The following is a 120583-nucleotide window of genomic DNA, read 5'->3' on the forward strand; positions in this document are numbered from 1 at the left end:
AGAGTCCTCCAGGCCTCTGGCAGCAGTGGTTCTGCTCCAGGACGCACACCACCCCCACAACTCCCCACCTCGTACACAAAGTGTGTAGCCCCCAATGTGGTGGCACCCAGCCACTCAGCCCCCTTCTCAGCCCAGCCCACGGTCCCAGGCCTGCCCTTTTACGGTGATCCCACGCCCTGCGTCAGCCCTATGTACTGGGAGGTGAAAGCAGGGCACTCACTGAGGCCCCTTCCTCCCCCAAGGTTCCCAGCAGACCTGGATCAGACGGTACCTCCCAACAAGACTGTGTTCGACATCTGGGTGACCCACCCGGCAGACATTGTGCAGCCGGCCATAGACAGGACGAGTGCCTTTCCCAGGAGTGCGCTGCTGACCCACCTTGACCACTTGTGAGGGGGCGTCACAGTCCTCGAGCACCTGCATCCCTCCCAGGAACAAGAACTCCCCAGGAACAAGAGCTGCGCTATTGGGCAGGAGTGACCCGCCAGGCAGTTCCGCATCTGCTCCTCCCCACATGAAGACAACCACAAATCTGTTCACGTGGCATCTTCAGCACCTCAGGACTCTCCCCAGTCACCACAAAAGAGGGGGGTAACTGTAGCAGCAGCTACCAGTCTGGACAGTCAGAAGTTGCTACAGCTCCTGGCCACTACAGCTCCTTCTCTGTGTCGGCGCATCCCTGCTCAGCTCCTGGCATCTTCCCAGACTCTGCAACTGAGTATGTGAATAGATGCCACTGAAATGCATCACTGTGGCAAAGGCCAGTTCACAGTTCCAAGTGATGAGCACATGCACAGGTGCCCATCAGCCCTGCAGATGGGGAGGAAAATGGGACAGGCTTCTGCATAAAAACTGCCAGAGTTGCTGCTGTCAGTGCCTGTGGCTCCACCATAAGAACAGCCCTGCCAGATCAGGCCAAAGGCGCATCTGTCCAGCTTCCTGTATCTCACAGAGCCCACCAGGTGCCTCAGGAGCACACAAGACCACAAGAGACCTGCATCCTGGAGCCCTCCCTTGCACCTGGTATTCTGAGGTAACCTACTTCTAAAACCAGGAAGTTGCACAAACCCATCACGACTTGTAGCCTGTGATGGACTTTTATTCCATCATGGAATACAAGTGGATGAGATGGCTCCTCAGTGACCTCTGCCACACCACCAACTCAGAGCAGCTCCTTGGTTTACTGAGGAGCTGCGAATGATGAAGCGGCAGGGTAGACGCATAGAGCGCAGGTGGCAGAAAACTCATGCTGAGTCTGATCTGGCACAGAATAGAGCTCATTGCAGAGCAGCCATTTTCAACCACTGTGCCATGGCACATTGGTGTGCCGCAAGTGGTCCACAGGTGTGCCACAGGAATTTGAGGGAAGGTCAGTTATTAGTAGGGCCAATGGGGGATGTGAGCCCCCCACTGGCAGCATGGTGTGCCTTGTCAATTGTCAAAAACCTGATGGTGTGCCTTGACAACTTCAGTGCCTTGTTCAGTGTGCCATGAGATGAAAAAGGTTGAAAATCACTGTTGTAGAGTCTGTTCTGTGCTGGTGATAGGAGCGAAGAGATCTGTTTTCCCTGCTACCACTGCATTTAAAGAGAGCCGTCCAGCAGAACTGTCCCGTCTTGTGCGAGGTCTACTCCACCAGGCCCCTTCAGTAGGTCAGGAGGGACACATGTCACCCACTGTGACATGCTTGCAAAGCACTTTGCTGATAAAATTGCTTGCACTTGTCACAACTTGGATGCCAAAGTGACAATTTCTGATGATGTCTCCTTGGTGTCTGCTTGCCCAGGCTTGTGCAATTCTTTTCAGCTTGCACAGACTTAGGATGTGGACTTTGGAGTGTGAGGCCGCCTGCCTGCTTGCCTGCTCAACCTTTACCCAGCTTGGCTTATTAGCTCTGCCCGGGAGGGCTGGCCGAGTGGACAGGGAGAGTGGTTAATTCCTCTTTGATGAAGGGGGTCCAGCCACTGGCCCTGAAGAGGGCAGTGGTTCAACCCTACCTGAAAAAGCTCTCCCATTTCTGGGCAAGGTGGTGTCGACTCAACTCCAGAGGATCTGGATAAAGCAGATTGTTTGGATCCCTTTCAATCTGGTTTCAGGCTGGGTTTTGGGACAGAAACAGCCTTGGTCACCTTGCTTGATGACCTACACTGGGGACAGGACAGGGAGAGTGCATCCCTGTTGGTCCTGCTGGACCTCTCAGCGGCGTTTGACACCATTAACTAAGGTGTCCTGGGCCACCTGGCCGAGCTGGGTGTCGGGGCCATTGTGTTGCAGTGGTTCTGCTCCTACCTGGCGGATAGGACCCAGATGGTGGTGCTGCAGGATCAGCGGCGTAGCAGTCCCATCGACGCACCACACACCTCTCTCCCCTGCAGACGAACCTGAGTCTCTCCTCTCTACTGTGTGCATGGCGAAGGGTTCACAGTTCGGCTGCAGGAAAGGGGCGCGTGGCGCGGGACTGCTTCTGGCTGCTCCTCTGCTCTGTGGTGCCTGCATCCCAGTTGCAGTCGCCAGCTCCAGCACGAGCAAAGCACACACACAGCACTGGGACCGGAGGCAGCAGCAGCACACAAACCTGCAAGGGGGGGGCGACAACAGTTGAGCCCCTCACTCCACGCCTGCAACTCACTGGAGCTGCAATCCTAGCCACACTTTCCTATGAGTAAGCCCCACTGACTATAATGGGACTTACTTGTAGACAGGCATGGGATTGGGGTCAAGCTCTCTCCCTCCCCACTTCTCATACAGGCACCTAAGGCTGCAGTCCTATCCACCCTTTCCTGGGAACAAACCCCATTGGCTATAATGGGACTTACTTCTGAGTAGACACATAGGAGTGGGTTTGGCTGACTGTGATGGGTTGCCTGCGCCTGCATTGGAACCTGAAGTGGGGAGCGGCAAGGCAAGGCAAGAGGTGCCAGGGTGGCACATGGCGCCCAAAGCAGGCCTGGCTTGGCCCGGCCTGGCCTCATAGTAGCCACCAGCATCTCATCATTTCTTCATAATTCATTGATTCCTGTTCTATTCTCGTTCCTCAAGGTCAGCTGCTGGCTGGTATGATTATCTCAGCCCCTGCCCCTCTCAAACTGTATATACACACTTTCCTGGAAGTAAGCCTCATTGAACACAATGGGACTTACTTCTGAGTAGACAGGCATAGGAATGTCTAAATTAGATATGGCTTTTAGATTTGTGGTCACTTACAGAAGTAAGTAAGGCTGAAATCCTACCCACATTTACCTGGGAGTAAGTTCCATTGACTATAATGAACTTCTGAGTAGACATGCATAGGCTTGGGTTCTGAGGGCCCAATCCTGTCCAGCTTTCCTGCTCTGATGTAGCCACATGCAGCCCCGTGGTAATTAAATTTAATATCATTGTGGGGGAAGGGGGTCTACAGAATCTTCTTTGCACTGGGCAGCAACTGGGTTAGCTACACCACTGTGCAGGACGCCTGTCCGGTGTCCTGGACCTTGAGATGTGGGGTTCCACAGGGTTCAGTCTTGTCCCCCATGCTATTTAACATCTACATGAAACCACTGGGAGAGGTCATTTGGGGATTTGGAGTGGGTGCCATCAGTATGCTGATGACACCCAGCTCCATCTCTTCTTTCCACCACATTCCAAGGTGGCTATTGAGGCCTTAGTTGCTGCCTGGAGGCTGTTGGGATGGGGATGAGGACTAAAGAGCTAAGATTAAATCCAGACAAGACAAAGGTTCTCTTGATTTGGAAATCCACAACGCAGGGATTGGAACATTGTCCCACTCTGAATGGGGCTGGGCTCCCTCTGAAGGAGCAGGTCTGCAGCCTGGGGGTTCATCTGGACTCACAGTTGCTCCTGGACTCCAAGGTGCTGGCTGTAGCCAGGTGAGCCTCTGTCCAGCTTCAATTGGTGCACCAGCTGTGCCCGTAGTTGGATCATGTGGGCTTTGCTACAGTGATCCATACCACAGTGACATCAAGACATTGAGGCTTGAAGACTGTTCGGAAACTACAATCAGTGCAGAATGCAGCAGCCTGTGTGCTTGCTGGAGGTTGTTGGTACAACTCTGTCAGGCTGCTGCTCCAGCAGCTACACTGGCTGCCCATTTGTTTCTGGGCCCAATTCAAGGTGCTGGTTTTGACCTTTAAAGCACTCGACGGCTTGGGCAGGATATCTGAGAGACCACCTCCTTCCATAGAATCCGTCCTGTCCTCTCTGGTCATCCAGGCCCCTATACGGATGCCACCACCAATGGAGGTGAGAGGAATGGCAGCAAGGAGTAGGGCCTTCTCTGTAGTGGCACCAGTTCTATGGCATTCCCTCTCCCTTAGTTTATGAACTGCTCAAACCTTACAGGCCTCTGGTGGGGCCTAAAGAAACTTCTTTTTACAATTGCCTTTTGGGTTTACAACTTTTAATATGGAGGTTTTATGCTGTTTAGTGGGTTACTTTTATCATTTTACTGTTTGCTGCTGGTTTTTAATGAGCTTTTATGAGTTTTTTAGGGTTTTTCTGATAATTTTTGGAAGCTGCTTTGAGTGCCCAGAAGGGAGAGGAAGTGGGGTAAAAATCTTGTAAATATAAATAAATACATAAATCCAGAAATCGGCCTAATCCCCTTTTAAAGGCATCTAGACCAGATGCCATCATCACATCCTCTGGCAAGGAGTTCCACAAACTAATTACACACTGGGTAAAGAAATATTTTCTTTTGTCTATCCTAACCCTCCCAACACTCAATTTTAGTGGATGTCCCCTGGTTCTGGTGTTATGCGAGAGGGAAATGAGCATCTCTTTATCCACTCTGTCCATCCCCTGCATAATTTTGTATGTCTCAATCATGTCCCCCCTCAGGCGTCTCTTTTCTAGATTGAAGAGGCCCAAACGCCGTAGCCTTTCCTCATAGGGAAGGTGCCCCAGCCCAGTAATCATCTTATAGCCCAATCCTATCCAGCACTGGGGCAGCTGCAATGCAGCCCCAAGGCAAGGGAATAAATGTTCCCATACCTTGAGGAGGCCTCTGTGACTGCAACCCCAACACAGGAAACAGTGCATACCCCATAGGCATAGCAGCACCGGCACTGGAAAATTGGATAGGATTGGGCCCACAGTCGCTCTCTTTTGCACCTTTTCCATTTCCACTATGTCCTTTTTGAGATGTGGTGACCAGAACTGGACACAATACTCCAGGTGTCGCCTTACTATAGATGGCTCATTTTGGTGGCCAGGCTGGTGCTGCAGAGGACATTTCAAGCAGGATATGATGGCGACACCCATTCTCTGATGTTCTCCCTCTCATCTGACAGTGCTGAAAAGGCATGTGCTGTATTGGGGGGGGGTGGACTTTGAAGGGGAAAGGAGATTTAAACTCTTACCCTTTTGTAAACCTCCCACTCCACAATGGGTCATCTGAGACCTCCACAAACTCTTTAGTTGGCACAAGTCAGAGAAGAGATTGGGGAGAGGAAAACCAGGAGGCTGAGAAAATGGAGAATAGGATCCATCACTGCTGAGTCCACCCCCCTCCTGCAGTCTCCCCACCCTTGTTCCTCCCCCTACCCCAACTGCTGCCTTACCTGATTCAGCTGGTACTGGGAGATGCACCAATGTCTGGGAGGACTGGGCTATTAATGTACCAATTGTGTGAAGGACTCTCTGTCACCTGCCCGGAATCTCCTGCCAGTTCAATTCATTGGATAATGCAAGGGGCCTTGGAGGAGGCTAGGCAGGCTGAGCTTGGGGGTCTCAAAGCGTGGATGAGACAGTGGTGCCAGGAGGAAGGGTTTAGGCACTGTTAGGCACAGTTTGTTAGGCACTGGGGAACATTTTGGGACAAGCAGAGCCTGTACAAAAGGGTGCTTCACTTGAGCCAAAACGGAACCAGCCTGCTGGCACATAATATTAAAAAGGTGGCAGAGCAGCTTTTAAACTGATCCCTGGGGGAAAGCCGACAGGAGCCGAGAGGCATCCGGTTCGGAACTCCTCATCCCTATGGAATGAAGACGGGGAGGTTAGAGAACAACAAAACAGGGACAGTAGGAGTGGAATTGGAAGTGGAAGCATGATGGGATGTGAAAAACCATTCAGAAAAATGAGACTGCAAGGATAAAGGAGCAAATAAGCAGCCCATCTTGGGGGACCTTGTACACATGTGCTTTTATGCTAATGCCCAAAATCTCTGAGCAAATATGGGAGATCTGGAATGTTTGGTGGTTAGGGACAACATTGATATAGTGGGCATAACAGAAACATGGTGGAATCTGGGGAACCAGTGGGATACTGCAATCCCAGACTATAAACTCTATAGGAGGGAAGGGAGGGGCGTTTTGGTGATGGGGTGGCCATCTGTGTTAAAGAAGGGGTGAAATCCAGCAGAGATTGAAGGCGGATTCAACTCCACCATAGAATCTCTGTGGGTTAAATTAACAGGCTCAAGGAGCAATGTAATACTGGGGGCATGCTATTGTTTTCCAGACTAGAAACCTGAAGGGGATCTTGAATTAAGGAAATGGATCAGGGAGGTGTTGAGGAGGAACAGGGTTGTAAGCATGGGTGACTTCAATTATCCTCACATCAATTGGGTCAATTCATGCGCTGGTCATGAAAGAGAGACCGGATTCCTTGACTTGCTAAATGACTGTGCCTTAGAGCAGCTAGTCATGGAGCCCACCAGAGGACAGGTGACTCTGGATTTAATATTGTGTGGCACTCAGGACCTAGTTAAAGATGTAAACATTTCTAGGCCATTGGGAATAGTGACCATGCTGTGATCCGTTTCACCATGCATGTCGGGGGAAGAGTGCCAAACAAATCTGACACAAAAACCCTTGACTTCCAAAGGGCAGACTTCCCTCAAATGAGGAGGCTAGTTAGGAAAAAGTTGAAAGGGAAGGTAAAGACGGTCCAATCTCTCCAGAGTGCATGGAGGCTGCTTAAAACAACAGTAATAGAGGCCCAGCAGAAGTGTATACAAAAAAGGAAGAAGGGCTCAGCTAAGTCCAGGAGGTGTCCACATGGCTAACGAGCCAAGTTAGAGAGGCTGTAAAAGGTAATTCTGCTACAACTGCTCTTTCACAATGGAGAGAGGTGAAAAGTGGTGTGCCCCAAGGATCTGTCCTGGGACCGGTGCTTTTCAACCTCTTCATAAATGACCTGGAGACAGGGTTGAGCAGTGAGGTGGGTAAGATTGCAGACGACACCAAACTTTTCCGAGTGGTTAAGACCAGAAGTGATTGTGAGGAGCTCCAGAAGGATCTCTCCAGACTGGCAGAATGGGCAGCAAAATGGCAGATGCGCTTCAATGTCAGTAAGTGTAAAGTCATGCACATTGGGGCAAAAAATCAAAACTTTAGATATAGGCTGATGGGTTCTGAGCTGTTCTGTGACAGATCAGGAGAGAGATCTTGGGGTGGTAGTGGACAGGTCGATGAAAGTGTCGACCCAATGTGCGGCGGCAGTGAAGAAGGCCAATTCTATGCTTGGAATCATTAAAAAAGGTATTGAGAACAAAACGGCTAATATTATAATGCCGTTGAACAAATCTATGGTAAGGCCACACCTGGAGTATTGTGTCGAGTTCTGGTTGCCGCATCTCAAAAAGGATATAGTGGAAATGGAAAATGTGCAAAAGAGAGCGACTAAGATGATTACGGGGCTGGGGCACCTTCCTTACGAGGAAAGGCTACGGCATTTGGGCTTCTTCAGCCTAGAAAAGAGACGCCTGAGGGGGGACATGATTGAGACATACAAAATTATGCAGGGATCGACAGAATGGATAGAGAGATGCTCTTTACACTCTCACATAACACCAGAACCAGGGAACATCCACTAAAATTGAGTGTTGGGAGAGTTAGAACAGACAAAAGAAAATATTTCTTTACTCAGCGTGTGGTCGGTCTGTGGAACTCCTTGCTGCAGGATGTGGTGACGGCATCTGGCCTGGACGCCTTTAAAAGGGGATTGGACAAGTTTCTGGAGGAAAAATCCATTACGGGTTACAAGCCATGATGTGTATGCGCACCCTCCTGATTTTGGAAATGGGCTATGTCAGAATGCCAGATGCAAGGGAGGGCACCAGAATGAGGTCTCTTGTTATCTGGTGTGCTCCCTGGGGCATTTGGTGGGGCACTGTGAGATACAGGAAGTTGGACTAGATGAGCCTATGGCCTGATCCAGTGGGGCTGTTCTTATGTTCTTAAACTACAATTCCCAGGAAGCCTTGCAGGTCTCTTGTTATCTGGTGTGCTCCCTGGGGCATTTGGTGGGCCGCTGTGAGATACAGGAAGCTGGACTAGATGGGCCTATGGCCTGATCCAGTGGGGCTGTTCTTATGTTCTTATGTTCTTAACTAGTGCAGAATGCGGCGGCTCATGTAGTTGCTGGGGGTTGGCGGTTTGACTCTGTCATTTTGCTACCCTGGCAGCTGCACTGGCTGCCCATTCGTTTCCAGGCTGAATTCAAGGTGCTGGTTGTGACCTTTAAAGCCCTAAACGGCTTAGGACCAGCGTATTTGAGAGACCGCCTTCTTCCATATAATCCGGTCTGTTCTCTAAGGTCATCAGAAGGGGCCCTGTTGGTTGTGCCGTCATTGAGAGTGGTGAAGGGAATGGTGGCCAGAAACAGGGCCTTTTCGGTGGTGGCACCTGCACTATGGAATTCCCTCCCCTTTGAATTGAGAGCAGCTTCCTCATTATTAACGTTCTGGCGGGGCCTGAAGACTTTTTTATTCAGGAAAGCTTTCAAGGCACTATAAGGGCTGTTCTTATAAATTTATAAATTATGTCTTTTACTGCGTGCTTTTAATCTGCTGCTATGTATTTTATCTTGTTTTAATTGTTTTTATTTTAATGTTTATCTGTTCCCTTGCATTTTAACTTGATTGTTAGCTACCTTGGATGCCCTTTGGCGAGAAAGGCGGAATACAAATCTAATTAATTAATTAATTAATTAGGAAGGAAGGAAGGAAGGAAGGAAGGAAGGAAGGAAGGAAGGAAGCTTCCTTCCGTAAATGGAAGTCTTGCCCTTGTCAGGCCTTTAGGCATCCCAGGTCCTGAATTGTTGTAAGCCAAGATGTGGCAGGAGGGGCCTTGATGTCCAGGCCTTGTATGAAATGCAAACAAAGGAACAGCAGCACTGTACATGTATGTGATTAGCAATCAACTGCACCTGTGTTAGGTGGGAGCCATGTGACCTGGGGAGATGTGTGCAGAGTCACTTAGGCTATGGTGGAGTGGTGCAATGCACCACTGGACAGCCAAACAGAAAGGGTCGCAAGACAGTCTTGTGATGATGAGGTTGCCCTGTTCTGATTGGCTGGCCCTGGTATATATGGGGGCAAGAACAGACTCCAAATGTGGGTTGCTGTGGTGGAGTTTTTGCATGTCGTGCTGCTGGTTTGTTCTGTGACTTACTGCCTTATTGTGAGTGTGCCTCTCTGTATCCCTGATTTCTGGACCATTTGACTGACTACTCTTCTGCCTGCTCCTCTACAAATACATGCTACTGCAACAAACAAGCCTGTGTCTGCTTCTTTGGCTCTGTTTGGGATCGCCTGCTTCCTGTGCTATCTCCCTGCACTCCCGTGCCACTGTGCTATTGGGAAGGCAAGGGCTATCCTCCCCTGCTGCCCTGACAGCCCTAATGAGGAGAATGAACAGGAACATAAACTGTGGCAAAAAAAAAATGTAAGAAGGTGATATGGGAGGCCAAGAGAGACTATGAGGAACACACGGCCAGCAACATTCATAATAAAAGCTTCTTCCAATATGTCAGAAGCAGGAAACCCACCAGAGAAGCGGTTGGCCCTCTGGATGGTGAGGGAGGGAAAGAGGAGATAAAAGGAGACTTAGAGATGGCAGAGAAATTAAATGAGTTCTTTGCATCTGTCTTCACAGCAGAAGACCTCTGCAGATCCACTGCAGCAGATACTGCTACCTAAAGGGCCCCTCCTGACCAAGGAATTAAGTCAGATAGAGAAGACATTTCAGACCTAATTAACAAATTAAAAAACAATAAGTCCCAGGTGGCATCCACTCAAGAGTTATTAAGGAACTGAAAATGAAGTAGCGGATCTCTTGACTAAAATATGCAACTTGTCCCTTAAAACAGCCATGGTACCAGAGAATCGGAGAATAGCAAATGTCACACCAATCTTTTAAAAATGGAAGGAGAGGGGACCCAGGAAACTATTGGCTGGTCAGCCTAACATCTGTTCCAGGTAAGATGGTGGAATGCCTCAACAAAGGTAGAATCTTAAAACGTAGAAGATCAAGCCTTGCTGAGGGAGAATCAGCCTGGCTTCTGTAAGGGTAAGTTTTGGAAAGGTCAACAGGCATGTGGATGGAGGAGAACCCATGGACATTATATATCTGGACTTTCAGAAGGCGTTTGATGTGGTCCCTCACCAAAGGCTGCTGAGAAAACTCCATGATCAGGGAATTTAGAGGGCAGGTCCTCTCCTGTATTAAGAACTGATTGAGGTCCAGGAAATAGAGAGTGGGTGTCAATGAGCAATTTTCACAATGGAGAGAGGTGAAAAGCAGTGTGCCCCAAGGATCTGTCCTGGGACCGGTGCTTTTCAACCTCTTCATGAATGACCTGGAGACAGGGTTGAGCAGTGAGGTTGCAAAGTTTGCAGCCGACACCAAACTTTTCTGAGTGGTGAAGTCCAGAAGTGATTGTGAAGAGCTCCAGAAAGATCTCTCCAAACTGGCAGAATGGGCAGCAAAATGGCAGATGCGTTTCAATGTCAGTAAGTGTAAAGTCATGCACATTGGGGTAAAGCATCCAAACTTCACATATACGGTAATGGGTTCTGAGCTGTGATGGATCAGGACAGAAACCTTGGAGTGGTGGTGGACAGGTCGATGGAAGTGTTGACCCAATGTGCTGCAGCGATTAAGAAGGTTAATTTCATGCTTGGGATCCTTAGAAAAGGCATTGAATAAAACTGCTAATATTATAGTGTTGTTGTACAAATCGATGGTAAGGTCACACCTGGAGTATTGCATTCAGTTCTGGTCCCTGCATCTCAAAAAGGATATAGTGGAGATGGAAAAGGTGAAAAAGAGAGCAACCAAAATGATTACTGGGTTGTGGCACCTCCATTATGAGGAAAGGCTACAGCATTTGGGGCTCTTCAGTCTAGAAAAGAGGCGCCTAAAGGGGGACATGACTGAAACATACAAAATTAGGCACAGGAAGGATAAAGTGGATACAGTGATGCTCTTTACACTCTCACATAACACCAGAACCAGGGGACACCCACTATATTTATTTATCGGATTTGTATTCCGCCTTTCTCCCCGAAGGGCACCCAAGGCGCCCAATTCAAACCTAAAATTGAATGTTGGGAGTTAGGGTGAATATTTCTTTACCCAGCGTGTAATTAGTCTGTGGAACTCCTTTCCACAAACCAAGTGGTGATGGCATTTGATCTAGATGCTTTTAAAAGGGGATTGGACAAGTTCCTGGAGGAAAAGTCCATCATAGGTTACAAGTCATGGTAGGTATGTGCAAGCTCACCTTTTAGAAGTAGGCTACCTCAGAATGCCAGATGCAGGGGAGGGCACCAGGACGCAGGTTGTGTCTTGTTGACTTGTGTGCTCCCTGAAGCATTTGGTAGGTCACTGTGAGACACAGGAAGCTGGACTAGATAGGCCTTTGGCCTGACCCAGCGAGGCTCTTCTCACATTCTTAGGTGGGTGTCTCCCTCAACTACAGTTCCTTTCAGCCAGGGAGAGAAGCACTCTTGAGCCTGGGAACGTTTCCAAAGGAGCTTCTGGGGCAGAGTGATCTCTTGGGGTCTTGAAGCTGTGGCTGCTCAAACCTGAGGACAGGCCTTCAAATCCACATTTCAACAATCCTCAAAGCAATAATTGAAAATATAAGGTGCCTGCTACCACTGAAGTGCACTAGCAGAACAGAGGCAGTGGGATGCAATTGCCCTTTGCCACCTCCAGCCCAAATATCCTGCAAATATAATTTAAAGAGAAAACACCACCCCAGGCAGAGAAGCTGCAGCACAGACATTTCCAACTGAGCAAAATGTTTGAAGTGTAGCTTTATGCTGTGCCGATGTGCATTAAACGCTCCCCTCCAAAGACCGCCTCTTTGATTCCCAAACAGTGGAGTGACTAACCATTGCTGGGATGAGCCATGAATGGGGTCTGATGGCATCCTTGCCAGCTTAGTGACATCTTCACAGGGTGCTGAGGCAAGCTGGCAATGGTGGCCTTTCTGGCCTATAAGTCCACACAGGGCAAGGGAGGAAGGCAGGTTGGGGGCAGGACAGGAAGGATCAGTGGGTAGATCACTGTGTTGGTGGCAGAGGTGCCATCAATATCCTTTTCCCTGTCCAGGCCTCGATCTGCCTTCCTGGATTCACTCAGACCTGTGCCAATTGCTGGTGCAGGTCCCAGCAGACCCATTCCGGTGAGGCTCTGGCTGTGTGGCTGCACTGGGGGAGGGAGAGGATTTCAGATGAATGTTTTTAGTTGGGCAATAAAGTTATTTTTGAAAGCCAGAAGTGTGGCCCTTCTGTCATAGTCACACAGGGACAGGGGCAGGAAATGTTTCTGCCATTTGTAGCCTATGCAAAGTTGTGTGTACCCCCTTAGGGAGAACTCATGCAAGGAAAGCGCCCTACAGGTAGACCACAGCTGCGATACAAGGACATCTGCAAGAGGGATCTGAAGGCCTTAGGAGTGGACCTCAACAAGTGGGAAACCCTGGCCTCTGAGCGGCCCGTTTGGAGGCAGGCTGTGCAGCATGGCCTGCCTCTGAGCGGCCCGTTTGGAGGCAGGCTGTGCAGCATGGCCTTTCCCAGTTTGAAGAGACACTTGGCCAACAGTCTGAGGCTAAGAGGCAAAGAAGGAAGGCCCATAGCCAGGGAGACAGACCAGGGACAGACTGCACTTGCTCCCAGTGTGGAAGGGATTGTCACTCCCGAATTGGCCTTTTCAGCCACACTAGACGATGTTCCAAAACCACCTTTCAGAGCGCGATACCATAGTCTCTCGAGACTGAAGGTTGCCAACAACAGTGTACCCCCAACAAATGGCTGCTACACAGCCGTCCTACGTGGCTGTAAAGGACTATGAAAGGAACTTGGCATTTCATGCATGGCGCAGCAGCCCTGTGGTGTCTACCTGATACCTAGATCAAGACCCAAATGTGCTTCTGAATGACAACAGTGGAGATGTAAACCCCAAGGCAGCTGCTGCTGTAGGCAGTAGAGGGAGGGGCTAGCACTAGGCTCCCATTTTGTCACTGAGCTCTAATCTAGCCCTCTAAGCTTTGAGAGAGAACAATCTTCTGCATAAGGATTCTTACATTGCTCTGAGTTTGTACTGAACTGTTGTAACTCTGTTGTGCTGGTAGTCTTGTTAGCCAACCTGGGGCAGGCCACTGGAAAGGTGCAATGCTAATTGGATAAAGAGATGCAGATGTCTCTTAGGGGCATTTGCAATCTGCTCCTGCAAGTGAACACAGGCTGAAGTGGCAGGGCACTCGGCCTCTGTGCTTTGGAACACTTCCAAGGGGTTAGGGCTTTTCCTCCTCCATACCCTCCTCTGGAGGTGTGATGCAGCCTTTCACCTCAGGGGGTGCCTCGCCTCTGAGCACAAGTGGAAAGAAACCAGGGCTCCTGGCTGGTTCTCTCAAAGTCTTCCTAATCTGACAGGAGGATAAAATGTGTCACCTGCATTTCCTCCTTTTTGACCATTTCTTTTTAAGTAGCAGTGGAAGGGGGGGGTACCTGGAACGTGTTAACAGTGCAGGGGAGGGGGGATCTCACACTTCCCCCATGCAGAGCTGATTTGTGCCCTAGGCAAGGTTAACTATTGGCATGCGCACACACCCCAAAAAAGTTTTTATTTGACAATCTCTGGATGGGATTTTGCCCTCTCTCTGAAACAGATTCATAGTTTGAGGTCACTTATGGACGCAGCTCACCTCCAAGCTGAGCTGCAACTGAGGAATCTTATCAGCCTCAACCTGTGTGCCAGCTGCACCCTCTGCTGGATGAAAGGAAAGAGTCGATCTCTGCCGCACACAGCTTGATGACCTCGAACCTTGCAAGAAGTCCTCTCTCTGGTTCTGTCCTAAATGGCATGGAAGCGTCAGATGTCAATATCACCGCCATCATTTATTCCATATAAAAGTACCTCATATGAGCTAGATGTTGTGCAAAAACAGAAAGCGCAAGTCATTGTGCACAATTAAGAACACATGAACCAAAGGGAGGGGGAGCTGGAGGGAAAGGTGGAAAAGGACACTAGCCAGGGTTGAGGAAAAGAGGTGTCAAAAAATGAAACTGAGCAATAATTAATCTAGGAGTTGGAAAGATTCAAGAAGGCAAATAGAAGGTCAAGAAGGACATGTGTGTGAGAGAAAACTGCCAGCCTTGTACTGTCCCCATGACAGACAAGGCTGATAATGACAGGATTCCATGCCTGATCAAAGGCCTACAAAGCCCCCCACACGTCTAAAGCTGGGGTCTCTCAGAGACTTTGTAGCGACTTAAAAACACATTTATGTCAGCACAAGCTCTTTTGAGGCTATATGAAGGACCCCAGTTTAACAAAGTGTGTTGGGCTTCCAGGTGCTACAAAAACCTTTCCCATAATCCCTGCAAGCTATGAGAGACATACCCCCCCCCACCTCATCCCAGGATCTCTCAGGGACTGCCTCCTCCACTGTGCATCCCCCCCCCCCCCCACTGCAAAGCACCATTGCAGGAGCAGGGCTTCCCTGGTGGTGGGCCCAGAGCTTAGGAACTCCCTTTGGTGAGTTACTTGTTCCCACTGGCATTGCTAGGGGGGTGCAGGCCACACTGGGTGACGTGCCAGGGGGGTGACATGCCCTGGGGGGAGGACACGCTCACTCTGTGGCATTAGGAGCTACCCTGTAATGCCATACACCGTTGGATGCGGAATGGCCAGCGGAGTGCAATGCAGAAAACAGAACTGAAATAGCTCCTTTCGTTAAAACGCTATGGCCAAAAAACCGGAAGGAAAAAATGCACGGAGCCCTATGGAAAGTGGAAGTGAGCCATATTTCGTGTTTACTCACATGTAGGCGTACTTGCCATAGTCCATGGGAAAGGGCATGCTGAGAGGAATCCAACAACACCACAATGGTCCCAATCCAATGAATGCAGCCCCCCAAAAACACGGAGATGGAGGTCCCCCCTCCCAGCTGCGAGTCTGAGCCTGAAACGAAGCCACATGGTCATGTTTACTCGCAAGTAGGCAGACTTGCCTTAGTCAAGGCAGGCTGAGAGGACTCCAAAGAGGTCAGAATGGTCCTGATCCAATGAATGCAGCCCCCAAAAACATGGAGATGGAGGTCCCCCCTCCCAGCTGTGAGTCTATGGAGCCCTATGGAAAGTGAAGCAGCCTCATGTAGTGTTTACTCATGAGTAGGCAGACGTGCCTTGGTGGTGGTCAGGTCAGGCAAAGGGGAATGTGAGGACACCAGAATGGTCCCGATCCAATGGAGCTGGGGTGCAACAAATGTCGAGTGGCAGCCTCTCCCCCCCCCCCACTATAAAGGAAAGGAAAAGAGGCTTGAATGGTAAGGAAAAAGTTTTCTATTTTGCGCTTGCAAAGCCAGGAGGGTCTTTGTCTTGATGTGCCTGAAATAGAAGAACTTTAAACTGGGCACTGGGAGGGCTGGAAATCTCACTGATTCTTTGGGGGGGGGGGGCTGTTATTGCAAGGAGACTAGAGTAAGCTGCATTGACCATTATGGGACTTACTTCTGAGTAGACATGCATAGGTTTGGGCTCACAGGCTGCAATCCTACCCACACTTTCCTCAGAGTAAGCCCCATTGACCACAATAGGACTTACTTCAGAGTAGATTCACTTGGTGGAACAGGACTAGCTCCCCCTTATTTAATTATTTCTTTTATTTTAATTTTTTATAATTATTTATTTTAATTTGCTTGATGATGTCACTTCTGGCTATGACATCACTTCCAATGGATCCTGTACAGACTGTCATTCTAAAAAGTGGGTCCCAGTGCTAAAAGTTTGAGAACTGCTGCAATCAGGTGTTAGTAAGTTGACACAGGGTGTGTGTGTGAGACTACATGTTTTCAAAATCACTAAGGTAATAATAATAAAAATAATAATAATAATACAGGTATTTATATACCGCCTTTCTTGGTCGTCAGATTTCTCCTCAGACTTTATTCAAGGCAGTTTACATAGGCAGGCTATTTAAATCCCGGTAGGGATTTTTACAATTGAAAGGAGGTTCTATCTTTCAAGAACCACAACATTTCGGATGTTTCACTCTGATCTGGTTTCACATTCTGGCCTCCATCCTCCCATGCTCAGAGCAGATGGAATAACTTGGCTCAGCTTGTCAGCTGCTTCAAGGTCGCACGGTGCCGGTGGCCTTGAACTGGCGACCTTGTGGATGTTATCTTCAGGCAAACGGAGGCTCTACCCTCTAGACCAGACCTCCTGCCCTCCAGAATTTGGAGGAATAATCCCATCATGTTATACATCAATCAATGCATAATTTCATGCAGAATGCAATGAAACAAACCACATTGAAATATCTGTGTTATAACAAAAGGTACAGCCAAAAAACCGGTGGGGGCGGGGCGATGGTACATTACCACGTCCACCTGGAATTGCCCTGCCCACTGCATGGGGTGATGCGCAGGCCTCCTGCACCGGGCAACGCAAATCCTAGTGACGCCACTGCTTGTTCCAACTTCCTTTCTCGTGAAGCTCCAGAGGCAATTGCACTCCTGGCCCCTGTTCCGCCAGGGTCACTGCCAGTTTTTGCCCCAAATGTGACTTTTGAGGCTGGGGTAGGCATTTTGTGGTCTGGTCCCAGGTGGTTTTGCCCAAAACTGGAAGCGACTTTTTTAGGCTTTCTGGAGGCCTCTAAGAAGAAAAAAAGTGGCGGGGGAGGGGGTCGCGACACTGGGCATTCGCCCCCCCGACCTCCCCAGCACACCAGTGCCCAGAGGTAGGAACAGACATGAGCTGCTCGGAGCAATCCTCATGTTCTTCTGGAAGGGGAGGCAGTCGGGAAACCTCAGGGAAAGGTATTCCCCCCTCCAGAATTTGCTGTAGACCCAAACAGTGCCCCTCCTGCCCTCGCGTCACCCCTCTCAGGCACTTCTCTCTCACCTGGACTCCTGCCTCTCACTGCCACAGGACCCACAATGGGGTTGCAGCTCTCAACTTGCTCCTCTCAGAAGGCAGCACACACTGGATGACCACAGAGCACATACTGAGATACAGTGGAGGCCAGCCAGTGCCACTGTCCAATGCCAAGGACTGCCCAGCAGAAAGCAGTTGTTTTTTACACACAGAAAGTGGTGTTACCAGAAAGTGGGTTTTTTTAACATTATCCTCAAAAAAATCACACCTCTAGTAATGAATGAGCAGCTAATCTTGAAACTCACATGCTGCAATATTCTGCCCAATTCATTTGGAGTCCAGTCTCTGCCAAGTGGACTAAAGTTATAAATGTATTTATTAAATGTATTTATCTAAATGTATAAACTTGGAATGAATTCTCTTACAGCAACAACAAATGTGCTCATTTTTGACATCTGAATAGAAAGCTCTATTTTCAGTTACTTTGAGAGTCAACATTGAACAATACAGTCAGTTTTCCTTCTCCTCTACGGTTAGGTTCCTGGAAAACCCAGTGGATCCCAAATTAGCAAACTGACTCACTGAGCTTATGGGAAAAATGGGGTTAGGTTCCAGGGAACCCTCTTCACCATACACTCTATGAACATTATGAACCTGAATCTTGACTTGAAGTCTATGGGGCTGGCTGATTGCAAGCGCTGGTCAACTCCTCCAACATCTGATGCTTCCTTCTACCTCCTGGACATCCCTTGATGTGTTGAAGGTTGTGGTGATGGTGCTTTCTCTGTGCTGGCCATCCATCTACTTGTTGAATGTTGCTGGGCCAACAAAGAGGCCTCAGAGTTCAGAGGTGGAGAGGGGGTTGCCTCACCAGTCCTCCTCCTCCACCTGTCTCTTGCATCCTTCCCTGGGCTTGTCTTAGGCCCAAGAGAGCCCTCAGGTAGCCTTCCATAGACCTCTCATCTCTGTCTCTGCCTTCTCTGCCCTGCCTGATCAGCAGGATTGTAGAGGTTCAGCTGGGGGTCACCAGATGGTGACAGAGATAGTGGGGCAAGTCTGGAACAGAAAACAAATGTTTCAAAGGATTTTCCTTGGGCCAATGCCATCTGATGCAGAAAACTGATCCAATCATGAGTACAACTGGCTGGACTACTGCAACTCCTCACCATCTCTCCCTCTCCCCCTGCACTGCACTGGCACTGCGTTCTGGAGGCCAAGGTCTCCTCCTCCACAGCCTCTTTCAGGCTCATCCCTGCACTGAGCCCCCCTTGCCCCAGTGCACTGGCACAATATTTGCAGATAATGACAAATTTGCATATAAAGAGAACTGACTATATCCTGAGCTAGTTGTGGGGGGAGCATATAATTTCACTCCAACCTGCAATCCATGGGAGGATTTAGTGAAAAATGAACAATATCAATGAACCTCAGTAGATGTGACTGGATGGATCCCTTCTTACCTTATATGTTGGCCCTCCCCCAAGTATTCCCCATTGTTGAAACGTAAAACTGAAAGCTCCTTGAGGCAAGGACCTGACATCATCATCAGCTGGACTGCAATGAAGTGTTGCATCTCCCCAGTCTTTGGCTCAAGCAAGCCAGTTTCCTCTCTGGAGGTGTCCTGCTGTTATTGTTCCTCTGACTCCTAAGCAGGCTTCATCCACATCACGCTGCAGGGGGTGGGGGTTGGTCGGTCTTCGCTTTTCTCTTAACTTACAAACTTGTCTACTTTTGCACACTTAGGCAGTTCCCTACAAGCTCACCCTGTTTCACAACCGACGGAAGCCCTCCACTGCCTGAGGTTGGTTGGTCCCATGGCTGACCGGCTGGACACCCATGTCCTTACAGACACAAAAGGCCCCCTTTTCCCTCTCCAGTATTGGGGCGCTCTAAGCCCTGAGCCCAATAACCTCCCTGTGACCTCCCTGGTGGAGCCCTCTCCTGGCCCTGGCAGGGCCATTCACCAGACATTGGCAGCCCCATTAACAGAGCCATCCAGGTTACTTTGCATAATTCTCCAGGTGCCCTTTGCACAACAAAGCCAAAGGCCTGTTGCCAGGAAGGCTGGACTGGGACTTCTCAAGCTGTGGGAGAGGCAGCAGCCAAAGAGGAGCCAGCCTGGCTGAGCACAAACTGAGCTATTAGTATGCAGACACCAAGAGGAAGAAGAAGCATCCTGGAGGAGCCCCTGGCCTGGGGGCCAGACAGTCCCAAGCCTCCCTCCAGCTTCCAGGGTTTCTCCTGCCCCACAGAGCCAACAGAGACTCCCCACAGGCAAAGGAAGCTATTGGAAGTGGCAAAAGTGCAACCCTTTGCAGGGGTGTCAGCAAAGGCATCTCCAAGCCCAGGGGCCTGGCTGCACACTGGAGGATTTGGGGGTCACACCTCTCTGCGCATGCCATGCAATAAAGCAGGCTGCTTGCAGGATCCACTGCCCAGAGGAGAACCCCCAACAGTTCTTATGCATGTGCCTCTCAAGCCACCTTCTCAGAATTCTTCAGGCTTCAGTTTTCACACAAAATGGGAACCCAGATACTCTCAGGTCAAGAGGGGTGCAGGGCACTTCCAAGTTGTACGGTTTGCTGCTTTACACTGAGTGCAGGTGGGGACTGAATTTGAGAAGAGGACTCCACCTAGAAAGTTGTGGCTCAGACCCAGGCAGGCTACCCAAGCAAGGTTCCACTCCCGCCAGTCCCAGAACCTATTTTTCATACCAGAGCTTAATTCTGAGGGGAAAAATGAAACCTAAACAATGTATATTGTGACTCTTGAGCATACTCAGAATACCTTTACCTCACCACTGACTCATTCATACCAGCAACCACACATTTGTAAAGAAAGGAGAAGGCTGTGGTGTGAAAGATGCTGGAATTTTCAGGATTGCTTTGTGCCCCAGGAGACCAAATTGACACCTTGGGCTGCCACCCCATTCCCCGCCCCCCAATATCACATTGCCTGATTTTTATTTTAGCAGTAACTTGGCAATAACCATTGCTACCATCAGATGCAGGCACCAACTGATGCAGATGCAGGTGTGGGGAAGATCCAGGTTGTGGGGGGGGGGAGCTCTGGCCACTTTTTGATGGAGAATGTCAACAGACAGGAGAGTGGCAGGAGGTTTCTGGACAAGGGGACAATTTAGCTTGTCACCTTACTTCCCGAAGACAGAACCCCCTGCATGGTGTACAACAGCCAGAAAGTCAACAGATGATGATGCAGCATACTGCCTGGGAAAGCTACACCTCTTGAGTTTCTGCCTGTTCTTGCAATGTCACTACGTGGTCTTAGGCAAGTTTCTCAGTCTCAGTGCTCGCCCTCCAATCTAGAATATGGTAAGCAAATTGACTCACCTCACATTTGTATTGTATTGGCAACCTTCAGTCTCGAAAGACTATGGTATCGCGCTCTGAAAGGTGATTCTGGCACAGCGTCTAGTGTGGCTGAAAAGGCCAATCCGGGAGTGACAATCCCCTCCACACCGGGAGCAAGTGCAGTCTGTCCCTGGTTTGTCTCCCTGGCTATGGGCCTTCCTTCTTTGCCTCTTAGCCTCAGACTGCTGGCAAAGTGTCTCTTCAAACTGGGAAAGGCCATGCTGCACAGCCTGCCTCCAAGCGGGCCGCTCAGAGGCCAGGGTTTCCCACCTGTTGAGGTCCATCCCTAAGGTCTTTGTAAAGACTACTGAAATCACATGTTAGAAGTGTTTTGAACAAAATGAAATAAAAGTATTATTATTATTATTATGTTCACATTTGTTCTTGCCAGAAAATGCTTCCCTGTCTTGGCCTTTAAGAGCCCCCTACAGGTCAGGACGCTGTTAAAAGGCACAGAAGCAGAGTCAGTAAAAAGAGGTACCAACTCAGCTGTGTGGCTGCTGCAGCAAAAAATAAGATAACAAATAAACCTAAGAGTGGGGTGGGTGAGGAATCCAAGGTATTTCTGGGAGCAGAAGCACACACAAGAAACTATTCCTGTCATATAATTAGAGGGGAAAATATCCTGCCTTGCTTCAAGGAGCTCAGGTGATATGCACAGCTCTCCCCCCTTACCATGACTCGATGCAGTACAGAAGTGTACTCAGGACGCAAGCTCTGTAGACCTGGATCTTGGTATGTTCCGTCAGCTTCTTGTTGGACCAGACTCTCTTTGTGAGTCTGGAAAACGTGGTAGCTGCTTTACCGATGCGCTCGTTTAGCTCAGTATCGAGAGAAAGAGTGTTGGAGATCATTGAGCCAAGGTACACAAAGTACCTTTATCAGTCTTTTACTGATAAAAGTCTTGATCTGATTGCAAATTCCCAGCAGCTCACTATACATGTCCAGGAGGGAAGGCCTTCCTTGGGAAGGGTCTCAGTCTGCGATGCACCAGTCCTCCCACAGAGACCAGCCTTGATCAGAGAACATGCCCCTGACAGCCATTTCTGCCTCGGTGTGCGCATTTGGTCCCTGCAGCATTGATGCAGCATTGGGCAGAAATGGCTACGGCCTCAGTCCTAACCAGCTTTCCAGCACTGGCATAGCTGGGCTGGTGGGAGATGTGCTGCATCCCGCAGTTGGGGGGCACTCAGGGAGGCCTCCTCTCACCTGGGAGCTGCACTGCGCTTGCCTGGGTGCTGGAAAGCGCAGGTGCTCCACAAGTCTCGGCAAGCGCTGTTGGCCAGGCAGCGGCCTTCTGCCCAGACTCCCGGGCACGTCGGAAGAGCTGGCTGGCTCAGCCAGAGGGGCCCGTCCCGTCCGGCTTGCCAGGGCTCACAGCAGCCCACGCGAGGCAGCCGGACCCCTGGCACCGGCCCTTGGGGAGAGCGTAGCGGGGCAGTCCGGGCCCCTGGCCCCCGGCCGGCCAATCCACAGCCTGGGGCGGCGGCGACCCTGCGCCTGCCTCTCCCCCCGGCCGGCCCGGCCCGGCCCACCGCACCCGCGCGGGCGATTAGCGCCCTCGCCTAATTGCAGCCCCGCCGGCCCATCAGCATGAGAAAGGGCGCGCGCCCCGCGGGGGCCTTAAGAGCCGGCCGGCCGGGGGGGGCGCGGCCAGACCCCTCGGGCCCCGCCGCGCCCTCGGCTCATGGCCCGCGCAGTGCGCGCCGCGGAGAGACGCCCGCTCGAGGCCCGCCAGGAGTCGCCGTCCAGGCGCGGGCCGAGGCCGAAGCGCTACCGCCGGCACGCCAAGCCGCCCTACACCTACCTGGCCATGATCGCGCTGGTCATCCAGGCCTCGCCCGCCAAGAGGCTCAAGCTCTCCCAGGTCAGCGGCCCGGCGGGGCGGGGCGGCTCCGGGCGGGAGGCAGGGGCGGCAGTGCCTCCCCGCGGAAGGCGCTCACGCCAAGCCGGAGGAAGGGAAGCGCGCGGGCCGGGCGTGCGGGAGCCCCTTTCCGCGGGGAGGCACTGCCGCCCCTGCCTCCCGCCCAGCCCGCGTCCCCGACTCAGGCCCCCCGCTGGTCTGGCAGCGGAGGAGCTCTGGCGGAAGCGCCTTCTGCCGGCACGGAGGGGCCGTCCCGGGGGTGGGCGCCACTCGCGTGTCCGGCGCGCGTGCGGCGGCCTGAAGACCAAGCGTCCTTGGAACTCCCCGCCACTTGATATGCGCCGCTGCTCGCCACGCCTCCCTCCCTGGGCAGGTCGGTCCCGCCGCGTGCCATGGGCTTGCTCCGCGGAGAAGCCTCTGCGGGAGAAGCCCACGTGCTCCGCAGCCCCCCTTGGCAGCTGCCGGTGGCGCCCGCGGGGGAGGGCTCCGAGGTCAGGCTGCCAGCTTGGGCGCCTCGGCTCTGCCAACGAGGGCGCGCCGCCGGGCCGCTGGACAGAGCCGCTTGGCGCGGGGCTGCTCTTCACGGGCTTCCGGGGGGGGGGGGGGAGACCACACCAGCCCCACGCGCTGCTTGGAGCCGGAGGCCCCGACTTGCGTGTCGCGTAACGTGTAGATTGGCCCTTACAGCCCAATCCTATGCATGTTCACACTAAGTCAGCGGGGCTTACTCCTAGGTAAGTGTGGGTAGGATTGCAGCGTTAGCGCCCACTCTTATGCGTGTCTGCTCAGAAGTAGGTCCCACTACAGTCAAGGGGGCTTATTCTCAGGCAAGTGTGTGGATAGAGTTGCAGCCCCCAATGGCTTGGGAGGGTCCCTCTGGCCAGAAAGCAGCAGCAAAGTGGAGAAGCCCCGCCGGTTGCGCCGGGAAGTCTGAGAGCCCAATCCTGTGCCTATCTACTCAGAAGTAAGTTCATTGCAGTCAGTGGAGCTTACTCCCAGGAAACCCTGTAAGGATAGGATTGCAGCCTGGCAGTTACGGGGGCACGTCTCCAGCACGAGAAAGTGGGGAGGCTGCAAACCCTTCCCCCTTAAGCGGGGGGGGGGGGGGCAGTTCCAAGCGCTGTTTTGGGCTCCTCTTCCCCCAGCCAGCTCCAAGGGAGAAGGGTCCTCAGCCCCCCAAAGGAGCAGTCTGGAGGGGGGGCACGAAGCAAGAGCCTCCCCTGTCCCAGGCTTGGATGGCCCCCCCATGCATTGGAAGGAGGACCGCAGGGGCCCCTTGCTAGGTGCGGGAAAGGCAGCTGACAGCAAGAGACCAAGTCACCCCCCTTTTGTCATTCCAGATCATCCAGGAGATCGGCAGCCTCTTCCCCTTCTTCCAGGAGGGCTACCAGGGCTGGAAGGACTCCATCCGCCACAACCTCTCCTGCAATGACTGCTTCTCCATGGTAAGGGGGGGCCGGTTGGCACCCTGCCTTTGCTAGGAGGGAGGGCCAGCCCTGCCCTCACTGAGGGGAGCACAGCCTGTGAAGGCAGGAAGTCTTGAGGGGAGGGGGACTCTAGGAGAGGCTCTAGGGCCTCTCCAGCCCAAAGGTCTTAGAAGTGGGACTGAAACCCCCCCCCCCCCGAGAGCCACTGCCAGTCTACAGAGACCCCGTGGGGCTTGCTGGGCCAGTGGCTGGAAGAGGCAGCCTTTCCTCTTGCTCCGAGGTCATCCCAGGTCACCCCAGAAGCAGTTAAAGGGAGCAGAATTGGTTCCAAGAACCAGGCCCACGGGCAGGCTCAGTGCTCGCCTGACAGGACATCAGGGACGCTTGGAGGGCGGCAGCAGGCAGGAGAGCAGCAAAGGCCTTCTAGGGAGAGGCAAAGGATTTGCTTCCGAGTCTGTCCAAGAGTTTACATCAGTAGTGATCAGTCATGCTCAGCTGCAGTCTACCTCTGAATACCACATGTTGTGGGACCCTTTGTTGACCTCACGGGGGGGGGGGGAGGCAGTTCCTCAGGTTCTTTGGGCATCAGCCCAAATGATGGTCAAACTGGGCACCTCCCGCTGTCCCTGGCAGCCAAAGAAGCAAAGAACCCGACCACCTCTTTCTCCTGGCAGGTGCTGAAGGACTCCAGCAAGCCCAAGGCCAAGGGAAACTTCTGGATTGTCCACGTGGATCGCATCCCGCCAGAGGCCCTCCGGCTGCAGAGCACTCCTGTCTCCCGCCAGGAGGAGGCCGGCTTCATCCAAGACCTGGCCCCTTACGTGCTCCACGGCTGTTCCTTCTCGGCCTCCCGCAGGACCGCACCCCAGGCACCACACACAGCTCAGTCCTTCCGCACTGGAGGTGGGGCTGAGGCCACCAAGCCCCCCCTGAGCAGCTCTTTTGCCATTGAGTCTCTGCTGCCACATTTGCAGGGGGCAGACTCCCACTCAGGACCAAAGCGGTCTGTCCTGACACCTACCCCCAGCCCGCATGCAGCCTTGGACGGCTGTGGCCCTTTCCTGAGCAGCCCTGACCCTCCTGGGACCAGCTCCTCTCCCTCCCGTGGTGAAAGGAGAGAGTGGGGCCCCCTCCCTTCCACCAATCCCCTCCCTCTCCACTCCTGCTGCAGCACCAGTTCCTTCAGTGCTGCTGTGTGCCAGCCCCCCCTTGCACCCTGGGGCCAGTTTCCCACCACGTACTGCAGTGATGTTGCCCCTCACAGGGTGGTCCCCTTGCCCCTTTCGGTGCACCTTGGCTTTCCACTGCCCCCAGCCCTACCTTGCTGCACTTACGGTCTCACAGCCTATGTACATCCTGCCCACTGGAACCAGGCGGCTGTATCCTGCTTCCCCATCCCATTTCCCGGGTGCCCCTTGGGCACATAGGAAGCTGCTTCCTCCTGAGTCAATCCATTTTAATGTCAACACTGACTGGCAGCCGCTCTCCAGGATTTCGGACAGAAACCAGCTTTCCCAGCTCTGCTACTTGGAGATACTGCCAGGGACTGAACTAGAGACCTTTTGCATGAGACACAAAAGGAGCGCCACCATCCAACTTCCCCTTGGATGCAGAAGGTGCAAAATGCTCTGTTCACTACCCCAAGAGTGGCATGGGATGGAACCAGATGCCACCTGGCCACTGCCCCTTCTGAAGGACTGGGAGGGGACTGGGTGGCTGCCCGCTGTGGCTCTGGCAGGATCAGCCCAAAGGGCACCTCAACAGGAGCTTCCCGAGGATGTAGCAGGGCTACCTCCCTTCTGGACTTCCCAGCTTGAGGTGCTGCTAATCCTGAAGAATGGAATTCTGTACTTATTTGCATGTATTGAGCAAAATAAAATGTTTCTCTGGGGACATGCAGGACATCTTCACCAGTGACGCTTGTCAGTGCAGTGAGTGGGCTGGCACAGTCCCCGGCAGCTCCACTTTCCAATTCAGCCACCCACCTCCTCTGTCATCCTCCCATCCCCCTGAGAGGGAGCAGCACCTTAAGGACCTGATCCTCTTGCTTCTGTGCTAAAAGGGGCAGAAGAGGTCAAGCCACCTGAGCTAGGTCAGCACTAACTCCCCAGAGGGGGAGGCTTTAGGGACCTGCTTACTTCTCGACACAACCATAGGCTGACATTTGGTACCTGAAGGGGGCCCTGAGAGGCAGATATCAGGTGGGATCTATTCCCAGGCCAAGTTAGAAATGTGGATCTTTACTGTAAAGTGGGTTGTTCCTCTGGATTCAACTGGAAAGCATACAGTATATTTCTCCCTAGATGTCACCTCTGCAGGTTTTTCACTCAACCTACAGTCAATAAGGGACCAGGCAGAGCACAGAACAGGGGCCAGGATTCCAGTTTATTGTTTGCCAAATAGCCAGAGAGGTGGCATCTACTGGGAATGGGGGGGGGGAGGAGGCAGGAATATAGTCCAGCAATAACAGATTCTCTCCTGCCTCTAGCGCTCTCAGCTGTTACCAACACAGTGCAAAGGAGGCCAGTGGTTTGTCCCAGAGGGCTACCACCCACCTAACTGAAGGAAAGTGGCAAGAAGAGCAGAGAGGGAGGGATGGGGGCTCACTGTAGACAGCTCCCCAGAGGCATTTGAGACTGGCTGCTGTCCCTCCTCTGGTGCCATGTTCCAGTGGGCTCTGGAGGTGGGAATAGCCATTTGCCCTTTCCAGCAAAGTCAGCATGCAGTGCAAAGTAGGACAGAGCCAGCTCTTCACCTTGTGTGTGAACAGTGCTTTGAGAGGCAAGTGAAGAGGTTAGCAGGAAGTCCATGTTTGGGAGTGGAATCCTTGCTCCATACCTAAAGCATGCAGTGAAGGGGAGGGGGTCAGTCCTGGCAGGACTTCAGCCAGAGCCAGGCAGGAGGAAAAGAACAGAGACCCACGGGGAGGATGGGGGAATGCATTAAAGGATGCCTGTCAGGATCCATGCTTTCCAGCTCTGCGGAGGGAGGTGCTCAGGCACATAGAGACAGGCTTGGCTTGGCCTGTCCTGCTAAGGGAATTGTCATGCCAGCACTAGACTGTGAGCCAGCAAGCTGGGCTCTTGAACTGAGGGAAACCCGCCCCGCTTTCAGTAAGGCTGCAGCCCAGCACCTTGGTCAAGAGAAGGGACTCTCACTGAGCCAGACAAGCCCCCCCTCCCCCCCCATGGCAAGAGCTGGACTGTGGCTGTGAGGAGCCCCAGGACATGGGCAGGAGAGCACCTCGATTGTGGTGCTAGGGCGACAGGGACCTCGGCTCCCCAGCTCTGGGGGAGGTGAGCCAAGGAGAGGCCGCTCAGCTCATCAGGGCTGGAGGTGCTCCCAGAGTCCCCTGCTGCTGCTCCACGTCCTTCAGGCATCTCGCTGGGCACAGGAGTCGATGCGGCGGGAGGCGGGGCCCAGCTCCACTTTGCACACCCGCTGGGCAAACTTGAGTGAGCAGATGGACTCCCCCATGTCCTTCTCCAGTGGCGAGATCTGGGGTCAGAGAGAGAAAGGGTGGGAGAAGGGCTGGCAGGCATAGCTTGCCCAGGAGGGTCCCTCCTCATTGTGCATCGCCTCTTGCTGCCACTGGCCAAGCAGTGGCCTGGCCTGGCGCATCCCCTGGAGGAGTCACTGCCTGCTAGCACTGTCACAGCTACGGGAGCCGCTGGCTCTATGCGCTCCGAGGTACTCTCTGCTTGTGCACTTTCAAGCACATCTTCCAGGGTTAAGCCTGCACCAGACACAGACCAGGAGCCACTGCTGGTGCTATAAGGCAGCCAGGAGGTGGCACATGGCAGCCTCATCACCCGTCCTGGTGGCCAAACAGTCCTGGCCAGTCAGCAGTAGCAGAGAAGGGTGCCATTCAACCCTTAACAGGCATGTGAGAGAAGAGCGCTCCAGGCCAGGACTGGGCACTGCTGCTGCCCAAAGCTGCTATCTGGGCACTCTGGAAGAGCGAGGTCGCGGTCGGGCCCCAGCTCAGAATAAGCCCTGCCACCATTGCTGATGCTGCTGGGTGTGGTCAGTAGGTGGCATTTGCTGGGCAGCTGAAGTAGGCTGATTGCCCAGGAAGAAAGTTTTTTCTCCAAAAGGTGGAGGAGAACAAAGGAGCATGTAGGATGGCAGAAAGGTGGAACTAGCCCTGCAATGCCCAGAATGATCTACCTGTGCCCTTGCTCCACCTGCCCGTCTCCAGGGGAAATCTCACAACCGCCTTCAGGCTGTGCGAGGTGGTGACCATGACTCAGGCGGCCTGGTTCTCGGATGGTTGACGGGCAGCTCTCTCCCCACTCATCCGTGCTGCTCAGGGGATGGCGCTTCCCTTTCTCCACCTGACATTGCTCTTCTCCCCGAGTCACCTGCCTCCCGCTCTCCCTTACCTGCACCATCATGATGGTCTTGCTGCCCTTGCCAAGGGAGTCCTGCAGCAGGTAGGTGAGCTTGGAGTTGCGGAAGGGCACGTGGGCCTGCTTGGCACGCAGGGCCTGGATCACCTCGCCCAGAGCCAGCAGGGACTTGTTGATGTTCTGGGCCTCCTTCAGCCGCTCTCCCTGTGCTCCAGACTTCCACACCCGCTCTGAGCCAGCCAGGTCCACCAGATTCAGCTTCCCTGGGGACAGAACAGGGATGGCAGGGACAAGAACATAACTGGGCCTGGAGAGCCTTGGGTGGGCAGGGCAGCTGGGCAGCCGGGCAGGCACCAGCATTTCACTGAGGAGGCAGCGCCAGGGTCAGAGACTACGGACTCTGGACTACAGGGGCCTCCAGTAGATCTTTCTCAACTCTGAGGGGTGGAAAATGCCGGTCTCCATGGACCTGGGCCTCCTGCCTCGCAGGACTGCCCTGACACCCCCTCCCAGAGGACACTGATACTGAACCTGAGCAGATACCTGTGACCTTGGTGCCGGCGGCCAGCTCTGTTCCAGTGATGGTGATGGTCAGCAGGGCGTGCGAACGAGAGCTGCGCTCATTCATGTTGGTGGACTGGGTTGCCCGGTTCCGCTTGCCCAGTGAGAGCACCTGGGACAGAAATAAAAGGGGGGGGGGCTCAGAGCCAGCGGGGTGGGGAGGGAGAGGGACCCAGGAGCAGGCTTGGACCCTGCAGTTGAAATGGGTGCAGTTACCAGGGGCAGGAGAGGAGGAGAATGGCTGCTCCAGGACATCTCACTATTTGTCAAACTGGTCTCCCACCTGAGCTAAAGTGAAGTGGGCAGGAAAGACCTGGAGAAGCAACTGCCCCTTTGCCATGGGCTTGTATTTTGCAGGCATAGATGCTCTCCAGTCTGCCACTCCTCTCCCACTCTATTGTTAAAATATGTATTCCAGGATTCAGCCCACCCCCCGCACACACATACCTCCCTTTCCATTACAGAAGGCCACCCAAACCCCCTCCACCTGCTCAAGCTCAGCCATGCCCCAGTGAGCCAGTTCTTAGCATCTACATGCATCTTGACTACCTTTTTGATCTCATGAAGGCTGTGCACCTCCACACTGGTCAGGCCTGGAACGTGCAGCTGACCACTCCCATCTGGGTTCAACTTGACATCCAGTTTCTCTTGGGGATCCTTGGCGAGGAGATCCCTAAACAGCAAGAGAAAGGTGGCCTTCATCTGCAGTTCTTCTGCAACTCAGTCTGATGCGGAAATTGTTCGCCTCTGGCTATCAGCAGCGTATTTCAGAGGGATGTCCTACAGATAAAGAAATTAGCAAACTACCTGGGAGACACTTTGTCACAGAGCCCAAGCGAGACCAGTAAGAGTCTGACTTCAGAGACTTCTGCATGAGTACTTCTGCATCACTGTATCTTTGTGGTAAAAGACCCTTCAAATCCAGGATATTCATGAACCACATTTCCAAGATGCCCAGGCTAGGCAGATCCAATCCCTTCTCAAAGGCACTGCATATGGGGCTGCAGACCCCTGCTTTGAAAGCATGCATAGCCTCTCAGCACAACGTCATCCTTACCAAGACCCAAGAGAGATCTTGAAGTGCTTTCAGACAGTTCCGATCACACTGACGCATCCACCAGAAGTGAGAAGCACAAACAGGCAAACACCAACTGCAGAGAACAGCTTCTCCTTCTTGAATTGTGTCGCGGCTAAACTCCTGTTCTCCTCAAGCCGCTTCTGTACTTACAGAATGTGGACATGTGCAGCCTCACAGCTGCTGCTTTCAGATGGTAATACCTTGTCAAACCTGTTCACGTCTGTGTTAATCTAGAGCACTGTTTCTCAACCAGTGGTACTTGTACCGCTGGTGGTATTTGAGGTGGTATCCGGTGGTACTCACAGGACCCCAGACCCCCACCACCTGACAGCGAGACCAGCAGTGCAATGCGACAAACAGCAGTAGGAGGCTTGGTTCAGTGGGCAGAGCTCCAGTGTGTGCTTTTTGCAAGCTTGAAAAAGCCCTCCTGTCTGCCCTGAGCCCAGCAGTGGACCTCCCCACCTGGGGCAAAGGTCCACAATGGTGCCCCCCGCAGGCTACCACTGCCCCCGTGCAGAAATCTGCCCCCCCCAACCTGAGGATCACATCGGAGAAACCTCTGTGAGGTTCCCTGACTTTAAACTGTGCTTCCGGAAAACTGGGACCACAGTTTCTGCCCCCGTCGGGAGCCTCAGAGAGGCTTCCATGGGGTCCTAGCATCTCGCGCCTGGGGCTTTTGCCCCATCGGACCTTATGGTGGGTCCATAACTGCCAGAGCCTCTTATCAGTGTTTGTCACGTTGCATCTGGCCTCCCAGTCTGGAAGTAACTAGCAGTGACATTATCACCAGTTACATCTAGTGGTACTTCCAGCAGGTGGACTTCCCATGGGAAGTGGTACAGTGTTACAAACACCCTCTGTCCATCTTGGTTTCAAAGTTGGGCAGGCCTCCCTGAAGTGAAAAGGGATGAGATTTTGCTGGCTCCCAAGGAAAGGCCCTTCTATGGTTGATTAAATCTGGGTGCTTGAGGTCTGACAAAGGATAGCTAGCAAGAACAAGTCCTGCCTGCATGTTAAATTGAACTACAATTGCCCAACTGAGTAGTTCCTTTTCAGACTGTAGGCCAAGAAGTCCTTCCACCTGAGATAACACAGCCTGCCACACAATTGTTCAGTAGAAACTTCCTGGATGGGCCATCAAGCTCTTTTCTGACCTCCTAGAAAACTCAATCAAGGCCAGGAAGCCCAAAATGCATCACTCAAGAAGCTCTCCAAACTGCTCTGTCCTGCAGATATTCCTTTGTTTCCTTTGTGAAAAGTCCTATAACGTCCCTGCTCTAGAAGCAGATTAGATAAGACAGAAGACACAGAGGAGAGTTTGTTCACTCCAGAGGCAGTGGGGGAGTAGTCTGGCATTTCACTTTGGAAGAACCTGGGCTGGGAACTTTGCAGCCCTGCCTTGCTGTTCAAGGACTTCACACGCAAGCAAACTGGCAGACTAGGATAGATGATTCCCCCCCCCCTTTTGATCTCTCTCTCTCCAAAATATTATTTCTTTAATAAACTCCTTATTGTCTTTGAAAAGCCCTGTCTTGTGGTTACTGATAGCCTAATTTTGAGGCACTGAGATTAGCTGCACAGCTCATCCACATCAAGGATCCCAAACCTTGTCACACTGCTAGATTTGACCTTTGGCTTGCTAATTTTCCCAATTTCAGGTATTTGTAGATTTTCAGGTATTTTGAAAATTTTCCCAATTTTCAGGTAGGTCACACGTGTACATGTGAAGGAGCAGTGCTGGCAACAGATTGCCAGAGAATGCGGGCATAGCAGATTAGAGGAGCAGTGTTGGCAACAACAGTGGGGAACAAACATTGAGAAATGCTGTTCTGGGGCTTGGATTTAGGGATGTCAACATGAAGAAGAGATCCAGTGTGAAAGAACGGCAACTCACATTCATCCTGAGTCTTGGTGAAGCCGAGAGGCTCTATTATGTTTTAAAAGGATGCCCATCCACAGTGCCAGGCGTGATGGCTGTGAAAATAACGCTCTCGTGATGGGTACAGCAAAGAGTCTTTGGAAAGGTATACTTGACACATATCATACATCAGATGGTTCTTACTCCCATAAGATGCAACACTACAAATTTACTCCTGAGTAGTCCCTCAGACTTCAATGAGTCTTGCCTGCTCTATCTGGGCTGCAAGTGAGATCATTTCTGGGATGATTTGCAAAGCTCCACATGTATCCAGCTTCCATCTGCCACATTAGTGTTTTTGCCCTGCCTGCAGGATCCGGCCTTGCAGGGATGACGTCCAGGTAGTGGAAAGAATCTTCAGCTGGCCAAAGTCTGGGTTGCAGGCTTCTTTACATTCTCATGGAAAAGCACCTGACTCGAGCACAGCTTGCACAGCATCACCAGTTGGAGCCAGCCAAGATGGGTGAGTGCAAGTGCCAGGGAAGTGAAAGGAAACAAAGGTGTGCAGCGTTGGTCTGCCTGGGGATTTGCAGTGCAAATGCTGGAATTCACACAGATGTACAGAGTTTGTGCCAGGGGCACACTCAAGCCCTCATCTGGCTGCTGTGATGGCTGTCACTTCTGGAAATCTCCACTCCTCCCCCCCCAAGTACGCAGGGGAGGTTCCCCCAGAGCAGGATGAGTGCTCAGACGCATCCCTACCTGATCACTTCATTGTAGATCTCCACCATACTGAGACTGACGGAATATTTCCAGGCCTCCCGCTTAGCCTCCATCTCCCGATAGAGGGCCTGCAGCGCCTGCTGGTTTATGCCAGGGTTATCCGGGATGCCCTAGAATCAGACACAAGAGCCCTTGGAACGCTCTCCAGGGAGACTCGCCTGCGCCAGGTGAAACCCTCATTCTTTTCTGGGCCTCTGCAGTCTTGGCTTAACACTGCCCTGCCCTGACCGGTTCCCTGCCCTGCTTGTTAATTGTGTCACCAGCTTGTTCGCTGTTTGTATGAAGTGTGTTTTTCTGGAAGGTTTGTTGCCTGAAGCATGAGCCACAAATGTCTCTAAACACATATGTTGAATAAATAAGAGAGAGCCATGGGCGGGGGGGGGGGTCTTTACATTGCTAGGAAGACAGTGAGACCTGTGACTGGAGGGTCTCAACTCTCCTCCCAGACCCTTTTCCCAAGGCTGGCAGTGGGATTTACCGATTCCTGGACAAGACTTGCCCTTCCTTACCCCCATGAGAGAGGACCTCTCCACACACACGCTGCCATGACCTTTAATCCACCTTCCCTTCTGACCTTCCAAGAGACAGAGACAGCAGGAAGGTGGACCAGGATCTCATTCGGTCTGAAACACACGGAGGGCAATGGACATATCTATGGATCTGAACAGCTACACAAATTCTGCCGGCTGCACATGCTGCTGCCTCGCTTGAGCGTCAGGTCAAAGGCAGACATCCACCCACCCAGCATTTCAATTTATGTGCCTGAAGGGGAATTCAGGGGCACTGGTACAAGAAACCCTGCTGAGATGCACATGTGCAAGAATGTGTGCCTCTGTGGGTGACTGTGCATGCATAAAAGCTGCTGCTGCTGCCACCATTCATGGAACTCAGCCTGCAGGGGGGCTCTCGGATGCAAATAGCAAGCAAGGCCCTACCTCCATGGTGTAGGTCTTGCCTGAACCCGTCTGCCCGTAGGCAAAGATGCAAACGTTGTAGCCATTCATGCAGGACATGACCAGAGGCTCAATCTCCTGGAAGACCTGCAGGGAAAGACAGAGAGGGGAGGTGGGTTGAGGGGGCATGACGAAGCAGTGCCTCCCACTGGTGGTTCAGGTGCTGCAGTGAGGCAGGTGCGAGGAAGTGCAGGTGTAAGTGCCCAAATGGAGGAAGGTGGCTGTGAGAGGAGGAGAGGGAAGTGGGGCTGGTGGGCAGGACGCATGGCTGCTGGCTGTGCAGGGGCTGGGCTCTGATCGAGCGAGTTACCTGCTACTGTGGCAGCCATAACTTTGGCCATCCTCGCAGTGTGCAGGGTCCCTTTCCTGGCAGGCACCCAGGGATCAAGGGGTCGCCAGGCGGCAGGTGGACAGCTCAAGCTGTGCCCACACCAGCAAGTCTCCCAGAGTCTGAGAGAATGGGCCAACCTCTGATCTAGAACACAACACCACCAACACCGTTACCACCGCCCTGCAGACCTAAGACCGATTCTACAGGGCACACCTGCTTTCCTGCTGAGCGACAGAGATCCCCCTACACCGTGTTGGGAAATCGCTGTTCTACACATGGCCAACCCTGCAATACACACACACACACCCCTACCCCTCTAGATATTCCACTCAAGTGAGAAGCCAGCCACCCCTCCCTCCACCACCACCCCCTTCTGTTGCAAGAGGGAGGAGCGGAGGAGAGTGTAGGAGAGAGTAGGAGAGGACTCAAAGGGCTTGATCAAGTGTCCAGCAGGTGAGGTGGTGACTTGGTGTCCAAAAGTTCTGGAATGCTTGTCATGTGAACCTATGACACTGCTTATGCAGAGTCAGCCTCTTCTGCAGAGTTCCAGGGTCTCAGACAGGGGCACTGCAGGGCATCACGCAGAGTCTGGGGTTCTTAGAAACTGAGTCTGGGACCCTCTGCATGGATGGTAGCTACAGACCCCTCCCCCCCCCGCATCACCTTCTCAGTGCATGTTCTAAACCAGAGTCGAAAAACAAAATAATTGCAACCGGAGGCAGGATTTGCAGCGGGATTCCCACAATGTGCAGCCTTTGGGCAGAGAGAGGAGCCCCTCCCTCCTCCCCCACAGACCAGCAGTTCAACCCGGAGTTGACTACAGGTGCCCCTCCCCTACAGGCTGTTCTGCAACATACAGTCCTGTTTCACAAATTCTACAATAAACTCCCCCCCCCCCCCCCGCCAAACAAGACTTCATATATCCTTAAAGGATGCTTTTTGCCCTGGCCATACAGGAAAAGCAGCAGTGTGAAGATGAAATCTTGAGCAGAAGGCCTGGTTGGGGGTGGGGGGGCTACTTAACTTTTCCCCCACCAGAAATTTATCTGCTCAAAATGCTCTCCTTTCTGCTTTTCTCAGCAGGAGAAAAGATTCTGCCTGGGCAAATGACTGGCAGAGCTGCACCAGTGTTCTCTCTAAGGTGTGTGCCACCCTCTACGCAGTGTACAGCTGGATGTTTTTGGCTGACACGATAATGTCATTGCCAAATGCCCGGAGGCAGTGTCGTGATGAACTGCAACACTGCACGGCTGCAGAGGAGTCTGTGCACCAGAGTGGAACCCTACGGGGAACACTGGCTGCAACTCCCCCCCCCCCCCCCGAGGTGAGATGGTGCAGCTCGGAGATGGCAAAGGAGAACCATTCCCCAAGCAGGGAAGCTGTGCAACAGCTCAAGGACTGCTGAGCACTTGCCAGGGCTCTGTCCCCCCTGCCACAAGACATTCCACTGCCAGGCCCAGCCTCCCCTGTGCCAGGTCTCCACCTGCGTTGCACAGAACACTGTGGCCTGGGGCAGGCGCTCTGCAGGCTGGTTTCAGCACTTGACCTCCACAGGAAGCTGCAGGAGGAGTGTGGCGATTGTGAGACTCTCCCTGGGTGGGGAAGAAGACCGTGGCATGGGTCCCCAGGGCCAGCAAAAGCAAGCGGCACCTCCGGAAGCAGGGAGCCCTCACCTCCTCCTGAGTGGCCTGTGGCAGGAAGACCTTGTCCAGCTTGAAGGTTCGCTCCTTGCCCTTGTAGCAGGCGGTCACACAGCCATCATCAGTGGGGTCGGCACCCACAGCGGTGCCCACCTCCCCCTCCTTCCAGTCAGCTTTGATCAGAGGCTTCAGGCGGCACAGAACCCGGATGTTTCCTGTGGGAAGGGGGAGAGGGGCAGGGCAGGTGAGCCTGAATGCCAGGGCTATCTGCTCTGCCTGCCAGCACCACTGTTTGATCCACAGCCTGAACAAACCCATATTGGGTATAAGCACCATCCCCAAAAGGGTGCCATACTGCACATCCGTGCAGGCCAGGTTCTAGTTCTGCCAAAGCCCACCAGAGCAGCATATGCTCCATCCTTGCAGCAGTGCTGGCTACAGGCAGTCACTAAGCAGTACCTGTGATGGACAGCTGCATCTCTCTCAACAGGAAACTCCCCAAAGAGCCGAGATGACTCCTAAAGACCAGATGCCTCAAAGAATACTCTGGGCACTGCTTTTGGAAATTACCTTAACTGCCACAGAAAGGTCTGGAATGCCAAACGTCTCCCATGCCTTGAGGTTCCAACCTTCTCCCACCTGCTTGGTGCTTCCCTTTCCGCCCAGTTCTGATGCCCCAAATGACACACTTCCTCTTGCTGCAAAAGGCACCACTGTCCAGGATCACTGGACCACTCTACACAGTGCTCCAAGGAAAACAAAGGGGCCCAGCTTCCAGAGGTGCCAAAGGCAGTCAAGATGCACCTTGGTGCTTTCTCTCCCCTGCTCCTGCTGATCAAAGACTCCAGCTTCCTCTCGATGGGAGCTGCCTCTTCAACCTGACTGCAGGGGCAGGTGTGGAAGTTCCACTCCTGATGTTATCACAAGGAAGTGCAGAAAACAAATCAACTGAGTTGCTCCACAATGTCTGTTTACCCAGAGACGAACCTCATCATGACCCCCTGCAGAGTGTGCTTCATTCCATGTCTGTCTATGCAAATACGTGCGTTTCTTCACTGATCTATTCCCCTCCTTCACAGTATTTTCTTCTCTCGCATTTCTTGTCCACATTTTAGTGTTCAGGACAAGGATACTGGACTGAAAATACAGAGAGCTGAGGCCACGTCCCAAAGCCAAATCAATTCCACTGCTCAATTCCAATTCGATCCACTGGTCAATTTTAGCCAGCTCAGGGTGTGGGGAGGGAGCACACTGTGACAGGACTGGGAGGAGGGAGTCCAGATGCCTTTGATCCACAAGATCTACACTCCTAGACAGGAATGTTCCTTGCACCTGAGAGACATCTTTGTTTGGGCAGGGGCAGCGGGGGTTTGGGTTGCTACCTTTCCAGTGTACAGGAGGGATGCTTCAGGAACTGGAAGGGAGTGCACAGCCATAGGAAGGGGACAGCAAAGGATCAAGGAGAAAAAAGAGGGAATGGTTTGGTGAAGTGAGAGTAGTACCAATAGGTGCCAGCAGGTGGGACCTGTGCTGTCATCGTACTGATAGTACAGTCACCAGCCAATAAGAGCTTAGCAAAGTGCCCGTCCACGCAGCACTTGGGTTCATGAACATTATGCTACTAGTAGGAAATCTCATTTACCCAGAAACACAGAATTGGAGACTGAGTGCGGAGCTAACGCAAGTTTAGCAAAGCGGATGCGCTAGCAGAGGCAGTCTCCTCGGAAGCCTCACCTGCCCCCAATTATCCACACACTCCCTCTCCACAGAACCAGGAGTACCTTTCACCTCCAAAAGCTGGTCATGGTATTTCTTGCGAAGCAGCACCTCCCGCTGGTAGCGCTCCTGCAGCGAATGGTTGACGTGAGACACCTTGTTGATGGCTGAGCACATCTGGGGTGGAAAGGAGGAGCAAGGAAGGAGTGTCACTAAGCCCAAGAGCAGCATGCCCCCTGCAGGACTGCCCTCCAGCAGAGGTGGTGAAAACAGGCCAAGAACACCCACAATGCAAGAGAGAATCCCACAGGATGCTGAAATCACTGCTGCCAGAGTGACCAGGTGGCCAGAAGCACCTGTTCACCACTGCAGCTGCATTAACAATGGGGTTGCATGTCATGCATATGGGTCCCTTTAGTCTCGGACTAGCTGCATTTTGCACCAGTTGAAGTTCTGGAGGGTCTTCATGGGCAGCCCCTCACAGAGCTCATTGCAGCAATCTATTCATGAGGAAGCAAAAGCATCTACACACGTGGCACGGGCTGTCTGAGACAGGACTGGGTGCAGCTGGTGCACCAGCCTACACCAAGCAAAAGCATCCTGGCTCTCAGATGACACCTGCACACCCAAGGATCAAAGCTGGGTCCAGGAGGATTCCCAAGCTGCAGACCAGATCCTTGCGGGGTGGACCCTCTCCTAGACAGGCCGACACACCACTGCCACTCCAAGCATTTGCCAGCTTGGAGGCCAGATCCCTAAAGGATAGCAGCAGAAGACTGCCAAAACAGCACAACCTCCAGGTGCTCCTGCCAAACCCACTGGCCATCACCTGGCCCCGGGTCTCACCTGCTGTCGGGCCTCGCTGAGTGCGGCTTCGTAACAGTCGGCAAAACTGCACACCTGCCCACGCAGGCTGTTGTAGTTGGACTTCATGCCCCTGAGGAGAGGCTGAAGGGTGTCCAGATGCTGCCGCACCCCTGGGAGAAGGGGAGGGAAGGGGAGGGCAGGCAAAGGTCAGAACTGAAACGGGGTTTCCCTGTGCAATGCCTCCCTCCCTGGATCCCCTCCCAATTCACCTCAGGCACCAAACTTCTTCGCCATTGCTGCTGGAAGAAGTGCACAGATGGGCCTGTTCTCTCTCTCCTGCCCTCTCCTGGGGTCAGAGCCACAGGCTTTGAGGCCCCCAGCCCACCTCCTGCCCCCTACCTGCCAGCTGCTCACGCAGGTGCTGGAGATGCTGCTTGGAACACTTGGAGGCCTCCTGGACGGCCTCCTCTTTCTGCGCCTCCAGCTGGTCGATTCTGCACAGCAGTTCCTGGCGCAGCCCAGCAATCTCGGACTCGTAGGCAGAGACCTGGCAGAGACACGCCTGCTTCAGGAGGGGGCGGCATGTCTGGGACCTGCTCAGCTCAGGGCCAAAGTCTCTTCAGGGACCGGGCAGTGCAGCAAGGGAGGGCTTGGAGCAGCAGTGGTGAGATGGCTGGTGCAGTGGTCCTGCCCACCACTTTTGCAGGTGACAAACAAAACTTGGGAGGGAAGCCACTTACGGGGTGGGGTGGGGGCCTGTGTAGTGCCTTCCAAGCTCTGGAGGGGCAACCAGCATTCGCCTTGATAACATTTCCCTTCATCTGGCGCTGGTTGTGCCAAGTGTTTCTGTTCTCCAGCTACATTTGCAATTTGAAAGTTGTATATGTCCAGTCAGATTACACAGGCCTACGCCTACACCATGGCTTCCTCACAAGGAAGCTGCCTGAATTGGCATATAAGGGGGCTATGCTGTACCCCCAAAACTAGAGCCAATCAGGCAAAACCAAGGCCATTTTTGGATTCAGCACCCCAGATATACCCAAGGTCTAATATTTAAGACGGCAAAAAGTGTGTGGGCCTGTGTAATCTTGCACCCCGACTGGACTCCTGTGTGTCCACCTGCCTTTTCTTGAATTTGTAAATGTACAGTTTGATTGAATATGTTGATTTAGGGGATTGCTTGAAATCTTTTTATGTGGCCTGGATGTATAAAATTTTGTACAGATCGGGGACATGTGGTGGGTGGAGAGGCAGGTGAGGCAGAGCCTCCCCACCAGACTCCTTCAAAAAGCACCACTACGTGAGGTGTGCACACGTGCTATGCATGTGGGTTGTGTGTCCTTGCACACCTCACACAGCAGCAGCGCTTTTCAAAGGACTCTGGTGGGGAGGCTCTGCCTCACCTGCCTCCCCACCCACCGCACGAGCCTGGTACAGATTGTGTCACTTTAGTCTTGCGTGCTGTTTTCCCCTTTCCCTTAGGCAATGTTTCTCTGTGCCAGGGACAGACTACTCCAGGGAGCAGCCCCCGTGCTCAGTCTCCTGAAGGCAACGGCTCTGCTGTTGCACAACACCGTTTCAAGCCAGCCACACCTCACCTTGTGCCGCAAGCCAGCCACTGCTTCTTCAGAGCTGTGCAACTTTTCTGTCAGCTGTCGGCACCGCTCAGCCTGGCCAGCAAGTTGCTCCAGGAGGGCCCTGCTCCGTTCCTCAGCTTCTGCCAGTGCCTGCAGGGTGCAGGGAGAGTCCACTGGCACTGCTCTGGTGATGTACTGCAGGGGAAGAAACAGGGCAGGAGCTATGACGGGCTATGACGCTGCCCCCAACACTGAGCTTTGTCAGCCACACTGAGAGAAACTTGTGCAGAAATCTGCCAGAGCGCCAAATTCCTGGGCAAGAGCAGGTCACGTGATAAGGCCTGTTATGGACAGATCAAGCAGCCATTCTACCAGGCAGGCCTGGAAAAGGCCATTCTTTGTGTGGGCACAGAAATCACAAGAGACGTCCCTTAATTAACAACTCTGCTCCTTTGCAAAAACCCCCACTGGTTCAAGCTGGACTTCTGCATTAAAAAAGGATCTCCTGGAGAAGCTACTCTGAAGGAGCTTTTCCCCAATCTGGTCGGTTCCCAATCCTCTGCTGCCTTCTTGCTGCTACAGATTCACAGCCCAGTCCTATGGGCACCTAACGCCGCTGGAACAAGCAGTCTGGCAGCATCAGGGGCCTTTCAGCTGCCACGTTTCCCAAGCAGTGAGCAAGTGGCCGGCTCCAAGCACCAGCAGACAACAGATGCCTGCCAGCACTGGTGAGTGTGCACAGGGGTTGGAGAGGCGAGGGACGGGTGGAACAGGGCAGGGATGGGCAGAAAGGGGTCCATCTGCAGCAGGGGCAGGAAAGAGGGCAGATGGGGACCAAGAAGGGTAGGACCGGAAGTGACGGACCCAGTGGCTTCTAGTCACGTCCAAAAGGCCCTCTTCATGGATATTGCCAGCCTCAGAACACCTCCCGGACAAGACCAGAATCCACTTCTGGTCACATTGGGAAGCCCTCTGAGCAGGGGCTATGCAGCCACAGATGCTCAAATCCATGGATGCCGAACTTGTGGACAAGGAAGGGTCCACTGTGTACAAACACATTGCTAACATGCAAGATAAGCAAGGCAAGCTTTACAGGAAGTGAACTGCTAGGTTTGCAAGAGTTCCCTTGTATTATTAACAGTATTTATATACCGCTTTTCAACTAAAAGTTCACAAAGCGGTTTACAGAGAAAAATCAACTAACTAAATGGCTCCCTGTCCCAAAAGGGCTCACAATCTAAAAAGATGCAAATGAATACCAGCAGACAGCCACTAGAACAGACAGTGCTGGGGTGAGGTGGGCCAGTTACTCTCCCCCTGCTAAAAAAAGGAGCACCCACTTGAAAAAGTGCCTCTTACCCAATTAGCAGGGGTAGGAAAAAGAAAGGAAAGAAAAAGCATATCTTTGTAAGGAAAGAAAAAGCATATCCAATCAAGCAGCAGTTCCTCTGCAAGTCAAGCTTTGCAATGGGCAAACTACTACAGCAAAGCCTACTTTCTACCAACCCTCACTCTGAAAAGCAGCTGCTTTATTGATGGGGAAGAGTAAGCTAATCCCTCAAAACTGCTGTCAGCTCCATAGTCCAGGTGTGGGTGAACTTGGCCCTCAAACAGTTAAATTCCTCTGCAGTCTGCCTAGGGTCATCAAATTGGCACCTGCCCTCTAGTGACCAGGAGAGAAGCAGCAGCAGCACTCACCTGGATTTCAGGGGGCTGACTTTTTTGGGCCTCCAAGGAGAGCTGGAGCCCACGCAGGCGCTCGTCCAGGTGGCGCACTTCCTCTTCCTTGCGCCACTGCAGCCTGTCCATTTGCACCTCCAGGCCCATCAGCTCCTCTACCTTCTGCTGCAGGGTGGCCTCCAGCTGCTGCACTTTGGTGCGGAGCTCCTCGTTCTCCTGCAAAAGAGAATCTGAGTCACTTCCTGACCAGGATGCAAAGTTGGCCTCTAGAGCAGTGGTTCCCAAACTCAGAATGCCAGACGCAAGGGAGGGCACCAGGATTCAGGTCTCTTGTGGTCTTCTGTGCTCCCCGAGGCATCTGGTGGGACTAGATGGGCCTTTGGCCTGATCCAGCAGGGCTCTTCTGAAGTTATGTTCTTATTGAATTGTGAGCCGTGGCTCCCCAGGGAGCCATAGGAAACAGTTTGGGGAGCTGCAGAAACCTCACAAAAAACCCACCACCCTATACATTGTATAGGATTGTAGCTCTAATGGGGAGTAATGTAGCTCTAATGGGGAGTCACTAGAGGTAGTACGTCAAGGGAGCGCTCTCTCTCTCTCTCTCTCTCTCTCTCTCTCTCTCTCCCCCACACACACACACACAGGGGCAAGTGTGGTAGCAACAGAGGGGATTCCTTTTAAAAAACCCAGGGAGTGTTTGCCAAATTCCCCCCCCCCCCATGGTGCAGGCAATCACTGCCACAAGCAAGCCTTCCTACCAAGCAAAGCATGAGATTTAGCCTACAATCCTCTCCACACTTTCCTGGGAGTAAGCCCCATTGACTACAGTGGGGCTTACTTCTGAGTAGAAACGCATAGGGCTGGACTCTTAAAAGATCAGCATCCCATGTGAAAGAAGCCAGGCAGCTGGCAACAGGGAGGGCTGAGTAAGGCACGGAGGGGAGTGATAATAGCTGCCTTAGTTTCCTTCCATCCGGAAGTGTCAGGCTGCAGCATATTTGCGTAACTCTATGAAATTTAGCACAATGCATTTTTTGTTAATAGCACCGGCAAAGACAAATGACAAAGACTCCAGGTGTGGCAACGGCTGCATCTCAGGCTGCACAAGGGAGGGAGAAGATACCAGCTCTCACCTTGGTCAGCAGGCACTGGGGCCGTGTGGAAACTGTGGCCAGCTGCTGCAGGAGTCCCTGGGTGATGCTCAAGCTCTGCTTCAACCCATCATTTTCTACCATCAGGTTGTGGATCCGCTTCTCAGAGTCTGTCACTCCCTGGACGACAGAAGAGTAACCACAAAGCTCTCCCCCCCCATCCTGACAAGCCTCAGGTTTCTCTGGAAGCACAGTGGGGAAGATGCCAGAGCAGCAGCACCCCAGCCCCTGAGCCAGAAGTTTCCCTGGGAATGCCTCCCACCCACCTCTCCCCTGTGTGATTTCTCCCTCTCTCTGCCTTTGATGGCCCACGACCCGAGCAGGAGATTGTGTCCCTCACCGTGCCCACGCGCAGTCGCGCCAGCTCTTCCTCTCGTTCATGAATCTGTTGCTCCAGACCTTGAACCTGCCGGGAGAGGAGCGTCAGGCAAGTTGACCTTTCTCAGGGCTCTTCCCTACCCCAGCAAGGAGAGCCAGGGTGGCAGTGTCTGCCTCCTGATGCTGGGCTGCGAGGGGGGCTCTTGTATCTGCCAAATTTGACATATGATCTGGAGTGAGGGGTAAACAATGAGGTGACCACATTTGCTGATGACACCCAACTCTTCTCCTACCCTCCTCCATCCCTTCCTCCCATCTGGGGGAAGAGCAGACTGGTGCATATGCCTCTTGGCAAATTTCCCAGTTGGCCTCCACACTGATACACTGACTGATTTTGTCTCTAACCCTTTCCCCACAAACTCCAGGATGCTTGCAATCTCTACCTAAGAGGAAACCATAAATAAGCACAAAAGGAAAAATAAATAAAAGACAAAGCCCAGCGCTTGAGCTCACCTGATGCTGGAAGTTCCCAGTCAGCCTCTGCTTCTCTCTCTCCCGCTCCTCTGCCTCCTGCCTGAGGCCTGTCACCTCCTCCGCCAGCCGGCTCCTCTCCCCCTGGAGGGCGCTGATGGACTCCACCAACTGATGAACACCTGCTGGGGCCACTGGATGCAGCAAGCAGGCAGAGGGCAGCTTCACACCTGGCCACAGGAGGAAAGGCATCCTCCGTCGTGTGGGAACATTTGCACCTCACTCGTCAGGTAAAAAGTGATCCCTGTCCCACCTTCTGGAATTTGCACTCCAGAAATGATGGAGCCACCACTAAGCAGTGCCCAAAGTCCCACCCCAGTCAGACATTCCAGGAGGATTCCACCATTGATGGTACTGGGACCACGGAAAGAGCCGTAACCAGCAGACGCGCACACCTCCGGCCCAAGCCCTTAACTAGAGTGACTTTGCACTGTTGTCCGATTCCAAACCTGGCCAAGAGCGAGACTGAAATGAGTCATCAGTCTCACTCAGGAATCCCTGCAGCTGAGTTATCTGTCACCCTCTCCTGAAGCCACGGAGTGGTCACGCACATTGTGCAAAAACTACACTTTGGACTGGATCCTTGTGCATCTCATAGAGGGCTGTCTTCCAAGAACGAGGGGGCTGATTTTGAAATGGAGATTTTAGCTTGCTTTTCTAGGAACTGCACAATGTGGCCAACAGTGTAGCCCAATAGACAGACAGACATATACAGGAACCCAAAGCTCATTCTGGGGTGCATGAAAACCCACTTCCTCATTCAGGCTGCTCACACAGCTCCCTGACAATTAAGAGAAGAGGGAGCCAGGAACAGCCATCCTCCTTGCAAGGAGAGCTTGCAACTCAGCAGTTTACTGCTTGCAAAGCTGGTACTGCCCAACACCACCAGCTGGAGACTCTCAGTGAAGAACTAACCACAGAGCAGCACTTCAGATCACAATGAGCACCAGAGCAGAAGCCGGCTCTAGAGCAGGGTCTCTAAACTTCTGGGCTGAAGGGCCGCATCAAATATCTGGCAGGGTGTCGAGGGCCAGAAAAAAAATTAAAAATAAAATTTAAATAAACACATTAGAGATGGAACTTAGATGAATGACTGAAATGAATGAATGAAGGGGCTCAAATGCCCAGGATTTCTCCAAGCACCAACACAGTTCGAGATATAAAGCACACACTTAAATGGACCCCCACTCCCTCACCCCACAAGCATAACTCTGGTTGTGTTTGGTCAACTGGGCCAGAGGTTCTCAGGGAATCAGAGGCTGGCTATGGGCCAGATAGAGGCACTCCGCGGGCCGCATCTGGCCCCCGGGCCAGGGTTTGGAAACCCCCGCTCTAGAGTGCGGAGGCTGCTCAGCCCCTGCCCCAAAAGGCAGCGCTTGGGAGACCTGGGCTCACCTTCACGCATCTTCTCCAAGAGTTCCTGCTGCTCACAAATGACACCCTCCAGGCTGGCAATGAGGCTGAGCTTGTCCTTCACCCGCTGCCGGTAGGCCTTCTTCAGGCCACGCAGCTGCTTGCGGCGGCGACTCTCTTCTTTTCGCAGACGGGAGCGGTACTCGCCAGCCTTCTCCTGCAGCAGCTGCATCTGGGAGTAGCGCTCCAGGAAGGAGAGGAGGTGGGACATCACCAAGATGAGGGGCGACTCCAGACGCTGGTGGGATAAGGCCCCAAAGCATGACCAACAGACAGGCCGGGATGCAGGAGCATGTGCAGAGTGACAGGGTGTGTGGAAAGAGAGGGAAAGAGCGTAGTCAGCAGCATGCCCTGGAGAGGGTCAGGCAATGTGCCATGGAGGGAAGCCATTCATCTGCCACTCATCCTGTGCTTTCCTTCAATTCCCAGATCTTTCACTGTCTTATCTATCATCACTGACTGTGCAGGTTCCCTGGGAAGAGATCACTTAAGTGGGTTCTGAAGGGTCACCAGATCAAAAACAGAGGAGGTTACAGTGAAGCAGTGACCCCCATGTGATTGTGTAGTGATGTCCTGCAAACTATTCAAGTTTGTCTTTTGTGTGTCTTCTCCTGTACAAAGTAGGGGATGGCAGAGACTAACATGAACCTCAGGAAAAGCACACAGGCTTCAGCACTCCCCCACCTGACATCTCCTCATGGTCCTCTGTCCTGTCTCTTCTCACCCAGCCCACCCAACTTCTGACAATAGGGCCAGACAGGGGCAAAAAGGTGTTTGGCAGCCAACGGTACGAAGGCAGGGCAGGGAAGGAGTCAGCTCCCCTCACCCAAGTGCTCCTTCTGATGGTTTAAACTAGACACACACGCAAATCTGGTCTCTTCCCAACAACAGCCTGGATAAGAGCAGTATGGAACTGTTACCTTCTCCACAGATGACTCTGTTTCTGCAAGGCAGAATTTTGCAGCAGCCTCTTGCTTGAGGGCTTGGAACTCAGTGAGCGGAGAGGGGGCATCCCCCAGTCCTCCCCAGCTGAAGCCTTCCTCATCGTCCTCTTCCTCAGTGCTGCTGCCTCTGTCACTGTCGGAACTGCCTGCCGAAGGACAAGATCCATGAAGCACCTTGTGAGGAGGGGGCACCTGGCTGCACCATCCTTCCTTTGTGGAGGACACTCACCACCAACATAAGAACATAAGAACAGCCCCACTGGATCAGGCCATCCAGTGGGGCACCAACAGGTACCACCACCAGAGAGACCAGGACAACCAGTCTCTCCGACCTCCTGGCATTCTCACCTTTGCCGACCCCCCCCCCCCCACACACACACCCTAGAACTGCACTTTTCAAACTCTCAGGGAGTTTGAAGACTGCAGTAAGTCCTTGGAGGGGAGGGAGGCAGCAGGGGCAGGGGAAAGGCAGCAACGCGATCCCCAGGATCGGGGGGCTGCTGGGGCTGGGATGCATTCACCAGTCCCTCCAACAGCGTCCTGGGGGTGCGCGAGTGTCTGCAGGGCTCCCCAGCCTTCTAAAAGTGAAAGTGGAGTGATCGCGCTCCAGCCTGACTTCAGCCACACTGAAGCGCCAGCAACACCTGTCCTGGTGGTTCAGACAATCGGTCTGTCGCTGGCCTGGTACCACTCAAAGCACAATGTCAGGCAGAGGGAGGCCATGGAACAGTCTCTGCCACCCAACCAAGCTGCCAGAGGGAGGGAGGGAGGCAGGTGGGCAAGCTTTGCGGGTACGTACTGTCCACCCCAGTGAGTTCCTTCCAGGGGTCCTTGCACTGTGCCTTCTCTGTCCTCCTGGGTGACTCCATCTGAAAAGTTGTGGGTCCCTGAGAGAGACAAGAAGGGAGGAGGAAACATGAATCAGCAGCAACATGACCAAGAGAACCAGGAAGACCAACATGCACAGTGACGCCCTCCCCACAAGGATGAAACACGCCTCTACTGAATGAGGACTTCCTGGACCCCTTGGAGATGTTGCCTCATCTCTCCACACCCCATCCCCAATTCTGCCCCCCGCCCCCCGAGCCATGCAAGAGAATGGACAGAAGGGAATAGATACAGGGTCTGGAAAGGTGGCCTTTCCCCATTGCTTATGCAGTTTGCAGGGGGATCAGCCACATTCTGATTTGGAGAGGAGCCTGGTCAATTCTGTTGACCGTCTTGAATTTACTGCCAATCAATTTCATTGGATGATGTCACAAACTCTATAGTGTTCTGGGAAATCAGAAACAAATTATTTGTTAATCCGGGCAATTCTCTGTTATGAGGCTTCTGAGGTATTATGCAATCCAGAAAGTGTGCACCCCAATCCCTTGCTATGCAGCACAAGATACTAGGATGCAACTCTCACATTATGTGCGGTTGTGTGCCAGGGATGTGTGGTGGGTGGGGAGGCAGGTGAGGCAGTGCTTTGAAAAGCGCCTCCTTTGAAAAGCGCTGCCGCCGCCATGTGAGGTGCGCAAGCATTCAGTACCCACATGCTCTCGAGTGTGGGTTGCGTGCGCTTGCAAACCTCACATGGCAGCAGTACTTTTCGAAGGACTCCGGAGTGGACGCTCTGCCTCACCTGCCTCCCCACCCACTATATGTCCCTGTGGTGAGCATGTTGAAGACTGCACCCAACATCCTCTGCAACACCACTTACTTATTTATTTAAAAAATGTATACCCCTGATAATGAGGCACCCAGGGTGGCACACAAGATTCATTAAAATACAAAGGCAAAGAAACAAAAATGAGTAAAAGGTGAAAAAATAGAAGCCAGCACACCACATCACGAAAACATACCTGATACAAAAAGCATTAAAAGTCTGAAATGCAGCAGCAGTATTTTATTTATTAATTTATTTAACTTGGAGCCCATTCCTATGCATGTCTACTCAGAAGTAAGTCCCATTACAGTCAATTAAGCTTACTCCCAGGTAAGTGTGGATAGGATTGCAGCCTTGTATTCTTGTTCCCCCCACCTTACATCTCATATAGGGTTTCTGTAAGGATTGCATCAAAACGATACATATGATGTGCTTTGCACACTTCAAAAGTACTAGACAAAAGTTGTGTGTTAATGAAAGAACAGGATGATCTTGTAGGAGCAGCCCTAGAGAGAGACACAAGGGAGGGTGGGGGTCCAGGCAGGGAAAGGCCTTTGGGCAAGATGGAGGTGCAGCTGGCACTCGCAGTCTCAAGCGCATCAAGCACAGGGAAGGGCTGACTTGGTTGGAGAAGACCCAGAGCTGCCTGCCTGGTGTTGCTGGGGCGCTGGGGCGTGAAAGCCTTTTGGCTGACACACTTTTTCAGCCTAAGTCTGTCTGAAGTTGGTCTGTTCGCTCTGCAGAGGGAACTGTGAGCGGAATGTGGTGCAATCTGTATTTTGTCTAAATTTGTCAGTATTTTACTTGTAGCTTCTTCTTGATATGCATCTCTCAACGTTTAGCATTAAATTGCCCAGTTCAGGCCCTGCATCCTTGTTGCTTACCTATAAGAACAGCCCCACTGGATCAGGCCATAGGCCCACCTAGTCCAGCTTCCTGTATCTCACAGCAGCCCACCAAATGCCCCAGGGAGCACACCAGATAACAAGAGACCTCATCCTGGTGCCCTCCCTTGCATCTGGCATTCTGACATAACCCATTTCTAAAATCAGGAGGTTGCGCATACACATCATGGCTTGTACCCCATAATGGATTTTTCCTCCAGAAACTTGTCCAAGCCCCTTTTAGGGTTCACTTTCAGCACCACCATGTGCACTGCAGCCAGCTAGACAGTGTGCTCCGGTGCAGTTTCCATGCCTAGCTGAACCAGCAAGGGAGGATCTTCAAGAGCAGTGAGTTTTAGCTTTTTTTGGACATTTGATGGCAGAAAGCCACCTGCCTGCCCGGTGTATTATATTCAAGCACAGTTAATTTGCTGCACTGTCACCAAAAGTGCAGCCGAGGCTCCCCCCCCTTCCTGAAGATCACTGCTGCAGGCCTGTCTTGTAAAGGGCTGCTGGGGGAGGGGGGCTGTGCAAACCTCTGCTAAGTCAACCTTTAGTTACCAAGACCCATCTGGAGCCTTTGTACAAACAGGCTGACCACGCAGTCCACATCCCTGGGTCCCAGGCTCTGACTTGGTTTAGCAATTCAGTCTGATACGTGCACGCATTAAAGGGACACTCAGCGGTGTGTGGATGCATGTCTATAAAGGGGGAAATCCTGGCAGTACCAGGCCACCCCCCCCACACACACACACTTGGTTTCTCCTCGATCGGAGCCCGTTTCCAGTTCGTTTGGTCCTTCAGTTTCCCACAATGATGGGCCCTTTTCCTGGCACTGCTGAGCACCATCTGCCACACCCCAGGGCCATCATGTCTCTGGTCCAAGGGCATTAGGAGGGCATAAAAAATGGAGGCTGAGCCCCCACCCTCCTCCTGGGACCAACATCCTTGTCACTGGTGGAATGTGATTAATGGAACTGAGCAAGTTTGGCTCTGCCTCTCTCTTTATACCTGAGGGGGACAGCATGAAATGTGTATGTGCTGAAATTTAAAAACACACAACCAGTAAACCAGAAAGGACACAAGATTTCTGCCCCCTCCCAACACACACAGAGGTGGCCTCCCTAGCAGACAGGCCTCCAAATGCCCCCTTTCCAATCCACTATAGCAGTCTAACCACCACAATAGGAAGCTGCTGTTTCCATGGTAACAGATGCTATGGACACATCATCACTGCGTGAAGTGAAGGGTCCATTTGCGTGAGACCTGCTTGCTGATGAGCAGATCCAGATTGACCTTTCTTGTCCATGTCTGGCAGGAAAAGGGCTCACATCCACAAGGCAGGGCCCCATTCCTTTAGTTCCAGGAAAGGAGGAGACGGAGCTCTTGAAGAAATGGGAGCTATCCCTGGGCCAAGGGCCTTCATCCCGGAGCCCCTGAAGTGGTTAACCTGAGACAGCGTTCATCAGAGCTCAGCTCTAGAACACTATTCTGTTCCCTATACTCAGCACTGGAACATCCAATACTCCCATCTTCATAAAGGGAGCATCTCTGAACATGGGCAGAGTGCCCTTCAAGACTGAGAAGCAACAACCATTCCCAAACATCTAACACCAGGTTGCTTCCCACTACAGGTGAAAAAGAATGTGAAACTCGCATGTACATGTGCAGCTCACACCATGGACTGTTTTGTGTCTAAGAGATCCACAGTGCATGAAATGACCCTAAGAGCAGGGCAGCTTCCAGCCCACAGGCATGAATTGCTCAGTGTGCCTGTCGCAGGCCATGCAAACCACAGCCAAAGGATCCACGGAGATCATGCAGCCTGAAGGGCCAGCAGTGACACAGTGAGTAGGAGCAGAAGATTTTCAACTGTGGCTGCCAGGCAGGCTGGAGCAGAGGCGCACTCTGCCGGTGAATCCAGCCCAGGTCCCTGCCCGGCTCTGCAGGAGCCACGGTCTGCCTGCAGTCAGGGCTCCAGGGAAGCGGCACCTCCCTCCTCCTGCTGCCCGTGTCCAACCGGCCCGTCTTTCTCCAAAGAGCCCGAATCTTGCCTTTCCACAAACAAGCGCTGGCTGCAAGCCGCACGTCCCCACCCGGGGCCTGTCCGCACTTCTCCGGCTGACCCAAATTCGATTCCCCCCAGAGAGGCGGCTGGGCAGAGAGAAGTGTCCAGGTCAGCTCTGAGCAGGGCTCCCTGGCCGCTCTGCCCCGGAGCCCCTTTTCCAGACTGCTTCATAAGCCCTAGTCTAGCGGCCCCTGCCCGTCCAGTCCCCCAGACATCACACCTCCTTCGCTGTCAGCTGCAGGCAGGCAGGCGGCCGGTCTCCCTCAGGCAGCCCCAGTGCCAGACCAAGAGCCTGGCAAGCGGCAGACCTCGGCTGTGGAGGAATCTTCCTCCCGGGAGAAGGGCCATTCTCAGTCCCGCCGCAGGAACAGCGAGAAGGGGCACAGCTGGGAGACCCGCAGCTCGGGGGGGCCACAAGTGAGTGGGGGAGGGGCGCCGACCCCCCCCCCCCACTCCCGGGTGCTCTCCAAAGCCGCTCTGCGCGAACGAGGCGCCTCTGGGTCTCCGCGCTGCTCCGCTGCGACCCCCACCCCCAAATGCGCACAGGCACCCTGGCCTCGACAGCAGGCTCGGCTGCTTGCGCGGAAAGCAGCTCTAGGGCAGCCCCACGCCCTGGAACCCGCCTGAGGGGCGTCGGAGCTGCGGGGGTGCCAGGGGGAGCAGGCTCCCACACCCCGCCGCTCGCCCCCTTCCCACAGCAGGCCGAGCACAGGCTGCTGGTCGCAGGAGAAGCCCGCGAGCCCGCTCCCGTCCGGGCCGAGGCCCCTCGCGGAGGGCAGCGGCGGCGCCGCACTGCGCCGGGGGCTCCGTCCGGGCACCCGCTGGTCCTGCGGCGGGGCGGCAGGCAGGGCCGCAGCCCAGGAGCAGCCCGGCTGGCTGAGGACCCCGCGCTCACCTGCGGGTGGCCCTGGCCGGGGACGAGTGGCAGCGGCGACTGCTCGGCCTCCCCCTCGCCGGCCTCGCCCTCGCGGGCGGCATCCCTGCGGAAGAGGCTGTAGAAGATGAAGACCAGCAGCGAGTAGAAGGCGTACATGCTCTCTCCGCGCTCTCGCCGGCCGCGGCTGCCTCCGCGCCCCCGGCACGCCCCCTCCCTCCGCCGGCGCCTCCCCCGCTCCCGGCCGCGCCGGGCACCGCCACCGAGAGAGCGAGGGAGGGACGGAGGGGACTCCTTGCGGGCGGAGAGCGCGGCTCGCTCGCACACGCCCCCCTGCACCTGCCTGCCGGGGACCGGGCGGGCGGAGGCGGCTCCTGCCCCGCAGTGCCGCCCAGATGCTGCCGGAGCACCACCCACCCGGCCCGCAGCGGCGCCGCCCTCGGGCAGGGAGTGCGGGGCCCTCCGGGACTGCGCTCCCAGGTGCCGACGCGGAGCCTGCCGCCCTTCGGGAGCTGCCGAGAGCACTGCGGCTCTGCACAGCGGCCGGCAGCCGCTCAGTACCCCTCGGAGGCCCGCCCTGCCTGCAGGGAGCCCTCGCCCTGCCCCGTGGCGCCGCATTGCACCGGGGGCGGGCCTGCTCCGCAACTGGCAGGAGAGGGAGGCGCTGGGAGGCCGAGGAGCCCCGCGGGATCGGGGCCGCACGCAAGAGACCTGCCTTGCAGCTGGCATTCAGGCCTGGAGCCCTCACCCCAGTGGGGCAGGCAGAACTTCGCAGGACCCCTTTCCCCATCAGCACAAGCTGAAGAGCCAGGGGGTGGCACACTCAGTGTGCCAGGCACCAGCAGCCTCCTGCAGAAGGCAGGCGCCAGGGCTGGCCCACCCCCCTGGTGAACTGAACAGCAGCATCAGGCTGGCAGGGAGTGCCCTCCTCTGTCCCCCTTGCCTCCACCAGGAGGATCAGAGGGTGGCACATCACCTCATGAGGGTGGGGGCAGCCTTTGGGCACAAACTGTTTTCCTATCCTGACAGCAGCCCACCCGTAGGTCGACTTGCAGGTATTCAGGGCTCTCCTTTTCGCACTGGACTGTGTCTGCCCTCCGCAGTGGTCAAAGGCGGCCCTTGGAGGAGAAGCAGGCAAGGCACACCCCTCCCCACGCCTCTTTCCCACAATTTGATTTTATGGAAGCCACTTTGAGAGCCTTGTGAGTTGAACAGGACACAGGACACAACTGTTTTAAATAAACAAACACCACCCTACCAGACCACAGAGGCTCTCTTTGTCTAGCATGGCTAAATGCTGTCGATAGACTCATTCCTTATAGACCACCTAAGCGAAGATCATCTCCACACCTTGTGGCAGTGCGTACCATGGATTAATTATGTTTTCCTGCAACCCATCTTCTGCGATACAGTCATTAGAACATAAGAAGAGCCCTGCTGGATCAGGCCAAAGGCTCATCTAGTCCAGCTTCCGGTATCTCACAGTGGCCCACCAAGTGCTTCAGGGAGCACACAAGACAAGTCACATCCTGCGTCCTGGTGCCCTCTCCTGCATCTGGCACTCTGAGGTAGCCTGCCTCTAAAACCAGGAGCGTGAACATACCTATCATGACTTGTAACCTGTGATGGACTTTTCCTCCAGAAATTTGTCCAATTCCTCTTAAGGGCATGTAGGCAATAAGCCATCACCACCTCCTGTGGCATGTTCCCTGGACATTGCAACAAACCTGGACAGGAGCAAAACAGGATCTTTATTGAGACAAACCAATTCAAAAAACACATTCCAGACTTTGTGTTTTGTGTCCGAGAGCAAAACAAACCAGGGAGGAAACTGTGAGGGTGGCTTTGTGAGGCAGGTGCTTATCGAATGCGGCAGACATACCAAGCCCATCCAGTGTAGCTAGAGGGGGTGCAAAGCACTAGGTTTTGAAGGGAGCCTGACTGCAGCGTGCGAGTAGCCCCTCCCCTTCAGAGCCTGGTGTTTGCCTCCATTTTGCTCCCCCACCTGAATAGCTCCAAAGGGGCTGCTTGCACAAGTCACTCACAAGTCACCCTAACTCCTAATGATTTCAGTAGGATGTACTCAGGACCAATTTCCTTTGGATCCATCCCAGTGTTGTGTTTTGCACTCCCCAGTCCCCTGCAACCTGCTTTTTCAGGGGATGGCGCTTTCCAGGTAGGAGAGCGAGAGGGCAGGATTTCAGTGCTATTGCAAAGGTATCAGTTTGCAACAGACTGAGAGCAGCTGTGAGTCAAAGAGAAAGCCAAGGCTGTTGCCTGAACCTCCGGCCTGGACGGTCTGCGGATGAGGGGCTCAGTCATGATCTGGAGTCAACAAGGCCTCAGAGGCCCTTGGAAAAGTAGAACTGGACAGAAGAGGTGCCACAGTAGAGCCGAGTGTCACCTGCACGTTCATGGCACGGGAAGCCACAGGATTTGGTGAGTCACCCATGTACAGAGAGAGGGAGAGACTAGCATGGCACAAGAAAAGATCTCAAGGGAGGCAGAGCTTCTCTGAAAGCACAGCTGAATCATGGAGACGCAGTGCACAAAGGGAGAGTGATCCGCTATCTCTGACCAGGGGTTCGATCACTTGGCTGAGGCAGAGCTCAAAGGCTAGCTTGAGAGCTAGCTTGGGGTTTGCTATCGGCCAGCCTTGCAGCAGGATCCGGTCTGCTGCAGCCCTTCCCTGAAGTCCTCCTCCTCCTCTCAGCAAAGGGAGCCTCGGCCACAAGGAGGGGCCAGGAGGGCTTCCAAAGACTGTGCCTAGCCTAACCAGCAAGGGAGAAACAACCTGTCTGGGTGAGCAGTGCAGCTGCTGTGAGGGTGGGCAACGCCACTGCTGTGCCCACTGCTTCCCCATGGCTGGGCACGGTGGGTGACTGCCTTCCACAGGACCCCAGCTCAGGGGCCCTGTTATCAGTGGACAAGCCTGTTATCTGCACACAAAAGAGACCAGCCATGACCACCCTCTCTCTTGTTTGGAAGGGGATGAGAGTCATCCTGACACACCTAAGCTGGTGCCTTCCTGCCTCCGGGGCAATCTGCTCCCAGTCACAAAGCTATCAAGGCAAAGGCAGAGAGCAAGGAGGGCCTGCAAGCATCCTCTGTGTTAGGGAGCTGCCGCGTGCTGACATCCTGAAATTCACAAGCTCCGAGACTCCAGTCCCTCGGAGCGTCACTGGCACTGTTCCTGCAGGCTGTTCTCTTGGGGCACAGGCATGAGGATGTGCTGGTACACGGAGGCTGCAAACCAGAAGGACGGAGAGGCACGTGTTCATGTCTCCACTGCAGAGTCTTGGAGCTCTCCTGGGACTCCTGCTGGAGATTTCCGCCTCTTCTGGCAAGGCTGGGCATCACCTGCCTGTGGAGAGGAGTGGCCGTGTCAGAACAGCAGCAAGCCGCCCAGCGCTGCTTGGTCACTTGCCTCCCCTGCACCCATTCTTCCTTACATTTACCACAACTCCTTCTCCACAGAGCTCAGGGCAAGGTATGTGGGATGTGCGTGAGTATGGGGGGCTGAGGAACACAGTGATGTTCAAAGTCACCCAGTGAGCTTCAAGGCTGAGTTGGGATCTGAGCCTGGCTCTATGCAGTCCAGACGGACAATTTCCCCACTAGACCACCTTAGCGCCACCCTTGTTGATGGATTTGTAGATAGATGGCAGCTTTCACGCCTGGCACTCTTTTCATACCTGGTGCAAGGGAGGGCACCAGGATGCAGGTCTCTTGTTATCTGGTGTGCTCCCTGGGGCATTTGGTGGGCTGCTGTGAGCTACAGGAAGCTGGACTGGATGGGCCTATGGCCTGATCCGGCGGGGCTCTTCACAAGCCTCTTCACAAGGGTCCATTCACAAGCCTACCCTTCATGAACCCTCCACATCTCTTTTCTCAGTGCAGCTCACTCCAATATCCTGCAGCAGGGCATTACATGCCATCTTCAGCCCATGGGACACCCCCCCCTTTTCTTGGCCCTGAATATATTTCCTATTGATTGTGCTGGGCAATGCGAAGCTTCAGTACTGTGGAAGAGAAAACAAGGACTACTCCATGGCACCGATTGTTTTATAAACATAAAAATGTCCCCCATTTTGTTTTACAAGTAGCCCCCCAACCCCTTGGCTGCACCCTTCAGAGAAGATTCTCCAATCCCTTGTTTCCTCCCCACACCTCCCTCACTTCTAAAATACACTTTTTGTGTTGGGAGGATCAGACTGTCAGCATTCCGAGAATGGATGGATGTGCCAGTCAGCTCCAGAACAGCTTCTGCACACTGAGGACCAAACAGCACCTCATGCAGGAGACCCACGACTGAATCCCCAAGACAGTCACCTTTATTGAAAAACAGCCAGGAGGGAATTAGAGAGAGTGGGGAGGGGGCTAATTCTTCCCCTGTGCCATTTCTGCAGATTCCAGTCTCGCCCCCATTCTCCAAGCTCCTATTTAGCCACAGCAGGCAAAACGATGACAGGTACCCGTGTGGTACCCATCTTTTCTCTTCCCTGGAGCAGGGAAGAACAGCACAAGGGGAAGTGCTGAACCCCACCCTGAAAATGGCACGACACCAACTGACTTGCCCTTCCAATTCCCATGCGTGCTGGAAAAGAGACAAGGGGATCCAATCTTGGACCTCCCAAGTCAGATGGGAGCTGGTGTAACACATTAACAGAGCTGCAAATTGGGACTGCTCCAGTTCAAACCTCACCTCTGCCCTGAACCAACCAGGTGGCCTTAGGCAAGCCCCTCTCAGCCTCATTCTTCCCATCTGCAATATGGGGATAATACGAATTCTAGTTCTCACAACAGCCCTGTAAGGTGAAAGCCCATTGCCAATGCAAAGTAGTCTAACCCTGGTTTCAAGGAAGTGTTCGCTAGGACCACAAAATCTTTCCTGGAAAGGTGCTGCCAATTCTGACCCCACATTTTGTGAAGATATTTTGCCCCAAAGTGCACCATCATGCTGCAGTGATGCTGAACCCCGTCTGCTATTCTGTTGCCCCATTGCCCTGTTTGGAAAAATCCATTTGGACTTGTAGAGGGGACTGCTCCCTTCTCACCTTGTCCTCCTGGCGTTTCTTAACCTGGAAGAAGTCCCCGATCTTCTGCTTCTTTGGGCGCCTCTTGGTCTCAGGGCCTGACAGCTGCGGCAGAGTTTGCTTCAAGTTGGCCTCTCGCCACTTTTCCATCCGACGTCGAACGCGACTCTCACTGTGAAAGGGGGTCTCCAGTCAGAGGTCTGATGCAGCAACAAAAGTAGATCACAAGGGACACAGAGGGAGAAGGGAACTGGCCTTTTCCAAGCTGTGCCCAGAGACAAAGGCTCCTGAATTCACTCCAGGTGTCTGCCCCATGAGAGAAACTTGAACCCAAGCCAAGCTGCATGTTGGTTTTGTGTGTGTGTGTGTGTGTCAGAAGTTTTTTGTTCACTGGCTCTGGAGAGAGATGACACTCTCGTTGTTAGTTAGATGTAAAGGAAGTAAGAAGAGCCCTGCCAGAGGGAATCAAAAGCTCTTGCCGTTGGCCTACTCCAGCAACAGACCTCCATGAATTTTGGCTGTTCCCTTTTTCATAGACATGTGAACTGGTGGCCATCACCATGTCTTCTGGATCCTGCTGCTGCCTCCCAGCAACAAGTATTCAGAGGTCAGGGCTGGCCCATCCATGAAGCCTACTGAAGTGGTTGCCTCCTAGTGCCCATGTCCCCTGCCAGAACAGCAACACTCACTTCATGTGCTTCTCATGAGCCAGGAACTGCACCAGCCCTTCCTCGTCAGGCTCCTGCCACTCCAGCACCACCTGGCTTGGGTCGGCCACCTCTGGCTGCAGGAAGAGCTGGCGTGTCTCCTCCAGGTGCCAGTTGTCAGGCAACGGGTGTTTCTGCAAGGAGGGGAACACACATGGGGGCTTTCACATGACCCTTTGCCCTTCACCTCCCCACCCCAGCTGGTGCAAGGAGACACTACAGCCCAGCACTCTCCAAAGTTCAAAGCATGGGACAAATGCAAGCCACATCTGCACATGTTACCAATGACTGTGTCTGTTCCCCCCCCCCCTCCACTCATGGCACACAAGCAGCCTGAACTCTTTTTTCTGACAAGTGCAGACTGCAATGCAGCACATTCTGGGCTGGCTTGTGGAAGCATGCAAACTGCAACCCGTGCACTCAAAGGAACCGCTGAGCTGCTTGTCCGGACCAGGCTGGTCTTGGGGCAGCAAGAGGCATTTGCAGGATCTGCTGGCGTGATCAACCATGAGCAGGAGGAGCTGAGTGGCATCAGGGTGGCAGGAACACATGCAGGAATCATGGGAGCTGCCTTAGAACAGGCAGCTAGAGTAAGCCCTAGAACTAGAGTAAGCCCCAGATTCAAGTCTGTGGAGCTGCTTCCCATTTATTCATTTATTTTATTTATTTGTGAACTTGTATTCAGCCTTTCCCCAGATAACAAAACCCGTCACCCAGGTGGTTTACAACATCAGTGTACACACATAGTGAAACCATGTATTAAACCCTTTCTAGAACAAACCCCCCCCCCCCCCAGATACTGGACTCCAGGGACACCAGGTTCAAGTTTTAAAGGCAGACAAAAATTGGGGCTCCTCCTGCTGCGTGGCAAAACCGTGCCGTTTCCAGCCTCCAGCACTATTTTTAGGGCTGAAAGACCCACTTCCAGCCACAGGGAGGTTCCTTGCTCCTCCCAGCCTCACCCCAGAATGCACTGGGAATGCAGATGCAGAATTCTAGTTCACACACAACCACCCCGGCTGAAGAGGGCCCATGGTGAAGGCAGTGGGGCTCATCCAGGACAGAAGAGGGAACCTTATACCTGTGGGTCAATGTGCTGCAAGACCTGTTCAATGCTCCCATGTTGCTTCAGCAGCTTCAATGCCTTCCTGGGGCCAAGTCCTCGGATCTTTCCACAATAATCACAGCCCAGCAGGATGCAGAGATCCACAAACTGCATTCAGAGACAGGACACCAGGCAGGGCATGAGGATTTGTTCCAAACCTGTGTTTGCAACACACACACACACCCCCAACGCTCTTGATGGAAGACACTACAGACAACAGCACAGTGATGCTGGGGAGTGTTGCGGGAGACCAGGGCGCAGGAGCAGAGCCATCACTGGGTCTGCATGCATGTGACGATTTCCTTTATTTATATGTGCTTTTGGATAAAGGCAAACAAAGGGTTCTCTCCAGCCAGAAGGATGCAACTGGCCACACAAGAAAAGCTGCACACGGAACCCAGCTGCACGCCAGCAGGTGATTTGCTTCTGCCCCCCTGCCCAGCACAGCAGAGTTTTCCACCACCACCGTGTCCACTCAGTGCTGGCCAGTGGAGCTTCTGAGTGGAGCAGCCTCAAGGATGACCCACTGGGCCCCTCAGTAGTCTGCGGCAGCCAGTTTGCATTACATTGTGGATAAAACTGCGCGGCTCTCACAGCTGCAACAAAGACCGCAATCCTAACCCACTTTCCAGCACTGGCCTAAGGGCCGTGCAACTCCGAGGTAAGGGAGCAAACATGGCCTTACCTTGAAGAGACCTTCATGACTGCCCCCCAACTGAAGGATGCAGCACGTGCCCCACTGGCCCAGCTGTGCCAGGAGAGGGGGGTGAAAACAGAGACAGAGCCAAACACGTCAGCAGAGCCAAACACGAGGGCCAGTTTGGACTGGGCTCCACTCACCCTGGCCAGAATCTGAGTGAGGTTTCTCTTCCATTTCCCTTTTGATTCTACTAACTGGCTAAGTAAATGGGGCCCAGAGTTGGATTTAAGCTCCCCCTGCCCCTTACCTGCTCGTGAGTCATGCCCAGCTTCTGCAGAACCACAGGCAAGGAGATCTCTTCCAAGTCACTAGAGAAGGCAGAGCCAATGGCACAGAGAGTGATCTAGAGCTCAGAGAAATCGGGTCAGATTACCTGCCCCCCATCCTATCACACCAGGTAAGGAAATCTCCATTCAACCGCGTGTTCCGCTATAGGTTACTGGGTGACTAGGAACCTAGCTACAGCTACACTTTCCACCAGCCAGCCATGCGACAACCAACCAGGTGCAATAAGGCAGGCTCTGACAGGCAAGAATCCTTAAGGGCTCCCTAGAGAGAAAGCTGGTGGGGCCTGGAAGTCAACACGCCTGAAAGCAACAGCCACTGGCTGCCTTCCTCCCTCGGGGGTTGCGTAGTTTGTCTTTTCTGCCGAACTGGGTAGATGGCCAGTCAAATCACATATGCATTTGCGTGGGGCAAACATCTCCACAGCTGGATGACCTCGAGCAGGTAAGCACTGAGCAGATTTCCCCCAAAATGCCCACAAGCAGTCAGAACTGGAAGTGGTCGGGTGGAGCCGTTTCAGAATGCTGTATCTTAAGATTGGGAGCCCTTTCGGGGCAGGGAGCTGTTTCGTTAGCTAGGAAAGCTGCTTTGGGAGATTTTTGGTTGAAAAGCTATAAATCACCCCTGCTAACTGGGCAAAGAGGCACTTCTTTCAAGTGGTGCTCCTCTTAGATTTAGCAGGGGGAGAGTCGCTACCCCTCTTCATTCAGCACAGTGTCTTTTCTAGTAGCTGTTGCTGGAGTTCTGCACCTTTTTACAATGTGAGCCCTTTTGGGACAGAGTCATTTAGGGCCCAATCCTATGGGCTGCGGCACCACTGCTCTACCGACACCGTTGGCCTGACTGTCACAAAAAATGCCATAAGGCACTTCTGCGCCAGCGGTACTGGCACACTACTGACGCACAGCCCAGCGTCAGTTGGTATGGGGCCGTGGCGCTAGAGGACAAGCAGCAAGGACTACTTTCCCCAGCAGCCAGCCTTTTCAGGGCAGGGAAGGGTGGTGACAGGGGCGGAACTGGGTGGGGGGAGGGGAGGAGCAGGCCATTGAGGGGGTGGAGATGACGGCAAACTCTGCCAACAGATCCTAACCCCCCTCCTGGCCCAGGAAACCCAACACAGGTTTCCTTGATTCTGCACCTGCTCAATAGCAGGCGCAGATCTGAGAAAACCCATTGGGGCTGCCTGGCTACTACACGGGGCAAGAGAACCTAAGTTCCCTTACCCCAAGGAGAGCTGCCATTGCTTCCCTGCCCCACTGGATGCAGCAGTTGTCATTTAATAATAATAATAATAATAAAATTTTATTTTTATCCTGCCCTTCTCCCTAACGGGACCCAGGGTGGCTAACAACATATTTAAAAAAAACAGATTTTAAAAACATTAATACATAGCAGATAAAAACATTTAAAAACACACTACAGAGGCCATAAAAACAGTAGTCAGATTAAAAGACAGAGTAAAAGAGCAGATCACTGAGGAATCAAGCCTGTAAAACTAAAAGATGTATAAAAAAGTTAAGAAGGCTAGAAATCAGAAGGCTTGTTTAAACAACAGTGTTTTCTGTTGGCACCATTTTGGCACCTCTGCACCTCTGGGCACTAGGGAAGCAAATGACAGGACTGCTTGTTTGATTTTTATCTGTAAACTGCTTTGTGAACCTTTTTTGCTGGAAAGCAGTATATAAAGGTTCTTAAGAATACTACTGCTACTACTACTACTACTACTACTACTATTTTTAATAACAATATCATCTTATTAAATATTATGTGACAAAAGAGGGTTAATACTGTGTTGAAGAGGGTTAGACTGACTTAAATGTTGCTGGCTGTCCTGGTTTGTTATTCTGCGTATTTACACTGAAATGCTTTTAAAAATCACTCGTTTTTGCTAAGTTATAAGCAAACATCATGGTCTGGGTGTTGGGGGAGAGGTGGGTTTTTATTTTTACTCTATGTGAATTTCTACCAATCTGACCATGAGATTCACCATGCATGTCAGGGGAAGAGTGCCAAACAAATCTGACCCAAAAACCCTTAACGTCCGAAGGGCGGACTTCCCTCAAATGAGGAGGCTGGTTAGGAAGAAGTTGAAAGGGAAGGTAAAGAGGATCCAGTCTTTCCAGAGTGCGTGGAAGCTGTTTAAAACAACAGAGGCCCAGTGGAAGCGTGTACCGAAAAGGAGGAAGGGTTCAATTAAGTTTAGGAGGATGCCAGCATGGCTATCAAGCCAAGTTAGAGAGGCTGTTCAGGGCAAGGAAGCTGCCTTCTGTAAATGGAAGTCCTGCCTGAATGAGAATGAAAAGGAACATAAACTGAAATGTAAGAAGGTGATACGGGAGGCCAAGAGAGACTATGAGGGACACATGGCCAGCAGCATTAAGGGGAATACTAAAAGCTTCTTCAAATACGTTAGAAGCAAGAAACCCAACAGAGAAGCAGTTAGCCCTCTGAATGGCGAGAGAGGGAAAGGGGAGATAAAAGGAGGCTTAGAGATGGCAGAGAAATTAAATGAGTTCTTTGCATCTGTCTTCACAGCAGAAGACCTCGGGCAGATACCGCTGCCTGAATGGCCCCTCTTGACCGAGGAATTAACAGCCCAATCCTATGCACACTTTCCTGGGAGTAAGCCCCATTGACACTAATGGGACTTACTTCTGAGTAGACATGCATAGGATTGGGCTGCCAGTCAGACAGAGATTAAAAGAGAAGACATTACCAATCTAATTGACAAATTAAAATCAATAAGTCACCGGGCTCAGATGGCATCCACCCAAGAGTTATTAAGGAACTGAAAATGAAGTAGCTGATCTCTTGACTAAAATATGCAACTTGTCCCTTGAAACGGCCACAGTACCAGAGGACTGGAGGATAGCAAATGTCACGCCAACTCTTAAAATAGGAAGGAGAGGGGACTCGGGAAACTATAGGCCAGTCAATATCATCTCTTCTGGGTAAGATAGTGGAATGCCTCATCAAAGAAAAAATCTTAGATTTTTAAGGAGAATCTGTAAGGCTTCTGTAAGGGTAAGTCTTGCCTCATGAACCTTTTAGAATTCTTTGAAAAGGTCAACAGGCATTTGGATGCAGGAGAACCTGTGGATATTGTATATCTGGACTTTCAGAAGGCGTTTGACACAGTCCCTCACCAAAGGCTGTTGAGGAAACTCCACAGTCAAGGAATTAGAGGGCAGGTCCTCTCATGGATTGAGAACTGGTGGAGAACCAGGAAGTAGAGAGTGGGTGTCAATGGGCAATTTTCCCAGTGGTGAAAAGCAGAGTGCCCCAAGGATCTGTCCTGGGACCGGTGCTTTTCAACCTCTTCATAAATGACCTGGAGACAGGGCTAAGCAGTGCAGTGGCCAAGTTTGCAGATGACACTAAACTTTTCCAAGTGGTGAAGACCAGAAGAGATTGTGAGGAGCTCCAGAAGGATCTCTCCAGACTGGCAGAATGGGCAACAAAATGGCAGATGCGCTTCAATGTCAGTAAGTGTAAAGTCATGCACATTGGGACAAAAAAATCAAAACTTCACATATAGGCTGATGGGTTCTGAGCTGTCTGTGACAGATCAGAAGAGAGATCTTGGGGTGATGGTGGACAGGTCGATGAAAGTGTCGACCCAATGTGCGGCGGCACTAAAGAAGACCAATTCTATGGTTGGGATCATTAGGAAAGGTATTGAGAACAAAACGGCTAATATTATAATGCCATTGTACAAATCTATGGTAAGGCCACACCTGGAGTATTGTGTCCAGTTCTGGTCACTGCATCTCAAAAAAGACATAGTGGAAATGGAAAAGGTGCAAAAGAGAGCGACTAAGATGATTACGGGGCTGGGGCACCTTCCTTATGAGGAAAGGCTACGGCGTTTGGGCCTCTTCAGCCTAGAAAAGAGATGCCTGAGGGGGGACATGATTGAGACATACAAAATTATGCAGGGGATGGACAGAGTGGATAGGGAGATGCTCTTTACACTTTCACATAACACCAGAACCAGGGGACATCCAATAAAATTGAGTGTTGGGAGAGTTAGGACAGATAAAAGAAAATATTTCTTTACTCAGCGTGTGGTTGGTCTGTGGAACTCCTTGCCACAGGATGTGGTGATGGCAATTGGCCTGGGTGCCTTTAAAAGGGGATTGGATAAGTTTCTGGAGGAAAAATCCATTACGGGGTACAAGCCATGATGTGTATGTGCAACCTCCTGATTTTAGAAATGGGCTATGTCAGAATGCCAGATGCAAGGGAAAGCACCAGGATGAGGTCTCTTGCTATCTGGTGTGCTCCCTGGGGCATTTGGTGGGCCGCTGTGAGATACAGGAAGCTGGACTAGATGGGCCTATGGCCTGATCCAGTGGGGCTGTTCTTATGTAGGCTGCCTCCGATTGCGAGATGCAGGGGAGGGCACCAGGACGTAGGTTGTGTCTGTTGTCTTGTGTGCTCCCTGACGTTTTTGGTGGGCCACTGTGAAATACATGAAGCTGGACTAGATGGGCCTTTGTCCTGATCCAGCGGGCTCTTCTTATGTTCTTATGATCCTGCCAACTCTTGACTCTTCTATACTCCTCCCATCTTATTCTCAGGATACGATATTGTGCTTAGGACGGCTTTCAGAGCAGGTGTATCTTTGCTTTTCCACTCCATCCATGCCCACCCACTCAAATGCTTCTAGTTCTCCTAGGCTGGGGGCAGGTTGTGGTTTAGTCGTGCACTGGCTTCCTTGGATCCACCACCTGCCCCCACTGCCAATGCTTCCCTGTTCTCAGCACAGTTGGGGCTCAAGTGCCTTGCTATTTGTGCTGCTAACTTTCATCTCATCCTCACTCTCCAAAAATTCCTCCCATCTCAATTCTTCTTGTGTATTTGAGGGCTACGGCTTCAACTGTTCAGTGGGGTGAATTTGGAAAAGAGAATTGAAGCTGGTCTCCCCCATACATTTTTGGCAGGACTCCTGCAAAATGGGCCCCTTGGTGATCTGGCAGGTGTGGCCCGTGGTCCTCAAATGCCTGCAAGTCCCTGCATGGTTGGAAAACCATGATGCTGCAGGCAGAAGAAATGGAGGTGGTGCCCTTGTAGTACCAACTGCACTGAAAATGGACCCAGTCAGGAATGAAACAAGCCATTTTTGCGACATTGCAACAAGCATATCCCGCTCCCCCCACAAATGCATGCAAGCCTAGAAAAGGTCATTACGCAGAATAACAAACAGAGACAAGAAACCATTTTTTAAAGTGCACACAGCTATTCAACCCCATGTTCATGCTCTTATGTCCCACGTTATTCAAAAAGATACAGCATTTTGAGAATAGCCCCTTGCAACTCCAGCCTGTTGTGGCCTCTTTCAGTATCTCCTCAATGAGGGCACCTCAATTGGCAAAGACCACCCCACCAACAGAAATGTTCACACTCACACCATTATTTCTGACATTCCTAGCCAATGGCCGGCTGGGATTTGTGCTGAGTCTGGTGGGTCTTAAGGACCACCAGATTCATTCTGGCAGAAGCTGTCAAGATGTAGCGAATCCAACATCGTTCAACAAGGGAAAGAGGTCTGATGACACAGACTGTGGTTCTGAAGAGTTGACAATAACAATTAACCAGTTAATCTTTGCATATGATTGTTGCAATACCAAATTGCTGGGATGGTGAATGGATCCAGGGTGAATGAAGAGGTTGTTTTGTCGGAGCATATTCAGAATTTGCTGCAAGTTGCCACTGATTCCAAATACGGTCTCCCCAATGCCCCCCCCCCACACACACATATTCACCAGCTACGCTCAGGCTCAGTGACTTCCTTCTAAAACGGAAGATCCGGGCGCAAACACAGGCCTGGAAGTGACACTCTCTGACCTGGAGGCTCTCTTCTCGGGACCCACATGTGAGGGAACTGGCTGCGCTTATTCAGGGAGGAAGGCAGGCATCCTGCACCTGCCCAGCACCACTGCACTACTTCTCACGTTCCAGGGCTGCGTTCTGGCCTCATCTGAAAGCTCACCCGCTCCTAACGTGAAGATGCCGCAGGAGGCGCAGGCTGCCAAAGGGCAGGGCGTCCATGTCCTCCGTGGCTGTGCACCAGGCATCCCCGGACTTCACCAGAGCAGCGCAGGTGGCTTCTGCCTCTGCTGGAGCCTAGTTCCAGGCAGAGAAGGGAATGAGAGGGAGGGAGGGAGGCCCTCTACAGCAGGACAAGGGGAATATACTGATTAGGTGTACAAATACATTGGAAGTTTCATCTGACTCCACCCTGAAGTGGAGGCATTTCAAGTCTTGTCCACCATCTGACAAGGAGGCTTCTCCCCCCACCACCTGCCACCCCTCTTCTAATGGGGGAAAAATGGATTTCTTACTTGCACATGCGGAACCCCCAAGTGGCTCAGGAGGGTCTCCAAGTCCCGCTTTGGGAGCTGTTGTGGAGTGTCCCCTGCAGCAGAATCTGAAAGGAGCAGGGCCAATGACAGAAGTGGGGTTCCCTTTCACCGCAGGACCAGAGGCCAGGCAAGGCACACTCCACAGCTTGGGGGGTGAGAGCAGCCCTGTACACTCTTACCTGCAGCTTCCCTCTTGGTTCCAGAGACTGCAGCCCGTTTGGCCAACTGCAAAGAGGAAAAAGAAACCAGGATTACAGATTAATTTTTGGCCCACATTCCCTCTTTGCCCTATAGACCCACTAACCCAACCCGCTAACCAAACTCCCTCTCAGGGAGTTTGAAAACCACTGTAAGTCCTTGCGGGGGGGAAGGCAGCGACTCCATCCCCAAGATCGCATCACTCGGGGGGGGGGCTGCACTCACCAGTCCCTGCAGCAGCCTTCCTGGGCTGCGGGGAGCCCTGCAGGATCGCTCCACTTTCACTTTCTGTAGGCTGGGGAGCCCTGCAGACACTCGCACAGGAAGCCTGGTGAGTACATCCCAGTCCCTGCAGTCCCATTAGCGACGCTATCCCCAGGATCGCCTTCCCCCCCTGCCCCCGCCCTTTAAGGGGGCAGAAGCCAGGACCCACAGGCTGGGGCGTCACAACACTCCAGTCTGAATACCACTGCCCTAACAATTAGAACAGCCTGAGCTCATTTCCCCCACAAACCCTCCTGATGTGTGCCCCCCCACACTGGTTTGCCTGCCTTCACCGCATCACAGACTGGCAATCCTCCAGCCTGTTTCCCTCCCAGCAGCCCCTGTGGCTGTCTGCATGCAGTCCCCTCCCCTGCGGTCCAGGAACAGTAAGAATCCCTCCTACGAACCACCGGCTGTTTGCGCTCTGGGGGCCGTCCATCAAACACAAACACCGGCTTGATGCCGCTTTCCAGGAGATGCAGCGTCCGGTAAAACAGGCCCTGCAAGGGACTGACACAGAACACAGAGCAGTCACAAGGGAGGATGGGGGGGGGAGTGACAGGGCATGAGCATCCCTCCAAAATTCTGAAGTGGGAGTCTTGCACATGCCAGCAGGCCTAATTGCCGTGGAACGTGTGCCAGGAAGAGGGAGGTAAAGGCTCCTCCCCAAAGCAAAGCCAATGGTTAAGTCCCCACTGTGACTTTTGTGGCAACCACCCAACAACTGGCCTGGGGCCATCAGGAACCCACCTCCCCAAAGCCAGGCAGAGAGGGAGCACCTTTGCGCCTTCCATTTAGAAAAAGGTCAGCCTTGCCATTGCCCACCTGATATTCTGCCCATGGCGGTTGAAGATTTTTGGCATCGCAGTGCGAAACTGGTAGATGGCTACAGAGGCATCCAAGGCCATAACACGACCTGGGCCAAGCAGAGGGAGGAAAAACAGGTAAAGGGTTATTACTCCCCGCAGTAACAGCCACCCCCAATTGCTTCCTGCTGTTCTAAAGAGGGGGATGCCGGCCTGCTCTTAGCCCACAACATCCACCCATCCAGCGTTGCTGGTTCTACTCTGATGTGGGCTCAAAATCAGTGAATGGAGATATGGCAATGGAGGTTCGACCACTCATCACAGAAGAAGGAGGGTCACTGACAGATGGTTCCTCTTTCTGGCCCCTCCTCCAGCTGAGCGCCATTGGTGGCCCTGACAACATCCCTTTCAGCCTGGTGCAGCAGCAGTTGGCAACCTTCAGTCTCGGAAGACTGGTATCGCGCTCTGAATGGTGGTTCTGGCACAGCGTCTAGTGTGGCTGAAAAGGTCAATCCGGGAGTGACAATCCCTTCCACACTGGGAGCAAGTGCAGTCTGTCCCTGGCCTGTCTCCCTGGCTATGGGCCTTCCTTCTTTGCCTCTTAGCCTCAGACTGTTGGCCAAGTGTCTCTTCAAACTGGGAAAGGCCATGCTGCACAGCCTGCCTCCAAGCGGGCCGCTCAGGGGCCAGGGTTTCCCACTTGTTGAGGTCCATTCCTAAGGCCTTCAGATCCCTCTTGCAGATGTCCTGGTATCGCAGCTGTGGTCTACCTGTAGGGTGCTTTCCCTGCACGAGTTCTCCATAGAGGAGATCCTTTGGGATCTGACCATCGCCCATTCTCATGACATGACCGAGCCAATGCAGGCGTCTCTGTTTCAGCAGTTTCAGCAAATAATTAGTTGGTGCAGCAGCAGTAAATAATAAAACTAGCCATCTAGGATCTGATGCTTGGCATGTCTCTCATGGAGACCTGGCTGGAAGACACAGGAGGGGCTCGTCTCTCTCTCTGTCCCAGTTGGGCCCACCAGGTTTCCATGAGCAGCAGCAGCTACAACTAAAAGGGTAGGAGGCACAGCCATGATGGTCTGGCAGGAAAACATCTCCCAAACCACATGGAAACCTGGCAGACTCAGCCAGGCTTCAACCCCTTCCTGAAAAACCCCTCCCTGGACCACAGCATAGTGGATTAATTCCAACCAGCATTGACAAAGTAATCAAGTGGGTGGTGATGTCCCAGCTCCAGAAGGGTCACAGCTCCAGATCCCTCTCAGTCAGACTTCAGGCCAAGTTTGGGATGGAACCCACCCTGGAGAATGACCTGTGCTGGGGACTAGATGGGGAGTGTGTCCCTGCTGGTCTCAGCGGCTTTAGACACCATCAGCCTTCAGAAAAGGGAGGTCTTGTTCAAACTGAGAACAGAAACATCCTGGCCAAAGACATGCAGGTTAACAATGAGCAATGTGAGAAAAGAATGAGGTGACGAAAGCCATGTTGTGTATGTGCAACCTCCTAATCTTAGAAATGGGCCATGTCAGATGCAGGGGAGGGCACCAGGATGCAGGTCTCTTGTTGTCTTGTGTGTTCTCAAAGCATTTGGTGGGCCGCTGTGAGATACAGGAAGCTGGACTAGATGGGCCCATGGCCTGATCCAGCAGGGCTGTTCTTATGTTCTAGGCGCACATGGCTGGAGATAGATAGCAAAAACACCTTCTTTGAAAGCAGGATACCTGTCAGTTGGACTGTTCAATGAAGAAGGAATGAAAGGGATGCTGAAAGATGTGAAAAGCAGAATGTTTTCACTGCAGAGGATGTAGGGGAGACACTGGTGCCTTAACTGACCTCCTCAGGGATGGAGCTCGATGGAGTGAGTCAAACAGAACTGACAAGGAATGAGGGTCTAGAGCAGCCATTTTCAACCTTTTTCAGCTCACGGCACACTGACAAGGCACTAAAGTTGTCAAGGCACACTACTAGTTTTTAATTACATTATTATGTTACAATTAATTTAATTAATATAACTAAGGGCACAATCCTAACCAGGTCTGCTCAGAAGTAAGTCCTATTTTGTTCAGTGGGGCTTACTCTCAGGAAAGTGTGGTTAGGATTGCAGCCTTAGATCATTACGTGACAATGAAAGAAATTCCCCAGAAGCTTTGAGAGGGAGGTGTAAGTGGTTTCTGGAAAGGAAGAACAATGTTTTGAAGCAGGTCTGTTCAAACTGTTATCAACTGATATGCTCTGAGATGCCAGGAGGTGCTGGCAAAGAGAGATGAGACTGAACATACTGGAGAAAGGGGGGGTGAGGGGCAGTGAGGACATGTGGCTGAAACAAGTGCAGGATTCACTGGGGTGGGGGGGGGAGAGAAAGAGAATGGGAGGCAACTGGTTTTGAACTTTGGAAGGTGGGGAAGAGGGAGGGGTGGGGAGGGGCAGTCAGAGGGGTTAACTGCAGTTATGATGGGGGATGTGTGTGCAGGAGGAGAGGAGGTGGGGTGGGGGAGAAGAGAAAAGCATCAATTGGCTGCTCAAGCATTCAAGAAAGAGTGCAACCAAGCCTCTGTACGTCTACTGAGAAGTAAGCCCCATTATAGTCAATGGGGCTTACTCCTAGGTAAGTGTGGATAGGATTGTGACCCAGCGCCCTTCCTGCCAAAGCTTTGCCAGGGGAGGCAAAGCAGGCAGGGTCACTTTGGGGCACTGCTGGCAAGGAAAAGGGTTTAAGAACATAAGAACATAAGAACAGCCCCACTGGATCAGGCCACAGGCCCATCTAGTCCGGCTTCCTGTATCTCACAGCGGCCCACCAAATGCCCCAGGGAGCACACCAGATAACAAGAGACCTGCAAGGCCTCCTGGGAAGTGTAGTTAAGAACATAAGAACAGCCCCGCTGGATCAGGCCATAGGCCCATCTAGTTCAGCTTCCTGTATCTCACAGCGGCCCACCAAATGCCCCAGGGAGCACACCAGATAACAAGAGACCTCATCCTGGTGCCCTCCCTTGCATCTGGCATTGTGACATAACCCATTTCTAAAATCAGGAAGTTGCGCATACACATCATGGATCCTCTTCCAGCCAGCTGCTTCTGGCTCCTACCTGCTTCCACCTTCAGGCTCGCTCTCACTCCCTCCATGTTCCCACCTGCTCTTCCAGGCTTCTCTAGTTGTGCCACTGCTCCTTTTTCTCTGCTGCTGCCTGACTCAGTGTTGGGAGTGTTGGGAGAGTTAGAACAGACAAAAGAAAATATTTCTTTACTCAGCGTGTGGTCGGTCTGTGGAACTCCTTGCCACCGGATGTGGTGATGGCGTCTGGCCTGGACACCTTTAAAAGGGGATTGGACAAGTTTCTGGAGGAAAAATCCATTATGGGGTACAAGCCATGATGTGTATGCGCAACCTCCTGATTTTAGAAATGGGTTATGTCAGAATGCCAATGCAAGAGAGGGTACCAGGATGAGGTCTCTTGTTATCTGGTGTGCTCCCTGGGGCATTTGGTGGGCCGCTGTGAGATACAGGAAGCTGGACTAGATGGGCCTGTGGCCTGATCCAGTGGGGCTGTTCTTATGTTCTTATGACTCCTTGGCCCCACTGCACACCTGAGGCAGCCTCACGCTTCACACTGCTGGTCTAGAGAGCCTGTTAACATGACTGGGTCTAGGTGGCATCCACCTAAGAGTTCTTGGTTGTGGTTGGTTGGCAACCTTCAGTCTCAAACGACTGGTATAAGCCTACAGCAGCCGGTATTCCCAGGCGGTCCCCCATCCAAGTACTAACCAGGCCTGAACCTGCTTAGCTTCCAAGATTGACTCAAATAAGAAATTCCAGATCCTCTCACAAAAATATGCAACTGGTCCTTTAAGTCACTGAATTAATGGATGGAAAAAAGGAGGTGCTACTTCACAAAGCACATAGTTTTTCTGCCGAATTCATTGTCCCAACATGTGATGGAGCCCACTTGCTTGTACGGCTTTAAAAAGGGACTGGACAGAGAGGCCTGTCGGTTGCTACTACTGACATGACCACCTGCCACTCCAGAACTAGCAGCTGTGGCAGAAGTGCAGTGGTGGGGAAAAGTCTGCCTTTCTCTGTGGGGTTTCCCAGAGGCAGCTGGGGGCACCGTGGGAAACAGGAGGCTGGACTGGGGGGCCTTTGGTCTGATCTAGCAGGGCCTGTCTTGGGTCTGAGAGTCTTCCCAGGGGGGTGCTGAGAGGTGCCAGCAGAGGCCATCCACTGCTTGGCTGCAGGGTTTCAGTGTCATAGCCTGGCCTGATGGCCCAGGGTCGAAGAGAGGCTGATGCTAAGCAGCCCTTGCCCAGCGCCTGGTCCACAGAAGGGGCCAAGGACCCGCTCCTGAAGGGAGCCATCCTCTGACCCCTGGCAGGCTGCAGGGCAGATCCACTGGGGCAGGGGCCGGCTGAGCTCTGACCGGTTCGGAGGGAGAGCCTGCCTGCCTGCTGGGCACGGGACGGCCAAGGTCCCTTCTGAAAGAAGAGCTGCTGCTGCTGCTGGGCTCAGGCACGGTGAGCGGCGGATCCGAGCCCGGAGAGGTGCAGGAGGACCCAGGGGCCCCTCTCTCTCTCCCCTTGCCCAGCACAGCGACCCCGAGCCCGTTCAGACGTGACGCTGCGGCTGGATGAGGGGCGGGAGCGAGAGCGCCGCTCGCGGAGGAAGGCACTGCGCGCCGGAGCCGAGGCCGGGACGCACGGGCGGCGCCAAAGCCAGCCGCGGCCGCGCTGACTTCCGCCCGGCTCGACACCGCAGGGCAGGCGCCCGGCGCTCGCGGGCTGGCTGGCTGGCTGGCTGGCACTCACCGCGGTACTGGCCCAGCGGCACGGAGGTCACGGCGTCGGGCGCCTCCTCCTTGATCAGCTCGGCCAGCTTGGCGATCCCCATGGCGGGCGCTTCCTCTGCAGGGCGGGGGCGGAGGCGGAGCCGCCGCGAGGGGCTGGCTCTGCGGGGAACGGAAGCGCCGGCGGGCCCGACGAGAGTGCCTCTGAGCATGTGCAGAGTGCCGCAGCCGGCTCCGCCACCCTGCGCTCACCCGTTCCTTGGCGGCGGGGGGAGGCAGTCGCTCAGCTGAGCAGCCACAGCTGCGGGGCGCGCACGTCGCGGCTTCCAGGCAGACCCCCGAGCAGGGGCGGCGCTCCCTGCCCCGCAGACCCTGCAGGGACACCCAGCGGCTGCCCAGGTCTCGGCGCGGAGCACTCCCTCCCGGTGAGCCCTGAGCCTGGACCGGCAGAGGGCGCGGTGCAGGCGCCGGCGCCTCTGTGGTCCGCTGCGCGCGGAGCCGGAGCAGTTCTGGACCGGGCTGCATTCTCGCTGCCCGCCTCGGCGGACTCGTCGCCCCAGGCGAGAGCCGGGTGGGGCCGGAGTGGGCTCCTCGCCAGTCGGGCCCGGGGCGCTGCCCCCAAGGCCGGGCCTGCTCCCTCCGGGGCGGGGAGGCCGACTCCTGCGCAGGGGCGGGGCTGGGGCCCCGCGGGCAGAGCCGCCGCTCTCTGCCCGTCCCGCACGGGGGGCAGCCTCTGACTCCGGCGCTCGCTGCGTAGAGCTCCGAAGGCGGAGGCCGTGGGGGCGGGGGCCGGAATGGCGCACCCTCGCTCTTCCCAGTGCGTTGCGGGTGGCCGTGGTGATCGCTGGCGGGGCATTCTGCAGATGCCCTCATCCCTCATCACACCAATGCGCAGGCGTAGCAAAGAGCCCAGCAGTCTCCGCCCCGAGGGCCCTGCAGGCTGCATTCCACAGAGAGGAGGAAAAGGGCAGCCTCTTGGGAAGCGGAGGTGGGGGCTGGGGAGACACCAGGCTGGCCTCTGGGGCTGAGAGCTCTGCTGGTGGGCGCTGCCACTGAGCCAGCAACCCCTGCGTCAGCTGGAACAGAGCAGAACAGGTCCTCCTTTCCAGATGACTTCGTGGATGGACAGGATAATGCAGCTCCTGGACTCTCAGCATACCCTTTGTACTAGCTTGAAATAATCCTCTCTGTCTTCCCTTGCAGAACCTCTGGCCCCATGCCTGGCGGGCCTGATGAAGGGGCTGGTCTGCTCTCCGGCGCCCTGCTGTGTGCCGTGTGCCTGGGCTCTGCTGTACGGACGGTCCAGGTGTGAAATGGCTGATATTGTAGTTGGGGAGCCACGTGACTTGCCTGCCTGCCAGTCTGTTCTGTTGCTTTCCCAGCTTTTGCTAGTCACTCTGGCGGTCTCTCTGTCATACCTAGCAGGTCAGGAAGTTCCCTACTCATGTTCAGTGGTGCCCAGTGGGGCTGGCATCTGAGGTTGCTAGGCCCCGGAGCAGAGGAGGGGTTGGCGCCCTGGTATGTACATGTTGCACTTGCACAGGACCCCCTCAGCCTCCCAGCTTGCATCCCTCCATCTAGCTGTCTTCCCCATCCCCTGCTTACTCTACTAAGGGCGCAATCCTAACCCCTTATGTCAGTGCTTTCCAGCACTGAATTAAGGGCATTGCACCTATGAGGTAAGGGAACAAACATTCCCTGACTTTGAGGAGTCCTCCGTGAGTGACACCCAACTGCAGGATGCAGCACACATCCCATTGGCACCGCTATGCCAGTGCTGGAAAGCACTAACATAAGGAGTTACGATTGCGCCCTAAGTCTAGCAGGAGGGATACTTGGGCAGGGAGGTTTTTGCTTCTTCCCAGTTCCAGGGCTCGCACCCTGGAACCCTGCAATAGTGCAAGAGCCAGTGCCATACACATGTTGTGTAGGCGCTGTCTTCAAACCCCATCCCACATTCCAATTGGGTTCTTCTTCAGTAATGCTCTGCACCTGGGAAGGGCTCTGGAGGGCAACTCGTAGGCTGGGGAAAGGAGAAAGAGCCTGCACTAGATTGGCACGGCCACTTCCTGCTCCATCCAGCCCACCAGCTGATAGGATTTGCTGCTACAGCCCCTTTTGGCAGGGCACTTCAGGAGCAAGCCCTGGCTGTCACACGCACAGGTGCCTCGAACTGGGGCAGTGACTGTTTTCTCAGCATTCCACAGAGGGTTAGGAAAACGCGCTTACAGCGCAACTTGATATTCTTACACAGGTTGGTTGGCAACCTTCAGTCTCAAAAGACTATGGTATAAGCCTACAGTACCGGGTATTCCCAGGCGGTCTCCCATCCAAGTACTAACCAGGCCTGACCCTGCTTAGCTTCTGAGATCAGACAAGATCAAGCAAGTTCAGGGTAACAGTTGCTTGGACAGTTCCTAAGCTGCTGTTTCTTGTTATGCAGCTTCCCACAGGGGCAGATCATCCCTGCACAGGGCCCCTACATGGGTTTGTGCCCCTGTTCGACGCCTTGCAAAGGCTGGAGGTGTCCCAGACTTGGGGGGGGAGAGAGAATTGGAAAGGGGAGCCCTTTACAGAGCCGCCTGCTGAAATTAGTACACAATTGTGCAACACAACTCTTTGTTGCTTTTGCTACCAGAGACTTTCATGACTGCTGCCCCTCTGTGCTGAAGGTGGATTTTCTGCTGCTGGCACAGTTGTAGTTTGTCATTCGCTGCCTTCCTCTGTCTGTAGATCAATCGAGGGGCTGCAGCAGGATTTCTCCTCCAAGCCCTTGTGCCGCTCATCGAAGCAGCCGTTCTCCTCCCTGCGCCCCTTGGGCTCATTTGGGGCGCAAGGTCTCCTGAGGACTCCTGGACCTCCACTGTGGTTGGACTTTCCTTGCTGGCATTTGGCTTCCACTGGTTGAACGGTGACTGCTCCACGGCCAATGTCCTCTTGGGAGGGGCGCTTCTGCTGGCTGCAGGCTCCGGCTACTTCTCAGAGGAAGGCAAGGCCCTGGTGGCCCATTCTGTCACCACGGTGGCCTCCATCACCATCCTGATTGTTTCTGCCTTTACTGGGAATATGTGTGGGATCTTGGGCAGCCTTTTGGTGGGCACAGCTGGCCTGCTGACAGGGAACAAACTGCAGTATCTGCTGACGCTCAGGAAGAGAGACCTCCTCCACTACCTCATGGCGGCCGCAAACCTCACCCTGCAGTGGGCTCTCCGCACCCAGCACCAAGAACTGGATCAGGCTTGCTGGGCTGCAGGCTGAGCCATCTGACTGAAGTTGTCGCATAAGCATGTTGCATGTTGTTGTTGAGCATCTTGGCAAGGCTGGCCAAGATGCGCTGAGGTGCCCAAAGAGGCTGCACTATGTGGTTCAGGAGGTGAGTCTCAGAAGCTTTGCAGGATTTCAGCAGGATGTGGAGGGCAAGTCTGGGATCACATGCAGCGTCCGAGCGGGCTCTTCAAGGCATCCTAAGAGATGAAGAGTCTCTCGCAAGCTGCTTCACTGAGACTCCAACAACTCTTACATGGGTTGGCTGGAAGTGCAGACCCAGAGCACCCAAAAGAGTGGACTGATAGGTGAGTGCAGTGCTATTGCACCCCCCCCCCAGGTTTGGGGTGTGTGAACTTGCAACTTGTGGGGTGGATGTTCCGAAAAGTTTTATGGGTACCAAAGAACCCTGCTGAGGTGCTTGCCTGCTTCTTTGTTACTCTTGTGGTGGTGGTCAGGACTTCAGACAGAACAGGAATCCGTTTGGACTTGGGCTTCTTAGATTTGTAGAGGAGGAGAAAGCAGATCACCAGCACAGGAAAAAGGGAGTTCTGGCAAGCAAAAGGGAAGCTGGCTCCTTGGCAGGATAGAAAAAGAGGCAGGGGGGAAACAGAAGGCACATGCTGTGGTGTCCTGAGGGCAGGATGACCATTTGGTGGAGGACAGCATGCCTATACCTTTAACCATTGTAGAGAAGAGGGAATTTTGGCAGGTGCAGCTCAACATAAAGAGCTGCACCCACCAAAATTCCCTCTTCTCTACAGTGGTTAAAGGTGTAGGTCTTGTGCCTAAGGGGGTTTGCTTCCTGCTGTTGCCCACTTGGCTGCTGGGTTGGGGAGAGTGAGTGCAGGATCCTGACAGGCTGCACCATGGAGAGTGTATGAAAAAGGAGCTGAAGTCCCCTTCCTCAGCCTGGTGGCACTGGTACCACAGGTGCTCTTAATAGCACAGACTGGGTGTTCTACTGTGCGACTCTTTACAGGGCCCAGTTCACTTCCAGGAGTGTCTGTGGTTGCATCTGCTCTTGCAGAGGAGTCAAAGGGCAGAAGCAAAGGATTCTGGGCCAGCAGTTCTTGCCATCCCGTGATGGTGACAGCAGTCATCTGTGACTGCTGACTTTATATGACACCTTGCAAATGTACTCAGTGGGTCAAGGTTGTGAAGCCTACAGACCTTTACTCCAAAAGCAGTTCTGCACAAGCCCACCAGTCATTTCCTGTGGCTGGCCTGGCATTTGGCAACCACCCTGTTAGTCCCAGGTACTCAGGAAAAGTAAATATCAGAATTGGTGGCTGATATTGGGCTGATACTCCTGGTTGCTAAACTGTTGTTGAGCTTGGTGGGTCACAGATTGTAAAGGCCTGGTCTAAATACATCAGGGTGGGGGAAGGCTGAACAGAAAAAGTTCCACATGAGCTGCCTTGCCTTGCAGGAAGTTGTTGTGTATTGACTGCAGCTGCAAAAGTGGCGTTCAGAGTCAGAAACAGGCTGCCTCTGAGGCCAACTACAGGGGAGCAGTGGCAGGGGCTGGGGGGGGCCTTCTTCACCTGCTTCTTGGGGGCTTCCTAGAGGCAGCTGGTGGGCCACCACTCTCAGGAACAGGATGCTTAACTGGGAGGCCCTTTGGGCTGGGTCCAACAGAGCTCTTCTGATGTTCTTATGTCAACATTGTGTCTTGGTTGTAACTCTTAAGTAATAAACATCAAGTTGCTCAAAGTTCAAACACCAGGTGTGGGGCCCTTGCTTATTCTGCTTTTTGCCCTCTATTGTCGGAAGCAGGAAACGGCTGGATCACGGAAGGGCAGCCCAAGCCTCTTTCCACATCAGAGGCTCATGGCCTCTCCGTGCACTCCCAAAGGAGAGTCCTGCCCTTCCCCTCTTGTTCACCAAGTAGCAGTGTGACTTGCATGTGACTGCTGAAGGGGCTGCCCAGGGATCCTCAGAAGAAGCAGCGCCTCTTCCCAAGTGGGTGGAGGAGGACTGGCAGCACAAAGACCGACCTGCCGAGGAGCCAGGTAGATTGGTGGGTGCCTTGGCTCACAAGCCTGCTCTGCGGCATAAGAACCTTCAGGCACCAAGGGGTGGGGGGCAGAAATGTCAGTCAGTGGGTGGGCAGGAGTGGGGACCCTGAAGTTTAGGATTGGGTTGAGAGTGTTCCTTACTTTGCCAGGAGGGGGTGCTGTTTAGCCAGGAAGTGGTGTCCTCCCATACAGGGTCCTGACTGACCCTCGGAACCTCTCCAGTTCAGGACCAGCTGTGTGTGTATAGAGACCACAGGCCTGGGAAACCCAGGTAATCTAGTGGTGATTGGTAGGTTCCCACCCTTGTCAAAAGAGGCTGGGGACTGAGATAGTGTTCTCCAGAGTGTGAAAACAGTTTCCAGATCTCTTCAAGTGTAGCCAGGAAGAGAAAACGTTTGCTAAGGTGGGCTGTTTAAGGAAGGACCAAAAACAAAGGGGCTGAGCCTCAGCAGAGTGGCAATCTAAAAGAAAACGTTCCAGCTGGAAGAAGGGCTGGCCGTGGGAACCAGGTGCACAGGTTTTCGCAGTGGGGTAGGGCAGTGGTTCCCAAACATTTTAGCACCAGGACCAACTTTTAAAAATGACACCCTATTGGGACCCAATCAGTGTTACAAACATTTTTTTTTAAAGTTTATCAGCCATGCAAGCCTCTATTTTTATCCTTGTATTATGGGGGGGAACCTTCTGGAACATTTGTTGAGTTCCACATTCATTGGATTGGGACCATTCTGGTGGACTCTGTTCCCCTTCACCTGCCCTGCCATAATTGCTGAGGCATGGTTGCCTACTCATGAGTAAACATGCATGTGTGGCTCAGTTTCACTTTCTATACAGCTCAACATATTTTCCTTTTCAGTGCTTCCTTCTCTAGAGTTTGTTGGGACAATTCTAGTGGCTTTGCGTTCCTCTTGGCCTACCTTTGAAGTAGGCCTACATTTGCCTATATGCCCAAAGTGGACATGTGTAGCTCACCTTCACTTTCCATTTTCCTTCTCAGCTAGCAGCTTGACCCAAGACATGCTAAAGACAACATGTTAGTGTTAGGAGGTATTGCTAGGAGTAAAATAGACAAGACCAGGGAAGTAACAACACCCCTTTATTTGGCTAAAGCCAGAACTAGAGAACTGTAACATAATTTAAGAAAAAAAGAGCTATATCTGAAACAAATCTGTGACCTTATCCTCACAAGCAGTAGATGAAGTGGTGAACTTGTGTCTTGACTGCACCACATTGGACTGCAAGTGATGGCTTGTGTGATAAAATGCTCTGCCTCCCTGCATGTAGAAAACTAGCATTTAAGAGAGAAGGCTATGCTGCCTTGCTAGTTTTCTCTGCAAGGAGTTGGGATTTGATAACAAATATGGAGAAACATATTATACAACCCCCACTGGAGTTGAGTGGTACAGTCTGGACACAGGAACACTGCCATCAGCTGTTCATGAGAATTGTATAACAGAAGGAGGCAGCAAAGCAGACAAAAGATACAGAAAATATACAAGAACAAAAGACTAAATGAATGTTTTGTGTGTCAGCAACAGAACCCTAGCATGCTACGAAGGATTCTGTGCTGCATTTTAAGGTACTGCCTCGGCTTACGTGGGGTGCTAACCAGGCCTGTTGCACCAAGCTAATGCCATCACCCCAGGCCCACAGAAAAGATGGTGTGCTTGACCACCTCCCCTGCATTCTGCAGGGAAGGATTACTAGCTGTGTGCAGGCACACATGACCCTTGCAGACACAGTACTGATGTCTGCTTACTAAATTGCCACTAGAAAGCAATGGGGGGGGGGGAGGAGGAAGCTGCCATGGTTCCAGAAGGGCATTTTTTTGCCAAGGTCTCAGTTGGTGGCACTAGATTCAGAGCAGACCAAAGAAAGGACTCCTTTACATCCTCAGCTTATTATGGCATTCACTGTCATGCAGATACAATGATGGCCACTAGCTGAGATGGCTTTAAAAGGCGATTATAGATTCATGGAGGACCAGCAGGCTGCCAATGACCCATGGCTATTGTCTTGCTAGTTATGTAGAGGCTGTGTGCCACTAGACTGGGGGTGTGCTGCAGGGGATGCCTGTAGGCCTTCCAACCCTATTTGCAGGTCACCTGAAGGCATCTGTGTGACTGAATGAAGCAGGGTACTAGGCTTGAGGGTCACCAGGTGTGTTTTTCAGAACACCCAGTTTTTGGTACCCTAAATTTTCATCAGCAAACAAAGGAGGTTTTGTGGAGTGACTGTATCAAGGATCTTTCTGCTGTGTTGACTGCTCATTGCTGACTCAGGATGGGTGCGGCTTTGAAGCTTGTAGAGCAGTGGTTCTCACACATTTAACACCGGGACCCACTTTTTAGAATGAGAATCTGTCAGGACCCACTGGAAGTGACGTCCTCAAGCAGGGAAATTTTTAGCCATCCTAGGCTGCAATCCTACCCACACTTACCCAGAAGTAAGTCCCACTTACTATCATTGTTAAGAACATAAGAACAGCCCCACTGGATCAGGCCATAGGCCCATCTAGTCCAGCTTCCTGTATCTCACAGCGGCCCACCAAATGCCGCAGGGAGCACACCAGATAACAAGAGACCCACATCCTGGTGCCCTCCCTTGCATTGGCATTCTGACATAGCCCATTTCTAAAATCAGGAGGTTGCACATACACATCATGGCTTGTAACCCATAATGGATTTTTCCTCCAGAAACTTGTCCAATCCCCTTTTAAAGACATCCAGGCAAGATGCTGTCACCTCATCCTGTGGAAGGAGTTCCACAGACCGACCACATGCTGAGTAAAGAAATATTTTCTTTTGTCTGTCATAACCCTCCCAAGTAGCCTGTTCAAAGCACAGATCTGAAACATTTCCCCAAATGCAGTTACATACCAGGTAGCATCAAGTCTAATATATTAAAAATAAAATATTGAAATGAATGGGGACCAACCTGAAATCCACCTAGTGGGTCCTGACCCACAGCTTGAGAAACACTGCTATAGAGTGTGCAAGGAACTCTTGGCTTGCTCTAGAGAGGCCAGAACTTCAATTAACAGACAGCACTTGTAAGATTAGGCCATGGAGGTGGGAGGACAGCTAAGGTTGGGGAGCCTTCTCTGGTGCCTCTAACAATTTTGTTTACTGCCCAGTCAGGTAGCTCCCAGGATGTGGTTTTTGCACACTGGTTCAGATGTGCTATGCAAGCAAGGTGTGACTGGTCATGGAATCTTCCACAGAAACAGAAGAGAGGAAAAGTTCTTGCCCGCCCGCCTACCCGTGTGTGTGTGTGTGAGAGAGAGAGAGAGAGAGTGTGTGTTTGTGTGTGTGTGTGTGTGAGAGAGAGAGAGAGAGAGAGAGAGAGACTGCTCTGACAAATGTCACAAGACTGGCCTGGGTCATACTTTCCTGGCAGGCACCCAGCACCACATAGACATGTGTAAACAAACATTGGGCACTAAAAAACAAACACAAAGCTTGTCAAGCCACTTAACGGGCCTTTGATTGGATTCTACAGCCAGGCTCTTCTTATATCCTTCGGTTAATCTTGCACTTCTCCAGGTCGGGTCCCAGGTGTCCTGTCCAGACCCACATTCCTGATTTCTGTCTCCTTCCAGCTGCATCTTTGCAAGAACCGCCACTGCACTGCTGGGAGAGCTGCTTTGCCCTGCTTGCCTAAGTGGGGAGATGGCACTTCTGCCCACCAGGAACTTGGCAGCGTGCCACTAGGAGAGCTGTGTCAAATATCACACAGAGGAGTCTGTCAATGGCAGCTTCCTCTCCCCCAACGTTCAAGCTGATCCTCCTGGGAGACTTTGGGGTGGGGAAGACCACCCTCTTCCACCGCGTCAGGACAGGGCACTTCCTGCAGGGGGCACATACCATTGACCAGCACATGGGCGTGTGTGAGAAAGCTCTGCCCCTGAAACACTCTCGCAGCGGCCTCCAGGTGCAGGTAGGAGTTGTCCAGAAAGCCCTAGGGAAAGCCCCAGCCTGTGTTGTTGGAGCCTCCCCCTGAAACACTGCGCCTCTGGAGGGCAAAGAGAATGCCAGACCAGATGAGAGAACGTGTGTTGCGGCCCAGTTCCCTGGCTCATCAGGGGCATTGCACTCTGCAGACCCACTGCCTGACACCCACCTGCCCCTAGTGGTGACACTTCAGCACATCAGTGAGTGGGGGTTGGGGCATGGGGTGGGCCACTTCTGCTGTGCAGAGTGCCACCCTTTAGGACACTGGGTAGAGCTGCTGCCTTATCCCCCAGCAGGGAAAGAACATTTTATACAGAAAAGCTTCCTCTGGGTACTGATGCTGCTCAGTGTGGTTCTCTGTGGTTTTTAATTACTCTCGATGCTAGTCAGTGTCTCTGTTCTTGCTTTTTAAGTTTGTACTGTACTGTCCTTAGTATTTCCTGTTTTTGAGAGCTATTAATCGTGACTTGGAGGCTTTTAAAGTTGAAAAGTGAGTGACAAGTGCATTTATATAAAAGAATGACAATATAATACTGTCCCAGCAAATGTCTGATTCTCATCTCCTTGGTCACATGCAAAGACCCAAGTCCTTTGCCAAGACATCAGCACAAGGCAAAACTGGGGCCTTAGTGCAACCGCATGGCAAGCAGTGCTGAAAGCTGGGGCAATTCCAGCCCAATATGTCAATTCACATATCTATGAATGGGGTGCAAATGGATTGTCCCAATCATGGGACCCTCCAAAGGCTGGAAAGTCAACTACTGGCCCAAGTACCCTCCTCAGCTATGCCACTGAAAACAGGAAATGGAGTGTGAAGAGTCTTCACCAAGGGCCTGGGCAGGCAAGCACAGACTTCTGATGCATTGCCTCCCAAATGCCTTTCCTAGTTCCACTATGTCTTTTTTGAGATGCAGCGACCAGAACTGGACACAATACTCCAGGTGTGGCCTTACCATTGATTTGTACAATGGCATTATAATATTAGCCGTTTTGTTCTCAATACCTTTCCTAATGATCCCAAGCATAGAATTGGCCTAGTCTGTATAATTTTGTATGTCTCAATCATGTCCCCCCTCAGGTGTCTCTTTTCTAGGCTGAAGAGGCCCAAACGCCATAGCCTTTCCTCATAAGGAAGGTGCCCCAGCCCCGTAATCATCTTAGTCGCTCTCTTTTGCACCTTTTCCATTTCCACTATGTCTTTTTTGAGATGCGGCGACCAGAACTGGACACAATACTCCAGGTGTGGCCTTACCATAGATTTGTACAATGGCATTATAATACTAGCTGTTTTGTTCTCAATACCTTTTCTAATGATCCCAAGCATAGAATTGGCCTTCTTCACTGCCACCGCACATTGGGTTGACACTTTCATTGAGCTGTCCACCACCTCCCCAAGATCCCTCTCCTGATCTGTCACAGACAGAACCCATTAACCTAGATGTAAGGTTTGGATTTTTTGCTCCGCCTTGTGTCACACGTAGTCTTAGCCTTTTCTCCACTCTTTTGCTGTGCTTCATAATGCCCCCCTCTGGCTTCAATCATTTTCTAGAGCAGAATCCCAGCTGTAAAACAGCCTGGGCAATTTCATGTGGTGGTGGATTCTCCTGCCGCCACCCCCAGCTTGCAACTCTACTCATGCTGCTTTATTCTCCCTATGCAGATCTCTCTGTGGGACACGGCTGGTGAGGAGCGTTTCCTCTCGCTGAACAACTGCTACTTTCGGGATGCGGATGCTGTGCTCCTGATGTATAGTGTCTCTGGCCCTGTCTCCTTCGACAGCCTCTCACACTGGCTCTACGTGGCCAGGCAGTACTGTGCTGATGGTAGGCAAGTGGGGAGGAGGAATGTAGGAAAGGAAAAAGGAGGGTGGCGGGTTTCTTCTGTCTCTGTGCCTTTAGTAGCCACCCACTTCACAGAAATGGAGGGCAGGACTTGCTGCACCTCCTTCCTTCATGCCAGCAAATTGTGCTTCTCCTGCACAATGTCTGTCTGCAAGCAGATGTTAAAAACGCAGGGCCAGTAAAAAGGGGGACAACTTTATGGTGGAGAATTGTAAATGTACTGAGTTTGGATAACATGTGAGATTGTGTGCCCCCCCCCCAGATGATTAGAGCATGGGCTGCCAAATCCCAGCCCATGGGCCAGATCCAAAATGCAAGAATGATGATTCCGAGCATGGCAGTGGTGAAGTCTTACCATTCCATGAGGCAGCCAGCAGTTTTCATGCCCAGTCTTCACACTGCCATGTGCTGGTCAGCTGCTTCCCCCGGAAATAACCCCAGAAGGCCCTGCACCCAGAATCATTATTCTGACCCACCTTGGGCCATGGTTTGGAGACTGTTGGGCTACAGCAAAGATGTGGATAAGTGAGGGGGCAGAAAAGGACGTGATGGGCTGGGGACATAAATAGGGGCTGTGAGGGAGAGTCAGCAAGGGCATAGACACACTGCCCCATGTGTAATGGAACCAACCTTTCAGAGATTTCACCTGATTGCTTGGAAATTTATCTCCCTGACCACAATTGATTCCACACCAGTTCCTTCTCTCTGGAACTGCCATCCTTTGTTCACTTAATTTTAAAAGGGAATTCAGATAATATGGTTACCAAATTGCTGCACTGCAGCCTCTTCTATGTTGCTTTCTATGTTGCTTTCTACGTTGCGAGTCAAGTTAGGGTCAGTGACATCCATGACTCAAGTTGACTCGTCAAAAGAGCCACTTAAGTCGGCTCCTAATTTAAGACTCGTTAAGTCAAGTTGAGTCAACCCAAGCCAAGTGCCTCTCCCTGCCTTTAAGAGCTTCCCCATTGCCAGAGTTTGCCTGTTATTGCTTCCTGTTCAGAGGGGGGTTAGTGATAAACTGCCCTGTAATCAGTGGGTTTCTGTTAGAACAGGGGTCTCCAAACCCCGGCCCAAGAGCCAGACATGGCCAGGGGCAAGCCTCTATCCGGCCCGCGACCAACCTCTTGTCCCCTGAAAGCCTCTGGCCCACTCAGCTGAACATGACCAGAATTGTGCTCTGATTGTGTCTGGAGGGTGTCCTGTGGGCCAGAGAGATTGAATGAATGAGCCCATTCATTCATTTATTCACTCATCTAAGTTCCATCTCTAATTTTTTTATTTAAATGTTATATTTAAATTTTTTTCCAGCCCTCAAAACCATGCCAGATATCTGATGTGGCCCTCTGGCCAAGAAGTTTGGAGACCCCTGTGTTAGAACATTATTTTATTATTAGAGGAGGGGAAAGAAAAAGAAGCCCTTCTTCTGAAAGGAACAGCACCCCCAGTCTTTCTTACCACCTCCCATATTTTCTCCTATCTCCTCCAGCTGATGTCTTCCTCCTTGGCAACAAGAGTGACCTGGAAAACTGTGTGCCTGAGGAGAAGGCCGAGAGGTTTGCTGAGGAGCACAGTGCATCTGGGAGATACAAAGTTTCTGCTAAGACAGGTAGAGTCAGGCAGCCTAGACTGCCCCCTCCCACCAAGACAGGCCAAGATGAAAGAGGGCCATGCAGGCAAGTTTGGAACAAGGCAGCAGTGAGGCAAGGGGTGCTTCTGGGTGGGCGGGCCAGGGAAGCTTTGCTCTACAACAGGGGTGTCCAAAGTTTTTGGCAGGAGGGCCACATCATCTCTCTGACACTGTGTTCTGGGCCGGAGGGGGGAAGAATTAATTCACATTTAAAATTTGAATAAATTTGCATAAGTTTACATAAGTGAATATATTAAAGATGAACATATGAAAGAATGAAGGTCTTGCAATTGCTCAAGGCCTATAAAAGGCCTTGCACAAAGCAAGGCTGGCCTTTCCTTTGCTGCCACTACTGCATCACAGACGTGATGCAAACAACAAGCAGTGGAGAGAGCCCTCATCCCACAGCTCACGTGAGAGGTCAAACAGTCGCCCTCACGCTGAGAACAGTTGTGTCGGGCCAGTGTGGGCTCCAAAAAATCTCTGGAGGGCCAGAGTCTCATTGGAGACTGGGGGCTCTCTGAGGGCCACATTGAGAGGCCTCGAGGGCCACAAGTGGCCCCAGGGCCAGGGTTTGGGCACCCCTGCTCTACAAATTAGATTTCTGAAAGACAAATAGCTGTATTTTGCATGAAATTTTTATCTCCGAAACATTCTTCCTCACTTGCAAGTTCTACTGATTTTTGGTGGAGGTAACTTTCAAGTCAGCCTGCCTAGGAATGGAGCCTTCTTTGCAATTCCAGTTTATGAAGAAGTTATAATTTCCAAGCATTAGCAGCAGGTGTGTTATTTTTGCCTGATGAAACATGGTGGAAACCCTCTTTCATTGCACTGCAGAAAGCTGCGCTGTTGTGGTGGTGACTGGCTGTTGGCAACCTTCAGTCTGGAAAGACTCTGGTATCGCGCTCTGAATAGTGGTTCTGGAACAGCGTCTAGTGTGGCATCTAGTGTGGCCATGGTGGTGGTGAAGTGCCTTATTATTTACATAGCTTCATCATCGTACATGGCATTTTATGTTAAGAAGACAGGTCCCAGCCTCAGGGGGTTGAAGTTTACAACCTGACATGAGGGAGAGAAGAGAGGAGCAGACGGAGATAGAGGGAGAGGAAGGCAGCAAAGCACATCTGTTTCTGTCTCTCACATGTGCTTAAGCATAGATACGGCAGATAATGGGGATGAATGACCTCAACAGCATCGCATAGAGGTGAGGGGACTAGGATGAGCCAATGGAAGACCAGGAAGGAGGGGGCTGCAGTAGCCCAGGTGAGAGTACCAGGACATGAACAAGAAAGAGGCTTTGTCAAGGGCCATGGAGAGAAGGCTGGATTCTGGCATGTGAGCTGTCTTTTCTCCTCTTCCTCCTGTTGCCTACAGCAGTTGCAGAAAGTCATCACCTCAAAATTCAACATATCATCCCTGAATAAACTTCCAATAAGCCAATCTAAAATCCACAAATCTGTTTGTTTTCTTTAAATCCATCAAACTTCTTTCTCTCTGTCCCCTGAATGCCTCTATTTCTCTGCCTGAAATCCCCCCATCTCCTGCAGGCCAGACTGAGGCTAGATAGGTACTTACTGCAGCCTGCAGCAGAAGCATCCTGTTTGCTTGTTTTGCAAACAACCATAAAGGTGAGCAGCAGGTGGTGGCAGTAAGAGTGTAGGAAGGAAGGGTGCACTACAGAAAGAATGGGAGGAGGGCACAGAGGCTTGGAAAAGAACCAGTCCCAGGTCCAAAAGCCTCCTTCCCCACCCAACTGATGCAGGGGAGCCCTACAAGACCTTAAAAGCAAAGCTGTAACAAGAATGAAAGCCTCCAGACCACCACCAAGGACCTGGTGGATGAGGACTCCAAAAAACCAGGGCTCTGAGGATGGGAACTGTGATTTCCCTGAAGGGGTCCAGCAATTGGGAGGTGCAGGGGAGAGGAAAGGGGTGCAACATTATTTATGGTGGGGCACTTGCCCCTCATCCCACCTTCTGATGCCACCTTAGAACAAGACCTCAGGAACAACAAAATTAGTCATCTAACCGATCCATCAAATATAGGAGGGGGGAACCATACAAGAGTCTCTCTCTCTCTCTCTCTCTCTCTCTCACACACACACACACACACACACACACACAGCCCCCCAGCCTAGTCAACTGCCTGTGCGACCCACTCAGGAGTAAGAGTTCTGGAAGGAGGAGGTATGTTGACTGAGTGGCCTCATGGGTGCTGCCAGTCTCACTATGGGGTGGAGGCAAACACTGCGGCCATGTTTCCTGGCCCAAGTCTTCTCCAGGACTGCAAGACATGAGACAGATTGCAGGCACAGGGCAAGGACTCACCTTGCAACCAAGCCTCAGAGAACTAGCCAAGCGAGGTCAAAGGAGCAATCAACCTAATTTGACAGGCGAGGGAAGGGAGAGGCTTGCAAACAGTGACCCACACTGCTGAAGGAATGTGTGTGTCTCAGGATGGAAGTAATGACTGGCTGCAGAGCAGGTTCCATTTTGGCTGACAAGCACCCAAAGGGGAGGATCACGCTTTGTGCCCTTCCTAATAACAGGGTTTCTGGCATGGGTGGGGCAAAGGCTCTGCAAATCTAACTGTGGCATCTGTGGCTACTCAAGAGCCACAGATCATGGCACACGCTCTCTGCATGCTGAATCCAATTTGCTTGTTGATGACACAGTCACACTTTAGAAATAAAAACCCTGCCTATCAATACAGACAGAATTCCTACAGCAGCTGTCAGGTACAGGACACACAGTGAAAATATCTGATAGCAGAGGCTAAGGCTAAACTAAGGCTAGACTAGAAAGAAGGCTCAGATAAATAGCAACCTAAATCAAGGGTGACAGAAGTATCAGCGACAAGAGATTACAAAAAGTGTAAAAGGTTTTGTCAGTCTTGAAGAAAGGGAAAGGATCTCAGACAGCCCAATCTGTAGAGTGTGTCTCACAGCCAAGGGGGCCTGACTGTCCCCAGTCACCACCCACTAACTTCCACGGATGGGGGCACCAGAGCACATCACTTACCTCCATGAGCTTGGGGTTCCGTAAGCTTGGGGTGACATAATCACTTCTCCCCTGACCTTCCAGGATATCTCATTGCTTAAAATGTTAAAAGCCCACCCCCAGACCACCTCTGTTAAGCGATCTTAGGCCCTTTCCAAGCAAAAGGCAAAAACGCTTGTTGACCAGAGCATGAGGCGGCTGGGCCAGGAGAGCGCCAAAGACTGTCAGAGGCTTGGGTGGTGTGGTGTCACTCTCTCCTGAGGGTGATAACAGGGCTGATATAGGGCTTGACATGCATAAAAAGCACTTTGAATTGTGTTCAAAGTCAGAGCAGAAGCCAGTGATTCTGCTGAAGAACAGGCAAAGCTAAGTTCCCATCCACTGGTCCCAGACAATCACCAAGCAGCCATGGAGTATGGACCAAATGAAGAGCAGCACACACTAAACCTGATTTAAAGTTGATCTTTTGCTCTTCCTACTCTTGATCTTCTGACTTGGCTTTGTATTTTGCTTTGTTTCTCCTTTCAAAGTAATCAGGTAACAAGTACTAATGAAAAGCTGAGCTTGCCAGACCAAAGCAAAGCCCTTGGGCACCGCCAAACTCAGTTCCCCTGTGAGCTTTGCAGCTTTTTCCAGACATCTTTTCTAAACTTGAGCTACTAGGAAGTTCATACTGAAGGTCTTATAAGCTTTCAAGTTGTTCAGGTTCAGCAACCTGTCTTAAACCAACTCCTAATTAGCTCCTTTCATAGCAAGCTTAAATGGAAATATTGTACTAATCAGCTTTGAAGCATGGCAATATTTACATGCTTTGTGCTAAGGTTCAGATTGATCTGAACATGACAACAGCAGGTAACAGTCAGGTCAGGCACAAAGGAAAGTCAACAGAGATAGGGGAGCAGAGGAGGGTCTATAGTCATGGTCAGGCAGACAGTTAAGATGTCCAGGAAGGCAGTTTATGAAGACAAATTGCTCCGACAAAGGAACCAAGCTTGAACTAAGAATTCTATAGGGCTCGCCAGGCCCCAGTTGGTTTCCCAGATCACTGGCCTGGCCAGGCTGCCCTCTGATCATCACCTGGTGACACAGCAGCACCACAAAGATGAGGACAAGAATGCTCCCTGCTTGGGAGCTGCTCTGTGGTAGAAGGGAGGGAGGTGCCTGGGCCTGGCTGCTGGAAACTCCAGTCTGAGTTTCTCTCTTATTTTTTGCATTTGGCAGCATTACACAGACAAAGGCAATACAGCTCTCTCTCATGACGAACTGCTTTGGTTCTCATTATCAGATGAGTTCAGAAACAGTGAGGCAAGGGATTCAGAATGCAGGGACAATACTAAATTTCCCACCTCAGAGACCAGTAGCCCTATCTAGGGCGCACCATTAGAACATCCGAACAGCCCTGCTGGATCAGGCCATAGGCCCATCTAGTCCAGCTTCCTGCATCTCACAGCGGCCCACCAAATGCCCCAGGGAGCCCACCAGATAACAAGAGACCTGCAAGGCCTCCTGGGAATTGTAGTTAAGAACATAAGAACAGCCCCACTGGATCAGGCCAAAGGCCCATCTAGTCCAGCTTCCTGTATCTCACAGCGGCCCACCAAATGCCCCAGGGAGCACACCAGATAACAAGAGACCTGCAAGGCCTCCTGGGAATTGTAGTTAAGAACATAAGAACAGCCCCACTGGATCAGGCCAAAGGCCCATCTAGTCCAGCTTCCTGTATCTCACAGCGGCCCACCAAATGCCCCAGGGAGCACACCAGATAACAAGAGACCTGCAAGGCATTCTGGGAATTGTAGATAAGAACATAAGAACAGCCCCACTGGATCAGGCCATAGGCCCATCTAGTCCAGCTTCCTGCATCTCACAGCGGCCCACCAAATGCCCCAGGGAGCCCACCAGATAACAAGAGACCTGCAAGGCCTCCTGGGAATTGTAGTTAAGAACATAAGAACAGCCCCACTGGATCAGGCCATAGGCCCATCTAGTCCAGCTTCCTGTATCTCACAGCAGCCCACCAAATGCCCCAGGGAGCACACCAGATAACAAGAGACCTGCAAGGCCTCCTGGGAATTGTAGTTAAGAACATAAGAACAGCCCCACTGGATCAGGCCAAAGGCCCATCTAGTCCAGCTTCCTGTATCTCACAGCGGCCCACCAAATGCCCCAGGGAGCACACCAGATAACAAGAGACCTGCAAGGCCTCCTGGGAATTGTAGTTAAGAACATAAGAACAGCCCCACTGGATCAGGCCAAAGGCCCATCTAGTCCAGCTTCCTGTATCTCACAGTGGCCCACCAAATGCCCCAGGGGGCACACCAGATAACAAGAGACCTGCAAGGCTTCCTGGGAATTGTAGTTAAGAACAGCCTCACTGGATCAGGCCATAGGCCCATCTAATCCAGCTTCCTGTATCTCACAGCGGCCCACCAAATGCCCCAGGGAGCACACCACATAACAAGAGACCTCATCCTGGTGCCCTCCCTTGCATCTGACATAGCCCATTTCTAAGAGCCCATTACCAAGAAATCTTGTATGTCTACAGATCCACTTACACGTCTGGGAGCTCTTTCTCTTTGTGCGGTATGCAGGACCTGGTTAGAGATGTAAACGTTACTGAGCCATTGGGGAACAGTGATCATGCTGCGATCCGTTTTGACATGCACATTGGGGGAAGAATACCAGGCAAATCTCTAACAAAAACCCTTGACTTCCGACGGGCGGACTTCCCCCAAATGAGGAGGCTGGTTAGAAGGAGGTTGAAAGGGAGGGTAAAAAGAGTCCAATCTCTCCAGAGTGCATGGAGGCTGCTTAAAACAACTGTAATAGAGGCCCAGCAGAGGTGTATACCGCAAAGAAAGAAGGGTTCCACTAAATCCAGGAGGGTGCCCGCATGGCTAACCAGCCAAGTTAGAGAGGCTGTGAAGGGCAAGGAAGCTTCCTTCCGTAAATGGAAGTCTTGCCCTAATGAGGAGAATAAAAAGGAACATAAACTGTGGCAAAAGAAATGTAAGAAGGTGATACTGGAGGCCAAGCGAGACTATGAGGAATGCATGGCCGGCAACATTAAGGGGAATAATAAAAGCTTCTTCAAATATGTTAGAAGCAGGAAACCCGCCAGAGAAGCGGTTGGCCCTCTGGATGGTGAGGGAGGGAAAGGGGAGATAAAAGGAGACTTAGAGATGGCAGAGAAATTAAATGAGTTCTTTGCATCTGTCTTCACGGCAGAAGACCTCGGGCAGATACCGCTGCCCGAACGGCCCCTCCTGACCGAGGAGTTAAGTCAGATAGAGGTTAAAAGAGAAGATGTTTCAGACCTCATTGATAAATTAAAGATCAATAAGTCACCGGGCCCTGATGGCATCCACACAAGAGTTATTAAGGAATTGAAGAATGAAGTTGCAGATCTCTTGACTAAGGTATGCAACTTGTCCCTCAAAACGGCCACGGTGCCAGAAGATTGGAGGATAGCAAATGTCACACCTATTTTTAAAAAGGGAAAGAGGGGGGACCCGGGAAACTATAGGCCGGTCAGCCTAACATCCATACCGGGTAAGATGGTGGAATGCCTCATCAAAGATAGGATCTCAAAACACATAGACGAACAGGCCTTGCTGAGGGAGAGTCAGCATGGCTTCTGTAAGGGTAAGTCTTGCCTCACCAACCTTATAGAATTCTTTGAAAAGGTCAACAGGCATGTGGATGCGGGAGAACCCGTGGGCATTATATATCTGGACTTTCAGAAAGCGTTTGACACGGTCCCTCACCAAAGACTACTGAAAAAACTCCACAGTCAGGGAATTAGAGGACAGGTCCTCTCGTGGATTGAGAACTGGTTGGAGGCCAGGAAGCAGAGAGTGGGTGTCAATGGGCAATTTTCACAATGGAGAGAGGTGAAAAGCGGTGTGCCCCAAGGATCTGTCCTGGGACCGGTGCTTTTCAACCTCCTCATAAATGACCTGGAGACAGGGTTGAGCAGTGAAGTGGCTAAGTTTGCAGATGACAACAAACTTTTCCGAGTGGTGAAGACCAGAAGTGATTGTGAGGAGCTCCAGAAGGATCTCTCCAGACTGGCAGAATGGGCAGCAAAATGGCAGATGCGCTTCAATGTCAGTAAGTGTAAAGTCATGCACATTGGGGCAAAAAATCAAAACTTTAGATATAGGCTGATGGGTTCTGAGCTGTCTGTGACAGATCAGGAGAGAGATCTTGGGGTGGTGGTGGACAGGTCGATGAAAGTGTCGACCCAATGTGCGGCAGCAGTGAAGAAGGCCAATTCTATGCTTGGGATCATTAGGAAGGGTATTGAGAACAAAATGGCTAGTATTATAATGCCGTTGTACAAATCGATGGTAAGGCCACACCTGGAGTATTGTGTCCAGTTCTGGTCGCCGCATCTCAAAAAAGACATAGTGGAAATGGAAAAGGTGCAAAAGAGAGCGACTAAGATGATTACGGGCCTGGGGCACCTTCCTTATGAGGAAAGGCTACGGCGTTTGGGCCTCTTCAGCCTAGAAAAGAGACGCCTGAGGGGGGACATGATTGAGACATACAAAATTATGCAGGGGATAGACAGAGTGGATAGGGAGATGCTCTTTACACTCTCACATAATACCAGAACCAGGGGACATCCACTCAAATTGAGTGTTGGGCGGGTTAGGACAGACAAAAGAAAATATTTCTTTACTCAGCGTGTGGTTGGTCTGTGGAACTCCTTGCCACAGGATGTGGTGATGGCGTCTAGCCTAGACGCCTTTAAAAGGGGACTGGACAAGTTTCTGGAGGAAAAATCCATTATGGGGTACAAGCCATGATGTGTATGCGCAACCTCCTGATTTTAGAAATGGGTTATGTCAGAATGCCAGATGCAGGGGAGGGCACCAGGATGAGGTCTCTTGTTATCTGGTGTGCTCCCTGGGGCATTTGGTTGGCCGCTGTGAGATACAGGAAGCTGGACTAGATGGGCCTACGGCCTGATCTAGTGGGGCTGTTCTTATGTTCTCGCTCTTGCCTGACCAAGGCTCTCCCTCCTCTTCCCTTCCAGGTGAGAATGTGAACTGGTGCCTGCAGGAGGTGGCAGACAAACTCTTTCTCAAAAAAGAATATCAGCGCAGCGGCATTCATGCACTACAAGAAGCTGGCTACCTCAGCCATTGTAGTTGCTGAGGAGGGGATGGGATGGGACCAGGCAAACCACCCTGACAAACCATCCACCTTTTGGAAGAAAATAACCTCATGTGACCATTTTGCAGAATGCCTCAAGAGCCCTATAAACCATGCTATGGAGAAGCAGTCGCCTTGTTTGGTGCATGTGCTCCATATCAGATTTGGCCTTTTATGAGTTGCCTGCAGAGACCAGAGCAGGCAAAGAGGATAGCAAGAGGCCTTTCTAGCTCAAACATGCCTGATCTCATCTGATCTCAGAAGCTAAGCAGGGTCAGGCCTGATTAGTACTTGAATGGGAGACCATCTGGGAATACCAGGTGCTGTAGGCTTATACCATAGTCTTTCGAGACTGAAGGTTGCCAAACAGTTGGGGCAAGGGCCTTGAGCTGGAAGAAACATGGCCTGGTCCGCTCTCATTTTTTGCCTTCAGTGAGATGCACACGGATATGGGCTGCAAGCAGCTGGCCCTCAGCAAGGCCTATTGCCCCCATGCATACCCAACTGCAGGCAATCATGGATTCTGCAGTACAGCTATGGTGCCCTTGGCACTCCTCGCCCTTTTCCCACAGGCCCCAGCAAGGCAGTCGAGGGCAAAGCCATCTTGTGCACTCGCCTATAGCACCTGCTCACTGCTTTGGCTGCCAGTACTGGCATTGGGCAAGATACTGAGCGCAGACTGGCAGCCCACATGGCCTCTCCCAGGAGAGCCAAGACCTGCGGAGCTGGTATGGGAGGCTGCTGGCCAGGCAGTTCCCCACATTGAGCTCAGTTGATGGATGGATAGAGTGGATAAAGGGATGTTCTTTTCCCTCTCATACAACACCAGAACCAGAACCATTCACTCAAATTGAGTGTCAGGAGCATCAGAACAAAGGAAATATGTCTTTACCCAGCATGCAATTTGTCTGTGGAACTCCTTGCCACATGACATGGTGATGGCTTCTGGACTAGATGCATTCAAAAGGGGATTGGACAGTTTTTTGGGGAGAAAAAGTCCATCACAAGTGACAAGCAATAGTGGGTAAATGAAACCTCCTGGTTTGAGAAACAGGCTACCTCACAGCCCAATCCTGAGCTGCCTGGTGCTTGGGGCTGCCACAGTATCCAGCATGCAACTAGGCAGCCACCACCAGCTCCTCAGGGGAGAGGGGATGTTTGTCCCCTTCCCCCAGGTAAGGGAAGTAGCCCTGCAGTGGGGCTACTCAATTCTTCAGCAGCTCTGGAGCTGCCGCAGAATTGGAGAATCCCGTGTCTGGCTGCAAGGCCGGACACAGGGCTCAGGATCCAGTGGAGCTTCACCCCCTCTCTCCCCCACTATGCCGCCCTGGAACGCCTCCCCGATGCCCCCACTCACTTCTCTGCCACCTGGTGCTCCAGGCTACCACCAGGTGGCAAATCACAAGCTTCCAACCAGCGCTGTCCAGCGAGGGCTTGCGCTGGGCCAGCTTTGGCATTCTGGCTGGTGCTAACCCTCACAAATATGCTTCATGGCACATCTGCGACAGAGTGCACTGGCGGAAAGCAAGCACACCGAACTCAGGATTGGGCTCTCAGTTTGCCCAGTAGAGTGGCACCAGGATGCAGGGGTTATGTGTGCTTCCTGAGGCACCTGGTGGGCCACTGTGAGCTGCAGGAAGCTGGGCTGGAGGGGCCCCCTTTGCACAGCACTAAGTTTTGCAGGCACCTGAATGCGCCCTGCAAGCAGCTCCACCCCCTCCCCTTGAGAGCCGCTTGCACAGCACATTCAGGCAAATGCAAAACTTGCACATCGCATTCATGCTCCTGCAAAACTTCTTGCTTTGCACTCCCTCTAGTTACACCACTGGGGAGGGCACTGAGCATACAACCCTATGCATGCCTACTCAGAAGTAAGTCCCATTCCATCCAATGCCTCTTACTCCCAGGAAAGCGCGCATTGGATTGCAGCCTAAGCAGGCGGCAAGCCTAGGAGGCGCCAGAGCTTCTGCACGTGCCGTCCGCGCAAGAGCAGAAGGGGAAGCAGAGCCTCAAGCTCGCGCCCGCCCTCTTGGCTCTTTTGTGCTCTCGGCCGCGATAGCTCCGCCCCTCCAGGAGAAAGCCCAGTGATTGGCGCAGCGGCGGGAGTGCTCCTCCAGGCTGTCCGTCAGGCTGGGAGAGGGCGACGATTGGAGGAGGCGGCATGCGTGGAGCCCTGCGCGCTGTGATTGGCCTGCCGGCGAGAGAGGGGCGGGTCTGCGCGTCTCACCTGTCCGAGGCGGTAGGCGCGCGCGGATTGGCTGAGCGCCGGGGGCGTGGCCGAGGCGGCCGTCTGGTCTGGGCCGGATGAGGCCGGGAACGGGAGGCCAAACAAAGATGGCGGCGCCTGAGGCGGCCGGGCCGGGCCTGGGGGTGACCGGCTGAGGCGCGTCTGTCGCAGCGAGCGAGCGAGCCGAGCATGTCGGGGCCCGACGAGCGGGAGCCCGGCGGCGGGGTGGCGGCTGCCGTCGTGGCGGCGGGGGCCGGGGGGGCGCTGGCGTTGGGGGAGGCGGCGGGGCCCGGCCCGGGGGGCGCGGAGGAGCCGGGGCCGCCGCTCGGGGCTGGCGGGGCGGGAGCGGGGGGAGGCGGCGGCGCCCGGCAGGGCCAGCCCGAGCCCGGCGGCGACCGAGACCGAGACCCCGACGCGCCGCCCAAGAAGCGCCTCAAGCTGCCGGGCGGGGCCGACGGGGGCGGCGTGAAGCTGGAGGAGCGGCTCTACTCGGTGCTCTGCTGCACCGTCTGCCTCGACCTGCCCAAGGCCTCCGTCTACCAGGTGCGTCTCCTCAGGCAGGCCTGGAACGGGCTCCTCGGGAAGAGGCCCCCGAAGGGCTGCGGCCCTGGCGGTGGCGTAGTTGGGGCGAAGCCCTTGCAGGCGCCTGGGCCCAGTCCTGTGCGTCTCTACTCAGGAGTAAACCCCATTATGGTCAGTGGGGCTTACTCTGTAGCAAGCGTGAAGAGGATCGCAGCCTGCAGGCACCCCCCACCTCCTCTCGGGAGCCATTCCTGGTGGCAAGCGGAAAACAGGCAGAACACGTTGCCCCCCAGCTAGAGGGGGTGTTTTGCCCTCTCCCCCTGCTAGAGGCGCCCTCTCTAACAGGGGTGGACAAAGCATTCCGCCTACAGAAAATGGCTCCGAAGGGGAGGTGGAGGGGCCCCTTGCACGGTGCCTGCTCAACTCAGTGCTTTGCCCCCACCTCTGGCTATGCCACTGGGTCCTGGCCACTGAGCTGTAGATGGGCCCCCTTTGCAATGCACTGAGTTTTGTTGGCATTGTGCAGGGGGCCCCTCCGGCTCCCCTTCGGAGACGTTCCGGGCAGGGGGCGCCTAGCCACAGAGCTGCACATCTCCTGTGCATCCAAAAACACACCTGTCAGGAAACGATGGGAAGCCCCAGCCAGAATCATTTTGGACTTCTTAACTTTTCCAGGCAGTTCAGTCTCAGGACAAGGTCATTCAGCCACCCCCTTGATAAAATCATAGTCATGACATGAAACGAAGAATAACAACGGCCTGAAAAGACGCTCCGACAGTGATCATTCGCCTTTATTTGTGTATATATCGATAATATCGATGCTCACTTTTTATGTTTACAGTTGGGGGTGCAGGGGTAAATAGAATGCCAGATGCAGGTGAGTGGCAGAGAGATGCAAGTATCTTGTGGTCTTGTGTGTCCCCTGGGGCATTTGGTGGACCACTGTGTGATACAGGGACTAGTTAGGCCTCCTTTGGCCTGATCCAGGGGGCTCGTCTTATGTTCTTACAGTTGCATGTTGATATATTACTTTGTAATTTTATATATATAATCATGCTTGCCGGCAGCTGCAGCCAAATCTTGGCCAAATTGTGGCTGCCACCATGGTCATCCCCACTGCCACTGCCATCTTGGGGCAGTCTCTCAGATGCCCCTGTGTAGCCTGGCACCCGGGCCACCTCCCCCCCCCGCCCCAGCCACCACCTTCATATGCCGCTGGTTCCGTTTATTATCTTGTTTCAGACTTATAATGCTTGTCAGGTTAGGTTAGGAGCTTGTAAAAATGTTTTTTTCCAAAGTGCTTGAACTGGAGGAGAGAAGTGCTTCTCTTTAGCACTTTCCATTAAGAAAGTGCTTTTTTTCTTTTAACATGGATAACTTACTTTTCAAATATCTCATTACACTAATACTTCGCGAATTTGAAATGAAGATGGTGGTGTGGGAGTGTTCTAGCCCCTGTTATGACTTCCAAGTACAGAACAATCCTGGCATGGCAGGCATCTGAATTGGTAAATTTGATGTTATGGGTGTAATTATGGCTATATGGTGCTAGTTGTACTGCTTTTGATTTATTTCCTGTACAGACCACATACTTGTATCTCAGCAGACCTTCTCTGATTTCCTTTGAATGTTTTTGTATTTATTTATATTTATATATTTGTATTTATGTCTGTTTCCTTCTTGGTTTGCTTTTATTTTCTAATATTTTATGTTTGTGTTTAATCTTTGTTGTGAGTCACTGTGGATCTGAAAGAAAGAAAGGCAGGGCACAGATCTGTTAAATATGCAGTGTATACTCCAGGTGTGGCTGTCTCTTACACCTGCACCCACATGCTGCACTGTTATATGCAGAAGTCCCTATTGTGATGGTGGTTGCTGTGAACTGGCAGTAATTCTCTGGTCCTGCTTGTAAAGACTCCTCTCCTATGACCTTCTGTTTAGCTTTGACCTTTCTCTTTATCAGGCATGGAAACAGGATAGACCTTTGCCTTTCTTTCTTTCTTTCCTGAGCCTACTGCTTTCTGGTTCAGTCCTTCCTTGTATTGGGCTTTCTTGCTGACAGATTCAGCTGTTCACTCCCTCGTTCCCACCAGCATAACTTTCCTTGTACGGAGTGTTGGCTTAAGAGAGGCTGGGTCCAGGATACAGTATATTGCTTTGACTTTCCTCCCCATTCTCCCCATCAGTATTTTATCAGATTCTTGATAGGGTTGTAAAGAATAAACCAGAAGTGAGCCATTGTGTAACTCACTTTGCCTATCCCCTCATGGTAGAGCCTGTGCTCTGGTAGCCTTGAAATCAGGTTCAGGATCATCCTCTGTAGTAATGATTATATTACCATCCTGTGGTAATGTTGCACAGAGTGCTGGATGGGACCACCCACCCAGTCCACATACCCATCTGCTGTGTTTTGGTAAGATTCTTATATAAGATTACCCATGAGATCCAACCTCTTGGGTATCTCTTTGCACTGTTTGTGAGTTTGAGTGAGTCTTGAAAGGAAGAATGGCAATTGTGACTAGGATTTGGGGGTGCAGGAGGACCTGATCTATTAGCTGACTGTCACATTGTATAGCAATTTCAGTCACTAATCCAAATAATTCATGTGCTTATATAGCGAAGCAGAATTGAATCTTCCCCTTGCCACAGGATTATAGTTACAGTCTCGCCTCATAACACTGGGACTTCATTCTCACTTCTCAATATATCTCTCCTCTTTTTAAGTTCTATCCTGCCTCTGAGGATATGCTAGCCAAGTACTATGTAAGTGAGAAAATCCAGTAGTCCCTCTTTAGAATGCATGGAATGTTCAGACTTGGCTGCTAGATACTTGACAGCTAGACATATATGAGTCCTATTCATATGCAGATGTGAAAGAGGGAATAGCCAAAAGAGAAGCAGGGACCATCCCTTAATATCAGAATATCTTGCTCACAAGGAAGTCTAATGCAGAGGTGTCAAACTTGTTTCATACAGAGGGCCAAAGTTAGCATTCAGTTCTCCTGCTGAGGGCCAGAAGTGATGTCATTAAGCAGAAAGTGACATCATTAAGCAGCTAATGACCAGAAGCCAGACCTTGTTCTCATATAGAAACTCATTAACTGCAAATGACAGAAGAGAAAATCAAGAAAAATCGTGATCATATTTCAAGATTTGGGAAAGCCCAATTTTCATATGGGCTGCCTTTTCAGCAACACCTCAGCAGCTGAGAGACTGAGGGCCGGAAAAAACCTGGGGGCTGCATTTGGCCCCTGGGCCTTATGTTTGACACTCCTGGTCTAATATCTAGTGCTAACTGGTTATCATATCTTGCCCTGGCGACCGAGAGGAGTGTGTTCCTTATGCCCATTTTGTTGCAGCCACCTGGAGGGTCTCTGTATTCAGGCACTTGTATCTGCGCATTGGCAGGAAGAACACTGTAGTGACATGGGGTAGTCCACCAGACTCAGAGCGGTTGTCCTACTACCATTCTATAAATCACTTTCCTGAGCATCGACATGCTCTCTTCTTGCCCAAGTAGTGAATAGTTCCTTTCTCCATCACTACTCCAGTGAATTCCTGCAAGCGTTTCAGGGCAGAGAAGCCACAGAGGGCTCCGCTGGCAAACAAACAAGTTGACAATCAAATGGACTTCTGTCCAGCAGTGCCCTGGATGACAGCTGCCTTACTGCATGAATGCAGTGTGTTCTCTCCTTTCCTCCCCCCCCCATTTGTGTTGAACGGGAACTTGAGCTGAAAGAAGCCAAGTGAGAACCAAAAGCGCAGAACATGTGATGGCAGCATGTGACTTGCTTTAGTTAAGTCCCTAAATGCAAAGGTCATTGCCTTGGTGATGATACACTTGGTGATTGTGCCCTAGTCATCTCTGCATCACACTCTGTGTCTGCCATTAAGTTGGGTTACCCTTCATTTGTTGCTGAAATAAAGGGCAGGAATTGAATGTTTTTTTCTTTTAGAAAACTCATTGTTAAATATTACCAGCATTAAAAGAGGCACTGACACAGTGAAGAGAAACTGTTGGCAAGTCTGTGAGAAGCACGCAGCTCTTGAGTCAATACTGATAATGGAAACATTTTCTGCTAATGCAGCACCTGTGTTTGCCCCATCTGGTGTGAGACTGTGCATAAGGTGACAGTTCTCTTAACTTCAATCAGTTCAAAATACAGCTGCACATTGTCTTATCGGGTGTGAAGAGATGTGCCTGTGTTTGGCCTGTTTTGCACCAGTTTGCTTCCAGATCCAAGTCATGGTGCTGGTTTCAGTTGGAAAGCCATGCATGGTCTCAGACCCAGAAGACCGCCTCTCCCCATTGGCAGTCTAGTGACCAGGCAATTCTTTCCTTCCTGCCTTTGCAGCAGTTCAGGATGGTAACAGTGAGAAGCAGGACCCTTACCATCAAGCCTCCAGTTCTTTGGAACCTCCAACTCAAAGAGGTTAGGAAAGGAGCCCCTCTGCTGACTTTCTGGTCAGCTGCAAAACCTTGCCACTTTTTAGGCAGGTGTGCAGCTAATCTGGATTTTTTCCTTTGGTTACACTGATCGTTTCTTCCTTGTCTTTATTTCCAGATGTGTTTGCATTTAATTATAAACTGCTTTAAACTATCTTTGAATTTGGTTATTATGAGTATTTTAAACAAATAAAAAAGAGTTGCTTATTTTATTTGTTACACCTTACTGTAGTTTGAGCCTCAGAATTTATCTGTAGATCTGTAAAATCTGTTGATTCTGCTTAATTGGCAAAGCAAGTAAAAGCTGTTATTTTCTCCCATGTTACAGGGTTGGGAACTTGAGTAGCAGAGAACAGTGGCTATTACGAAGGGGACATTAAAGAGTGAGGATAGATTGCTTCTTATCCTTACCAAAGGAAACAGGCCTTGAAAAAATACTCACTTGTCACTGCTTTTGAAGAAGCTACAGATTTGAGTGGAGGGAGGGTCCCTTGGAGCTCTCAGTGGCTAGCAAGCTCTCATCTGCATCTAGGATGATGAGAAAATGACATGGGTCTTGTTGACCATCATTTCAATAATCCATGGAGGCCTTTGTCTATGTGAATTTGATGTGAGGAGCATTGTATGAAAAAGACTGATGGTGCTTGGCTGCTTTTTCTAGTATGCAGCGGCTTGCATTTAAGGCACGTTCATACAGTTAAGTTTTGAATTCAGTCTTGGGGCTTGAAGAAGGGTGACTTGGAACCACTTACTATTAGTTTGAGCCTTCTAGGCTGCCGGAGGATTTTTGTGATGGGGCTTATTCTTAGGTTCCTCTTTGGGTGGTATTGCAGAATCCTGATTCCTGCTAATGAGCAGTCATACCCACTTTGTATGCAGTATTCTTGCACTCAAGAAGTAGTTTCTGGAGGAATGTGTTAATAGGAATGGTATTTTGCTGTCCAATAAGCATGCTATATTTACCTTAATAGTAATTTGTATACCACTCTTCAACAAATGGTTCCCTGTCCCAAAAGGGCTAAAAAAAATGCAAACCACCAGCCAACAGCTACTAGAAAAGACACTGTGTTGGGGTGAAGAGGGACAGTTTACTCTCCCCCTGCTAAATATAAGAGGAGCACCAATTTAAGAAGTGCCACTTTGCCCAGTTAGCGTGTTAAGTCCCATTTGTGCTTTTGTTTGGATGTAGCACCAGCAGTGTCTTTTCTAGTGGCTGTCTGCTGGTGTTGCATCTTTTTAGATTGTGAGCCCTTTTGGGACAGGGAGCCATTAGATATTTGATTTTCTCTGTAAACCGCTTTGTGAACTTTTTGTTGAAAAGCGGTATATAAATACTGTTGTTGTTGTTGTAGGAGATCTGTTAGACTCTTAACACAACTATACAGGGGATACAGAGTACCCTTGGAAGACTGCTTTGTGAAGAAATGGCATGCTTGCTTGGTTAGCCTTTCTGTAGCAGCAAACTGATTAGTTTTCTTGTGACTTACAGGTCTCCTGCAAGAAAGGTCCTGTTTCTTTCCCTATGGTTCTTGTATGTTGTAGTTTAAGTACACTAGGGACACACACACACACCCCCACACTGGTTTGGCAACCTGGAGGGCTTTGACTCTGTTTTCCTTCAGCTCAGTCACATTTGTTCCTAGAGTCTATGGCTTTTGCATGATCATCCCAAATAGGAACATCGCCTATATGGTAATGCAGGAATCCTGGTTTACAGATGATCTGCTGACATAGTAACTTGGAAGAGGTGAACATCCAGGCAGAATGCAGCAGTTCTTCAGGAACCAGTTTTGAATACATATGTTCATCACTGATGATAATCAGTAACATGTAAATGTATAGTACTATATAGGTAAAATGGCCATAGAGGGTGTGGCGCAATAGGAGCTGAAGAGAGGAAGGAGGTTATACTATGCAAGAATTTTCCTTCAGAGTATAGCTTAGTTCAAAAGTGACAGCTCACAAAAAGGAAGGGTTGTCACAAACAGGAAGGGTTGTACCTTGAGAATATAAACTGAGTAATTGCAGGGTACAGTGTTGGCAACCTAGTATGCTGTGAACATTTAGGACAGGCTGATTTTCCGATAGAGCCCAGAAGTCATAAACTTGTATGTAATATTTAGCATTTATATAATACTGTACTTTAGAAATTAAGTACTTTGTAATCTTGTTTACCTTCACAACCACCTTATAAGTTGCATTTTTCATTTTATAGGCCAAACAACTGAGGCAAAGAAACTGACGTCCATGACTAAGCACAGACTTCAGCTGATGTCTAAATCTAGCGCACTGGACCAGCCAGTCCATAACTTGTGGTCACTGCTGACTCCTCCCCTCCTGAAAGTTTTCATATACTAAATTGAGGGAAAGGAGGCAGATCTCTCCTATATTGTGCTTTTGAACAGATAAAAGCTTCAAAGGCATCTGTTAGATTTCTCCTCAGTGCTTCATGGGAATACATTTCTCAGTTATTGCACTGAGCTTGAAACTGACAGAAGCATCATGACAGGAAAGCCCCTTTGGTTCCCTCTGACTGGAGAAGGGTTTCTTGTGGCAGTGAGTGGGCTTTTGCTTGTGGTGAAGGAACTTGTAGAGGCCTATCTCCAAAGGCTGGGGTTCTGTTTGACTGCTCTTGCTTTTCCACTCTGCCTTGCTGTCAGTCCAGTTGACTTTCAGAAAGCCCCTGAAAGGTCTCGCCTGCTACCAGGAACTACTGTAATTTTACACTGAGTATCTTCAGGGGAATGTATCTTAGCAGGTGCATATCCTTGGCATTCCTTTCTTTGCCTCATGTTCTGATTAGGTAGTGCTGTTACTGTTCTTGGCACAGTGCAACTAGATCTGTGCCTTTGGAGTGGATCTTTTTGCCCATTTCCCTCCCTGTACTTAGTGTTGCTGGCCCAACTCCTTTGGCTTTTGATCTTTTTTCATGGTGGTCCAAAACTTTACAAGAACTGGATATACAAAGAGGAATAATTAAGGACTATGGCCTTAAGACAGAATATTTCTGACTTGGTTTTCTTTATTCATGACACTTGTATCCATTTCTTCCTTGTAGTTTAGTCTCTGCATCCTGTCCTGTGGGGTAGTTTGGTCTGAGAGAAGGGAACTTACTCAAAGCAATTAAGGGAGACTTGGAGTTTGTTTTCTCAACCTAGAGTCCCCTGGCTGCTTTCTGGCCTACAACTCACTTACCCAGTGCCACTGTGATGTCAATTGCTGCCTGACTCTGTTAGTGACGCCATCCTGGATGACTTGCTAGTTGAAATGCCAGACATGTCTGTATTACACTTGATCCTCTGTGGCCTTTTTAGGAGGACCCCAGTTCACTATCCGCTACTGCCTCAGAAAGGTCTTAGCTGGTGCCTCTTTCCCAGCTGTTTCTTTCAAAACTCTTGGGCAGATGTCATCAGACCTGCTGCTTAAAATTGCCCAGGAATATAGTGAGCCACTTTCTCTCGGTGTGTGGTGTACTACTTGTTTCAATACTGCTTTTCACAAGCAGGGTGAGATAGCGACGAGCCATTGGTATTTGGTTTTTATTTATTTAATGGGAGGGGGTGCATGAGTAATGACTGTGACTGCATCTGCTGACACTAGGCCACCTATATCATCTTCCTAGTACCCTTTTAAGCCATTTCTGCCCAACGTTGCATATATGCAACAGGAACCAAATGTGTACAACTGTGGGCCTGGCAAAAATGGGTTAAAGTGATTATTATTGTAAATTTTGAATAAAAAGACAGCACTGCTTTCTGCACTTCTCACTTTGGAAGACACTGAAATCCCCAAAAAATAAAACTGTTTTCTCCCATCTCTAGCAATTGGTATCACAACTGTATTTTTCACAGAACCTATTTTGTGTTTAAATATACTGATATGCTTATGAGTTTAGGTGGCTGCTTTTCCATCTCTTGCTGTTGAGCTCTGTTTTGAATTCTACTCCAGTACATAGAATGTTTGTTCTGCTCTTAAATCTACTGGAAGGTGTTGCACGTCCTGCTTTTGAGTAGCTACGGCCATCTTGTATTAGTGTTTTCCAACACACAGTGAACTTCAAAAGAAGAAATTTCTCAAAAATCAGGGGACTAATAAAAAAAACTGAATGGGAAAGTCAGGAAGATCAAATCTCTCCATAGTCCATGGAGCTTATTTAAAATCACAAAAACAAACTCTGCTAGAATGTATACCACCAAGGAGGAAGAGCGTGGTTCACAAATGGGGTCAAGGAAGCTATATAGAAGGCAGGAAGCCTTCTTCAGAAAAAGAGAATATTTTCTAAATGAAGGCATGATTAATAATCTATGGAATTCACTGCTGTAAGATGTGAGGATGACTGCTAACATAAATGGCTTTGAAAGAGGCTTAGACAAATTCATGAAAGATAGGTCTGGCGGTGCTACTAATGACCGTGGTTAGCTACTTCAAGGTCCAGAGGCACACTGCTTCTGAATGCTAGTTGTGGAGGGAACTTCCCAGAACATGCAACTTCCCAGAGACCTAGTGGAAAATGGGGACTTCTGGCCTGATCAAACAAGGCTCTTAGGTTCTGTTCTGTTCTTTAGATGTTGCCTCTTTGGTATTTTACTTCAGCAGAGCTGTTGATCCTCAACTCAGGATTCGTGCAGGTGGTGGGTGGCTGTCTAAGAAAATGCCTGCCTGATTTGGTTCTCCCAGCCTTTCCTAACCGTGAGGTCCAAGATACTGTAGGAAGAGTAATGGAATATTGAGAAGGTGGCTTGAGTGCAAATGATCAGATGATGTATGGCTCCTGAATGAAGTGGATACAGTGCAGACATTTTTCCCTGCCACCATTTTGTCAGCTGGATCTTGTTTCACAGAGCTTTTCTGTATGGTTAGTGGATTGTTGCAGAAGGAGAGCCACTCAGCTGTATTGTTGAGCAGGAGAATGTTTACAAAGCATGTAAGGTTGTAGCTGGTTTCTTAATTCTTTGTCTGAAGGAGAGGTCTCTACAGATCAAAAGTTTTGTCCTGTACCAATACAAGGTATCCAGTAAGAGTTGCTGTATTCTAACAGGCCCCTGTTAGAATAGCTTAGAGCCAAATCACACATTATGCTAAATGCATACTTAAAAAGTGTCTTTTTAAAGTGACTAGGTGTTGAAAGGCTTTTGGACTTTGTCTTTGCCCACCCCCATGTTTTAAATAAGGGAACAAGCTTCCAGTGGCTTTCAGTTAAAACATTTTTCTATTTAATGTAGCTTGCAGGGAATGAAATTGATAACAGAATGACATCATGGGCAAAGTTCTAATGCCCTTCCTACCACTGTTCTGCTTCATTTCAGAGAGAACACTGCTTTAAAGGGCTTTATTGAGCAAAATGGTTTTGAAAACCTTGTCTGGAGAAGAAGCATCACAGAGACAACATGAAGTTTTGAGGGAAAAGCAGGGATGGAGCCATTAATAAAAATAAGCTAACGAAAATTCAAAAATAGTGTGGGGTGGAGCAAACCTTTTCTAGTCCTTTCTAGAGGCTTCTCTGAAGTTCTAGTTTTCCTTTTCCCACAGTGTACAAATGGCCACTTGATGTGTGCTGGATGTTTCATTCACCTGCTGGCAGATGCCCGGCTGAAGGAGGAGCAGGCAACGTGTCCCAATTGTCGCTGTGAGATCAGCAAGAGTTTGTGCTGCCGAAATCTGGCTGTAGAAAAAGCAGTGAGTGAACTGCCATCGGAGTGTGGTTTCTGCATGCGCCAGTTTCCTCGTTCACTTCTGGAGAGACACCAGAAAGAAGAATGCCAGGACAGGTAAACAGCTTCATTTGATGCATGTTTGCACACCACAGTTGATTCTGAGTCTGATTATTGCAGCATTAGCAGACTGAAATGAGATCTTGGACTGGTGTTGCCAGAAAAATGGGGTGTTGCATCTAGTGGTGGAATTGGATTCTGTGGTGGTTACTCTAGCACAGCAGGGGTGAGGGGAATAAATCTTACTCTGGCTGGAAGACTGCAGCGCTTGTTAGGAAGGGCCAATTTAATGTAAGTACCTGCAGGGTGGTGCATGCTGCTAATATCATGTTTTTATAGAAACTTATGGTATTTATGTATACTGTATATAGAATGCACTTGCTCCCGGTGTGGAAGGGATTGTCACTCCCGGATTGGCCTTTTCAGCCACACTAGACGCTGTGCCAGAACCACCTTTCAGAGCGCGATACCATAGTCTTTCGAGACTGAAGGTTGCCAATACAATATAGAATGCAGAGAGCAGTTCTGGTTGTCCTGTCTCCAAAAGGATACCTTTGAGTTGGACGTTGTGTCACAAAAATGGCAGCTCTTGTTGCAGTCCAGTGCTTGTTTGCTGTAAGGTGTGTTGAACACAGTGGGCCTTCCTAGGCATATTTACTTGGAAATGTTTTACTGCTGAATTAGAGGGTCTGGAGCATCTTCCTGAGAATGACCAAAGTCTGAGGTTTGTGCTTTTTAGGTTTTTCCTTAAAAGATGACTGAGGGGCAGAAGAAACTCATTAAAAATATAGATTGTGCAGATAGAGAGGAATATGGGGGAGGCATCCAGTGAAACTGACAGCAGGTTCCGGCCAGACCAAAGGAAGTGCTGCATTGTGCCATCCATTGCCTGTTGTTGCCTTCACGGATTGTAGTGTCCCTGACTTCGTTGGTTTTTACAAATTCTTCTGTTTAATGTAAATGTCTGTTATCCTTGCTAGCATATGGTAGATCTTTGATCTGATTTGACAAGGCAGTTTCTACGTGCTCTTAACTTATCTGTTCCACAATCTATCTGTGGGATAGTTTGAATGGCACATCTTTCTTTGAAAGTACCTGAGGGTCAGTTGTTTTACCATTGGAGAGTGCAAGGGAACTGCTGCTTCTGTCCTCCACAGTAGTGTGTTTCATGGATCTGAGACTGAACAGGCTCTTATTTCTAGATATCCAGATTGTTTTCTAGCCTCAAGTGGCACTTGGAACTTTCAGGTTTGCAGTGCCCTCCACAGACAAAACTCTTGTTTTTAGGTTGGTGTGCTGCTGAAATGAATTCAAGTCTTTTAGTACAGAAATCTTTGTTTATGTAGCATATGATAAGCTTTCGTGGCAAACTGGGAGCAGAGGCAGTGGTGATGGGAGGGGATGCTAAGGTCAGGCAGCCCTAAATGTCTGATGTTCTGTGGTACAATATTTTATTTGTGTGGAATTGACACAATTCCTCATCATCCCAATGAGTCACTACAACTCCGTCTTTTAACATGTATGGGGAGATGCTATAGCTGTGTAGGGCAGGGGGCAAAAAGCAGTACTTGGCAGGAATAAGGACCTGTCATTTATGGATCTTGAAGAGCAGTAATTCCAAGGCAGAGTTTCTCATACATCTTGGTCAGAGCTCTGATTGCCCTAAGTGTCCCTGTGCAGTGTGTGCTCTTGTGTTTTCTTTAGTGCTGCTATTCATTTTGAAGTTGTCCTCCTCTTGCAGGGTCACTCGGTGCAAGTACAAGAGGATCGGGTGTCCATGGCAAGGTCCTTTCCATGAGTTAACTGTACATGAAGCGGAGTGCACACACCCAACCAAGACGGGGAATGAACTGATGGAGATTCTGGATGAAATGGACCAAACACATAAAAAGGAGATGCAGCTATACAACAGCATCTTCAACCTTCTCAGCTTTGAGAAGATCGGCTATACAGGTAATTCTTGAGACTTGGTCAGGCTGTAGATAAAATGAGCAACTATGACTGCTGGTGTGTGTGTATTCCTTATCCCCCCCTCTCTCCACAAGTTGCTCTCAGTTTTCTGTTGATAAACTTGTTTCATTTATGCAATGTGCAGCAACTGTTTCTCTAGATCAGAAGAGCTGGACTTTGTAGAGCACATAGGGCTGCTACCCCAAGTGATCATGCCAAGGAACCTGTCTGTATGCTTGGGAGCTCAGGTCTAAGGGTAGAACAGGGTGGTGGGCCTGTGTTACAGACATTGACCCTGGGAAAAGAAGTGGTGGGGATCTTCAACCTCAAGGGCAGTCTACTGTTTCTGGTACTTGGGCTGCTTGCACAGAGGCTGTGCTCATGAGCAGGAACTGACTGGTTCTGTAGCACTCTTCCTCTGCTGATGGGTGTACCGGGCAGCATTGATGGCATATAGAAGGAGGACTCTTCCTAGTAGCAGGTAAGGTACTGTAGTGCATTGATGGATTGCCAGTCCTGGTTGTAGGACTTGGATGAAAACCAGTGTTGCTTCTGCTGCTTTGGGTTGTGTTTCTTTGATCTGGAGCCCTCTGATTCTCCATGGTTGGGAATCTGGCCTGTTAAGAAGCAGGATGCGCCCGAGTGTTTGGTTCTCTGAATAAAGATTCTTCCTGGTGGACTGAAGCACTGTGGCACTTTCAGTTTGGGACTTTTCTTCTGTAGTGGCTGTATGTAATCTCAAGTTAAAAATGGTCCATAATTTTCAGTGCCAAGTATTTCTGTCTTTGTGTTTCTGATCTAGTACACAAAGCTGCCAAGTGTGCATGTTTCCTAAGTGTGGGAACTATGAAAGTAACTTCTCAGGGTTGGGGGTTACCCTGGCAGAGCTAAATAGCTTTTACAGGCAAGCCTCTAATTCTACTGGTATGGATGCTGAAGTAGGTTTGAAACCCTGCTTTCGGAATGTGTGATGAACTGTTCACATCAATGGCTGTGGGGTTTATTGGGGATGGGAGGGAGAAGAGTTACTGAAAGCCACTTTCTCTTTGCCATAAATGTTCACCTTTCCTACAGGCAGAAACCTTGGATTTAACCTGCTGTCTCCGGCCATGGGGAGCAGCGAATTCTCCCCTTGGCCCAGCAGAAGTGCTGCAACCTGAAAGGATATAGTGCTTGTCCTAGCTGAGTTAGAGAAGGTGCTTAGAGCTTAAAAAGCAAAGCAGAATGGATTGCTGGTAAACTCGGGTCACGAAGCAAAGTGATCAACTGCCCTGCAGAGAAGTCCGTTGCTACTATGGGGCACCCTGTATAGCAGCCGCAAGTGAGGTGGCAAGTTGGACACCCTGATGGTGCTGGATATGAATAAAACAAGGGCTCTGCTGAGGAGCTAGGCAGTGCCCTCATGGCAGTGCTGAGGGGGCAGGGTGGAGTGGGCTCAACCTGCATTGGTTGACAGTTGGGTGCCAGGGATGGCTCTCGCCCATCCAGTGTTCCTGAACACTGTTCAGTCTCTGCCCGTGAGAGAAGAGGGTTAGAGATCCTTCCTCTGTTCTAGAAAGGAGATGGCCTCTAGCCAGAGAGGCAGTTGCTGCTTGACCTGGAAAGATCAAAAGTGCTGAGTCGGGCTGATTGTGTGGCTTGAATAACTCCATCGCCTCCTTTGTCCAGGTGTTGCTGCTGTGCCCTCCTAATGGTCCTCAGGAAACAGCGAAGAATGCATAAATGTGCACAGAGGTTCCCTGTCCCTGAGATTGTGCTGTGAAATTCCATGGGTTTTGTACACCAGACTTTAAAACACTGAGCCAACAGTCTTGATAAACTTGAACAAAACAAAATACTTCGTTGCAGTATGGACTCTACTGGAGAAGGGTTTTAAGAGAATGACAGTGGACTGTGCTAACACATTTGAGCCTAAAATTGAATAGAGCCTCAAATGATTCAGTGGACTATTCTGTGTCTATGTATCTAACCTGAGGATTTTTTTGCATGTTGTGAAAACTTGAAGGTGTGTCTTTCCCATGCCCTATTTCTGGTTTACATTTTGGTGATCCATAACTGCCTTGCTGCTCTACAGATCTGTATTGTTTAATACCAATAAAATAAAGGTGCAATATTACATGAACTGCATTGTCTGACTTGGTTTTTGTGCACCCCTCTGCTCGTGGGGACACCTGAGTAATGAATCCAGAACCAACTATCTTTCTCCTGCGATGCTGAATGATTACGTATCTGCCTCTCCTCCCTCTTGGTCTCCCAAGAGATCTTAAGATGGTACATGAGAGGCTTCCAACTTGCTGCTGGTGAGAGCTTGGCCTTGTAACTAAAGTCTGAATGTCAGAGCTGTGATGTGATTGTGCACTGCCAGCTAATGTTGGTGACTGATTAAGGAAATGCTCTTTATGCAGCATTCAGTTAGATCGTGCAAGGCACCACTGATGCAAGGAATTGACACGAAGATGGAAGAGTCTTCAGCGATGACAACACCTTCATCATCCTCTGGACAAACGGATGTGGGATGAAAATCCTTGTGCTGCCAGACATCGCCCCTTCTTGAACGTTGATTCCCAGTTTGGTTACGGCGTCACTGCCTCCTTCATGCCAAAAGCACTGTGGCACCAGATGGGCTGTTGCAGTTGCAATAACCATATTTGAGCTTCACCGCAGCTGCGTGCTCTCTTCACAAAGCTTTAGCAATAATGAAACTGTGTAGTGTTTAAGTGATAAAATGCATTGATTTTTTTATCTCCTTCTCTCCTCTTCCCTGCTCCCCTTCCCTTCAAGAAGCCAAGTTGCTTCTTCCCCTAACTAGCTCTGAATGGCTACTCTCACCCTTGTTGTCTCCTTGCATCCTGGCAAAGAAGGCCCCACACAGTAGCTACAGGTAACTTGAGCTTTGTTTTTTCCTGCTGCCAACTTCTTTGGTTTAATTGGTGGTTTTCCCTTTCTTCCACCCCCCATCCCCGTCTTCTTGCTCTTTTGCAGAGGTTCAGTTCCGTCCTTACCGAACAGATGACTTCATCACACGCCTCTACTATGAAACGCCAAGGTTCACGGTGCTGAACCAGACCTGGGTATTAAAGGCCCGGGTGAACGATTCGGAGCGCAATCCTAACCTGTCATGTAAGCGGACCCTCTCCTTCCAGCTCATTCTCAAGAGCAAGATCAACTCCCCCATGGAGTGCTCCTTCCTGCTGCTCAAGGGACCTTACGACGACGTGAAAATCAACCCTGTGATCTATCACTTTGTCTTTACCAACGAGAACAACGAAACAGACTATGTGCCGCTCCCCATCATAGACTCCGTGGAATGTAACAAATTGCTGGCAGCCAAGAACATCAACTTGCGCCTGTTTATATTCCAGATACAGAAGTAAGCATATGCAAAATTGGCTTTTCCAGGAGTGACCGAGAGAGCGAGAGCACCACTGAACCAGAGTTACCTCGTATGGCTGCCTCGGCCCCTTCGTGATTCCACAGTTTGATTATTTTAAAAAGAACATTTTTGCATGTGTGGTATACAGCAGCTTTGAGCGGTTGCTGCCTTCCTGCCTCTCTTCATCTGCCTGCCAGGAATAGGCAATTGGGGAGTTGCCTTGATGCAGGGTACTGGTGAGGCCTGGGAGTGTTGGGAGGGAAGCTGGCACCACCACTCAATACATTGTGAAAAAGGCTGCATTTGTGTCCATAATTATGTGTATGATCTCCATGATGTCAAGGTGGTTGGGTAGAGGGCACTAAGACCCTTGTTATATCCTGCCCTGGTGGGTAGTGTTCTGCCTTGATAGCAAAAAGCATTGCATAGAATCTGAAAGTGATGGGTTCTGTCTTTATTTTATTCAAATAAAATTAATGTGGGATGCTTAAGTAGACAGGACACCTTTGGGGACCCCAAGCAAAAGAATTTAGGCAGGCTGCTTTAGCCTGACTAAAATGCTTCATTTCAAGGGTAGCAATTTTTTAGAGGGAAAAGAAGCTGCATACCAGGTGCCTTGTCGCATGAACAAGCAACAAGGCACCACATTCTTCCACATGTGTACCATTCATCCAGAGCTTTCCCCTTCCCAGCTTTTCACTGTGGCTGTATTGGTGGCTGATGTACTTTATAGAGGCATTTGAAAGTCATGGTTCTGGGAGGCTAATGACAAATGGGTCACTAAAAGTTGCTAGTTCTTCTTCCTAGCAGGATTCTACACCCCTGATGTGGCTTGTGTTGCACTTCATAAGAGAACTACACGATCTCCTTTTGCAGGTGCCGACATTGCCCTATTTGTCCTGTTCTCTTCACCCCTCCACTAACAGGCTTGATATCTGACAGACTAGACAGGAACCTACATGGAACCAACCCAAATCAGGGCAGACTTCTCGGAATGCAGGGTGATATTCTGTCCGTCTTGGGAATTTTCCCAGTATTTTAAAAATCTTGTGGAAATGATTTGCAGGTCTCCTAATTATGCAATTTTACAATGTGATTTTATGTATGTAAAAAAGTATATATAATAAAGCAGGTTTATGGATGGGGTAGTGGGCCGTTCACCAAATTTCAACAAGATCTACAGGGATATTTTGCTCAATGCTTGTAAGCCTATTTTAAATTGTGAGGGAATTGGTGGTTGATGAAGACTGTATCATGAGGAACTTGCATGCTAGACTGTGCATTCAAGATTATTCCTTTCCTTTCAACCCTCCATCCTCATCCCACATTTTTTTTTAAAGGAAGCTATGTTTGGCAATGTAGACTTTATTTGGACTAACTGGATCAGGTATGTTTTTATAAAATGCATGAGAATATGTCCCAAGTGCTGTCCTCACTGGGATCTTGTGCCACTCGGTGGTAATGCAGTCAGCTTCTGTCCCTGGCTTTCATGTTTCCTCCTTTTCCTTTAACCCCCTGATAATCTTAACACTGATGGTTAACAAATGTTCTTAGAAACAGGAGTGAGTCTGTGATGCCCCTAGAAGATCTGCATAACTTGTGACCCACCAAGCCAAACACAGCCCTACAGCCATGTGGCGTTTTTGAATCCCTGTAGTTGCTTTGTGCGCCACCCACCTGTTTTGGCCATCCCAGACAGGGCAGCAAAAGCTTCTAATGTGTACTTATACGTCATTGATGGGCTGCAGCTTGTGAAAGTGCAGGTCTGGAACAGGAGTATGTCTTAGCCTGTCTCTAGAAGAAGCAAATTGTGCTTGGCATTTCTGCAAGGAAGTTGGCTCACAAAGCTGATCACTAAAGAGTTGGTGGAAAACATCAGCTGCTGGGGCAAGTGGGCTTTTATAGCCAGCTCCACTTGAGTGGCTGCCCATCAAGGCCTGTGCTGTGTTTAGCCTTGGAAGCTTGAGGATAAAATTACTTCTGTTCTTGAGTGGGGTCTGTCAAGTATCCTGACTCCAATAGTAAGCTGTTCCCCTTCTGATGCTCACTTGCTGGTGTGCTCTGGTACCATTTTTTAAAGATCCTAGTGACTAATGAATAATCAAGAGTTTTAGTTTAGATAGAACTGCACATATTTTTGCTCTTGATATACTGGCCTTTGTAATCTGCCTGCCTGAGGTGTTTAATGTCATCTACATTCGCTCCTGATCTCCACAAATCCAGGCATTTTTTGAGATCCGGGGGCCTGCAAATGGGCCTTTCTCAAAATGCTGGATGAAGGTCGGCATACTTTCAAGTAGCTCACAGCAAGAATTTCCCAGGTAAAGCTATTTTCCTTGTATTGGCAAAGCCAGTGCTGAGCACTTCCCATGTGTGTCGATGAGAAGAGACATGCCTGTGGGTTGAGCACACAAAAGCACAATGGGGAAGGCTTCAGTCTGTCCAGATGTGGATGGCAGAGAGCCTACAGCAGATGAAAGGATCCTTTTTCTAATGAGCAAGGATTTCATGGCCTTGTTCTTGAGGTTGCCATCTTAATGCAGAGAGCCTGACATTCGCTTCTCACTTAATCCTTCAATGGAAGCCAGTTCGGCTGTTGCCTGACATATGAAAATTGAATCCTTCTGTATCCCACCCACTTATGGTAGGAGCTCAGGAAAACTGTGTGCCAGACATCTTGCTTATAAAAAAAAAGCATCCATATTACTATAGAGCTTCGCACTATAGTTTTGGAAAGGTCTCATTGGCCTGACAGCTTGCTATTGCTGCTCACTTCCTAGCGTGTGCTGCAACTGAGCGGCACAGTCTTCGTTTAGATCCTTCTTGTTCCCCAGACGGAAATCATTTGGGACAGGGTGGCTGCCAATTCATTTTCTTAAGTGTCTGAAAGGGCACCTGTGCAAGTTAAGCAGGAAGGATGCACAGCATCATTTTGCAGATCTTTGGCTGTCTCCAAACTGGAGTTGGAGATCTCCCCTCTGTCTCCAGATCCTACTGGAAAGTATCCTTTCACTCATTCTTTTGCTGAATGGTTAGTCAGCCATCTCACTGGATCCAGTTTGGACAAACCTCTTTCATTGGATCATCTTTGTGCCAGCCGCTTTTAAGACATTGGCTTCTTGGTTCAGTACCTGCTGGTTGAAACTGACCTTAGCAGACTGTCAGCTCCTCACTACTTAATCTGGAAAGGAGAAATTTTGTCTGTCTTAATTTTGGAGGCAGTAGAATCACTAAAATTTTCTGTGTGGTGACCAGGGGGCAACACAACCTGGGCATGATTGCATTCAGCAACTCTTTCCCTCCAGGAAGAATGGGTGGTTTTGTTTTTCTCTTATTTCTGTTGATGAAAAGGCTGCAGGGCTCTCGACAGCAACCGTGTATTGCAACACCAGCATGGCTCACAAAGAAGTGCAAGGCCTCTTTTCCGCAAAGACCAAACTGCTTGCTGTTCTTGTTGATCCGCCATGTAAGAGTGCTGGCACAATTCATGCTTCTGCAGCTGGCATTGGATGGTGACAAGCTGAGCGCTAGAAGATGATGCCAATGAGGTTGCTTTGGGTAAAGTGCAGTTGCTCTGGTTTTGATCATGGTGGCAAAGTTGCAGTCAGCCTCCTTCCAGACGTGGCTTAGGTTTTCATGGAATCTGCTTGTCAGTACATAGAGTCAGGCTTCCTATCCAGACATTTGACAGAGGGGTTTCTGCAGTGTTGGCTTTTCCTTTTGAACCAAGTAGTTTAGTAACTGATATCTCCATGCAACTGGTCCTTGTCTTGTGAAAGGCTAGCTTAGAAGTCACCAGTTCACAGTAGTTTGTGTTGACTCTCTTTTCCTTTTCCTAAATTACAAAGAAGCACTTCAGACACTGACCACTGATAAGGGCAGTGATGGTTATAAAAGTATGGTGGGGAAGGGGTTATAAAGTGACACAGTAGCAAATTGTCCTTGTGTCCATGACTGCCTGGGCATGGTCTTTTTGGCTATTGCTAACTCTGGAAGCTGAGTACCAGTTATTTGCAGACATCTTCCCTGTACTGGTGAATCTAGTTCCTTTGGCAGTGAGGAGGGCCGCTCTTGGCTACTACCCTGTACCCTAGCGAAGGATGAGCATTTTGGAGGTGGAAGCTGAGCATGTTCAGTACCTTCAGAGTTGGCCAGAACTTGACTTTTGCAAGAGCCAATTGTTTAGGCCTGCTGCCCTGTTGAAAATCATTTGTATAATTGGGCCACCCTGAGCGCCACTGCCAGCCATGCTATTCCTTTTCTGCTTTCATTCTCATTCTTCCTCCTCACCAACCCCTTTTCTTAGGGTGCCCTGACCTTACTATGGGACTCTGTCCAACTTCTACTTGGTAGCTGAGCCTTACCTGTCTAGTTCTGTGCTAGACACCTGAAGATTGTAGCATGCTTCTCCATGCCAGGACCTGAAGACTGGCAGACCACAAATCTCCTTGCAGTGTTCACTGTGGGCAATTTAACTAGCGAATGTAGAATTTAAAATAATTTAAAGAAAATTAATGGTTTGTTGGCAAGACAGTATATGTCCTTTGTACTTGGCCTGATTTTCATTATTTGTGTTCCTGTTACTTTTGTTAGGGAGAAGTTTTCTCTGTAGGACCTTGGAATCAAGACCTTTGAAATGAGGGGAAAATGGGCATTGGGTGGGTTTGTTTCCAGGCTCATTGGCATTGCAGAGCGGCAGCCACCACCTTTTCCTGCTGGCTAGAGAGACCTGGGACAAGAACCACAGCAGAAGAATGGCTGCTCTAGTGTAACTGCTGGGGTGCCTGACCATCAACATCTGCTGCTGCTGTTCCACTACATGTCTTCCCCATTTTTGTAAGCACTAAACATATACCCAAATGGCTTTTAAAATGAGGAATGGTTTTAATGTTGTTGACAACGATTTTTTCTGTTCCTTTGTGGTCTGCGTTTGTTTGAAGTTCTTGTATGTAATGTAGTTTAAAAAAAAAATTGCCAAATCATGCTGTCTCTCCGTGTGGGTGTGTGTGGGTGTGTGCTTGACCAAAACTTCACTACTTTCCAGAACATCAGTGATGATGAACTTAGCCTTCCCAAGGGTACATTCAGGTCTGTTTGTTGCACAGGTTATACAGGACAGATGCTGACCTCTGATGCAGAGCAGTCTTCTGGAAAAACAGGTTTCTTGGCCTCGCATTCTCTGGCAGCTGACAAGTAATGTTAACCTAAAGCGTACCAAAAACAGGTGATCACCGAAAAGCTTGCTTGCTGCAGTGGTTCCTGCTGTCTCTTGGCCCAGCTGAAGTCTCACCCTTCTCTTAATGTCCCCTCTCAAAAAAGTGTCAAATATTTTGCTGTCTTAAAGCCCAAAGAATGTAACCAGCAGTTTTGTTGTAGCTTTCATTGAATTACCATGATATTTGGACTTTCTGGATGCAGTGTGTAGAAACTGCCACTAACTGTATAGTTCTATAACTAGGTTTCACTGGGATAGTAGATGGCTGGCATTGGGTGATGGCAGCAAAACCTGGATGGAAAGTGGCTGCTTTAGGGAAATCTTGCTTCTAGAAGATTGAAGAGCCTCAAATTCCCTGGAGGTCTTAAAAAGCCAGAGAGTGGGGAAAGCTGGAGTTTTGAAAAGATGGAGCTGCCCACTTCCTCCCCAGTAACCTGCCTTTGAACTAGTAACAATAGAAGCAGTTTATTAGAGGGGTGCAGAACACTGGATAAAAGGGATAAAGTGAAAAGGAAAAATTTAGACACTTGAATTACAGAAACAAAAAGGAAGTTTTAATTGGCTGGGGCAATACCTACCACAGATGGCACAGTTGCCGATTCTCTCTTTCTGGAGGTCTTCAAGCAGAGGCTCAACAGGCACCTGATAGAGACAGGGGCTAGATGGCCTTGGGTCCCTGCCAATTCTATGATTCTATAAATGCACAAACAGGAACAGGGTGACCCTGCTTTTTATAAACTGTTAATCAGGCTTTACCAGTGGGACTGAAAAGGAGGGAATTATGAGGCCTTGAAAATCGGGTGGTCTTCATGGTCCAATTAGCTTGCTCGAAGCCAAGTCCTTTGTTTACTTGTTCAAAGAGGGTCAACTTCATTCAATGTCTCCATAGGATCCCCAGCTGGTAGGAAATTCCAGATGTGAAAATAGGCAAGAAAACGGGGGATTCTTATCCTTGCCAAACAATGTGTGTGAAGCTTCTAACACAAGCCCTGACCTCACATACAACCTGCAGCTAAACCAAAGCATACCTGTGAAATAACCACCATGCAGCCAATTAGCACTGTCGCTGCCACCCTCCCTCTATGCCTTTCTAGGTTCAGTGCCCTGGAACAAGGGCATGGCCTCCTGTTTTAAATAGCATGTAGCAGGCCGATGACAGGACATTAATAGAAAGTGTGGCAGAAAATTGGGTATCTAAGGGCATTCCTCCTCCTAAAGCACTTGAGAGCAATATGGCAGGCTAACTTGGAGCTTTACCACCTTAATAAACAAGGAATCCTTATTTGTAGCCTACCATGGAGAGCCAGTGCAGCAATGCTGCTGAGTGACCTGCTCATCCTATTGCTTGGATGTTGGTGAAGGAATCTTACATTCACAGAAAAGGTGGGGAGTTGAAGAAAGTACAAAAGGAAACATTGCACAGATAATCTGGGAGGGAGTTCCAGCTACAAGGCGCAGCCAGGGAGAAGTGGAGTCATCTGAGGGAGGAGGAAACTTGGGAGTGGAAGGTACTAGATCCTGGCAAAAGTGTAGCAGAGCAGGATAAAGGTAAGGAGGAGAAGTTTGGAAGGGATTTATGGAGGGCTTGGGGTGATAACTGCAAGGAGAGAAGTGATCATGGCACATATTTTTTAAACCTAAAATGCTCCGTACCATAGTTTTTACAAGAGGCAGGGATGCTACGCTTTTGGGTTTTGCCTTGGGCAAAATCCTCCTGGGAGGCAACAGGCTGTCAGAGCTTGAAAATTGCTTCCTTAAGACTGCAATTCTAACCACAATTTCCTGAGAGAAAACCCCATTGAACAAAATAGGACTTACTGCTGAGTAGACCTAGTTAGGATTGTTCCCTTAGTCTGATAATAGTTAAGTTACAGCTTAGCTGTACAAAACTTACTAACTTTATCTTGTCTTAACCAAACATCTATGATCTGAGTAGACCCCAGCCTACTCTGAGGTCATGCAAACAACAGATTGCAAATGATGCTCCTTACTTTCCCAAGGATGTATTGGCTCCAAATATTTAGAGGAATTTGAAAAGTGAGGCATGAACAAGGCTAGGGAGGGAAGGAAAAAAAAGCTGTCTTAAGTCCATTTTCAAGTGGACTTGAGGAGTTGCCACTATAACCACTGCTGAGTGGGTGTCAATGGACAATTTTCAGTGGAGAGGTGAAAAGCAGTGTGCCCCAAGGATGTGTCCTGGGATTCATGCTTTTCAACCAGTGTCTAAATGACTGAGACAGGGCTAAGCAGAGAGGTGGCCAAGTTTGTGGATGGCACCCCAAACTTTTCTGTGTGGTGAAGAGCAGAAGAGACTGGAGAGATCCTTCTGGAGCTCTTCACAAACTGGGAGACTGGGCAGCAAAATGGCAGATGCTTTTCAATGTAAGTAAATGTAAAGTCATGCAAATTGGGGCAAAGAATCAAAACTTTACATATAGGCTAATGGGTTCTGTGACAGATCAGGAGAGAGATCTTGGGGTGGTTGTGGACAGCTCAATGAATGTGTTGACCCAGTGTGCAGCAACAGTGAAGAAGATAGAGACACTCTTTTCCCTCACATAACACCAGAACCAGAGGACATCCACTAAAATTGAGTGTTGGGAGAGTTAGGACAGAAAAGAAAGTATTTCTTTACCCAGCGTGTAGTTAGTCTGTGGAACTCCTTGCCACAGGAAGTAGTGATGGCATCTTGCCTAGATGCCTTTAGGAGGGGATTGGACAAATTTCTGGAGGAAACGTTCACGGGTTACAAGGCATGGTAGGTATGTGCAATGTAAAGGTAAGCTGCCTCTGATTGCTAGATACAGGGGAGGCACCAGGATGCAGTTTGTGTGGCACCAGGATGTCTAGTGTGTTCCCTGAAGCATTTGGTGGGCCACTGAGATGCAGGAAGCTGGACTACATGGGCCTTTGGCCTGATCCAGTGCAGCTGTTCATATTTTCTTAAGGCTGCAATCCTAACCTCACTTTCCTGGGAGTAAGTCCCAATGACCACAAGATGACTTCTGAGTAGACCTGGTTATTATTATTAACAGTATTTATATACCGCTTTTCAACTAAAAGTTCACAAAGCGGTTTACAGAGAAAAATCAAATAACTAAATGGCTCCCTGTCCCAAAAGGGCTCACAATCTAAAAAGATGCAAAAGAATACCAGCAGCCAGCCACCAGAACAGACAGTGCTGGGGTGAGATGGGCCAGTTACTCTCCCCCTGCTAAAAAAAAAAAAAGGAGTGCCCACTTGAAAAAGTGCCTCTTACCCAATTAGCAGGGGTTAGGATTGTGCCCTAAGAGATTAAAACAATTACTGCACCATAAAACACAAGAGCAACAGCAGATGCCTTACAGGAAAGGGCAGAACCTTTAAAATTCCAGACATCTTTGTTAAAAAGACTGAGAAAGCTTGTCTTGGTCTTTGGGAGCTTGCGACCATCTTCTTGCCGTTGACCTTTGTCCTGCTTAGCTAATAATGTCCTGCTTAGTGGCATTTGGTGGGCCACTGAGATGCAGGGGCAGGACTAGCCAAATGGATGGAACCCACTGAATTCATCCTTGTGGGAGGGAGTGATGCCAAGGACTCCACTCATTGAAAGAACTGCTGACCAGTTTCCAGCTCTCATAAGAACATAAGAACATAAGAACAGCCCCACTGGATCAGGCCATAGGCCCATCTAGTCCAGCTTCCTGTATCTCACAGCGGCCTACCAAATGCCCCAGGGAGCACACCAGATAACAAGAGACCTCATCCTGGTGCTCTCCCCTACATCTGGCATTCTGACTTAACCCATTCCTAAAATCAGGAGGTTGCGCATACACATCATGGCTTGTACCCCATAATGGATTTTTCCTCCAGAAACTCGTCCAATCCCCTTTTAAAGGCGTCTAGGCTAGACACCAGCACCACATCCTGTGGCAAGGAGTTCCACAGACCGACCACGCGCTGAGTAAAGAAATATTTTCTTTTGTCTGTCCTAACCCGCCCAACACTCAATTTTAGTGGATGTCCCCTGGTTCTGGTATTATGTGAGAGTGTAAAGAGCATCTCCCTATCCACTCTGTCCATCCCCTGCATAATTTTGTATGTCTCAATCATGTCCCCCCTCAAGCGTCTCTTTTCTAGGCTGAAGAGGCCCAAACGCCGTAGCCTTTCCTCATAAGGAAGGTGCCCCAGCCCCGTAATCATCTTAGTCGCTCTCTTTTGCACCTTTTCCATTTCCACTATGTCTTTTTTGAGATGCGGCGACCAGAACTGGACACAATACTCCAGGTGTGGCCTTACCATCGATTTGTACAACGGCATTATAATACTAACCGTTTTGTTCTCAATACCCTTCCTAATGATCCCAAGCATAGAATTGGCCTTCTTCACTGCCGCCGCACATTGGGTCGACACTTTCATCGACCTGTCCACCACCACCCCAAGATCTCTCTCCTGATCTGTCACAGACAGCTCAGAACCCATCAGCCTATATGTGAAGTTTTGATTTTTTGCCCCAATGTGCATGACGTTACACTTACTGACATTGAAGCGCATCTGCCATTTTGCTGCCCATTCTGCCAGTCTGGAGAGATCCTTCTGGAGCTCCTCACAATCACTTCTGGTCTTTACCACTCGGAAAAGTTTGGTGTCGTCTGCAAACTTAGCCACTTCACTGCTCAACCCTGTCTCCAGGTCATTTATGAAGAGGTTGAAAAGCACCGGTCCCAGGACAGATCCTTGGGGCACACCGCTTTTCACCTCTCTCCATTGTGAAAATTGCCCATTGACACCCACTCTCTGCTTCCTGGCCTCCAACCAGTTCTCAATCCACGAGAGGACCTGTCCTCTAATTCCCTGACTGTGGAGTTTTTTCAGTAGCCTTTGGTGAGGGACCGTGTCAAACGCCTTCTGAAAGTCCAGATATATAATGTCCACGGGTTCTCCAGCATCCACATGCCTGTTGACCTTTTCAAAGAATTCTATAAGGTTCGTGAGGCAAGACTTACCCTTACAGAAGCCATGCTGACTCTCTCTCAGCAAGGCCTTCCTTAGGGTAGGTGACAGAGCGCCAGTGGCGCCTGAGCTCCAGG

At 51.1% G+C, this 120583-nt stretch overlaps 6 protein-coding genes and 1 pseudogene across 6 annotated transcripts in view; 5 read left to right on the forward strand and 2 right to left on the reverse strand.

Annotated features, from left to right (window-relative positions):
• Positions 1-393, forward strand: part of FOXH1 (forkhead box H1) — an 11828-nt gene extending 11435 nt beyond the window's left edge. Inside the window, exon 3 of the mRNA XM_066623085.1 lies at positions 1-393. This exon is cut by the window's left edge and continues 555 nt beyond it. Coding sequence (XP_066479182.1) covers positions 1-393 — 393 coding nt within the window.
• Positions 394-27147: 26754 nt separating this feature from the next.
• On the reverse strand, positions 27148-51104 carry KIFC2 (kinesin family member C2). Its single transcript, XM_066623102.1, has 19 exons — positions 50292-51104; positions 46268-46355; positions 45445-45614; positions 44507-44762; positions 43094-43281; positions 42603-42668; positions 42245-42382; positions 41130-41327; positions 39453-39626; positions 38254-38401; positions 37894-38024; positions 37113-37224; positions 35365-35546; positions 33343-33447; positions 32387-32517; positions 29238-29361; positions 28671-28800; positions 28161-28390; positions 27148-27273 (listed from the first exon to the last, which is right to left on the reverse strand). The coding sequence occupies exons 1-19, from the start codon at positions 51102-51104 to the stop codon at positions 27148-27150; spliced, it is 3510 nt and encodes a 1169-aa protein (XP_066479199.1).
• A 1579-nt stretch (positions 51105-52683) lies between these two features.
• On the reverse strand, positions 52684-71806 carry LOC136649642 (probable flap endonuclease 1 homolog). Its single transcript, XM_066626418.1, has 11 exons — positions 71224-71806; positions 66434-66524; positions 66016-66118; positions 65326-65371; positions 65126-65211; positions 64774-64907; positions 58741-58801; positions 57770-57901; positions 56671-56822; positions 56003-56153; positions 52684-54309 (listed from the first exon to the last, which is right to left on the reverse strand). The coding sequence occupies exons 1-11, from the start codon at positions 71411-71413 to the stop codon at positions 54223-54225; spliced, it is 1233 nt and encodes a 410-aa protein (XP_066482515.1). The 5' UTR covers positions 71414-71806; the 3' UTR covers positions 52684-54222.
• TMEM276 (transmembrane protein 276) lies at positions 71248-75165 on the forward strand. The gene is made up of 3 exons (XM_066626421.1): positions 71248-71626; positions 72405-72507; positions 73935-75165. The coding sequence occupies exons 2-3, from the start codon at positions 72418-72420 to the stop codon at positions 74457-74459; spliced, it is 615 nt and encodes a 204-aa protein (XP_066482518.1). The 5' UTR covers positions 71248-71626; positions 72405-72417; the 3' UTR covers positions 74460-75165.
• A 4863-nt stretch (positions 75166-80028) lies between these two features.
• On the forward strand, positions 80029-92144 carry LOC136649637 (ras-related protein Rab-26-like). Its single transcript, XM_066626415.1, has 4 exons — positions 80029-80425; positions 82100-82262; positions 83767-83886; positions 91951-92144. The coding sequence occupies exons 1-4, from the start codon at positions 80237-80239 to the stop codon at positions 92070-92072; spliced, it is 594 nt and encodes a 197-aa protein (XP_066482512.1). The 5' UTR covers positions 80029-80236; the 3' UTR covers positions 92073-92144.
• A 138-nt stretch (positions 92145-92282) lies between these two features.
• On the forward strand, positions 92283-92401 carry LOC136650844 (5S ribosomal RNA; annotated as a pseudogene).
• A 1958-nt stretch (positions 92402-94359) lies between these two features.
• On the forward strand, positions 94360-115281 carry ZFTRAF1 (zinc finger TRAF-type containing 1). The gene is made up of 4 exons (XM_066626419.1): positions 94360-94839; positions 104795-105033; positions 106718-106929; positions 109909-115281. The coding sequence occupies exons 1-4, from the start codon at positions 94486-94488 to the stop codon at positions 110298-110300; spliced, it is 1197 nt and encodes a 398-aa protein (XP_066482516.1). The 5' UTR covers positions 94360-94485; the 3' UTR covers positions 110301-115281.
• Positions 115282-120583: the final 5302 nt, after the last annotated feature.

The sequence above is a fragment of the Tiliqua scincoides genome, chromosome 4 (genome assembly GCF_035046505.1).
Source record: "Tiliqua scincoides isolate rTilSci1 chromosome 4, rTilSci1.hap2, whole genome shotgun sequence".
In the NCBI taxonomy this organism is placed as follows: Eukaryota; Metazoa; Chordata; class Lepidosauria; order Squamata; family Scincidae; genus Tiliqua; species Tiliqua scincoides.

What these genes read in the sequence shown, in the direction of transcription:
- KIFC2 (XM_066623102.1), bottom strand. Translation starts at nt 51,104, where the DNA reads ATGTACGCCTTCTACTCGCTGCTGGTCTTCATCTTCTACAGCCTCTTC. An exon ending in TCAGCGAGGCCCGACAGCAG is followed by an intron (nt 37,225 to 37,893) that starts GTGAGACCCGGG and finishes TTTCCACCCCAG; the next exon opens with ATGTGCTCAGCCATCAACAA. An exon ending in GCCTTCATGAGATCAAAAAG is followed by an intron (nt 28,801 to 29,237) that starts GTAGTCAAGATG and finishes TTTCTGTCCCAG; the next exon opens with GTGCTCTCACTGGGCAAGCG.
- LOC136649642 (XM_066626418.1), bottom strand. Translation starts at nt 71,413, where the DNA reads ATGCTCAGAGGCACTCTCGTCGGGCCCGCCGGCGCTTCCGTTCCCCGC. An exon ending in GCCGCTGGGCCAGTACCGCG is followed by an intron (nt 66,525 to 71,223) that starts GTGAGTGCCAGC and finishes TGCTTGGCCCAG; the next exon opens with GTCGTGTTATGGCCTTGGAT. An exon ending in GCTCATGAGAAGCACATGAA is followed by an intron (nt 56,154 to 56,670) that starts GTGAGTGTTGCT and finishes CCCCTTTCACAG; the next exon opens with TGAGAGTCGCGTTCGACGTC.
- TMEM276 (XM_066626421.1), top strand. Translation starts at nt 72,418, where the DNA reads ATGCCTGGCGGGCCTGATGAAGGGGCTGGTCTGCTCTCCGGCGCCCTG. An exon ending in CTGCTGTACGGACGGTCCAG is followed by an intron (nt 72,508 to 73,934) that starts GTGTGAAATGGC and finishes CTCTGTCTGTAG; the next exon opens with ATCAATCGAGGGGCTGCAGC.
- LOC136649637 (XM_066626415.1), top strand. Translation starts at nt 80,237, where the DNA reads ATGGCAGCTTCCTCTCCCCCAACGTTCAAGCTGATCCTCCTGGGAGAC. An exon ending in CAGGCAGTACTGTGCTGATG is followed by an intron (nt 82,263 to 83,766) that starts GTAGGCAAGTGG and finishes TATCTCCTCCAG; the next exon opens with CTGATGTCTTCCTCCTTGGC. An exon ending in CAAAGTTTCTGCTAAGACAG is followed by an intron (nt 83,887 to 91,950) that starts GTAGAGTCAGGC and finishes CTTCCCTTCCAG; the next exon opens with GTGAGAATGTGAACTGGTGC.
- ZFTRAF1 (XM_066626419.1), top strand. Translation starts at nt 94,486, where the DNA reads ATGTCGGGGCCCGACGAGCGGGAGCCCGGCGGCGGGGTGGCGGCTGCC. An exon ending in CCAAGGCCTCCGTCTACCAG is followed by an intron (nt 94,840 to 104,794) that starts GTGCGTCTCCTC and finishes CTTTTCCCACAG; the next exon opens with TGTACAAATGGCCACTTGAT. An exon ending in AAAGAAGAATGCCAGGACAG is followed by an intron (nt 105,034 to 106,717) that starts GTAAACAGCTTC and finishes CTCCTCTTGCAG; the next exon opens with GGTCACTCGGTGCAAGTACA.